This window comes from Falco biarmicus, chromosome 5 (genome assembly GCF_023638135.1).
Source record: "Falco biarmicus isolate bFalBia1 chromosome 5, bFalBia1.pri, whole genome shotgun sequence".
Lineage (NCBI taxonomy): Eukaryota > Metazoa > Chordata > Aves > Falconiformes > Falconidae > Falco > Falco biarmicus.
This window is the reverse complement of record NC_079292.1, coordinates 22,944,475-23,049,171: the sequence shown is the minus strand read 5'-3', so window position 1 is coordinate 23,049,171 and position 104,697 is coordinate 22,944,475. Positions and strand designations below refer to the sequence as shown.

At 43.4% G+C, this 104,697-nt stretch overlaps 4 protein-coding genes and 3 long non-coding RNA genes across 10 annotated transcripts; 5 read left to right on the top strand and 2 right to left on the bottom strand.

Annotated features, from left to right (window-relative positions):
• Positions 1–35,875: 35,875 nt before the first annotated feature.
• Positions 35,876–40,266, bottom strand: LOC130150185 (uncharacterized). The gene is made up of 3 exons (XR_008822136.1): positions 40,011–40,266; positions 38,294–38,445; positions 35,876–37,756 (listed from the first exon to the last, which is right to left on the bottom strand). It is a non-coding gene; the product is annotated as an uncharacterized LOC130150185 (long non-coding RNA).
• Positions 40,267–40,340: 74 nt separating this feature from the next.
• On the top strand, positions 40,341–55,089 carry HSPA14 (heat shock protein family A (Hsp70) member 14). Its single transcript, XM_056342133.1, has 14 exons — positions 40,341–40,449; positions 40,604–40,684; positions 40,782–40,864; positions 41,808–41,856; positions 42,697–42,790; positions 42,905–42,995; positions 44,104–44,208; positions 44,713–44,874; positions 45,771–45,926; positions 47,139–47,241; positions 49,559–49,771; positions 50,173–50,346; positions 51,329–51,399; positions 53,112–55,089. The coding sequence occupies exons 1-14, from the start codon at positions 40,393–40,395 to the stop codon at positions 53,188–53,190; spliced, it is 1,518 nt and encodes a 505-aa protein (XP_056198108.1). The 5' UTR covers positions 40,341–40,392; the 3' UTR covers positions 53,191–55,089.
• A 288-nt stretch (positions 55,090–55,377) lies between these two features.
• SUV39H2 (SUV39H2 histone lysine methyltransferase) lies at positions 55,378–68,881 on the top strand. Of its 3 annotated transcripts, none has more exons than XM_056342136.1 (7): positions 55,378–55,511; positions 56,670–56,815; positions 57,802–58,473; positions 60,294–60,440; positions 62,023–62,152; positions 63,634–63,749; positions 68,761–68,881. In XM_056342136.1, exons 1-6 carry the CDS (start codon positions 55,493–55,495, stop codon positions 63,741–63,743), a joined length of 1,224 nt encoding a protein of 407 aa, XP_056198111.1. In that variant the 5' UTR covers positions 55,378–55,492; the 3' UTR covers positions 63,744–63,749; positions 68,761–68,881. The 3 variants fall into 3 exon arrangements, with proteins under 3 accessions (XP_056198111.1, XP_056198110.1, XP_056198109.1); XM_056342135.1 differs by lacking the exon at positions 68,761–68,881 and adding an exon at positions 65,775–66,783; XM_056342134.1 differs by lacking the exon at positions 68,761–68,881 and having other exon boundaries at positions 63,634–66,783.
• On the bottom strand, positions 67,962–82,331 carry DCLRE1C (DNA cross-link repair 1C). Of its 2 annotated transcripts, XM_056342131.1 has the most exons (14): positions 82,193–82,331; positions 82,020–82,071; positions 80,025–80,109; positions 77,054–77,113; positions 75,751–75,806; positions 75,017–75,118; positions 74,649–74,721; positions 74,347–74,487; positions 73,793–73,894; positions 73,043–73,179; positions 72,813–72,867; positions 71,252–71,340; positions 70,304–70,404; positions 67,962–69,478 (listed from the first exon to the last, which is right to left on the bottom strand). In XM_056342131.1, exons 1-14 carry the CDS (start codon positions 82,299–82,301, stop codon positions 68,517–68,519), a joined length of 2,124 nt encoding a protein of 707 aa, XP_056198106.1. In that variant the 5' UTR covers positions 82,302–82,331; the 3' UTR covers positions 67,962–68,516. The 2 variants fall into 2 exon arrangements, with proteins under 2 accessions (XP_056198106.1, XP_056198107.1); XM_056342132.1 differs by lacking the exon at positions 80,025–80,109 and having other exon boundaries at positions 82,193–82,260.
• LOC130150847 (uncharacterized) lies at positions 70,398–73,631 on the top strand. Its single transcript, XR_008822403.1, has 2 exons — positions 70,398–70,597; positions 73,325–73,631. It is a non-coding gene; the product is annotated as an uncharacterized LOC130150847 (long non-coding RNA).
• Positions 82,332–82,442: 111 nt separating the features above from the next.
• Positions 82,443–97,913, top strand: LOC130150738 (uncharacterized). The gene is made up of 3 exons (XR_008822350.1): positions 82,443–82,523; positions 96,751–96,862; positions 97,156–97,913. It is a non-coding gene; the product is annotated as an uncharacterized LOC130150738 (long non-coding RNA).
• On the top strand, positions 84,012–90,387 carry MEIG1 (meiosis/spermiogenesis associated 1). Its single transcript, XM_056341963.1, is given in 4 exon segments — positions 84,012–85,043; positions 85,045–85,096; positions 87,034–87,189; positions 90,080–90,387. Coding segments are annotated over 4 exon segments (420 nt in total). The 5' UTR covers positions 84,012–84,960; the 3' UTR covers positions 90,209–90,387.
• Positions 97,914–104,697: the final 6,784 nt, after the last annotated feature.

Here is a 104,697-nt window from a genome sequence, read left to right as displayed (position 1 = left end):
ATGCATGCATGCATACGTGCATGGCTCCAGGGATGCTCAACTCAAAAGCCAGGCATGCTCAGAATAACGATACTTGCTTTGATACTAGAGCACTGCTAATTTTATTTGTTTTCTGCACTTCTAGGGTGTTCTTGCTTTTCTCAGTGCCCATAAGGTCTCCAAACTTGCTCTGGTTTTTAAAAGACAGCAGGGACTATCATGTAATGTTGGGTGAATGTCAAGCATGACCACCAGCTACTTCAATGAGATGGGGAGGGAAAAGACTGGGCACGTGCCCAGAAAAAGCCCTGCAGAGATGGGGGCAAAGGAAGGCAAGGCAGACCTGCCACATCTTGCACTGAGGTAACAGCTTTTATTGAATGAGCTGCAGGGTTGGGGGGGAGAGCAGATGAGCAGTGAGGTGCACAAGCCCTCTCCTGCACCTACCCATCGTGGTGGCAGCTCCAGTTTCAGCCCACTGAGGACAGGCTGGAGAAAAGCACTGTCAAGTCACAGCCAGGAACCAAAGAGGGTCTCCTGAAACCTGGTAATTTCCATCTATGATTATGCCCTCTGGGCCAAGAAATGCTAAAATCATATAAGGAAAAAAACAATCTCAGGGTACAGGTGAGGAGCTGAGAGGTTATGGGAGCAACTGGTTGCTCTCAGTCAGTCTCCAAGAAGCTGCCAGCAAGAGGGACCCAGCCCACCTCAGCCTCTGCCCGGGACCAGGAGGAGCACACACCCAAAAGATGTCAAAGCCTCAAGCAGCAAAAATGAACCTGAAAGGCTGTGTCATCCATGAGGTGATCACTTGAACCTCTGCAGGCTTCTGGGCAGGACCAGTTTCATTTCACCATGGAGACTATAAAGGCCACAGTCGTACATGAGAAGAGTCTGAGCAAAGATGGGTGACATACATCCCAGTTTGTCATGGTGGTGGATGACTTCAGCTGTTGAGTTTGAGCCAGCTAAACCTTGTGAGAACCAAGGGAAGGAGAAGGCTTCTGAGATGTCACTGCTTTGTTTTGTGCCCTTCTGCTCATCTAGAGCTGGGTGCCTGGAAATGTGCTCACCTCCAGGAGTCATGTCAAGACATCTTGGCAGTTACAGTGTGACTTTCAGAAAGGATCATGTAGACGCAGAAATTCTCTTCTGCCCTCCTACCTTACCTACACATCCATCTTTATGTATCATTTCCTGGCTATTTTTTGAGCTTAGCTACTTCTCTTTTTCACTATTCTGAGTTACACGTGTAAAGAGTCCATCCTACCAGTGAGATTCTTCTGCCAGTGGATGATGACTCGGTGCAAATAATTATCATTTACTACTTCAGTTTATTGTTTAAACTTCCTGAGAGATGGGACTGCCACTCTTTCCTTTCAGAAGCTGTACATGATTCCAGACCAGAGGATCTCAAGATCTGGGACTTGATTTCACAAACTTTTCTGCTAAGCAAAGTTTTAATACCAGATTATGTACTGCTGAATTCTTGTGCTATGAAAAGAAACCTGTCTTGAAATTATGAGATTGCAACATTTGAAATTATTTATATGATTATATTTGGCTGGAACAAGAAAAATCTATTCTGGTGGGGGGTTTTAATTATTCATTTGCAAATGTCACAATTAAGAAAAGCTGCAAAGGGTGAAAGTTGTGTATAATGGGAATTGTATAGTAACAGCATAATGAATATTAGATGCTTCTGTCAAAGGATCATATCTGATTGAATAATACCAGAGAAATCAGAAGAAAAAATCTTATGTTTGTCCTCCAGAGGCTGGAGAAAAATGCAACATGAAGGACTGAAGTTCACTCAGGTTTTGAAGCAGAATAAGAGAAGCAGAACTGATTTTTGCATTGTAAGACACATTTGCTTTTAACCTCTAGAAGGCCATGTATCTCCTCAGCAGGGAGACAGCTAGTACCAAGAAATTCTGGCATACAAAAGGAGTGGTCTGTCAAGGTCTGGCAGGTCCACAGAAGAAGCTGGCAGCAGACAGAAGAGCTTTTAAACAGGTTTGTAGAAGCAGAGGAAGAAATGAGCTTAATATTAGAAAAGGACCTACCCACAGAGACATTCAGAAAAGCTGAACAGGCGTTACTGTGGTCTTCAAAGGGAAGAGAACAAATTTTTCCTCACAGAAATAAATTCAAGTCTGAAAAAAGCCCCACTCTGGTGGGAGACGGGCCTCATCCCAAGCAGCTATTGATGCTTATCTGGATGACTTGAGCACTCACTCTTCCTAGTGAAGACACTAGCCAGTCAGCAAGAAATTGTACCAGCCATTTGGAATGTCATTGTGAGGAAACCTGGATGGCAGAGTCATGCTGCATTTAATTACTTTTTCTTTGTTCCCCAGAAAGGTCTGGATCACACAGGCTGGGCTGCAGAAGACTTAAGTCTACCATTGAAACAAGGCCCTCTACTATTACTAATACAGATGCTGAGTGAAGGGCTCATGTTCCTTGGAAATATGTGTCCAAATTTCACTTTAGGTACCTAAAAATGAATTTAATCTTATGGCACCCAGCTACTTGTGTTCATAATATGCTAAAGGACAGACACAAACCCTGTTACCAGACAGATCGGTTAGAACTTTTTACCCATCCCCACCATTATGATCTGAAATTACAGAGCAAGGAACATATGTTTTATGGTCTGTGGGTCTAAATATTATTCAACAACTTTTACCTGCCAAATTATTTGTTGGCTTTGTTATATACCTTTGCTCAGCTTCTCTTCTTGCAGACAGTACAACAGCAGGACTGGAGGCAGCTATGTATGTGTATAGGTGAAAAGACTATCCTGTCCCCAGAGAAGGCATCATGTTGTTAGCCACAGCATATGTCTGCTTTGTGTCAGGGCAGGAAAGCTAAGGGTCCCTTCTGCTATGGCTGTGGCATTCTCCTGCTTAATTAAAGTTACAAAAAAGCAGCAATTTAAACAGAGCAGCTGGAGAGCTGTGACTGGTGGTGTATGGAAAAGAGAGTGACAGACCAGGGCTACATTCAAAATGTATAGCTGGTCCCAAATTACAGGAACGCCATTAGTCTTGGAGGGTTTCAATCTCCGTGTAGAGTCCTTACCCAAAACAAAGCTCCATGTGTGTGTTCCAATACCAGCAAAGCTCAGACAACAGTGTTTTGCATCTAACACTCAGGCACTGAAATCAATGATCTCTCTTGGGATGGACCCACCGCATCAAACACTTAGGTCTAGCTGTGCCCAGTTGTTTCATTACTGGAACTAATGGCCCAGATGATTTGTTTTCTGCCACTGTTGGCACACTTATTTGTGGTCTAAATGCTTCCATTAGAAACAATCAAGAAATAAGTCTTATGGCTTAGATATTGCTTTTCTAAAGGTCAGTATTTAGGCATGTTGGTTGGGGAGAGGTTGAATGCTCGTACCACTGTAAGCTGGAATACTGCCAAGCCACTGCCTTTCAGATATATATTTTGTGTTACCACCTAGCCCCAGTGTATTAGGTGTTACAATATCTTTAGGTACAATAGGCCTCAACCTATGTCTATGGGACGAATAAGAAAAGGAGAAGCAAAGATAAACACTGTCATGCCAGAAGCATGTGATGCCACAGGGAATGAACTCTGAAGGTCCCAAAATAGCTATATTACAATCTATATCTGAATATAATGATATATCTATAATGATACACTCTGTGTATGTGTGTGTGTGTGTGTGTGTGTATATATATATATATATATATAAAATAAGATCTATAAAGTTTTGAATTTCTTGAGCTCCATGTCTCTGGGCCAATATACAGTCATGTTCATGTAAGGCTTAGTCTTTATTCACAGGCAGTCTCCAAGGTCCTACAGGTATTGGAAAGCAACTGTCTGAGGGGCTGATGAGCTGTTTGGTGCTGGATCAGGCTCACTTGGTACAGAACTATTCTTTGGCTACTAAAACTAACCCCAAACCAACAGAGCACAGAGTGTCCTCAGTGAAAACGTTGGTCTCAAGAGGCAATCAAAACTGAGCCAGGGTTTTGTTAATCTTCTCACACTAATCTATTGTAAAAACCTGAAACAGAGGGCTGCCACAGCTGATAGGGGAAAAACAGCCTCATGTTTGTAGCTAGACTCCCCAGGCTGTGCAAGCCGAGCATCTCACTAGTCTCTCTGTCTGGGTTTATCCTGCCTGAGCTCTTCAGTTGGGAGAGCAGTCAAGACTTACATGGTCCCAAGCTCCTGCATGGTCCTTGGGAAGCCATGTGTCCTTTTAGGTGCCCTGAGCTCAGCCTGTCTTCTTTATTAAGCAGACTTGTCATAGGATCACAGACTGGTTTGGGTTGCAAAGAACCATTGAAAATCATCTAGTTCCAGCCCTCCTGCCAGGGGCAGGGACACCTTCCACTACACCAGGTTGCTCCAAGCCCCGTCCAACCTGGCCTTGAACACTTCCAGGGATGGGGCAGCCACAGCTGCTCTGGGCAACATGTTCCAGTGCTTCACCACACTCATTGTAAAAAATTTCTTCCCTATGTCCCATCTACATTCTTTCAGTTTAAAGCCATTCCCCATTGTCCTGTCACTGCAGGCACTGGCAAAAAGTAAGCCCCCTTTAATTACTGAAAGGCTGTGATAAGGTCTTCCTGAAGCCTTCTCTTCTCCAGGCTGAACACCACCAATGCTCCCAGCCTGGCTTTATAGCAGAGGGCCTCCAGCCCTCTGATCATTTTTGTGGCCCTTATCTGAGCTCATTCCAACAGTACCATGTCTTTCTTGTACTAAGGACTCCAGAGCTGGATGCAGCACTGCAGGTGGGGTCGCACCAGAGCAGAGGGGCAGAATCCCCTCCCTTGACCTGCTTTCCATGCTGCTGGTGATACAGCCCAGGGCATGGTTGGCTTTCTGGACTGCAAGTGCACATTGCTGGCTCATGTTCAGCTTTTCATCTACCAGTACCCCCCAGTCCTTCTCCACAGGGCTACTCTCAATCCTTTCATCCCCCCATCTACACTGATACTGGGGATTGCCCCAATACAGTTGCAGGACTTTGCACTTGGCCTTGTTGAGCTCCATGAAGTTCACATAGGCCCACTCCTCAAGCCTGCCAAGGTCCTCCTGGACAGCATCCCTTCCCTCTAGTGAAACAACTGCAGCACTCAGCTTGGTGTCATCTTCAGACTGAGGGCACACTCAATCCCACTGTGTCATTAGTTAAGATATCAAATAGTATTGTCCCATTATGGACCCTTGAGAGACACCACTCATTGCTGGTTTCCACTTGGACGTTGAGATGCTGACTGTAACTTTGGATTTTGCCATGTAGACAATTACTTATATACCTAATAGTCCATCCATCAAATCCCTATCTCTCCCATTTAGAGGCAAGAATGTTGTGGGGGACAATATAAAAGGCATTCTATGATTCCAGGTAGATAACATCAGTAGCTCTTCTCTTGTCCACTGATGCAGTCACTCCATCAAAGAAGGCCACTTCTATAACCACTTAGTTAGGCACAATTTGCTCTTGGTGAAGCCGTATCAACCTTTCTCTTCTGCTTTTACTGCTGGGGAGGGGGTGGACAAGGCTATATCAGATGGAAAGACTGCTCAGCAGCCAGGCCTGGATCAGTAAGAACTCACAATATTGACAGAGTTTGCTTTATCAACAACATGACTGCTGCCGAGCCACAAAACAGCAGAGCCACAATGTGTCAAGTCATAAATAACTCATCGTGAGGAAAGTGTGCACCGTCTGGGCATGGAGCCATAGCATTCATCCTTAGATACGCATTCAAATCAGCTCCATTAGTATCATATTCTTCTGTAATTACTCCATTGACTCAAACTGCATCTTATCTCCCCCCGAGAGCTGCGAGCAACCTTTAATTTACTGAAAGGCAGAAGGAAGGAGAATGCTAACATAACATCCACGCTGTGTTCTGAGCAAGTCTATGGAGAACATGCAAATGGCACATGAAAGCCTACAAAGGTTGAACAGTACCAGTTCTGCAGGTGCTCAAGTCAGCAAAAGCAAAAAGCTGAATGCTAATGGGTGCCAGTGTTTGCTGATATAGCAGCATCCCAGGACCCTGGTGTTTGCCCTCAGGGTATGAGGGGTATGAACTGTTCAGTGACCCAGGGCTGTTCTGTGTTGGTGATGAAACCCAAAACCTGTCAAGTTTCATGCGGTCTCCAGTTTCCTAGCAGAGGTTTCAAAGTGCTCTTGTTACAATATCTTGTTTTCAGAAGTATCTTTCATGAAACTCTACAAATTCTCCTCCTTAGTCCCCTTTAAATGAGGGTCTCGTGAGTTCCAAGAACTCCGTGAAACCTTTACTATTTCTATTATTATTGTTGGCACACAGGAAGTTCATTACTACCAGGAGCTGTTTGGAATAGGTTTCAGGGTGAAAGAGGGTATGAAGGAAGCACTTAGGCTGTCCCTCATCACTCCACTGTGCAGGAGCTGTTGCAGAACAACAGCTAAAAGCTGCATGACCTCTCTGCAAAAAAATAAAAAATAAAAAAAATACACCAGTTGAGGCAAGCTGAGAAATTAAGAGGGTAGGGGTAGGTTTAGAAAAAGAAGAAAGAACTTCTTGTCAGATAGAGGAAACTGCACAATTTTGGTCTAGACCACGTCTGGAGTAGTTGTGTATCGACCAAAGCAGTGCCACCTGAAAGATGAAAGGGAAGGTTGCTGGATGGGGAATCCTGTGGGCAGGAGAGGGGTGGTGGTGCTCGTCGGCCTGTGCAGGGACCTGCCAGCCTAGCACTAGCAAAGCTGGTGAGCACCAGCCCGGGACAGGACGCCAGGTCTCTTTGATCAGAGCTTGCTGCTTCTTTGCTAGGATGGATTTTATTTTGCATATATGTGGGCCACGGAAGTAAATGAGTTGTGCGTTGGCCAGGATGAAAGGCTCTGCGCCGCGCAGTGCCATTACCTCTGTGTTTATGTAGGAGTGGAAAGCAAAGGAAAAATGTAATGAGAAAGTCTGGTTTCACTTAGGTGCTGTTTATATTGAGAGTCAAGAACTCCCAGCCCACACATACTCTCCCCAGACAGGTGCCAGCTACAGAGTCAAGATTAAGAGGAAGAGACAAAGAGAAAAATTACAGTAGCATGTGCTACTAAGAGAAGTTTTGGTGGTAAAGCGCAAGCAAGCAGAATTAAAAAAAAAAAAAAAAAAAAGAGAGCGAGAGAAAGAAGAATCCTGCCCAAGGATGTGCTCAAGTTTCTTGGAGGGCTCTCTCTGGTCAAGTCACCAAGACCATAATCTCCCAGCTGTATTTGCCAAAGTGTTAAAATGTAAATGTAATTTAAATAAATGACAACATTTTATTTGAGGTGCTAAGCCCCTGCAAATGCTGGAGGAGCCAAGGGTGTTAATGTTTCTCTGGCAAACACAGCACATAGCTGAGTGCCCAGCTTGAGCACTTTGAAGGGATGGATTTTACCCTCTGGATTTAATTTCCTTAAATTAAAGCAAATTTGCACCAGAGCAAGTTTGAAGAAAAAAAAAAAAAAAAAAAGGTAGTTTTTGCTTGTTGTGCTGTTTCTTCCATCTCAACTATCTTTATGTCTTGCAGTTCTGTATCTCCATTCAAACACCACTTTTCCCTCCTGTAAATGTGTGGCAAGTCACGATTAGGCTTTGTTTTCCAGTGGATCTGCGTGGGTATAAACAAGCGTGCAAAGCATCAAGCCAGGAAGGACCAAGCTCTCAAGTCCTTGATGCAATGTGTTGCTTGAACCCCTGAGAAATAAACCGTACCTACAAACCAGCCAGAGAAGGAGCCCAAGAAAAAAATGGGATGATTGTAGGTATTTATCCTCTGTGTGGGGAAGGGTAATCATGAGGTTTCTTTTCCATTTCCCAGACAGCTGAAATTATGCTTTCGAATTTGGAAGTCTGTCATCGTTCTCTTGCCACTCCTATCAGTTCTGGCCCAAAGTCTGGTAAAGTCACTGCAAATCAACACAGTACCAACAGCCCGTCTGTTGGCATCCAGAGACTTGAAAATGAGCCTCACTGGGTCAAATCCACTCTAGCTTCTCTAGCCAAACAACTAATCTAGGTATCAAAAAGGCACAGGTGAAAAAGAGACAAAGTCACATATTCAAGGTTTGAAAGTAGCTATGAGGTTCTCTAAAGAGGTCTATGTACCCTAAAGGTATGACTGACACTATCTATAGGAAATCACAGGTGAGACTTGATTTCAATGAGGTTCCCCAGGTGCAGGGGGAAGCACAGGTTACTTCATCAGGCATATTATTCCCAGGATCTCTCATTTAAGGTGTCAGCTTATGATTTTCTGGTGCCTCAAACAGCTTGAAAGGGAAGAAATTATTCCATGATGTATTAGATGATGTTCGGGTTGCTTTTGTTCTGGATGAAAAAACCCTCAAACTGAACTCTGAAGGTCAACAGAGTTCAAGTCAGGTAAATGATATTGCTAGTGGAAAGGGTCACTAATATGCTTTTGTCAACATGAAACATTTATTGGAGTCACAGCACAGTTGTTGGTTCAGAACAAAAAGGCTTTCTCCTAAGTTTCCACCCCAGAGTTTATCAGTCGGTAAAACTGGACTCAGAAAGAAAAGATGGGAAAAAAATTTGTGTTGTAGCTGAGGCTGAAAGACTAAGCAAGCAAGTTTCAATGTGTAGTTCAGGCAGCTTTGATTTATGGCTTTGTAAAGTCTCATAAAGACCTTCCAGACAGCATACAAAATGAAAATAATTAATTCTTTACATGTCAGAATCGGGACAAAGATGCTAGACGTGGAGAACTTCATTGGCATTTAATCATGCTTTATTACTGAGGCAATCTTTAAATATTAAATGACAGTCAGTTATTTACAAGCACACTGCTGCCACAGTAATTTGTGACCAAACAAGTCTAACTGGTGATTATATTCAAATCTAATTTTTGTTGGGATCATGTTTATATCACATTTAAGATTGGCTCCATCTGGAGCAGATGCAGCCTTCTCATAAAAGGAATAATTGATCAAATTCTGGACTTGGTTACACGCTTGCAACTCCATTGTAATCCAAAATACATGCCTACATGTCCCAGTGGGGAGGGTCAGCTGGAAGTTCTCGTTAATTAGTATATTATGTGCTCACATAAGAATTTTATGCTGCTATTAGTGAAAAATGGACTGATCCTCTGCTTGTAAAGGATTATGCTGACAGGTAGACAGCAGATCCTTTGGTGCTGGAAGTTCTCAGCATATTTGTCATTAGTCCCTTGCTGATGTCATTTTGAAAATAAGACAAAAGAATATGAGCATGTTTCCTGACATTACTTCAGCTTTTGTGAAGAATTTCATGCAAGAACATGAATTAAAAGTCTCCTGAACAGGACTGTGAGCTTTCCATGCTGACATACCATGTTCACCTCTTGCCACTTGGCAGGTATATGTTATTTTAGTTTATAGCTTTCAGCATGATTGCATAGAAAAGAGGACAAATTCTGGCTGGTTTACAGCTGGAGAAACTGAGATACAGAGGGATGTTCAGATATGCCAAGGAGGATGGAAATTTGTGTCTGCTGCATTGGGCCTCACTGGCTCCTTTAGCAATGCCTGGGTATTACTATTTCAGGACAGGCATGAGGTTTGCCTCGGAGACTGAAATGCCTCTGGCTTCTGTTCTCAGGCAGCCCTGTGCTTCCTCCTCTCCCTTCCTCTGCGTCCTCCCACCAAGGCCACCCACATCCTGCTCACGGAGACCCTGCGCTCCTCTTTCTTTCCTTGTGGCCCTTATTTTCCCTCAGCCCTGTGTTCCAGCCTCTTCCCTTAGATGTATACCAGATGTCCTGTGTTCCTCCCACCACCTTTTCTTTCTATCTTCTCCCTCCCTCTCATGCCAGTAGCTCTGTGTGTGTGTGGTCCCCAGCCCATCACATGCCATGACCGTAACCTCCCTCTCTCTTCATCATAAGGGTCTTCTGCAGTCCCATTGCTGGGACCCTCTTCTTCCTCTCTGTATTTATCATGTCTCTTCCCCTATGGTGGCTGAGTCCAAATCCCCTAGTATCTCCATATGCCACGTTTGCATTCTCATCCCATCAGTCGGTATGCATTCTGCATGCTGCCTTCCCCCCACTGCACTTCTACTTCCAACCACAGAGCCTCTGTGAATAGCCTCATCTTCTTATTTTGCTCCAATTATTTATTTTCTTTTTGGCTGGAAAGGCAACCATCGAGGGTACCAACATTTTAAAAAAAGTTGTGCTGATCGGCAGAGCTGGCAGCAAGGACACTGTTACACAGTAAGGCACTGAGAGCCGCTGCTAAACAAGTCTCTGATGCTCAGACCCTCAGAAAAGCTGGATGTGGATACTCAGACACCAAGACCTCTGTGGGTCTCCTGTTCCTCTCTAACCTGCCACCAAAAGCGGCTTAGCTCAGGCCACTGATGGCAGAGTGCCCTGACAGCCTGGGACTGATCAGATGCAACACCTGAGCAGTGTGTGTCATGGAGACATAAGTGTTCCTTGTGTGTGTGGGACTGCAAGAGTATCACCCACAAGACCTCAGAGAGCTCAGCAGGAAGGTCTCAATGCTGAGGGGCAGCAGAAAGCCCAATTCCTAGCTGTGACGAGGAGTTTATTCACAGGTCTCCCCAGTGACAGCAGAACATCAAGGCACTTAGAAGAAGATGTTCAGCAGGGACTTCAGGGCAGCACCACACAACATCCTGATGGATTATTTTGTAGCTCGTTCTTAAAAAAAAAAAAACAAAACACTGATGGATGATTTGATATGGTGATTTGGATGACTGCATAATTTGAATCACCCAGATTGTCAAGAGCAGTGGGCCCACTCCTGACTGCTCCTCTGATTGCAGACTGCTACACATTTGTACTCCTAAATTTGACCATGGGTACTTCTAGAGAAACGCCTGGTGCAGGTCAGACAGCAGAATCCCTGCTCCACCACTGCAAAGGCATGGAAGCATCTTTGGATCAGTACAGTGTCAGCCCTTTAGTGTTGCCTGCTCCAACACCACTGACCTGTGGAGGCTGGAGATGTCTGTGCCCGATGTGGGGAATCTTTTCTGCTACAGTGAACACTCACGGCAGGAGATAGGTACTAGGAGTGGCTTTGGTAGCACAGAGAAGAGCAGCAGATGAGCAAAGGCAGGGTGACGTGGTTGGAAGGGAGCAGGTAGGAGCAAAAAGAGGGGTAAAATTGTCACAAAAGCGTTGTAAAGCCAAGAACACCACCGGCTGCATTGCCATCTCAATGACAGCAAAGAGATGCCTCAGTCTGATCCCGTTTCCTCATGCTTATAAGCAGCACACATGCATCAAAGTCTATACGTCACACAGTGACAGAAACACTGATTGGAAGGAGCCTCTTGAGGTCTCTTGCCCAACCTTCTGCTCAAAGCAAGACTGCTGCCAACACTACATCAGGTCAGCCAGGGTTTTGCCCAGAAAAGTCTTGAAATCCTCCAAGCACAGCACCCCCATCATTTCTAGGTGACGTCTCCCCATGTTGCACTACCCTCCGGGTGAGAAAGCCTTTCCTGACATCCGTCCTGAACCTTCCAGGCAAAAAAAAATTAAAAAACAAAACAAGTGACACCACAGAAATGTGTTGGTGAGGGAGATCGTAACAGCATCTGGTTTGGCTCCTTGAATGACAACTCGACTAAATATACATACTATATGTATAGATAACAGTCAGCTATCTCTTCTTCAAAATCTCATGCAGAAGAGAGATCCCAGCACCTCCATAGCCAGCCCTGCCTTTTACACTGAAGCAAATTATTGCTCTCAGGCAGCTCCAGTTGTTCCTTATATTCTACATAGGGGCTGTGGTTGATGGCAACAGGAATGAAACAGTGGTCTACAGAGCTCCCAGCTCTGGTAAGAGCAGCGTAATCCATCTGGAAACCCTGATTCTGATGATTTTCTTAAATACAGCAGATATATCTCATATTAAACCTATTTCTAACACCTTGTCTACAAGGACTGGTATCTTTGCCAAACACAATTATTACCTGACTATGAAGGAGAATCGAGGAAAGGTGCTTTGAATATGTGTGATTTCACAGGGAAATAGGAGAGGAATGGACTACTAAATAAAAGCTGTGGTACAAAAAAGTTGTCACACATGTGGCTTCTATTCCTCAGCGTTTATCAGTGAGGGAGGGGGAAAGCATGTGATCTCCAGTTACCTAACCAAGAGAAAATGAGAACAGCGCTATTTGCCCATTATTCATTATTTTAGTAGTACCAGCAGCAAAATACCCAACTTTGTGATCTTCTAATTTAGGCAAGAACAAATTGAATTCACCAGAACTGTACTCCAAAACTTTACTGTTGCCTCCAAGCACACACAAGCCAAAAATAATACAGACAAAGGATTCCACAGTCACTGGCACTGCAGTCTTGAGGCACCTGGCTGAGGCGGCAAAAATGCAGCATTCAATCAAGTCAGCGGGGGGGGGGGGGGGGGGAAAGCCTGCTTGTTTCAAGGGATTTGGATCAGGTCCAAAATAGGCGAGGATCACCAAAAGATAAAAAGACAGGTGAATGAAATGTACTGCAAAAGTGCCCAGTATTTTTACAAGCATCCCCTAAAGTCTTCTGAAAATAGTGCAGGAAAGCTGTGGCTGTATATTGTATTATTTTAGTAAGAACAGCCATTCGCCCTTTCTTGACTGCACACCAACTAATGCCAGATAAACGCTCCTATGGATTTTTTCCCTCCCTTTTTACACTTTATTGAAGTGAGCCAAATCTCTTACCTTGCTGCACAGTGACTTCTAGAGCACTCACCTTTGGCACATGGATGATGGATGGTCTGGGGATGTGAGTACAGAGTGCAATAACATCATGGCTTAGCTCATTAGCAGCAAATGCTGATGATTGCTTGGTAGCAGACACTGACTGAGCAGCAATATGATTGCTAGAATGCCTGCTAGCGCGGCTGTGTTTTTCAGAGCATCTGCTGGCTTTGAACATCTCCTCACTGTCCTTCTCTTCTCTGTTCTTGATGCTGCTGGCTGCTACGGCAGATGGCTGCAGGCACACTGCTGAGGTCACCTCTGTCCTTTCCTCCTCCATGGCTAGAGGGTTTGTGTTGGGCTGGTCAAACGGAATGTTTTCGTGTGCATTTCCAAAGCAGGTGAGCAGGGCTGAGCAAGGGAAAGGATGCATCTTGGATGACAGGTTATCGGATCCGTTTAGCCTGCTTTCCACATCCGCATAATCAACAGGCTGCATTCACATCCAGAAGAGCACCCAAAATGAAAGCCCAGGAATAATGTCATTCCAGCCTTCCCCAGTGACAGCACCCCCTTTTCTGCTGTCAGGAGCATTCAGAAGTGGGGTACGACACCTCCTCCTCTGGCCTCCACCATGGTCAGCCCACTATCTCCTCGCCACCGCCCACTCCTATTATCTGCAAAGCAAAGAAGTGCAGACACAATAAAAACGTTTGCAACCCTTGCATGCTCTTTCTGGGAGCTGTCAGCAGCTAAACAAAGCCCTCACAACAGCCCCATAACCCCGGCGGGCTATGGTTACAGGAGCGGACACTACAGCACCAGGCGGTCCTCAATCAATACTGCTGCGGCCTCAAGTTACCTGGCGAAAGAGGCAAAAAGATAATGTAGCCCGAGCTCCCCAGCCATAACAGCATCCACACGTGTATCAGTGTCATCATAACAATAGCATAATTGGCTCCCATTACACTGCTCAGATATTTGTCAGCGATAAAACCCCAAATCATTCATTTATCGCTGACTCAGATCAAAAATGTACTTTCAGGCTCTGGCTGGTCTGTTCATCATTAAGAAGGAAAAATGCGTGTTGCTTTGGTGAGGGAGGAGAAGATGGGGTGTTGTGTGGCCACCCCACGTCCTGCCCAGCACACACTCCCCCAGCACAGGTAGGTTCTGTCCCCGCAGCTCCCTCTCCAGCCATGCCACTCACTTGCGGCTGTGCAGCATCTCCTTTCCCAGCTCTTATCAAAGGCACTCACTGCTCCACCTGGACCCCTCCGTCCCCCAGGGAAATCCAGGGGAGCATCCTACTACAACTCATCTGCCATCGGGCAGGAGTAAGGGGAGGCGCTTCCTTTCTCAATGTGCAGTGACTCAATGCTGGCTGTTAAAACAAAAATGTATGGGAAGTGAGGGAAGGAGGGAGAGTCTGTGGTTAGAGCATCTGCCCCCAGAAAATCCCAGTTCCTTCTTTTTTGTGCTGCCACAGGCTTCCTGTGTGATAGTGGAGACGTTATTTGATCTCTGTCTCCATCTGTAAAAAGGAGGAGAGTAATCACTTCTTTTTTTCCACCCACTGTACATATCCTGTCTCTTTATAAAAGGTTCTAAACTCTTGAGGGCAGTGGCTTGCTCTTCTTTGCTTTTAAGCTGCTGGTACAAAAGACTTCCAAAGACAAACATGGCATCTAACTGCTAACAGCATCCAAAGAGAAATTTGAGAAATTTGGGGGTTCAGTCTTTCCCAACAAACCCATACTCTTCCGTTTACCCTTCTAGCCTGGTTTGTCATTAAGTGTTGTTAGACACTTGTCATACCCTCCCTGTAACTGTGCCTTTCATCTTACTGTCAGGCTTGACACTCAGCAAAAATGTGATATATTAAGAGAAACTCACGTTTCTAGCAGCTCATCAGGAACCAGAGTGCAGAAGGTTGAGGGTTAAATTCCCATTGTGCCAACAGCAAAACAACCTTGGGTCCCTCATCTCCCATGAACCTCGCAGTTCTCTTTGTACTCCTTCCTAACCAGCACAAATTGTACATCAGCTTGTCTCAGTGGCTGGTGTTGGGTTTTAGAAAGGTCCAAAGTAGCCTCCAGCTTCAGTCACAATGCATTTTGAGAAACAGGGGTTCTTGCTGTCCTGTATCGCTCCCTGTTTTGTAAATACTACCAGGGTGGAGTGAAGACCATACAGCTCCTGGAGTGAGAAAGATGCACTTGGTGACCCAAAAAAGCTTGAAAAATGTTAGGAGGCAGTCTGACAGTACAGAAACCAGACTCACAGTGAGGAAATGTGCTGCAAAACTGGAAATTATTTCAGTGAAGTGTATTATGTATATCATAGTCATGGAAGAGGATGATTTTGGTTTGGGGTCCATCTTTCTTCACTTGTGAGGCGAAAGGATCAGCACCAATCTGTATTCCACTTCAACAAGTGCCAGGAGACAAGAGACTGGCGGCGCTGACATGCAGCACCTTCCTCTTCCTTTGCATCCATCAGGGTAGACATGGATCCCTCTGAAAGTGGATCCGTTGCAGACAGATCCATTTTGCACCCACCCGGATTCCCTGCTCTTCTGCACAGCACTGTGGGTGCCTGCCTGAAAGTTTTGGGCTCTGCTCTGGGGAGCAGGGAGATAAAAGTTCAGGTGGAATTTTTTTCCTCTGAACTTTTAAATCACTCCAGTTCTTTACTGCATCTGACTTTGGATGCTTCTTTCCCTCGGTTTCTGATAGAATAGTACTTCTCTGTCTCATGGATGCTAAACACTGTAAGCTGAAGCCTGACAGGTTAAGTCTGTCAGATCGGGGAACTTCAGAAGCGGTGGGAGTACCCACAAGCCTGGGTGCCTATTTGAGTTTTACAGCCCCATTAAGCTGTGAGGCTGGACCTTGTGTCACAGCAACAAGCTTTCCCATGGGATTTCTGCTGCCTCTATTCAGTCCTGGGCCCTGGCAGGACAACAGGCAAAATGTTTTCAAGAAACTACTGAAATATTCAGATCCTTGGAAGATCAGTTTGAGTCTAGACATAAACAGAAGTTTAGAGACTATCTTATTTCTTGCAGAGCAAGTCCCCTCTAAGTGCATTTCCCTTTACTAATCCTTAGGCTTCATAAAAAATTAAAAATGCCTGAGAGAAACTAGTAAAATCCTCTAGAAGGTTTTTCTGTGTTATCCTCTAAACTTAGCTGTGCATTTCTGAGTGGTTATGTATTACCTGTGATTGGGCTAGGTATGATACCACTTGGGTACTTGATGTCTTAGCACATGATATTATTGGTAGTTATTTCACCATGACTATACTAAACAAGGGAGCTCAGGGGCTCTCAGCATGTCCAGAAAATCCTGGATATTGGTTGCAAAAAGGCTTTGTAGACCACAGCGGCTGAGACTCCACTTGTGACTAGACACCAGGCTAGGTACAGACCCAGGCACAGGGTCCAGCTGAGCAGAATAGATGGCACTGGGCACACACCAAACAGCTTTCATGGCTGCGAGCGGTCAGACTGCGAGGCAGGGCTGGCCAACCAAAGAAAAACTGCTTTTTTTCTGGGAACACTATTTGGCGTTCAGGTGGGAACAGTAATTTCAAAGTGATGCACAACTAAGACTTCGAGCGATCTGACACATCTTTAATTACACAGTAAAGTGTCCTTGGAATTAAAAAAACTAGCTTCAGCTAGTCAGTCAGCCAACAACCTACATTCAATTTTTTCCAGGCCTCCAGCCGGCCATGCCAGCCTTTCTTCAGCTCTTTCTGAGAACCTTGTGGGCTTATAGAGATGCTAGTCTACATGAAGTCTAGCTGCACGAGCGAGTCATGATCACTTCAAGCCACCATGCAGCACAGATGTATGCCTGTGTGAAGAGGCATTGTTCTAAAAAATCAGATGTCTGCTTGTGTTGACCTCTGAGGAGGGAGAACATTCAGTGCCCGCTTGCTGTGAGAGCCACAGAAATGCTTTTTCAGACAACAAAATGGGCTAAATGCTCCATTGCAACTGTAAGAAAAGCGATCAGGACAAAGGTAATTAACCCATGAGTCTTGTCCTGAGTTTGAAGACAACATAAGAAATCTTCATAAGCCAAGAACTCCCAGAATGAACTGGTGGTAGTATGTAAGAGGTGACAACCATGAGCCCCAGCAGTCAGACCTGGGCCCAGCCTCCTCACAACTCGGAGCTATTTGGTTTTGGCTTAAGCCCATCACTCCAGCTGACTCTAAAGACACAATTCCAGGTTTATTTCATTCAAGCAGATCTCCTTGCACCTGTCAACCAAGCATGCTAATCACATTTTTATTTTTATGCACAATGAGATATTATTAGGACAACTGACAAGACTCACTTTATTCTTCCTGAATTTGCTCATAAATCAATGATGAGCTGAAATGTACTGTCTTAATGCCTCAGCAAGCTGGACATGTCGAGTAAATGGAGAAGGTGAATTTCAGCCAACTTTTGACCTGTCTTCGGTATTATTCTTTCAAGAGAAATTTTTCCTTCACGTGGTTGCTATTATACTCTCTTCTCAGCAGGAGGCATGGGGTCAGATGTAGCTCAGGCACCCCATGCTTACAGCAGGCACTATGCCTAGCTGGTTACCTTACTTTGCAGGAGCCAGCCTTACAGCATGTCACCCTGCTTTTGTGCTTCTGTGTTATCCCTTCTTTCCTCATCATGGTGCCCCTACGGTAGCACCGATTCTCTAAACATTGCCCAAACCCACGTCTGCCTGGTAGGTGTTGGCTGTAGCGTGGCGTTCCCCAGAATTTCCTCTTCCCCATCCTGCCGTAAGCCCTGCCTGCGCCTGCTGCCTCTATCCTGCCTGCGGAAGGAACATGTTCAATCTGAGCTGGTGATGATCAGTAGAACTGCACTGCTTTCAAATTATAGGGGTCTGAAAGGGTGATCAGAGGAACTGAGTCCAGTTTCCCGCTGTCTCTTCTACCTCCTTTCAAACTGTCCAAACTTTAGCTGAAAACCAGCTGAGCTTCTGGCTTCCCCTCCTTCATATAGACTTTCTATATACACAAAATATATACAGTCTGTAGAAAAAACAGAGTAGGGTGTTAAGAGAGTGTACCTAAACTATGAAATACAGCTAGAAGCAAATTGGCACTACTTAGGTGGAGCTTAACAGAAGACAGTTCAGAGAACAGCAGTGCCGATGGCAGAGGGACCAGCTCCCAAGGGAAGGCTTAAAGAGCTCAGCTGGACATGCAACAAGAAACCAGTAAGATAAACAATATGATAAGATTGTCTGTGTTTATCTGAGAGGCATAGGGACTGAGGTTAAAAAAGAAGCTGATTATGGTAGTCAAAATGTTCCTTAATAACTTCAGAGTTTCTTTCATCCTTTGTTGTACCTGCTGTTAGTCATCACTGATGGTAGGTGGCTGGGTCAGAGGAATCATTACTCTCATCCAGTTATGGCAGAGCTTGTGTTTCTGGAGAGAAAAATATTAGATTGATTAGCAAAATAATTTACTTGATAGTAAACCAGTTTGAAAAAATGCACAGAAAACTTTTTGAGAGTCTTTTTTTTTTCACTTATTTTCTGAATTTTTTAAATGTTTTGATGCTTTTAAGACTTAATCACAATTCTGGTGCTTGAAGAATTCCAGCTAATTCTACAGTTCAAGTATTCAACAAAAAAAGAGGCCCTCTTTTGTCCAAAAAAAACCCCCAAAACATTCCATTAGAAATCTGAATTTTGAAGGTCTTGAGTGGGCCTGTTCAGTGAGCTCCAAAATCTTGCTCCCAGGAGGCCTTGGAACAGCTAAAACCCAACAACGATCATCGGCCGGAGGCAGACACTGAGCACACCCCTCTCTGTCTTCCCAGGAAGGGTTGCCATCTGGGGGGCTGTGAAATGCTCATCCGCTTACAGATTCCTGCTGGCCACTGAGTAGCTGGGGAAAAAAACAGGCAAAAAGTAAACCCAGCCACTGAGATTACTGAAGGCTGGAAATGAAGGGCTAAAGTAAAGCCCTTTTCAACAAATTGTGCCGTCCTACTGCAGAATGAAAACCAGGATGGCTCCCAAGACTGGATGAATGCATGCATGCACTTTTAATGTTAAAGAAAGCCATTGTTCAGGTTTTCTATTTTTGGCTGTGCAAATAGTATTCATATCAAACCAAAGTCCTGGGCCCAGGAGACAGAGACTATTGTAAACCAAGTCACGATTCTGCTGCTGACATGGCTACAACAGGGATGACGACGCTTACTCAGTTATCTCCCAGCTGGGCAGGTTGCTTCCATCACTGAAAGCTGGGAAAATCTGAAGACCACTTAAGAAATTAGTTCTTTCATAACGAGTGCTCCTAGTTTCTGCAGTGGATTTAGAGCCTTGTTCTTATAGCTGGCTTAGCAGCAATTGAAATAAAACTTCTGTCTTAGCACAAGTTGTCCTTGAGACAGGAGTAGAATCTCTTCTGATTGTAGTATAAAGTATTCAAGATTAAAAACTATACTTGTTCTAGAATGTCCTTTCATTCCCTAATGATACTTGAAGCTTCTGAGCCAGAAAAACATTTTGATATAATGGACACATAACTGATCAGCTTCATTTACTTTCTCATCTGTTCTCAGTTACACAACCGGCCTTCACAACTTTATACACTTAGAGCAGTTTTCCACTTTTTACCCTCACCCAGTGATATTAACATCGCATGACTGCAAGCATTATGTAAAACAAAAGAGCAATGACAAAATATCTCTTTAGCTTCAATGATTTTATGTCACAGAAAGATTTCTTTTGAATTTACAAATAAGCACTGTAGCCTCCCTGTAGCCCTTTTAAAATAACACAGACCTGCCTGATGGCTGATTTTTAGCAATCACCCCAAAAGGCAGGTCACCTTCAAGGAATGAAAGAAAGGGCTTTGTAATCTCATTTCTAACTTAGAATCATAGAACAGTTTGGGTTGGCAGGGACCTTTAAAGCTCATCTAGCCCAAGCCCCCTGCATTAAGCAGGAACATCTTCAACTACACCAGGTTGCTCAGAGCCCCGTCCAACCTGGCCTTGAATGTTTCCAGGGATGGGGCATCTACCACCTCTCTGGGCAGGTAACCTGTGCCAGTGTTTCACCACTCCCATCCTAAAAGAATTTCTTCCTTATATCTAGTCTAAATCTACTGTCTTTTAGTTCATGGCCGTTACTCCTTGTCCTATGGCTACAGGTCCTGCTAAAAAGTTTGTCCCCATCTAGAAAGGCTTCCCAGGGAGGTGGTGGAGTCACCATCCCTGAGGGTGTTTAAAAGACACGTAGATGTGGTGCTTGGGGACATGGTTTAGTGGTGGGCTTGGCAGTGCTGGGTTAATGGTTGGACTCGATGGCCTTAAATCATTTTCCAACTTAAATGATTCTGTGATCTTTCTTATAACCCCCCTTGAAGGGGGATGTTTGAATGGGCCTTATTGGAAGGCCACAATTAGTTCTCCCTGGAGCCTTCTCTTCCCCAGGCTGAACAATCCCAACTCTCCCAGCCTTTCCTCACAGGAGAGGTGCTCCAGGCCTCTGACCATTTTTGTGGCCTCCTCTGGACTCACTCCAACAGGTCCATGTCTTGCACTGGGGACCCCAGAGCTGGATGCAGTGCTGCAGGGGGAGTCTCATCAGAGCAGAGCAGAGGGGCAGAATCACCTCCCTGACCTGCTGGCCACACTTCTTCAGACTGGAAACATATCTTAGATGCAGCAGGCGCATCTCTGGACCCTCATGGCCTGATCCGGTACCCCAGAGCCATCCTCCACCCCCCGGCCAGTTGCGAGGTGACTGCTCTGCTTGCACAGGTTGCCACGCAGATGCAGCAGATTGCCGGATGCCCTTTAGGTAACGGATGAGCCAAAGGCCACTTCTCCAGAGGGGATTTTCTCAAACAACTCTGATTTTTCCATCTTCTGCATAACCGGCATGGGAAAGGGAGGGTCTCAGCCTTCCTGTTGCTGGTCTGCAGCTGCGTTACTGGAACCCGCAGCAGCGGGCAGGCTCTGCTCTGATGTGAACAGAAATGCCATCGAGCCTAGATTGGGGGAATCATTCTCTGGCTGCCCCTTTCCCGCTCCGCTGGCTAAGCCAAGCCCCCTTCCAGCTGCACACCACAGATGGCAAATTAGGATCATGGAGAGAGGAAATCTGCTCTGTGGCCTTCTGTGCTGGGAATGAGCTCTTCGTTATGCAGATGAGATCCATCCCTGTGTAATTCTGCCTTTACAGCATGGAAATGGAGGCAAACGGAGGGAGCCCGCACATTGCAGCCAGAGGACAGCACAGCATCTAAGCTATGGCACAGCCCTGGACTCTGGGACCAGGAATCTGCTTTTGAGCACAGAGAGAGTAGAGAAATGGGACATGCAAAATAAGGTAGCGATGTCTGGGAGCAGGAAAGGTGGGCTTCCAGGTTCTTTTCATTCCCACTGATCACTTCTTTGAACTCTCCCCATATCTATCTAAACAATATTGTTAGTGCTATTTAACTTCAAGGCACCATGATTACCTCTTACCCTTAAAATTGCCTTTTGCTGCTTGGCTATGCTAATTACAAAGTGACAATTACTTCTTAGTATGAACTTGCCCAATTCCTTTGACTCTGTGAGTCCTTAACTGACCACGTGTCTGTGGTGAACAGAGGGATCTGCAGATCTGAGAGCCATGAGGAACGGTGCCAGGCACCCTGTGTCACATACAGGCCATGAAATCTCACTCTGACATTTCTGATGCAGGAAGGAGGACTTGTATTTCCTTCTCTCCTCACAGAGGCTTGAAAATGCATCATCGTATAGGATTTCAGCCATATATTGCTCTTTGCGTTCTGTATGCCTGCTGAAAAAAAACTGGTCTTTATCTCAACACAGCTGTGATTTGTAAGTAGTAAAACAAGAATCAATTTAAGAGGGCAACATAGTGAGGTATTTTAAATACGTATAATTGCATTTTGGTTTGTATTTCCCTGCAAAACTTTGGGTGGGTTGTAGAAACCCTTCAAAAATGTTAATGTTTCATTTACATGAAGAAAAACTACCTTTTTCTCTGTATAAAGAAGTCATCTTTCTTTCTAAGAATATTTTTAATGGAAAACAAAAAAACCTACCAAAGCAATTATCATCTCACAGAATGATTACTTTGGTAAATGAACTTTCTTTTTTGCTACCCTATTTTTAAAAGCTCTAAATAAAACCTGCACTTGCGATGGCCTTGACCAGAGGTAGGTGATTAATCCAAAGAGGGTCCTCAATCATTTTGCTACTTTTAATTTAATTTTGGCTATGTCTGCACACCATTTGGCTTTGTTTACTTTGCAACATTCTTGCTTGACGCTTGGGAAAATGGATAGTCGTGCCTGTAGCCAAGATCCTGTATTTAATCAAGAAACAATATCTCAGAATAGTAGAAAGGCTGAGATTGGAAGGGAGCTCTGGAGCTCATCTGGTCCAGCCCCCTGCTCAAGCAGGGCCACCGAGAACCAATTGCCCAGGACTGTGTCCAGACAGCTTTTTAATACCTTCAAGGATAGAGACTCCACAACCTCCTTGGGCAACCCATCCCAGCGCTCAGTCTTCTTCACATTTGAAAAGTGTTTCCTGATGTTCACAGGGAACCTCCCATGATGCAGTTTGTACCCATTGCCTCTGGTCCTGTCACTGGGCACCACTGAAAAGAGCCTTGCTCCATCCTTTTTGCACTCTCGCTTTAGGTATTTATATACACTGATAAGATCCCCCCGAGCCCTCTCTTCTCCAGGCTGAACAGTCCCAGCTCTCTCAGACTTTACTCATAGGAGAGATGGTCCATATCCTTAATGATGTTCATGGTCTTTCACAGGATCTCTGCAGTATGTCCACATCTCTCTTGTACTGGAGAGCCCAAAACTGGACAAAGTATTCCAGATGGGGTCTCACAAAAACAGAGTAGGGGGAAGGATCACCGCCTCAGCCTGCTGGTAACAATTTGCCTAAGGCAGCCCAGGAGACCACTTGCCTTCTTTGCTGCAAGGGCACTGTGCTGGCTCACGTTCAATTTGGTGTCCATCAAGGTCCTCTTCTGCCAAGCTGCTTTCCAGATGGGTGGCCCCCAGCATATACTGGTGCCTGGGGTTGTTCCTGCCTATGTGCAGACTTTGCACTTCCTGCTGAACTTCATGAGGTTCCTGTTGGCCCATTTCTCCAGCCTGTCAAGATCTGGGTGGCAGTATGATCCTTCGGCATACCAGTTTGGTGTCATCCAGTTTATGACTGCATAAAATCCATCTCGAGCAGAAGTGGGTGACTTAAACTTTATTCATCGAGTCCTGGAATGACAGCAATCAACTGTCAGGTGGATAGGCTCAGGTCTGACAGTAAAAGCTGGGCATCAACTGCCTGATGCGAATTGGTGCGGGCAGCTGGTGGAGGGGGCTGCCCTTCAACGTCATGCTGCCTGCCTGCCCGCATGTGCAATACAGGCTGTTTCCAACCGGCAGGCTGAAATACGTGTGTGTATTGATGCAAAGCACTTGTTTAATGTTTGCTTACAGTGCCTGAGCTAAACACAGATGGTGGAGTTCGCTACTGCTTCTTCACCAGGGCTCTGTGGGCACTTCACTGCCTCAGCTCCCTGCTGAACCCTCACAGGCAATAATCCAAAGGCATCGCTGTAATATCCTTCAAGCTAATAGTCCAGAACTTCAAGCAGTGAGCATGATAACCCAGCTACAGAACTTTTAACAGAGAGTTGTCATTTTTACCGACATTCAGAAATTTTCCTAAGCACAGATGGCTCCTCACCACAATGCACGGATTTCTCTCTCAGCTGAGTGTGCAAGATGGTCCACAATGGAGCTGTTGCTGTTTAACCTCCATACAGGTTCCATACTTCAGGTTTCATTTGTTTGAGTGAGACTTTAAACGTGTGGGTTTTTTCTTCCCAACCACACAACAGGTGCACACACAGCTTGCAGGTGCAGCTTTCCACTGCTTGACTTGCTGGGGTCGGTTTTGCCCGCTGCAGATGGCTGCCTGATTAAACAGGCAGGAATTCCCATCTCAGTGCCCACAATGCATCTAACAGCTGTCTCTCTCCCAAAGACTGCTCGGAATTTGATGAAAATGGTTTTAAAGAGCTGCTTTCCCCTCACAGCCACCCTTTGACTTCACAGCAACATAATCAGGTCATGATCAACCACAGCATGGGTGTGTTTGACTCAAGCACACCTGGCTCCATGGGTCACTCCACAGGCAAATAAGTCAGAGCTGAGCAGACAAGAGGTCTTGAACCAGGATCTAAATATATATATATTTATATGTGTACATATATGTTAAACAGAGAAAGAGTCTTGGCCACAAGGAAAACTCTAGTACTTTTCCAACTTTAGGCAACATAGCTTAATCCATTTATTGGAGTGCTTTGGCAATGAAATACAAATCTGTGTATTCTGTACATAGTTGTAGACCTCACTGCAAAATAATATGGTAGTTTTGGAGAGGAAATGCAGAATATCCTATCCAGATGTACCTGGGAGGAAACTGAGGGTAGACAGGAAGGTTTATTTGACTTCAAGAACAAATATTTGGCAAGAACAAGAGTCATGGGCACATTCAAGTTGCTTCAGGCTTGCAGAATCTGGCCATTTAATTCACATGCCACAAATGCGAAATTAACAGCCAAATTCAAGGAGCATCTTTGAAAATGCTATTGCAGTGAAATGTCTTCTGAGGATGAGAGCCAACAACGAGAGTGTGATTTAGGTGTGAAAAGAGCTGAGTCAAGCAGTTGTAGGGTTGTTTAAGGCTGGATGGAGTTGGCACTGCTGCAGTTAAAATTCCTGGTTCCCAGAGGCACGTGGAAATGCCAAAATTGCAGATTCCACTTTAAAAATATGTTGCTGAGCCCTTGGGCTTGTAAATAAGGGTCTGAAGATTCACCCTGAGAGTAATCAGTACTGCTCTGACATGTGCCTATGGCCCTGCGCAGCTTCTAGCAGGGAGGAAACAGCGAGTGCCCCTTAGCAGGGAGGGAGCAGGTCCTTCATGTCCGCACACACTGTGCTATCAGGCAATATCCCACTGCACCCTCTTCTGCCTTGCACCTCTCATAGCAGACACCGAGGACCACCTCACTGGTGTCCCGCCAGATCTAGATGCATTGAGCATGGGCAATGGTGGGGGAGAGGAGCTGCTGGGCTTCGGAGGGGACCAATACAACACATATCCAACATCCAGAGGCACCTCATCCTGCTGCTCTGACACTCTGGAGCCGATGTTGCTCAGAAAGAGAGGGCAGGCACAAGCAAGGACTATTAAGAAGGTAGATTTTAGCAAATAAAAATTATGCCAAATTTGGCCAGCCTGAAAGCTGCTCAGTCCCACCCTCCCGCTCTTGCCCCTCTCCTCCAGGTTATTATTTAATTTGGGATGGCTGTACCAATTTCATAGCTGCATTCTGAGATGCATGGCAATTGCCCATGTGGCAGAAATCCCTCAGTGGAAAGACTGAGGGGAAGCATTGTCCGTGTTTCCAACGCAGACCCGGATCTCTGCCCCAGCACTGACAATGCTGTTCACTTCCAAGGAGTTCTTGGCTCAGCTCAGCACGCAGCCCACCTCCAGTGCTCCCTACAAGAGACAGCTTCACCTATACACACTAGCTATGAGCACAGAAAGGGAGGTCAGATCCCAGCCTGTGTCCTTTTGGCAGAAGCCTCCTTTACGACTCACTTGCCAGCAACACTAACTAGTGTTTCACAACTTCCTTCTCTGCCACTAGCTCTATTGTAGGTGGACAAAAGGCTTTCTCTTGGCATGTGATGTTGGGAGACAGAAGGCACCTCTTCTGCCAGAGCTTATGACATGGTGGTCTCAGCAGTAGGGAAAAAATAGCTTTTTTGGGCTGCTGAGTTTGCTGGCATCAGCAAATGTCGACTTACAGAACAAGACAGTTCCAGTACACTGTGGGCTGATAGCAGCGATTTCTGCATCAGTTAATCGGGTGCAGGACTCCTGCTTGGTACACAAAACATTTCCACTCCCATGTTTTGTTCAGAGTATTTTCCTTCCTAATTTTAAAATAGCTACTTAGGCATTGATGTGACTTGAGTGCCTCTCCCTCTAAGTAGTTTTGCATAGGAACCCCCATCAAGCCACGGGATGATGGAAATTGTTCAGGCTCTGCTGAGCTCATTTGACTCATGGCAATCACGAGTCTATCCTTACCTGCACACCTGGCTCCATGGGTCACTCCACAGGCAAATAAGTCAGAGCTGAGCAGACAAGAGGTCTTGAACCAGGATCTAAATATATATATATTTATATGTGTACATATATGTTAAACAGAGAAAGAGTCTTGGCCACAAGGAAAACTCTAGTACTTTTCCAACTTTAGGCAACATAGCTTAATCCATTTATTGGAGTGCTTTGGCAATGAAATACAAATCTGTGTATTCTGTACATAGTTGTAGACCTCACTGCAAAATAATAAGGTAGTTTTGGACAGGAAATGCAGAATATCCTATCCAGATGTACCTGGGAGGAAACTGAGGGTAGACAGGAAGGTTTCAAGTAAGGTGTGTTTGGCCACATCCCGAGAGTTGATACTCCATGCTTTTATGAAGTGCCAGAAAATCTTAACAAGGTGGAAGGGATGAAGGACACAGCTCAACTTCTGCGACAGAGCACATCTGAAAGACAAGCAACGTTAATACTAAGGCAGGTTCTTGGTTCATTTCTGATGCAGAAGGAACCATTCCTCTCCCAGACTGTCTTTACCAGCATGAAGACTGAATTACATGGTTTGGTTGATAATTTCTACCCCACCCCCTCTAAAACATGGATATTAGGAGTATTGTCATGGGGTTGTGCTGCCATTTTCATGGAGGAGGCAAGCAGCAGATCGCTGATGTAGTAGCTGGTTGAGCACCACCTCAGGACCTGATTTGGCACACCTCCTCCAGAGCTGGCCTGGCCACCAGCATATGGCCTGCTGTGAAACGGAGATCTCAGCTCTGAGATCCAGCCACCTCATCTGAAGGTGGAGGAAGATCTCATCAGGAAGGTAGATGAATTAATAACTGATAATCAGTGAATAAATAGAAGAAACCTGGTGCCTCTTGGTGGTTCTAGCTCTCACTTTGTTTCTCTTGAGAATACCTAGAAATGAAAGTTTTATGTTACGTGAAAGATTGCTTCCATAGTCCCTTTCTCAGAGAGGAGAAAGCTGCATTTTTAAGTTCTTTTCAGTTCAACAGAGTTGTGATCTTTTCTAGGCCCACATAAGCTTGGGAGACCTGAAAAGACTAGAAGACCCCTAACTGGAAGAACAATCTTACGGAGATTTCGATTGCTGAGCTACAAGTGAATTCAATAAAACCAAAAGACAAATGAGTTGCTGCTGAAGTCAACTGAATTACATCAACAGAGACTATAGTTTCAAGGGTCTTGATTTTCTAATGGCCTACAATAACTTATTTCCTGATATCCAGGAACTTCCTCTCCCTTCTGTAAGACCAGAGTATTTTCCCTAAGAATGCCACCTTGTACAAGGACTGCACTGGTGGGCAGGTGGATTCAAGCCCTTCAATAAGGATAATCCAACTGGTTTGTAGTAAAAATATAGTGCATTAGTGCAAAATCTATCAAAAGTCTTTACCTGCTCATCAGAGCATTTCAACCACATTTGACAGATTAATTTTCATGTCATTCACCACTCCCTTTTTTAAAGCAGATGTACCCAATTAACTTACATATATATATGTGTGTGTATGTATATACAGTTATCCATCCATCTATCTGTCTACCTATGTTTGTGACAGGAAATACTGAAAATTCACTGCAAAACCAAACAAGACAGGTTTGATTTGGTGACTTCAACACATAGACTAAGAGCCATTTCAAACTCTCTCGGCTGAGACACCCAGTGTGGGCAAATATGAGACAGGACCTCCAGGAGGTGCACATCCACAGCCCAGCTGGGCATCCCAAACGACTGAACTAGAGATGTGTGCTCAGTCAAGTGATTCAAGACCAGGTTTTCCAGACAAGACAAGGCTGCCAAGGTTCAGACGTGAACTTTCAGGCATTTATTCATTTGTAACAAAAACCAAAGGTTTGCTTTTTACCATTTTTACCATTATATTTAAGCTATCTGGGTTCTTTTTCTACTGGTGTTTGATGTGGCACTGAGGTACAGAAAGAACGGTGTATTTCAAGAGCATCCAATGAGTGAACTACCTTTTTTTCCCCCAAGTACTGCATCTTGTTTTATTTTGCTTCTCCAGCTAGTAGAAAGTAGGTCTCTTTTTCCAGGATGGGTCAAGTTACCAGAGAAAGGTTCCTTCCTGCCTTTAAGGGGTCTGCTGCCAGTCTCAGGCTTTGGGACTAGCTCAGATTCTGCCTGTCAAGGCTGAAGCTGTTCCCTCAGGACTCAGTGTGTCATAACCTGCCTTGCTGTCACCCACACCTTTTCCAGTATGAGGATGCCTGGGCAGTGCAACCCATGATGGGAGATGGCACGTTCCTTTCTGGTGGGATTAGAAGGGATTCTGCTCACTCCCACGAGGAGACGGGGGCTTTTTTGGGGTAGAAACACAAAAAAACCAGCCCTCTGCTTTCCTTTTATGAGTTGTACCACAGCCTTCTGCTGATCTTCCTGTGCCTTCCTTTTCAGTACTTAAAATTAAGCTCACAGGCATTAACTGTATAGACGGCAGATAATTCCTTTAAATGTGCAGAATGTCCTGGAGTAGTGAGATTTTCTGGTTGTGTTGCCATCCGTTGTATAAATCCCTGATTTCAAGGGATTTAAAGAATGCCACAGCAACAATAAGAGAGTGAAGAGCTCAAATTCTATTGAAATATTCCTAAAACATCAGTTTAGCAGAGTAAAAGGAGGTAGTAAAGCCCTTGGAGATCTATAAATTTTGGCAAAGTATAATATACCAAGGTGGGAAGAGATGCACTTAGAGTAGGCCTAGAGTAGGTCTAAAGGCTGAAAGCTTATATTTTTATTTATAACAAGTTTTTATTTCAGTTGCACTAGGCTGCATATACGTGGCAAATTGCTACAAAGACAGCAAGCAAAGGCAAATGCAGGCTTGTTTAAGATTTATTCCCAAACAGCAAAGATCTATGGATTTTGGTATAATCCCCACAAGGGGACATGTAAATACATGTGACCAGCAGGGCGAGAGAGGGGATTCTGCCCTCTGTTCCGTTCTTGTGAGACCCCCCTGCAGCGCTGCGTCCAGCTCTGGGGTCCCCAACGTCAAAAGGACACGGACCTGTTGGGGTGAGCCCAGAGGAGGCCGTGGAGATGCTCAGAGGGCTGGAGCCCCTCTGCTGTGAGGCCAGGCTGGGAGAGCTGGGGTGGTTCAGCCTGGAGCAGAGAAGGCTCTGGGGAGACCTTGGAGCAACTCCCAGTACCTAAAGGGGCCGACAAGAAAGCTGGGGAGGGACGTTTTACAGGGGCCTGCAGCGACAGGACAAGGGGGAATGGCTTTAACCTGAAAGAGGGGAGATTTAGATTGGATACTGGGAAGAAATTCTTTACTGTGAGGGTGGTGAGGCGCTGGCAGAGGCTGCCCAGAGCAGCTGTGGGTGCCCCATCCCTGGGGGTGCTCAAGGCCAGGCTGGACGGGGCTGGGAGCAACCTGGGCTGGTGGGAGGTGTCCCTGTCCGTGGCACAGGGGTGGAACCAGATGGCCTTTACGACCCCTTCCCACACCAACCATTCTACGTTTCTATGATTTGTGCCATACTGACTCGCTCTCCCATCCATTATAAGATTACAAGTACAAGGTGAAACACTTTAATTCTGTCCGTTGTTGTGCCCTACATTCAGATTTTTGAAAAACACTCTCTCATGTCTGTTTTTTCCAGGATTCTGCCTTATTCAGTAATGTGTAATGGACAGAGTTATCCGCTGGGACCCTGCCTCCTTCCTTCACTGCTAAGATGAAAGGCAAGAGCCTTCAGGAAAGCCAAGATGGATTTATGGCCAAGGAGCTGCCTGTGGAATTTGCAGCTGATGCCAAACACCTCCATATGAGATTATAAGGTGATGTGATTTCTGGCTCCTGCTGATCAGTGTTAGCAGCTAGTGCTTAGACTGCGACTTCTGCTGGTTAATGCTCTCCTTTCCCTGCCTGAACCAAGATTATGGCACTCCCATACTGCTGATGGCACTGCAGGCAGAGCCCTTTCCTAACCCTGATAAGCATAATGACATGCTTTAAATAATACACCCCACCCACACCCACACCCCCCCCCAAAAAAAAAAAAAAAAGCAACACCCATGATTTTTGCTCAATTTCAGTTTTCTGATAGAATCACATTGGGAAGCAGTCACACACTGGGTTTTGTCAGGAGACCTCACATATCAGCAACCATCAGCAGACTAGGAATGCATCATTGGAAACCCTCCTCCAAGTCCCAGCCTAAATCTTTGCAGAGCTCAGGTGCAGCTCATGTAATGTGGCCAGAGAGATTTAAAGCTGCGTCACATCAAGTTATCTTGTGCTTGTAAATTACAAACTCTACCGGTGTCAGGCTCACTTAAAATCAATGGGGAACCTAATCTCTGCTCTGGTTGGTTATTGATTTAGCTACACTGACTTAAATTCAAATATAGTAAATCAATAGAGTTCCCTAGCACTGACTTAAAACGCAGGTTGAAGGTAGTTCTATCAGTGTAGCTCATCCTGAGAAAAATAGTTTTAGCAGGAATAATTTTTTTTGCCTGGGTTTGCCTCTGGATCTGGTCAGATAGTCACAAGCAGGCAGGTTAGTTCCTTAAGACAGATAAGAAGCAACAGCATCACTGAAGGGAGGAAACCTCCAGGAGAGGCTGAAAAGCCAGAAGGCAGCACCCACCACTATGTCCTGCTGAGCTCAGCTGTCCCTGTTTGCATATGCCCATGTGCATTTCCAAAACAGGCATGTGAATTCTGCCAGTTTTCTGGCACACTAAAACCAAGTAACTGAAGCCACTTGGACCAGCAGCCTGAGGTTAAATTAAACTATCATGGGACCTGGAGAGGACTGGATTCTGTGCCAACTTGTAGTGGAAATTTCTTACTGGGTCTGACATAAAGAAAATCGGAAGAGTGGATGCACACAAACGGTAGCCATGCATAGTAAGAGGCAGATTGTTTCCTAGCAACACAGGCTTTAGGCTGGTTCGTTTTGGTTAGCACTTTCTGACTAATAGCTGCGATTTTTATCTGTACTGCTACTCACTTGCTTACCTGTGCTGAAAGAGAGAGAAAAAGCAACAGAGAACGTAGGATAGGATCCATCTGTGCTAGACTACATGTGTGAAGGTGAGATCTTGGTGAGTGAGGGACTGGCCAGCACTCTGAAAACTGATGGGCTTGAAAGCGCCTCTTGAGATGCCTGTTTCTGCCATATGTGAACTAGCTCAGACCTGGACCTTGTGCTTCAGGCAGCTAAGACAGGGCACACGAGTTTCACCTCCATTGTGTTTTGGCACTTCCCTCCTTCCCTGTCTCCATTCCATAGTACCACATGCTGCAGGAATACCCTATGGCTAATTCTTCTTTCAGTAACATCAGCGAGAGACCCTTGACTTCACTGGTAATAGGGCAGAGCACTTTTATTTCTTCACAGGTTTCCTCTGTGGCTTTATTTACACTGTGTCTTCAGAGAATAACGTAGCAAACCAGCTTCTCTGTGTGCATGTGTCCATCCAGTGCGCATATGTATAGGTCTTGGCATACTAGGACCTCTGCTCACCTATTGCAAGGTAAATAATTAATGAGTGTATGTCTGTTAATAACCTTTTCTGAAGGTGCTTGAAAAATGTCTTGCACTGCTAGGATGCTACAAAAGCAATTCCTAGTAAAAACCCCAACCGTGCCTTTAGACAGTGTCTGTGATCAATATGGAGTTGGTACTGGTGTCAACCAAAGGTCTGAAGTGAGGTTTCCACATGTACACTTTGGGACCAGCCCCCTTAATCAGGCTCACAAGCTCTGCTTTCTCCATACAGGCCCTGCTCACTTTCCCCCAGCCTGTCAGTACTTCCAGAGCTCAGTCTCTCTCATCCTCCTGGAAAGCTCCATGTATTTTAAGTCCAGTTTCCCTTCTGCAAGAGGAAAGAATGTGAGAGATGCTTTAAAGAGCACATAAAATTTCACATTGTCCTTAACTTCTCTGTGCTGCCGGAGAGGAAAAAAAACACCCAGTTCATGCAAATGCTGCGGAGCGACTGCTGTAACACAGGGGTGGCAGGGTCAGGGAGAGCAGTTGCTGCACCCCAAATGACATGGGCTTGCAGTCCCGTGCCCTTCAGTGACCTGTCTGCAGCTCCAAGTATTTGAAGCCAAGGACCAGGGCTTTGACAGTCCATGACATCTCTAGAGATGACGGTAGCAGCTCCTCGGTCTCAATTCTTTCCCCATGGTTTGGGTTGGTTGTCCAAGCCTTCCCCTCTCCAAGAGAAAGGCTGTAGAATAAATCTTACTAGACGCCAGAGAAATCACACAGGAGAATGAATCATGAGAACTGTCCAGCCATGAGAAAAGCTTATGCCAACCCTTGCACTTTACCAGGACAAAAGCGGCAGATCCACAAGACATGAAGCCACTGCTAAATGAGGCTTCGTTCAGTCCATGGACTGGCTGTTTATGTCCTACATTCAGCTTTCATCTGCCGTGAAAAAATGTCTGTGCAAGAGGAAAGCAAACAGTTTTTTGACATACAGAGAAAGCAAGGCCTGATTAACTGAAGAGGGAGAAAAGATTTCATTTATTCGGGTTATTTAAAACTCTGCAGTCTTTGTTAACAGCTGCTCAACTTGAACAAGCAACCTCTCTCTGAAGGAGTCAACACTGCTCCTCCTTCACTGCAGAGCTGGGAAAGTGCCCATCCACACGCGTGAGTCATCCGGACAGGCCTCCAACAAAGACCGCTCTCGCTAGGAAGAAAGACCCAAACTCTTTACTTTTCCTAGCCTAAGCTGTAAGGAGATGAGAAGAGTGAGTGAGTGAGTACAGAACTATTTCTTTCCCTTTCCGCTTGGGTTTCGAAAGGCTAAAGGATGGAAAGGCTCTGCAGGCAGGGACACAGAAGGATAGATGTGAGACCCCCAAAGGCCAGCAATTTGCTTTAAAACCTCGACATACCTATCTAAACTCACTAATAACTGTCACCTTCAACTTTTCACCGATCTTTGGCAGTGGCATGTGGGCACCCACAGTGCAACTGAGTCCAGCAACGATTTTTGTGGGTATGTTAGTGGTGGCTCCACAGTAGCAGAACTGAAAAACACAGGACAGGGAGTTAATGACACAACAACAGAGAGGGAATGCTGCAAAGTCAGGAATGTTTTCACACTCCTAGAAGCCCATGGGAGTAGAAGGCACCCAAAAGTCAGGGAAGCTGACTGCCACAAGCCACTTGCCAAGATCATGGGACTCCTTCTTCCATGGGGTAAAACACATGGCAGAGCAGAGGGCACTGCAGTGTCAGATACGCTCATAAAGGATGTTGATAATGTGCAACTAATGGACTTTCCAGGTGATACTGAATTATGTTATTACTATTTGGCAATGTTCTGTTTAATTCTGTACCTATAATAAATCCTGAAGGTAAGCCTTGGATTGTGTTGGTCTGTCACATGAATAAATATAATGAATGTACAATTAAACTAATTAATGAGTAAGGTGATACACCAATGAAGCACTCCTCTTCATGGTAGAATGCATCCATTGAAAGCAGTGGGTTTTCCTACTAGCTTTTCTAGTGTATAGAAACTACTACTTCTACAGTGTAGAGAAGGCAAACAGACCACCCCTGGTTCTAAATCCAGGATGAGAGTCTTCCACCTCTACCCATCTGACCTGTCCCACCAGGACTCACGGTGGATAAGCAGTCTTCAGCACAGGGAGAGGATGCTGATCTGCTGAAACCTCTGCATATCTTCTGACCAGGTTGATTCACTGTTTCTACGCACCCCAGGGAATTCCTGTTGGTTTGGCTCATTTCTTCACTTCTCATTTTTATTATGACTATAAGTTCTTTGAGCAGATCTTGTCTTTTTGCTCTGTGGTTGAACAGCACTCAGAGAAATAAGCTCAAGGCATGAGAACAGGCCAGGGAAATCCCCAAATGATAACCTGGGAAAATCCAGAGCTGAAAATCCAGTGTATGCTTTTCTTCAAAGGGTAGGCCCATGGAAGAGATCAGCACTGCAGATGAGTCTGCTGAATTTGGCCTAAAACCTGCTTCTTGGTGGAGTGGGACTTGTCCCTTATGAGCTACCAGAAAACAATGTGTCTTCTGCAGCAACCCTTCTGCGAATACCTCAGGGATTCCCCTCCTGTGAAGACCTCAAGGATTCCCCTCCTGCTTCCAAAGATGTGAGGAGTTCCTCCAGCATGACTGTTTAACATCACAGCGTGGAGAGACTTTACAATGCAAACTGCCTATCTGCACAAAGTTCCTGTGGTAGGATCAGTCAATATGATGTGCCCCAACTGCCGGGACCCCAGGTCTGCCCTGAACGAGAAGTCTTTGAGTCTCCGTAAACATGTGTAGCTTTCCACAGAAATGAGAGATATTCTTTTAGAGAAAGATACCGGCTCCCAGGAAAAACAGAGCATCACACAGTAAAAAATACTGGGCGCCTAAAACACGTCTGAAGCCCTCAAGGGGTCACTAAGACTTAGAAGAACAGTGTAGTTTGCAAGCACCACCGCATCCTCCCTCCTCTGCACCCCTGGCCTTTCCCAGTTTTGGTCTGGAAAGGTGGAAGGGGATTTCAGTGTATCTATTCAGTCATCAGCTGATGAGCTGCCAACAATTATGTTAATTTTCCCCTGTTTTAACAGGCAGTTTAGGGCCTCAGCCAATGACCAGGGAAGCTGCTGGAAAGAGTCCCACAGATTTCAATAGCAGTCCAGCAACATGCAGCCATATACGCCAAAAATAAAACACAGATCTTACAAATTCACTTCACACAGGCCACAGGACTGTCCTCCGTTACTCATAATTATCATTATTATTGTCATTACTGGATTTGAATTAATGCCCATGAGTGCAGATGGACAGAGATTTTTATTGAACACAAATTCTGTCATTTAACTAGGACTTTCTCAGAACTTAAAACAAAGGAGAATGGTTCCAGATGCTGTTCTTTTCCTTTTGCATCTCCACAGCTGCTGACCAGCTATGGTGTCCACAGCAAGATCTGAATTTCTTTTAAGCGAATTGTAAAATCTGTCCAAAAATTCTTTACATACTGCAACAAGAAAATAAAAACCTTAAGCTGAACAGCAGAAACTGGTAAAGCTGCTAAAGGAATGTTAACAAGTTAGCTAAAGACAGGGATCATTAACACTTTAAAAAAAAAAAAAAAAGACTGCTTTGTACTTTAAAAAAGAACTCTAATCTTTTAGCTTTACAGATAATGGTCGGTTTGTGGGAAAGGAAATTGTTCTGTCATCTCTGCATGTATCCTATTAACACCTTTTTAATAAAAGGACCTCAGAATCTATCACCATTTTGATCTCAGTTCAATAAAGCTAATCTTAGCATTGGTTTTAACATAGACATTTAATTGTGTTTAATCACCTTCTGTAAAAATCAATTTAGTTGACATGATACTGACCAGGACTGGTTAGCAGAGATAAGGAAGAGCTATGTTCTAGCTACTCCATCCTATTACACTCACCTCTAAGCAGGCAACTAATTAATGTGGTTATCCTCATAACACCCTTGGGAAGAAGGGAAAATCCTCTTTTCCAACTCATGGTTGGTTTTTCTCTTCAGAATAAGAACTCAAAAAACAGTAAAATTAAATGACTTCCTCAAGGTGACTAGTAAATCTTTGACAGTGCACAGAAGGGACTTTGTGTTTCAAGCTGGCACTCTCATGCCTAAATCAGTTCTTTGCCTAAAACGAAGACATCTGTCACTTACTAATTGAAGCTGATCACAACCTGTTTCAGTAGTCAGCTCTTCCTAAACTGCTAGTTTAAAGATCACTCGGTTTTGTATTGAACTTGCCCTGCAGCGTATAAACTTCATGCCAGTGCTCAATGAACACAAGGTTTTCTACCCAGAGCACAAAAATAAATTTCAGGCATATTTTATACCACAGAGCCTGCTTGGAAAGCTCTGGGATTGCCTCATGGCACCTTTGTAATTCATGTCATAACTTAGATCTGCATTATTAACCATAACATTTCATATTTACAGAGTATCCTCCAGCCAAGGATCTCAACAAGCTTCCTATCTATTATTAAAACCTTTCAACATTCCTGCAAAGCAAGTTTGACATTATTTAGGAGATGGCAAAACCGGGACATGGAGAGGAAACAGGCCAAAAATGTAAAAAGACATAATGTGAAGATTTTTCTATTATTTTCCTTGGGAAAAAAAAAATAATCATTTGTATGTGTGCTTAAAAGTTCTTAGACATGACAAGAGTAATAAAGTTGTTCAGGCAACCACGACCATTATAGCTGTGCCTAGAGATGATAGTGCCTGATACAGTCTACAGCAATTCTCCAAACAGCAATGAGCATATTACATTTTTTCTTGTTTTATTAACACAGACTGTACATGCAGTTATCTGTGGATGCGCTTATTCTTACTCTAAAGAAAATCCTATGTATTTGATTTTCGTAATAGGCAACAAAGCCTTGTCAAAGGTGACTTGTGCTGGTTCTGTGTTCTAGCTATGAAAAATGTGCGCTGTTTGATTAGTCTTTAGTGCCTCCTTACTCCTGTCACGAATAATCCACAACTGACTGAATGGCAGCAGAAAAGAACTGTCCTGGAATACCTTGGAAGAGGTTCGTATCTTCAGGACAATGTCGCTTTCAGACAAACTGCATCAGCTGGAGTCATTTGCCGATACTTTTGGGATACTTCAGTGTGGGTCAGCAGCTCATCCAGTGGATGCTGATCAACGCCCCAGGTACAAGTTGAAGGTTTGGTTGGGTTGGGTTGTAAGAAAAATGGATTTTTCCTACTTTGTGACTCAAGTTTGTGATAGGGAGTGCAATAAAGGTTGATTTATTTTGCTGGCACTCAAAAGGTTTTCAAGAAAAGAGAGGAAGAAAACTAACATTTGTCACTTCCAAGCAAAACCAAATAGATGTTTAATATGCTTTATGTCATCTAAACTATAAAAAAATCTTGGGATATTCTCTAATAAGTACTCTGGTCTAAGTACAGAAAAATAATCTGGCTTCAACCTTACTGCAAACCTACTGAGCTGCCAAACAGACTAAATGCTGCAGATGAGTTGTAGCATTGCAATTACATGCTGCATTTATGCCACCTACAGGCATTAATACCAGCTTTTCAACAGGTTTGCCTGCCAAACTTTTTTGACTGCTGTGAGAAAACTCCATAGCAGTCAGCCTCAACCTGCAACCCATAAAAACATTCTGTTCCACTTATTAAAAATTAACACAAGTACTTAATTAGTCTGATCCACTAAGTGAACTTGCCTCTTCGCTATCACTTAGGTACTGTGACTATGAAGCAATGAGGATACTGAAATCAACTTCAGCAAGGGCCTTTTGTAATAATGGGTGGCAAGTGTTACAGCGAACCCAGAAATAGCCTGCAGCCTTCATCGAAACCCAGCAACTTTGGGGGTGATATACAGATAGACGTCCCAACAGCATGTACTCCTGTGCCCAAAATCAGCAATGCCATGGATAAGTACGGTGCAATTACTTCAAGAGATTTAGGCAACGAATTTGAAGAGCTTCTTTTTATGACAAAAAAAAAATATCTCATGGATGCTTTCATGAAGGCAAGTGATGGGGATGAAAGTTTTCCAACAGAGGTGTCAGCATCTCCAGCAGGACTATCCAGTATCATGCTGGTGTCTTGAGGAAGAGGTTATTTTCAAAGTCGGGGGGAAATGCCACCTGGAGGACAACTGCCCAGGTCCCCCCACAGACGGGTGCTTCCACAGCTCTTCTGGGAATCAACTCCATTGGCTCTGTTGACATCCCCAGGCCAGAGACGATCACAGACAATGGTCTTGCATCTGCCATCTCTAGCCTCCTTGGAGCTTAATTTCCTGAGAATTAAGTCAGAACATGTACAAGATAATTAAAAGTTCTCTCATCCTTCCTTCCTCACCCCAAGGGACATTTTAGAGTATATACTATTTACCAGCCACAAAACAGTTTGTTGTTCAATAGAGATACTTGCTTCCATTTTAAATAACTCGGCAGATATTACTGCCCTTTTGTCATAATCTCTGTGGTTTTCCTACAGACAGCTGGCTACAGACAGTGCTGGGGATCCATTTTTGCATTCAAGCTCCTCAGGCTACCTGTGAGCTCTCAGTACAGAAGAAGCTTGGGCGAGCTTACATCATACTGTGCTAACAGCTAGTCTGACGGTGGCTTGTCTGGTCTTTGGATGGCTGAGAGATGTGCCACAGACTGGGAGAGAAGGGGCAGGCAGCTCTGATGCTGTGAAGGTTTGTGCCACTGCTTTTGTCACCTGGGAAATAATATTAAGAAGTTTCATCAGAGTACCTGGCTAAATCAGAGGTGAGTTTGTAGCAGGGGGAGCACAGTGGGCTGGTTTGTTTGTTTGTTGTAGGTACCTGGAGATGTGAAGGACTCCCATCAGACTGGGGCTGGACTTTTCTCCTTCTGACTCAGAGGGATAACTCTCCTGGAGGCATGAAAGATTAAATTCTCTTCCATCCTGAGTCCAGGCTGCTGCTCAGATCAGTGTCCGCCTCCTCAACCACACCTTTAATGAACAACAAGCATATTAAGGGTTTCACTTACAGAACTGCCATAGCAAGCAGGGCAGCATCTTCCACTTTGTAAGTGGGCTGTTCACCCCATCTCTCAGTGTACTCAAGCTCAGTGTAACCTCTATGCTTCTCCATTAGCTAAAAGCACTGTCCAAAAAAATAGGAAGGCCACAGAGAAGGGCTTTTTACTCTGCAGCAAACCCTACTGGCCACCACAAACCTCTGCCAAGGCATTCTTGCCTGCTTCCACTCAGATTTGCTTACACCTGGAAGGAAAATTAACTGCTTTAGTTAAGATAAGCAGAACTTCTGTGTGTCCATCTTGACGCATTCATGAAAAAACAACTGGAAAATAATCGTGAATGTGCTTAGTTGTATAGGAGATGTTAGCAGGGTGGCCACAAGCACTTTTTGATGCACAGGTTACACGTACTGGTTTAGGTTCTAATTAACAGTGTATTGCCACAAATGGCGCAACTGGTATTAGGATTTGGGGGAAAGCACAGGAAAGTATTCTTGATTTCTGCACTAGGGGCTTCTGTTCTCTTTTACCCTTCTATCTTCAGTGTCTCTTTCCAGACTTCCTCCAATTTTTCTTTTGCCAAAAGCACCACTTCTATCATTGTTTTCTTCTACAACACCTTTCTCCAGTCCCCACAGGTCTCTCCTGCTCACCTCTACCCTTCTCCTTTCATTCCTCTGTGCACAAGAGCAGACCAAAAGGAGCTACAATTTGGACAAAATTCAAAGGTATTGTTGTCAGCTGTATAAGTTTTGCCTTTATCAACACTGTGATCATCTCCCAGGCACGGACTTCTGGCAAGCTGAGCTCCAGCCTTTGGTCAGCTGGCTCAGTTACTGAAAGGAAGATTGTCCCATGACTGAAGAAGCCCAGGGATCAGTTTTGGGACACAAAACCCCTTTGTGACTCTAGGTAACTCCTTTTACCTCTATGTGACCTTGATGAATTCCTTTAACCTTCGATGTATCATATATAAAGCACGACAAGGACCATATTTAATTCAGAATGATGCAGTGAGATGGTACTGCAGGGCATTTGGGCTCCCTATTGAAATTAGAGGCAAAGGAGCATCCAAACCTCCAGGAGCACCACCACCTCTGCAGCCGGGGGCCGCAGGCACACGGTGCCTGGCGCCCTGTGACGGCCACAGAGAATCTGGCTGCCCACATCGAAGGGCCACACCAAAACCTCAGGAGCTTTCAGTGTGGAGACAGCTCTGGGCAGGGCGAAGTGAACTCTGTGCGGATGATGTTCAGTTCCCCCAGGATTGATTAGAAATAATTTCCTTTTGTGTGTGTGTGTGTGTGTGGTAATGCCAATGCGGATTTCTGCAATAGAAGTGCAACGTAACAGGACACTGAGCTTTGCCTTCAGACATCACTCATGCCTGGTTAGATAATCGGTGCTTCAGCTTGACTGATTTGCTAGTAACTACAGCACTTGCATAAAAAAAAATATTTACACCGCCTCCGCGTGCTTCATTGCCTGCAATTAAAACATGAGAGATGCCACTGACACACACACCCCAGCACGCACCAAACGGCTTCCCTCGCCTTTCTCCGTCTTAATCTCCGTTTCCGTAATGGTTGGGTCTTCTGGGGTTAAACAAACAGCCGGCCCGGGCCCCGCCTGGCGACCTCCCCCCAGCGGCCGCTCGGCGCCCGCTCGCCCGCCCGCGCCCAGCGCCCGCAGCCTGCCCCGTTGCCATGCTCGATGACGTCACCGCTCCGGTTTTGTCATTGGCTGCTCCGCCGATGACAGCCTGCCAAGCGCTCCCCTCCGGTTCGCGAGACACCGCGGCGCGGGCTCTGACTGGCGGCCGGTGAGCCGAGTGGAGAGGGATTGGTTGGAAGCGGGGGCGGGGCGGGGCGTGCAGCGCATTGTGGGGCGGCGGGCGCGTGGGGAGTGGGAGGGGTTCATGGCGGCCATCGGTGTCCACCTGGGCGCTACCTGTGCCTGCGCCGCCGTCTATAAGGTGGGGGGCTGCGCCCGGGGTCCTTGTCGGGAGGAGAGGTTGGGCTGCGGTGGTCTCTGGTCCCTCACGGCGCTGCAGGCTCAGGCGGCGAGTGAAGGCCTGAGGGGGCGTGGGGTCCTGGCGGGGCGGTCACGGGTGGTGCTTCTGTCCGCAGGATGGCCGCGCCGACGTGGTCGCCAACGACGCCGGGGACAGAGTCACTCCTGCCGTCGTTGCTTTCTCGGAAAGTGAGGAGGTGAGGCCTCCCTCTGTGGCGGTGGTTGGGAGAGGAGGGGAGCTCTGCCTGTTGCTCATTTTGGTTTTTTTTTTTCTCCCCTTAATTTTTTATACAGGTTGTTGGCTTAGCTGCAAAGCAAAGTAGAATAAGAAATATTTCAAACACGGTAGTGAAAGTAAAGAAGATCCTTGGGCGAAGGTAAGAGAACAGGTGTGAAAGGGAAGGTGAGAAGTTTAATTTTCCCTATTAAAGCTGGTTGGTAGTTTCAGCACTGATATTATGTTATTGTTATATTATGAACATGCCCTACATTTCGTTCCAGGAGTAAAGAGGTGCATAGTGGTTTAGATCTGAATCTATCTGTGAAAATAAAATTGTGGAATTTAGTAAAGAGTTGCATAAATGTTTTTGATATGTACTTAAGTTTCTTAACTAAAATGACTTGTTACCAGGATGTTTTGCTGTGGTTTTACCTGCATGACACTTTGTGTTGCTTTCATTAGTTGGGAAATGGACTGATGTAATAATGCCTGTTGTGATTCTGCAGTTGGTGGAACTGTGAAGATTTGGGCTGGTGGTTACAATGTTGCTAAAACTAAACTTGGTTTAGCTCTAACCTCAGAGATGCAAGAAGATTTTTCAGTGATAACCTAGCTGTGTGTTACAGGCCTTTCATTGAAAGGTGTTAACAAAATTATATCCATTCTGATGTATTTATCAACGCTTTTCAGATGCATAACTTTGCATGGTTAGTAGAGGATTAAGGATAGTCAGCTTATTGTTGTCATGTTATTTCAGTCAATGCAGCAAAGGTGCTGCTGAAACTTTTCATAATTATTATTTGGGATAGCAGTTTAAAATGATATGTTGGGGTTTGTTTTCTCTTTTCACCAGCTAGTAGGCATTTTTTCAGTCATTAGTCTTTGGAAAGGAGGTTGAAAGATACCAGCAGTCAGAACTGTTGGCTTTTCTTCTCCAAAAGGTATCGAAAGTGTTCAAAGGTATTTATAGAGTGGAAACGGGAATTTTGGTTGAAGTATAGCTTCATATGCTGTAGACTTTACAAAGAACAACAGGATGAATTTGTGCAATTACCCTTGAGCATATGATTTACTTTGTTATTTTGAATTTGTCTGGACAGCTCGGGTGACCCACAGGCAGCAAAATATATTGCAGAAAGCAAATGTTCAGTGAGTATGACCTATAGGTTTTTTGTTGTTCCCAGAATAACTTGTATCATTTTTATGTTTCTTACTGTTTATGCCACACCACGTTTGTGTTCTGTAGTGATCAGCTCATTATATGAGGTCCATCTGCTACGATGTGGAACGTTTCTCCTTTTTATAAAGGAGAAAGTATTATAAGACATTTAACTGTGTTCTGAGCTCTGCCGTCATAACATGTGTTAGTCCAGCAGAAAAGTTATATATCTATATTGGCCATTCTCAAAAGGGAGTTGTCTTAATATATTTGGGTAATAGCATTGTGGTGTTTCTTAGTGCTGGTACATGCTCAGCTTGCAGCATCTTGTGATAAAAATGCTTGTTTCCTTGATTTAATCTGGGTATTTAATTTGGATAATACTGTGCTTGTTACTAGAAAACTTTTTACAAAACAAGAGAAAAATTATCCTGGAAAATACATGGCTGAAGAAGGAATGAGTTTGTCTCTGGTTTTTGACTGTATTGACATGCTTATATAGAGTTGGTTTTTTTTCTTAACTAATACAAGCAGGCAAGTATTTCTGTTCTAAACATTGCTTTTATACTAAGGAAAACTTTTTATAGAAAAAGGAAGTCTGGAGTCTTTAAGTCCACATGTGTCACTGTCATGTCTGTTGGATAATGCAAATTTTTTGTGACCTTTGATAAGCATCTTGGAAGCACTTACTCTCTTGTAGTTGAGTGCTAATGCAGAAGGTATTTATGCAGTCTAGTGCTTTTTACTTTGAACAGAAACTAAATTAAACATTACTTTCTGTTAATAACCATATTACATATCTAACAAAGGTATGTTGGTTTTGCTTACAGATAATTGAGAAGAATGGAAAAATTCAGTATGAAATAGATAATAAACTTATTAACCCAGAAGATGTGGCAAAACTAATTTTCAGTAAAATGAAAGGTATAAATAAAACCATAAAAGATTTTAGTTTTTAAGCTGTTCTCATATTTTTAAGATGTGGTGTATTGGTTTTTTTGCTTGTAATAAATATGTTCTGCCTATGTTCATAAACAGAAACTGCTCAGTCTGCGTTGGGTTCAGATGTAAATGACGTTGTTATCACTGTACCATTTGATTTTGGAGAGAATCAGAAAAATGCCCTTGGGTAAGAAGATAAAGATATTTCTTTTTGTTATTTAACGTGCCTAAAGCAGACTGGCAGATCAGCAATGGGAATTCTGCCGGACTTTAGCTTGCAACAGTCAGTCAGGACACTGGGAGCTACTTGAATTGGGAAAATACAAAAGCAGATTAAATCATGACTTTGGAAACTTTTCATGGAATTCACTGTTGGAACAAAAATGAAATTCTGATTCAATTAAAGTGAGAGGGAATTTTGGTATCATCAATGATAGAATGTCATTTCAGATGTGGATTTTCAGTGTCCCCTTTGAAATGCAAATAATTTCTCAGCCCTCCTCCATTTATATGACACTTGCCAATCCAAGCTGTGTTATGTGACTTTATTGAGGACTGTTATGTCAGAGAGCAGATACAGAATCCCACACCAGTATTCTACTTCGAAGTTCTGTTTGGAAAAAGTTCTGTGGTATAAGTTACTCAATATGAAAACATAGGTAGACTTAAAGCTGTGCGTAATTGGCAGCATCTATTTCTACTTTCTGATATGTAGAAGCCCTTATGACTATCATGAAATGCTTAAAGCACACTTAAAACATTAGTGAGCTGAGTGTTTGCAGTATGTATAATGAAACATTCTATTGCTTTGGTATACCAGTTACAAAATTACTTCAAAGGGAGGAAACAACTTGCAGGGCAGTCCCAGTGTTACTGAAGTTTCAAGAAAACATGCAAAGAAAATGTAAGTGAGGTGCAGTAACTTGATTTGGAAGTAAAACCAATTTTCTTAGCATACGTGTTGAAATAATGTGCCAAAAACTTTTAATATGACACCTGAAGAGAAGTTACCAAGTTTGATTGAGGGTGCAGTTTTTGCTGGTTTTATGAGGTATGTGGACGGGTACATCTGTGTTTTCTTTCGCAATGAACACAGGGCAGATCTAACTACCTGAAGAACACAGCAGCAACTGAACTTCTTGATACCTTTCTGTTCCAGTCACTTCGCTTTGTTAATACCATGCTGTAACCAAGTTCTGAGTTGGTAGCATAAGTAGTTCAGATGAAATCTTAATAGCATGTGACTTCAGTGAAGTTATGAAAGTAAAATGAAATGCTGTTATGCCTTATCACAGGGAAGCAGCTGCAGCCGCTGGATTTAATGTTCTGAGATTAATTCATGAGCCGTCTGCAGCTCTCCTGGCGTATGGAATTGGCCAAGACTCACCCACTGGGAAAAGGTAAAATCCTAATATTTTACTTCTTAAATTTAAGCTGCTGTACTTAAATCCTGAGGAATCTTAAACGAGGGAATGCTGTGTTGCCTTAGCAGTCAATACAAAGTTAATTATTTGAGGCTTGTTTTTGGGTTTTTTTGGGGGGGGGGGTTCTTAATAAAACCAAAACCAATTCAGAAGCTGTAAATCTGTAGTGTTTTAAATTCCTGTGTTTGGGGTTTTATTTTTTTAGAATTCTTTTCTCAGTTGTGTTGTAGGAGAAATATTGGCTGTTCTCACTGTACGAAAGAGACTAATTTTGTTCTTTAGGGAACATTGTCAAATAGTCAGAAGTACTGAGATGCATTAAATACAAACACCCCAGATCAAATTCTCTTGACAAAACTGATTAAAACCTGCCATACCTTATAAGGTAGTATTTTTTTTAGATGGTGTATTAAAGTTAACACAATTTTATGTGGCTTATTAATGCTACTTCCAATTATTATCTTTTTTTTAATGTGGCAGCAATGTGTTGGTTTATAAACTTGGTGGAACGTCACTTTCTATCACAGTCATAGAAGTGAACAGTGGAATATATCGTGTGCTTGCTACAAACACAGATGATGGCATTGGTGGAGTTTGCTTCACTGAAGCTCTAGCACAGCACTTGGCTTCTGAATTTCAGAGGTAGGTTTTGAATTTCAAGCGTGTTGCCCTAAAGACAGGAACTTCGTTATCTGGTGCTTGCTTTCAAAAAAAGTATAAATTCTTACCCAGTTTTCGGATCAGGCAGACTGCAAGCAAAATGGCTCCAGTAAAGATACTAAAGGAACAGTCAGTTGTTGGGGGCCAAGGAGGAAGACCGGTGAACACCTGGCTTTGGGTAGTTGTTGCCTGAAGTCGGTGTTGAACTATAAGGGCTTGACTATGAACTGTTCTGTGTTTTGAGTGTTGTATGTCACTACAGGCTGTTTACATCCTTTCAGTCACAACTTTTGGGGTGGCAGGGAATTCACCTGTGTGGGTTTGGTTTTGATTTTCTAGTTGGCATGAAGGATGGTGGAGGGGCTTGGGTCATCAGACTGAAGTCTCTATGGCATGTCATCCTATGATGAACCAAAATGAACAGTTGCATTACCATTGGCTCTAATGATCTTGAAGTGTTCAGTTGCATACTATATACAGAAGGAGACTTTTTGAATGAAACATATTTTGTTGACAACATGTCTGATGTTTAGTGTTCTGTTTCTTACTGATACGTGGCTAAAATTGGTTAACTTGCAGACCTTTTCTTGCTGTTCCTTGCAGCTTCTACAGGACTTGTTCAGCTGAGAAACTGTTCTGAAAAACATCTGTATGATGAACATTAATGCCTGAGTTCAGGGTGCTTCTACACAATGTTCTTTGGTTGAAATTGAAATGGACACTTTGAGAGCTTTCAATAGTGTCATTGTAGATAGTACTAAAATGTCTACAGCAAAGAAGTTCAATAGCTCTAACCTGTTTCTCCTTTTAGAAAAATAGTGTTATCACTCAAATGCCTGTCTCTCTGAACTGATATTTCTTCTTTTTTTTAAATGTAGGTCATGTAAACATGATATTAGAGAAAATCCCAGAGCCATGATGAAGTTAATGAACAGCGCTGATATTGCGAAGCACTCTTTATCAACCCTGGGGAGTGCAAACTGTTTTGTAGATTCATTGTATGATGGATTAGATTTTGATTGTAATGTGTCCAGGTAAAGCAGATCTTGAAGCTACTGCTTTTATATAAAACTATGCTTGAAATTCTAGATAGTACTTAGGATGTTCAGTAAGCTTTGATATTTTTGGTAACATTAATTTCAGGAGTAGAAGTAAAAGAAGACCAGCTTGCTTTTTCAGCTCTATTTTCATATTAATTGGTTCTGCTATGATGCAATCTGTAGTAGTTAGGGTAGTAACAGTAACAATGTTGTCCTAATGGCTAGACAATAAGGTGCAAGGACACCTCATACTTGGAGGCTGGTTGTTGATGGAAAGGGGAATAGATACTATAATTACTCAAGGTGATGTCGTGTATGTGTGTGTATCCCCTAATTACTATTTTTGTTGGGTTTTCCTTAAAGACTACTTTTGGACTCTCACCTAAAAGATGATAGGAGTCATGGAAGTTTTGACGTTGCCTCTTTTTGACAGCTGGAGTAGAAAGCTGTTTTCTTTTTGTTCATACTGCTGTCATAAGTTTCTTCTTTCTTGGGATAATCTTATTGAGACGTTTGGCTAATTTTGATTGCTCTTTCAGTCAGCAGCAGCTTTAGCAAAATGAAATAAGACTTATCAATTCCAGAGCTATGCATCTACCACTGCAGCAGTTGGATCTGGTAAAATACAGCACAGTATGTTTTGCAGGTGTGAGAAGCTATTCTCTGTAACTTGTTTTGGCTCATTTTTGGATAAGGATGCCAGTCCTGTGGACTAGTGTTGCAGAATATGACTTCTGTTTGTAAAACTTCCTATTCAGCCTCGAAAGAGCCTGAAGTAAGCACAAGGGTTTTTTCAATCTGCTAACCTACTCCCTGCTTGCAAATAAGGACACGGCTCCATTTGTCTCTGAAAATTCAAGAGGCACATTTGCATATTTGTGTCTCAGTTTTAAAGATGATGAAGCAGTTCCAAGGTTTTTTGCTTCTTTTCACATACGATCCAAGACAGCAATACTGTTTTTTCTTCTGAGTACACAAGAGTGAATGTGCAGTCCATGTAGGTGTTAATGATGGAATCTTCCAGCTTAATAATTTGGAAATGAGATTTTAAAAAACAAAAAAAACAAAAATCCCTTTAGTACCAGATACAGCTAGAGAACAAAAGTATACTCTGAAAATGATTATTTCTGCATTTCAGATATTTGTCTCTAATGTATGCAGTGACTCTTCTTGAATGTGTTGGTTTTGTTTGTTTTTTCCTTCTAGGGCCAGGTTTGAACTTATCTGTTCTTCACTTTTTAATAAATGTGTAGAAGCAATTAAAAAGCTCTTGCAGCAAGTTGGATTTACAGCAGATGATATTAATAAGGTAATAATAGAAATCACTTGTCTGTAGTATACTTTGTAACTCCACAGGAAGAATATTTGTGGGGCCTGTTTTCCTTGCAGTCTGAGATTATTTCATTATGTGTTTAAGCATTTTTGGCTCAGATCCAGTGAAGTATGTAGACTATCTCTAGCACTCCTATCTTTGTTTTGAGTTTGATTGCTTGAAGTTAAGTGTAAGGTACAGTCAGAGTTAAGTGGTTTTACTGCTGCATATTGAGTAAATGGAAGAGGATTTGTCTCAGTTTGGTGTGTTTCTGTAACTCTTGGTAGAGCTGAGGAATACCTTTAAGTTTAGTATATAGCCTTTCCTCTACCATCACTGAGCTTTGGATGGGCTTTGAAGCATCTGAAGAAAGCCCAAGTTTCAGCTTGTGTCTTAGGAGTTGAACAAACTGCTTAGTGTCTACTTGGTGCCTATGTTCCTCCTTGTTAGCTTAAACCTAAAAACACATTAGATGCTAAACCACAGAGTGCTTTAATACCAGAGGTGGTAAGTAGCAAACATTATTAATTTCATTAAAATGTCTTTTTTTTGCTTTGGTGTAAGAGAGTAACTTCATCTCAACCTCTGTCGCACCTGTGCGTAGCAAATAGTGCTGCATTTGTTGCTGATGGAATGATGGAATTGGCATGTAAATTCTGCAGCAAGAGTTAGCTGACACTTTTAATGATACTTCATGCATTTTCAGACTCTTAATTAGTGTCTGCTGTGTCACATCTGAGTTTCGCTGCTAGGATAATGAAATATCCCAGGCCATATTTAATTTTATATATATATATATAAAAAAAAGTCGGGTTTTTTCTGGTGGCGGTATTTTTTAGGTTGTCCAATGTGCTGTTCTCTCAGGCCTGAATGTGTTGGGGGCCCACTTTATGTTCATTTATTTTTACATTAAATGCAAAACATAACTTAAGAGTTGTAAATGAAGAATAGTAGGAACTAGCTTTGTTCCCAGATCTGGTCAATCTCAACTGAGTTACTGTAGTAAGAGAAGGGTTTTAAGGTTTTTTTTTCTTCCACAAGATCAGTAAGTGATAGCTGGTTCTCAGTGATGGCCCTCAGGGTTTGATACTGGGGCTAATACAGTTTAATGTCCCTATTAATAGTGTGGATGATGGGCTAGCATGTGCTCAGCAAGTTTGCAGACAGTACCAAAATGAGGGGAGCAATCAATACCACTGTAGGTCAAGGCTGCTGTTCAGAGGGGTTGAAAAAGGCAAGAGAAATATATATAATAGAATATTTCAGTTGGAAGGGACCCACAGTGATCATCCAGTCCAATGAAAAAGATGATCATGATGGACAACAGAGGCAAATGTAGAGTGTGGGATGGAATGATCCTGTGCCAGCAGGACAGGCTGGTGGTTGCTGAAAGCAGCTGTGCAGGGAGAGGCATGGGAGTTGTAACAGGCAGTAAGTTTAATAGCAGTTGGCAGTGTGCCTCTGCAGCAAGCAAGCTGGTTGCATGCTGGGCTGTAATAGCAAGAGTGTAGCCACAGGTACAGGAAAGTGGGTGTTTCTTTTGCCTCTTTGGTACTTGGACAGAGTGTCCAGATACAATCATCTTCTGTGAAGCCAAAAAATTACAAGAGGTTCTGACATACTGGAGCCAGTCCAGTTGGAGGGCTACCATGGTGGTTTGGGCCAAGAGAGCTGGGTTTGCTCACCTGTAAGAAGAGGCACAGGGGAGACTGGTGCTGCCTACAGTTACCTATTGGTAAAGCATACCTGAAACAACCTAAACTTACTCCTTCCTATACGTGCATGACAAGAGCATGATGGAGCACTTCCTATAGGTGCATGAAGGGTGAGTGGCAGGCAGCTACAAGCTACAACATGGGGAAACTTAGCGAGAAAAAATGCTGCCATGTGAGGGTCATCAAACACTGATGTAAGTGCCCATAGAGTGTAGAATCCCTGTCCATGGAGATCAGGTCCTGAGCAGCCTGTTATAACTGGGCCTGTTCTGGGCAGGAGGTTGGAGTAGGTGACCTGGAGATACCTTCCAGCCTGATGTTATTTTATGATTAATTTATCAGTTTTTCAAATGGTACCTCATCTAGCTGATGCTTACTATAATAAACACTTTTCCAAGACACCATTTCAAGTGTGCAAGCTACTTTAATTTCAAACACAAAAGTAACAAAAGTCAAGCAGAGCTGGCATATTTTTTTCTTTTAACAGCTACAGATGATAAAATATTCCAGAGCAGTTTGCATTTCTGTATTGCAGGTTGCAGCTTGTCTGTTTTATGTGTCAGAAGAAAGATTTGAAATCATTAAGGCATGTTTTCCAGGTAGTTCTGTGTGGTGGGTCTGCTCGAATCCCAAAGCTACAGCAGCTGATCAAAGACATTTTCCCAACTGTGGAATTACTGAATTCAATTCCTCCAGATGAAGTGATTCCCATTGGTGCAGCCATAGAGGCAGGAATTCTGCTAGGGAAAGAGAATACCTTGTTAGAAGAAGAAGCATTTATTGAGTGTTCTGCCAAAGATATTCTTCTTAAGGTAAGGCTAAAATTATTTAACTTTACTGCTGCAGTGAATATACAGCACTACTTAATGGATGATGTTAGAGAAACAGTATTGTTTATTATCAGTTCTACAGATTGGTGATAGGTCAACACTAAGTGTTAATTTAGGTTTATCAACAAAAAAGACAGGAATAATCTGCTTGATATTTAAGGGGAGACGGATTGTGCCTTTGCTACGTTTTAATAGTTGGACTTTTTCATTTATTTATAGAAACAGGTTTTGTTGTGGGTTTTTTGTTTTGTTTTTACTTGCTGTGATGGTAATGTGGCAGAGAATGAATCTTGCATTTCTTTTTTCATGGAGCACTGTTGTAACGTTTCCAGCTCAGTAAAGTACTTAAGAGAAAGGTGTGAACTTTTTTTTTCTTTTTAAAGGGAGTAGACGAGTCGGGGGCTGACAAATTCACAGTGCTATTTCCATCAGGGACACCATTACCAGCACGAAGGCAGCACACCCTGCATGCTCCTGGAAACACTTCTTCTGTGTGCCTTGAGCTATACGAGTCATTGGGGAAAAGTCCCATGAATGAAGAAGGTAAATTTGCACAGGTAAGTATATACATATTTGTATGCGCCTTTAATATCAACCACTTGGAAATCAAATGAGTCTGAAAAAAACCAAAGCAAATCCCACCTAGACTACTAAGACTTTTTGTTACAAAATCAGAATGATATGCATCTCCTTGGAAACAGTCTTTAAGCATTCTTCTGTGAATGTGTTATGAAGTATTTAAGTACTTTTTAAAGAAATTGAAGTTTCCCTTTTGAATTTCTAATCAGCTGGCTGGATTTGATGTTTGGCACTACTGTAGTTAAGCGCACCTGGGATGAGAGATCATAACCCGTCATTCCAGTAGTACACAGATCTCTAACGTTTTAGAAATAAAACCGCTGGAGGCTGTGATGTAGCGAGTGTGTGTACTGTTGGTTGCTTCTTGATCTTCCTAGATTAGACAGGATCTTGGTATTAAATACCACATTTAATTTTTCACAGTGGTAAGATGATAATGATTAAATCCTCACCTGATATGTTTCTCAGGAGTTAATCTGTTGAGAGAACACAGCTTGTTTTAAACAGTGATGGTGTGCTTACCATGGCTTCCGTACCCTTGGCATCAAGGAGGGGGCAGATGTGGCTGAAATGGATGGAATACTTGAGAAAATTGTTGTTCCACCTTAGTCCTGCCCAAAGATCTTTAACATCCTTTCCTCATCCCCTTAGTTAATAATTACAGAACTGGTCCTAAGTAAAGGAACGTGCTCAGCTCTTACTGTAGTCTGTGGGAGTTGTAGGTACTCCAGCTATCTTGGTGATAGATCCTGGAACAAAACCACTGAAGCAGTAGAATAAATTGCTAAAAATATGTAGATTTGCACTGCAGATGAAGCCCACATCATGTTTTGATGTTTAATTATTAGATGAGTTACTAAACAATGATTTGCTCACCTTAGCTATTGTGTCACTTCCACTAAACTGCTGTGCAAGGATTTAGAGAACTTGACTATGATCACAATTTTTATTTTTTAATAGATTATACTCCAGGATTTAGATAAAAAGGAGGATGGCCTACATGATATACTAACTGTTCTCACTATGAAAAGGTACCCAAAATATTTATTGTTCTGCTACTTAACTTGATATGTCATACTTCTGATAAGCAGTCTTGTCTCCTGTTGCAGGATGTTTAATTTTATGTTGAGAAATTCCAGCAATTCATTGCTTGCAGGGGTGAATTCTGTTGTAATGTGTTTTTTATGCAGTACTTCATGTGCTTTCGTTGTTTGAATCCTAAAGAAATAAAAAGCATCTGCACAATTATGTTAAGTTTTAGCAACTTGTGGACTGTTGATCAGTTTAACCATGCTTGAGAGCCGTCATGGTCTCAGATTTCCTGTGGAAGGGGGACAGGTAGTTCTGCTGAATGCCTGCACTCTTGGTAATGACTGAGGTAGAATATGTCTTTATTAGTTGGGAAGGAATTTATGAAGGCCTTCTCATATGCAGTGTTTGTGAGGAAAACCTGTGGTTCTGTCCTTTCAGAGATGGAGTTGTTAAGCATGAGAAACAATGCCACAGGAAACCAGACTTACAGAATTGCCTATTTATTATGGGAAAATATAAAGTATCTTATGGCAGGTGAGGGAATAGGGATGATGCGATATTGAAGAAATTTCTCTTACCTTCTTAGGCCCTAATGGGAGTGCTTGGGCTCATTTAAGATAGTCCAAATAGTTTAAAAAGATATCAGAAGGTAGAATTCCAAGTAGTCAAAACATGTTTGTCTTCTAAGGCCTGTCATGAAGTTCATATTGCTTTTCTAAAGAATATGAAAGTTGTCTAGATGTTGCTAAAAACTAAAACCTACTTGCTATTTGAGTTCAAAATACTTACTTGCGTTAACTATCAGGTGCTTTATTAACAGACAACTTAAAATACCTTGTTAGTCGTACAGAGATTTGCATTCAGCATTGATATGAAAAACATCTTGGGGATTATATATGCAACTGTGTAGTGCAGAAAACCTGCATTATTTTAAAGGGGGGTTTAGTAATACTTAGAATCATATAGTTGTTTAGGTTGGAAAAAACCCTTAAGATTGAGTCGAACCACTTCAGTTCTCCCAGTCTTCCTGTTCTTCCTCCTTCTCATTCTCCTACTCCTTTTTTCCCTTTTCCTCCTCCTCTTCCTCTTCCAGCTTTTATTTCTTCTCTTATTTTGCTAATACTTCCTCCTGATGATGTTCATTTAGGTGAAAAAGATACAGAAAGTTCCCTAGAGCACATCTATTTCTATCTAAACATTGCGTGACGGTCTAGATGAAATAGGATTCAATATTGTCTCTTAATTCTTGGATTTTGAAAAACACTTTCCTTGTTGAAGGAGATTCTTGCTATTTAGACTACTACTTTTTAAAAATCAAGTTCTCATGCTTTGAGAAGACATGCTTATCTGTTGTTGCTGTTAACTCAGAGTTCAAGATGAGTGTTTTGAGTTAATATTACTGCATACTCCAGTCACAAACCTGTAGCAAATAAACTTGGTTACAATATTTAAACACATTCCTGAATCTGCTCCAACACATTTAGAGAAGGTACATGCTTTAATGGAGGACAAGTGGATATCTTAAATATTAAATAAACTTAACTTCATTTCATAGATCAGTTTCATCTGTGTTGAAGCATGTTCTTCCCTGGATATTTTGATGCTAATCTTCTAATCTCTGCATGAAGACTGTTGTTCATAGTCTCTGGAACATACAGTAACATTCTAAGTGTTGTGCTGAAACAGTCCTAAACGTATCTCTTTTATCTAGGGATGGGTCCTTGCATGTTACCTGCACAGATCAAGATACTGGAAAATGTGAAATCATCACTGTTGAAGTGGCATCATAGCCCCTTCTGAAAGGCAGCATTTTTCTAAGCTGATTTTTATCTCTTACTGGCTTTTCTGCCAAAGTGGTGACTTTCTGAGATGTCTTTAATCATACTTCAGTTTATTACAGTCCTCTAAGAAAAACATTAATTTGCCACTGACTCTGTTTGGATGGAAGTGTGGTGCAAGATATTAATCAAGACATACAGACAGCAGGTCACTGAATTATCAACACCTGATAAAAAATGCAAAGGATGAATCCTCATGCCTGTGGTTCAGCAACAAGCATATTATATAATCTATAAAGATTGTTTTGGACTAATCGGGTCATGTACCCATTCAGCCACTGTATCTGTGGCTTCAGGAGTGTAACATTGAACCAGCGAGAGCTAGACTGAAAATACCAAATTGTACGGAAACTGTGTGGTCTTGATGTTGCCTGAAACTCTGGAGGTGATGGCCTTTTGAGCAGGAATTTTTTTTTTCGGAGTTAATGCAAGATGGTTTTGTGGTGTTACCTGAAAAATATGTGTAAGGGTTATATGTGCTTATTTGTTTGTTATTAATAAAATACTTTTATGCAGATCCTGGCATCCTCCACTCTGGCACTGTTCTAATCTGTGTCATGTATTTGTTTGGATATAAGCTGGTGGCTTTTTTGTTTTAGGTAAGGGAGTAATGAGGAAGATCAAGCAGGCAAGTGTAGTTAGTGTTTGAGGGTCTCAGCCTTATATGCACTTAAGGGGCAACAGTTCAGCCCTGAGGGCCTGTGAAAGGGAGATGATTCTCTGCCTCTGCTCTGCCCTGGCAAGGCAGCATCTGGAGTGCTGTGTCCAGTTCTGGGTACCCCAGTTCCAGAGAGACACGGAACTGCTGGAGCGGGTCCAGTAGAGGGCTGCAGAGATGAGGGGACTGGAGCACCTCCCTGGTGGGGAGAGGCTGAGAGAGCTGGGGCTGTTCAGCCTGGATAAGGCTGAGAGGGGATCTTATCAATGCATACAAATATCTTAAGGGCAAGTGCCAAGGGGATGGGGCCAGGCTTTTTTCAGTGGTGCCCAGTGATAGAACAAGGGGCAACGGGCACAAACTGTGACACAAAAAGTTCCATCTGAATACGAGGAAAAACTTATCTGCCTTGAGGGTGGCAGAGCACTGGGACAGGCTTCCCAGAGAGGCTGTTGGGTCTCCTTCCCTGGAGACATTCAAATCCACCTAGATGTGACTGTGCAGCCTGCTCTGGGAGAATCTGCTTTAGCTAGGGTTGGACTAGATGGTCTCCAGAGGTCCCTTCCAACCTTGACCTTTCTGTGAAGATACTTGAAGTAACATAGTAGAGCCTCAAAATCAGAGACGAACTAGAGGAAGGGCTGCCTGTCTGCATTTGAAGAGATGTTTGTTCCATGTTTTACTAGATGTGTGTACCTGTTTTACTACAGGTTTCCCAAATTGTCTTCTGTTTGCAGAATGTGTGCTTCTTCCTGCCTCACAAAAGCAAGAAATACTGCATAACCCAGGTATAAGTCTTACTGCATTCATTCCAAACAAGTCTGTACTGCCTGGCTTATCAGCATGGTAATTCTGGTAACCATGGGGTTTGAATTTGCAAGGCTTCCCCTGAGTGGAAAATCCCTGGATAGCTGGAAAATAAGTAGTTCACCAGTGCCTGTGTGAAAACTTGTGGAAGGGGTCTTGGAAAACCCGAAGTCCTGTTCTGTCGGGACAGTGCTGTTACAAATGTAAGTAGGGAGACATTTAAGCACCAAGTAATGGTGTGTTTAAGGGATGTTGTGTGTGATGGGTACCACACTGTGGGGTTTATGGGGCTAACCTGAAAACTACATTAACAGGAGACTCCTCTTCTGAGAATTGTGCTTTGACGACAGCATAACTACTAAATAAAAAACAAATTTATTGTTTACTATTTTTTAAGTGTCTGAGGCCTTACCTTTCTCGTTCTTTCAGCTCTGTAGCTACCAGAGCTCGCTAAAGGGCCCGATGGAAGCCCACCCGCTGCCTTGCGTTTCCCCCGCCTCAGGTAGTGCTCTATAGTAACAAAACAGCCCTCGCTTTGGATTTTGCTTCGGTTTTTTTTTATTCTTCCGCCCGCAGGGCCCTTTTCCCTCCCCCCCATCGCGGCGCGGAACCGCGCTGAGGCGATTCCCGCCAAAGCCGTTCGAGTGCTGCGGGGGCGGGGCTGCCTGCGGGGGCGGGGCTGCCTGCGAGCGGCGGCGCAGCACACACAGCCCAGTTCCCTTCCGGGGCGGAGCTGCGCGTGCCTCGACCCGCCGCCGGCGCCTGCAGCGGGAGCGCGGCCTCCTCAAGATGGAGGGCTGGCGAGGAGGTGAGGTAGCGGCAGTGAGGGGGACGCGGGGGTTGGGGGAGCTGGGCCGCCCCGGGGCTCTACGCTTGAGCTTTGCCTTTCTCCTCCGTGCGTCGGGCGGGCGCGGGAAGGCCTGCTTTGTGTGCCGCTGCTGTGTGTGCCCGCGGCGGCGGGGAGCAGCCGCCGGCCCCTCTCGCCCAGCTTCGCTCGGCCCCGCTGCCGCCGCTCGCAGCGACCCGGGCCCGGCGGCGGGGCCTGGTGGGGAGGGCAGGGGGCTCTGCCCGCTTGCGTGGCGGGGGCTTTCCCCCTTGGCCGGGGGAAGCCTGCGGGGAGGCGCCTGAGGTAAATACGGAGATTGGGAGGGCAGCGAGGGGCGCGGGGCGGCTGCGGGAAAGGCAGCTGCCGCCCTCCAGCCCGCCTTCGCGAACTTGTGGCGGTGCGCCCCGGAGGTGAACGCCTCTGGGGGCCGCCCTTTCCCGGCCGGGGCGGGGGGGCCCTGGGCGCTGCCGGCGGCCGCTGAGGCGGGAGAGCCGCGCGGAGCCCCGGCCGGCGGAGCGGGGAGTGGGGCGCAGGCCTGGCCGCCTGGCAACGCGCGGCTGCGGCCCCGCGCCCCGGCCCGCCCCGGCGGCACTCGTCGGCGCTGACGGGGAGCTGGCGCCCCGGACCCGGTGCGCAGCCTCGTGTCCCTTCACACCCGCCGAGCTGGCAGGACACCCGTGATTCCTCTGGAAGAGCACTGTGGATGTTGCTTTCCTCGTCCAGTTACCATGGTTGCATCGCGAGTGCACGGTTCCACTTGACTAACGACAGATATTTGGCGTTCTCATAAAAGAACGGAGGTTTCCTCATAGTTCGGTTATGGGATGCTGTAATTGTAGGAAAATGATTCGGTTCTCAGTGCAGGTTGCACCTGTGGAAGCCTCTGCCCTCCAGAATATTTGTTCTTCTTTATAAATGTACGTACTCTATGGAATAAAGGTGCAGTGAGGGAATTGCTGACGTGTTTTACTTCACCTGTTAGAGAAGGGTTGAGTTTGGCTCTATGAGATGCTGTAGGTGTACAAGAGACTTGTAGAGTGCTATCACAAATGGTAATGTGGGGACTCTGGGATGAGGCATAATGATTTCAATTTAGCCGAGACATTAAAATAGGATTCTTTACCAATTTTCTTATTGTAGCTTGGTATGTGCCATGTCTAGCTTCACTTGAGACCCTCCAAGAATTATGTAGGAAGGAAAATCTCAGATGTAAATCCATTGGAATCACCAACAGGAGTCTAAAGAGTTATGAGGTGGAATATTTGTGTGACTACAAGGTAGAAGAGGTAAGAGAAACACAGACCAATTTGATCACTCTTTTCAGCTGAAATTTGGAAGCAAGCCAAAGGTAGTTTTGCGCATAATGTAAAGTAGCAGGCTGTGAGGACAAAGTTCTTGCTGACATCAAGTGAAGTATCTTTTCAACTTTGAACTGTAAGCAGGAAGCGGTATAGCTGCTGCTTTCGGTATGTCGAAGGAAGGTCTTTTCCTGAAATTACAGAGATGTTAGAATACAAAATAATTCACCCTTGTGTATCTAGAAGTTAAGCAAAATGCTGATGCTATTAGGTTGCAGCCTGGTATGTATTGTGATGCTTCTCGTTTATTTGCAGGTTACAATCTGTATTTCTTTCTTGATTGTTGTAGTCTATTTGATGAAGAGTTAGGGCCATGTGCTGCAACTGGATTCCTATGGCTTGATCGTGCCAGTGAAATTCAGTCTCAGGATTTGGCCTTGTTACAGTTATTTGGCCTTTTTAAAATAAGTACAAAATGTATGCTTCTTGATTATAAATACAATATTACATGTTTTGAATGGATTACACTTTTTTGGGGGGTGGGGGGTGGTTGATGTGACAAATAGTGGTTTTTAGAGATTTTTTTGCTAAGTTTAGAATATTTTTTTTTTGTTCCATATGTGATTACGACTACCTTCTGCTTGTGCATACAGGTCGTTAGCATAGCTTACATAACTACCTTAAAAAACTAGTCTCTTCCAAGTATACTGCTAGTGATTAGAGTTCATCCCACCTGTTTATTTATTTGCCCCTAGAGATGATATGCAAAGTTGTGCTGTAAGTTAATTTGCAAATAGAAAACTTGGTTTTTCTCTTCCTCACCAATTCTAATTGTTATGAGGACATCAAGACCTTCTGCACCGTATTGCTGTTTCTTAACTTCAGAGCTCTTATGTCTGTCTGTGTACTCTTGTGATGCTGGATTTCAGCAACACGAAATAGGGCTAAATCTGTATCTGTTTCTGTATTTCAAGGGCACAGAATACTATCTTGTGAAATGGAAAGGGTGGCCGGAATCTTCAAATACTTGGGAACCCCAGAAAAATCTGAAATGCCCAGTGCTGCTTCAAAACTTTCTTAGTGACAAAAATGAGTACTTGTCTCGGGTGAGAGAAGGCAAAGGACTGAAAGTGAGAAACCATGGTAAAGTTTTGAAACCTGCAGTTGCAGAGTACATTGTAAAGAAGGCTAAGCAAAGAATAGCTCTGCAGAGATGGAAAGAAGATCTCAACAGGAAGAAGAATCATAAAGCAATGATTCTGGTAGAAAACACTGTGGATCTTGAAGGCCCCCCTTTAGACTTCTACTACATTAACGAGTATAAACCTGCTCCAGGAATAAATGTAATAAATGGAATAACAACTGGCTGTGAATGCATGGACTGCCCTGCTGAGAAGTGCTGTCCAAAGGAGGCTGGATTTATTTTGGCTTACAATAAACATAAGAAGTTGAAAATCCAGCCTGGCTTGCCCATCTATGAATGCAATTCGTTTTGTAGATGTGGGCCTGATTGCCCTAATAGGATAGTACAGAAAGGTACACCATATTCTCTTTGCATCTTCAGAACTAACAATGGCCGTGGTTGGGGAGTAAAAACACTCCAGAAAATTAAAACCAACAGTTTTGTGATGGAGTATGTCGGAGAGGTATGTATTTATCTCACATAGATGAATAATTTACAATAAGGGAAATATTAGAGAAAATCCTGATGAGCTTTCTCTCAGTTCTAACACTCCTTGACTTCTACTATGATAGAATCTGTCTGCTTTTGAGTTAGAGCAATGCAGTAAATAGTCATTCAAGATGACAGCAAAACTGTATTGTCCAGAATATTTCTCCATTCCAGAGCAATTGTAAAAGATTGAATGTAAAGAGACTACTTACACTGTATGTTGCTAAAGAATTATTTTAAATATGTGCCCTAATAGCATTTTAAAAAGCAAGTCCTTCTTTTCTTTCGTGGCAGTCGTATTCTTCATTCTTCACTGATTATGACTGCAGTTTTTTGCCATTCCCCAGGCATGGTCATTACCAAACTCCCCACCCAGTCCGTCAGTCCCTTTTCTGTTTTGTCTGAACTTCTAAGGCAGTATTTCCAGACATATTTATTACTTTGATTATCAGCAAGAATAAGACTTGTAGTATGTAGTATTATCTGTTTACTCAATCTCATATACTATTTCAGACAACTTCCATGTTATAAAATACAGACCTCAAGTAACTGTTGAAAATTTTTTATGGCCCTGTGTTTATCTGGTTCAGTCTTATTGAGCCTCAGGGCTCTCTGCATCAGTAGCTCCTGACAGCCTCTTTGATCCAGTCTGTTGTGCCTTGCTGCTAAGTTGACTCAAAATAACTCCTTTTGACCCTCTGTACAGGTGTTTATGATCTTAATTATATTTTGTCCATGCTTCCTGCACCAGATCTTCTAACTTCTCATAGAATCATTTAGGTTGGAAAAGACCTTTGAGGTCATCAAGTCCGGCCATAAATGTTCATAGCTTTCTTGTAAATATACAAGAGAGAAATCATTCTGTTGAGGGGTCAGTGCAGAAAGATGATTATGTAATTTTGCTGCTTAAAGGGAAGGAGGTGGTGTTTACCCTTTCACCTGAATCTGCTTAGGCCCTACTGCTGAGTAAGTTCTCAAATCTGATCTGTCAGAAAGATTTTAGAGGGGTTTTTTTGTCCAATTCAACCATATTACCTATCTGTCTTGCTGCCAAATTGTGATTTCTTTGCTGAGTGTGCACAACAGAATACATTTAACGTAACAGGCTGCAGATGAAACTGTTTAAGCTTTACTTCTGTCAAAAGTGACTGTAGTTCTCTTCCTTTAAGGAGTTTCTGGATTTCTACCTTGTGCTAGTATGTGCAAGCTTAATAGCATAAGTTCAGCTTTGTGAAGTGATGTAGCTGTCTTAAGTTGTCATGAATAGGATCTTTCACTGCAGTCAAGGATAGCAGGAAGAGATGCTTCTAGGGAGTGAGGAGGCGAATACTGAGCTGCAAACATGACTAGGTTGTAAAGACTGATACCTGTTGATCTTTTTGCAAAGGGAGAAAGTTGCAACTTTTTTATGTGAAGTAAACAAGGCTTTCTGGGTCTAATGAAAAAATTGTGCAGATGGAAACTTCAAGTAGAAACAGTTGATTGAATCTGTCATCAAAACTCTTAATAGAAAGTGCTGATACTTTTTTTTTTTCCTCCTGAGACAAGGTAGTGCTGCACATCAGCTGTAGACAAATTACATCCAGAGAAGCCTCAGTTACTAATGAGTTTAGCTGTATGTATGTATTCTTTATTCATTAGAGATGGAATGCTATTTCAACATCAAAAAGCGAATGTGATATTTTTTACTAAGTGAAGTTTTCTTCCAAATTCAATTGTTATTTTTGTTTTAATTTAGTAATAGTTAATAAGATGCAGGTTTCTTTTTTTTTTTTTCTTTTTTTTTTTTTTTAGGTGATTACAAGTGAGGAAGCAGAGAGACGAGGCCAGCTGTATGATAACCAGGGAAATACATACTTGTTTGATTTGGACTATGACTCAGATGAATTTACAGTAGATGCAGCTCGATATGGAAATGTGTCCCACTTTGTGAATCACAGTGTAAGACTTTGTTTTGTATACTAAGAATCTGGAGAATTACTCTTAATTGTGGCAGAAATACCTTCTACTGTAAACATTTTCTTACTGTATTCACAGTTTTTCTGGAGTAGTTTGTTTCATGCCAGCACACTCCAGTCAGTTAGATGACATAATAAATAGAACAGAATGTTTAGCCTTACTTGGAGTAAGACTACCTACAAAAATCTGGGAATGAGAGGGTGCCTAAAGTGGGTATCTGGTAGGGCTGGGTTTGTCACTGAATCTGTTGGTTCTAGATAACCGAAATAGGGTTGGTGTGGGTGTGGGGTTTTCCAGGTAATTGAAAGACCTAACACAAGAGAAGTACTTAGTAAAATCAGTGAAGAGTCAAAGACTATAGGAATCGATGCATTGTTTTGTTGCAGGACAGGATAGGGGATTGTGCCAATTTTCATCCCTCAAGCACTGGTAGAAGAAAAAAAATTCCTATGTTTTCTTTGATAATTCTCCCCTGTAGATACCTTTTTCCTTCCTAAATCTAAACTTGCCAGAGAACTTGAAAGTAAATTTTTAAAAGGAAACTTTTGTAGTGTTATTTCCTGTTCAGCTGAAGTACTTAAAGAGAAGGTTGAACTGCATTTATAAAGATTCCTGAACTAAAAATTATTATTTCTTACTGATGTAATGTTTGTGAGGTATGCAATTACTATTTAACAACTACAGTAAATTCATGTCTTCAGGTTTGTGAGCTGAGATGTTTGTATTTCATGCGAGCTTGCCAGGGAGAAGGATGAAGAGTTTTAGATACAGGCAACTGCTCTTCACTTTCAGAAATGGGAGTGAAGTATTTTTTCCCTCTTCAGCGTAAAGTTAAATGTCTTAATTTCACTTCTTATTCTTTAACGTGGGTTATATTTTACTGTTGACGAAAAAAAAAAAAAAAAGCTTGCAGAGTTTAGCAGTCAGTCTCAGTGACTACTGACTTCTGACATTTAATCCAGAGAAAATGATAAAGCAGTTTCTAGTTCCTGTTTGGTGTCCTTGACCCTTGTCCTGCCACCCAGCCCACAGCAGATAATTCAGAAGCCAAGCAGATTAGCAATTGAAAATAGAAATTTATGTATAGTATGAAAATGATATTTCTGACCTGGGGAGCAGTGCTTAAACCTAAATGCAGAATAGCAAGTGTGTGTGGCTTGAAATGCTAGGGTGTTTTTTTTCTTTTCGACTTCTAATGCTTTTTGTGGGTTTTGTAGGTACATACTTCTGAAGGTAACTTTAATTGCTTTGTTTGTCATCTTTTTGTGTTGTCATCTTTTGAAGGTACCATTTTTATTTTTTTATAGGCTCTTGCATATTATTGTAGTTGTACATACTGTGTAAAGGTTGCCTTCTTGAAAGGACTTAACTCTAAGCTATGAATGTTCTCCTTTAACACTATTTCAAGAACATCATTTGTTGATTTCAGAAGATAACTTAATTTCAGACTTCTGTCACTGAGAGAAGAACCAGTCCTTCCTTTCCTGGGACCTTGGTTTGCTTAAACACTTCAGTGAAACTTGCGTGCATTTTTAACGTGAACTACATTAATTTTTGCTTACAGTGTGATCCAAATCTTCAAGTCTTCAATGTGTTTATTGATAACCTCGACTTGCGTCTTCCTCGAATAGCGCTGTTTTCTACACGAACCATCAAGGCTGGAGAAGAGCTAACCTTTGACTATCAGATGAAAGGTCTGCAGATTTTAACACTGTTTCTGTGGGAGGTTTGGGGGACTGGTGGGTTTTGTTGCAGCTTGACTGATTAGATAGTGTTTTAGGTGGGGCACTACATCTCCCTAACCCAGCTCTGTGGATTGTAGAACAGTCATCGCTCGTTGACTTTTAGTGCAGACAGGATGGCACCCAGAAGCTTTTCTGTGCACCTCTAGTGCATTACTTCTGTTGGCACTCCTAGCTCACAGCAAGGGATTGTGGTTGGAATGTCTAATGAGGCAAATTATTTTGAAGATTTCTCACAGGAATGCTCAAAGTAATGGTCAGGCTACTCTTAAAAGGAAAAAAAAAAAGTTTTCCTTTACTCAAATTGGCATTTCCAGTAAACTACTTTCTAAGTAATCTGCTAGTGATACTTAAAAAGACAGTTTTTAACAGCTGAGTGGTCTAAGGCAGCATAGGTTTGTCTCTGGATTCTGTTGTCTGTAGGCCTCAGTTGTGGATGTGGGTCCTATGGTACAGGTGTTCAGGATAGAAGGACGGTCCAATGTTTACTGCTGTTTTACTGGGGTGGTGGGTACACTGATGTTTATGCAGAGACTTGAGGAAACAAAGTTCTTCATGAAATACTATCAGCTCTGGTTATAAAGTTTTGCTGCAGTGAGGACCATCATTCACTGGAACAAGCTCTCCAGGGACATGGTGAGTCCATGTCACTGGTGGTTTTCAAGATGCAATTGGACAGGGTGCTGGATAATTTCATCTAGACTCCCTTTCCCACGAAAGTTTGGACCAGGTGATGCTTGGAGGTCCCATCCAGCCTGGGTTGTTCTGTGATTCTTTGATAACTCACCTTCCCTTCAGTGTTCAAGGCTAGGCTGGACGGGGCTTTGAGCAGCCTGATCTAGTGCAAGATGTCCCTGCCTATGGCAGGGTGGGTGGGCTACATGATCTTTAAAGATCCCTTCCAGCCCAGACTGTTCTATCAATTTTTTTCCAGTACAGTAAAAAATTTTTGAGGTTTGCTGGCAGGGGTGTTGTGTATCAGCCTTTGCACACAAACCAGTTACCCACAACAGCAATGTATTGTTTGCCCTGCTGTTTTGTTTTCAGAGAAGCATCTTTGCACTGTGGACCTGTACCTCATTCTTGTAGAATTTCTCGTTAAGTACTGACAAATTGATCTTACTTGAATCCTTAAAGCTCCTCTTTTTTGTGGTGTCAGTGACACTGACGTCTGAGGCAGGCTGTGCTCTCAGCAGATGAGTACGGATACAGACCTAAGGGTACAAGGCTCAAATGTGTTGAGCTTTGGATTCTGATACATATGATCAGTGGTGTGTTAAGTAGTTGTAACCTGGGTGTCAGTAGAACATGAGTACAGCTTTGTGCACAGTTCTTAAGAGCTGCGGTGGTAGGAGGCTTTCAGGAGCCGTTTGAATACCTAGCAGTTTCGGTCTGTCTTTTAAAACTTCCTTATTTCTGTTTATCTGTCACAGGTTCAATAGATCTGACTTCAGACTCTGCTGATGGTCTTAGCCCATCCAGAAAGAGGATCAGAACTGTGTGTAAATGCGGAGCTGTGTGTTGCAGAGGTTACCTCAACTGAGTTTGGGTATCCAAAGTCACAAATAATACTTTGTTCCCTTTTTAAATGTGTTTTAATATGACTCTTCTTTCATAAATATATTCAAGTATTCTTACATCTAATGTAAATAAGTATAGTGAAAACACAAGGCATTACATTTGTAATTGAAATGGCCTTGGCCAAAGAAAGAGATGTAGTGTTTCAGGCGAATACAAAACCGACAATGGGGATTAAAAATGCTTTTTTCTAGAACCATTATTTAGGAAGCAGTAAAATGTATGCTAAGAAAACTTTTAAATGTACCATGATTTGAATGTTCAAGAGTGAGCTTACAGCCATAGGCCTTTTAGGAGCTAATTTCAGTGGGATGAAGTAATGTTATGTGTTTTCTGGACCTTATAAAGTATCGAGACGTTTGATTTGAAATCTGAATCACAGCTGATGGTTCATTTTCTTTTTTCTTTTTTTTTTTCCCTGTATAAAGAAAAGCTTCAAGAGATTAGCAATAACATTTATGGCACTGGGGTGAAGGATTAAGGACAGTCATCAGAGCAAATTGTAAAATATCAGTTGAACTCTGTGCAAGTAATTGGTGTTGGCACATTTCAGGTGCAAGGTCAAGGTCTTCAACTTCTTTAGCTGATGTTATGTTACTTGGGAGTTTTACATATAGAAGTTTTTTCACTTGTTACGTTCTGATGTTTAGTTAGGATGCTGTAGGAAGTCTGCAGTTCTACAGAGAATTTGTAAATAGTGGATTATTGGTAGTAACACACACTGTTTTCATTGCAGAAATTTGGAAGGCATTGCTGAAACAGATTACTGGCTATAGTTTGGAAATGGATAACAAAAGAATAGGGAGAGCAGCCTGTTGTCTAACAAAGCTGATGCATTACAGTGATATGCTCAGTTATCTGTTAGGTGCAAAAATACCCTGGGAATTGATTTCTATTCACAGTTGGTTTTGATTAAGTTTTTACATACTGTGACTTTTTTTTAATCCCATGACAGACTTTTCAGATACTAGGACTGTTTTTTCTTGTTGCAAAAATGTTAAACTTCAGTAAAGTTAGACTAGGGGTGCGTTTACTCATTTGCTGTAGACATTTGTAAGATTTTATTGAATGTAAAGGCTGAGAAATGTATTGTTCTTCAGCTGCTTGTCCTTCCCCCTGCCCCCCCCCCCCCCCCCCCGATCATCTTAAAAGTTGTCTTGATATATTTGTGATGCACGCTAAGTTTTGCTTGGCTTCAACAACACTGAAGAGCAGTTGAGTTAGATTGAGTGGGGTTACAGCCAAGATCCATGCTCCAGGGATGATCCAAGTGCTTTATTCTCATGGATTAAAAAGCTTGTAAAATTTGCAAATTGCTTACAAATCATGTAAATGTTGATAGGGTCAGGCAGAATAATGTTGCTTAGTAAATGGACGCTCCATAAATGGATGCTAGCTATGTATCATAGGTCAGCTAGTTGCCTTTATAAGGTGCAGAGCTGTTGGCTCAGGTGAATGAAGTCAAGTATCCAGCATATAATAGTTTACTTAATTTGTTAGAAAATGCCTTAAACTTCATGTTAATTACTAGCACTCCAAAGAGAGTGTTTCAAAGGATAATACAGGTTGGTTGTTCATTAAGCAGTACAGTTGCATTTGCACTGAAGCTACCGGCTCTTTGGCAGAAAGTGAAATTTAATATGCTACTAGCCAAAATCAGTTTCCCAGTTGGGGTGAAGAGTATGGGCCATTGGAAGTGCTGTGTAAGTTTTGTAATTACAATATGAAGAGATACACGTTGAAATAGATAACTTTATATTGTTTAATGAATAGGAGAAAGTTTGCTTAGATTTAAAAGTATTTGACATTACCAGGCTCACCTGTACCTGCACACTTGGATAGATGCTGAATCTGGTCATTTTTTATCATGTTAAATCGCTATAATTTATTTTTTTTTTAATATAATGTTTAAGTGGAATGTGGAGCTTTAATGTTTGGAAACTCTAGATGATCTTTGTATCATTTGGAGTTCATCAGCATTTTCTCTTGCATGTAGCCCGATGCAGCAGTGCATTCCACATGGATGGGATCTGCAGTCTCCAGCTCCTTAATGTGCTGCAGTCTGCAGCTTTCCCTGTCGCTACAGGATGGCAAGAGTGGCTTGCAGCAAGAAACGGATTCTGTATCAAATCGGTTTCTCTGGCCTCCCTGTGGCAGGTGACACAGGGCCAGTTTGACACTCTTTTTCTTCACCTATGCTCACACCCAATTTGATTTAAATACTGCAGTAAATGCCTTTTAAAACTTAAAAAGTATTAGTAGTTGTACTTGAGTTCAGTGTCTGCCTCTTTCCCAAGGCAGTATATGTTACCACCAGCACTGGAACCACACTGCTGTTCTTTAAGGATATGTGTGTTACCTCTTGTATGATAAATAAAGGACTGTTAATTTATGTTCTGGGAGGTAACAGTATTTTGTATTTATTTGAAGTAAACCCATGTATGCAGTTTCCAGTTTAGAGCCTTGAACAGTATTTTATATTTCCATATTCACAGTGCATTTGGATTGCTTAATGGGACGCTGTGTCACTTTTGAAACTCCTTTTGCTGGTTTTATGAGTTTGGGGGAAAATTTCCAAATTGGAAAAGGAGAAAAAGCTATTTTCAATTTTTAAGGAGCCTAAACCAGCCTAGCTTCTGCCTTTGCTTTGGTTTATGGTTTGTCAGCAGCATCATGGCCACCAGTTCAGTTGTGAGTATGTACTTCTTAGAGACTGATTACCTGTGATCTGTCCTCTAGCTGTTCTTTTTTGTTGGGTTTAAATGTTTGGGGTTTTTTGGTAGTAAAACTAAAACTGCAAGATTACCCATAAGAAAAACTATTATCTATTTATTTCAATCTCAAATTCAAGTCAATCTTTTGGTTATTTCTAATGTATGTTTTAGGACCGTGTACATTAGAATATGCAGTTTGTAAGCTCAGGAACATTTTCTTTTCATAATGTGTGATCTCTAGTATTGCTATCTTCCTATAGTTTTTGATAAAATAAATTAAATTTAGTTTTTCTCTTGTTGTCATTCTTAAAAAAAAAACCACAAACAACCTTAGTCTGCCAAAATAACTGTAGCCATAGGATTTGCTTTAAGATTGCAACCTCTTAATTCCTGTTCTCTACCTAAGTTTTCTAGCACTGCAAGGACTAGTAGCGCAATTGTGAGGAAGTCATGTTTCCTGTTCAGTTTATGGCTGATACAAACTGTTATAAATTTATACTGTTGACTTGTCTAAAGCAGTCTGGGTTCCTGTATACTTCAGCAGCCTGTAACTGACATGTGCCATACAGGTAGGGAAACAAGCCAATAGAAGAAATTCTGCTCTGCATGACTTTATTCACAGAGGTAGTTCTGGTAACAGTTTAACTCACTTGCAAGCTTGCTAAAAAAAAAAAACAAAAACCACATCTGGAAAATTATGCTAACAAACCCTAGGAACAGAGCAGGTAAGGCAACAGTGGAGAGATATATGGCTGTGAATATCCTTAAACCATACACAGACAATAGCAATTGTTCTTCCCCCCGCCCCATCCTTCCACTGTTCCTGACAGCAGAATGCTGGCTGGTTTAACATCCACATATCGCTGAAGATGGCAGAAAGACTGAGGGCACACTCAGAGGGGAGAGCTGTCACACTACAAGTTTGTTTAATTCTTTGTGACTTAAGGCCTCATATTTTAGATGACTTCTGCTGTTTATGCATTTTTGAAGGCACTGCCATTTAACAAAGACCTGAATTACATTTCTGTTTTAGAAGCAGAAAATTTTGGCAAAGACTTAACTGTGATGGCACATGTGCACAGAGAATGTATTGTCTTGATTTAAAAAAAAAAAAAAAATCTGAAACATGTCTGAATTCAGTGAAGTCAACAGAATGGTATAGAGGAGGTGAAATCTGGCACTGTAAGAGCCTTGAGTGACATAACCACCTGCCCAGGGTAACAGGCTAGCTTCTGCTGCTGTGCATTAGCATCCAGAGCAGGCTACTGCTGCTGGCCACAGGATTTCATTTTTAAGTCATTCTGAAAAAAACAGAAGAAACCAAGGCACAGAGGAACCAATGGCAAGTTGGTTGCAGTGAGTTGAATTTAAACCATTTGATGATGTACGGTGCCTCATTCAGGAGTTACAATGGGACACCACCACTTGCTTGGTGTAAAAAGAGACCTGAAATGAACAATTATTTTAAAAAAAAAAAACAAAAACACAACCAAACTTCTCAGTAGTTCTCTCATCTGTTCTACCATTGTTATTAAGAATAACTGCAGTGAAAACTTGGGATTAAAGTCAAAGTGCAACTATTGCATTGTTTGCATGGTCATTTCTGGAAGATGCAACTGTGGGGAGGAACACAAGCAGCACACTATTTCATTAAAACCTGAGATCACATATATAGTCAAAGGCAAACTCTTGGAGCTCCTGATAAAGAGAAACACTAAATTTCATTTGGTGTTCTACCCTTCGTTTTGTCTGGTCCATTTTTTGTCGCAGTCCTGGAGAAGTGAACCTAGGCAACAGAAGGCTTCTACCATCCCTCCTAGGAATACATCCCTGTCAGTATTTCATGGAAGGAACAGTCAAGTTACACATGCTGCAAATTCCTAGTTCTGACAGTAAGCTATTTTTGACAAAATTGCCTAAATTGGCATAGCTGCAGTTAGTAATTAGTACTAAAGAGAAAAATAATACGGGGTTTTAATAAACAAATTTCATTATTATCATGCTGTAATCAGTTATATGTGTCTTTAAGAGACTTTTTTTCTCACTATGTTTTCACCTGCTGCTAGCTTCTTATATAAGCACTGCAGTTTGTCTGGCTGAGGCACTTCAGCATCAGGAGTCGAGGGAATTTCAAAGTCAGAGGAGCTCTGAGAGTCCCTCCTCAGTTCCAGATCGGGAGTCCTGGGGCTATCAGTTACTTCCACTAGTGCATCTCCAACATCAGCAGTGCCAGCTTCTGCATCTTTCTCAGTGCCTTTGCTTTTCAAGTTACAGGCAACGTCACAGGCACAAGATCTGTTTTGTCCCAGTGGCTTCCACCTACTGCTGTCAGGCTGACTGTCTTTGGCCGCCTCCTGTGGCACAGAAACAACTGCTCTGCTCCCACCTTTGCTTAAGGAGCTGAAGTCCGAGGCGTTTCTCTCTTGGGAGGTGATGAGTACTGTGTCCATTTGGCTATCCCAGCCCTGGCTCCCCTGCTCTGATATGTGTGTTGACTGAGAAGAATTTTGGGAGGAGATGTGTGTAGAGTCGCTTACTCCATCTGAATCACTAATGAGTGACTGGGAGCCACCGGCATCTGCTAAAGATGAGAAGTTGTCCTCGTTCTCAGAGCCTTCATCTGGTTTGTTACATTTGAAAAATGCATCCCAGCGAGGGACATCAGCATTAGACTCCTGTTGATCACTAGTTAATCCATTGAAAGTTGATGTGGAAGTGGCATCTGGCTCACAGGAAAGAACCTGAACTGTATTTTTTTCAGATTCTTCTTCGTCATCTTCATCATCATCATTTGATTCCTCACAGTCCACGAAGTCTACCTTGACGGAGGTGTAAGTTGTGGTTGCTTTGTAACTTTCTGTGCTCTCAATGTTTCGTTCAGCGTTTTCAGGTTGTACTGTACTGGAGGGCCTGCTCTCCTCAATCTGCTGTTTTGGAATCTTGCGCCTTGCAGAAGTTAATTCTGAATCAAAGAGATCATCTTCATCTGTCAAGAAAATAGGGGGGGGGGGGGGGGGGGGGGCAGGGAACCACTTGAAGGAAGTCCACAGCTCTGCTAAACAGGTGTTTTTTTGTCAAAAAAATTAAAACTGACAGCAGTTTTAATAAAAATTAATTTAGTATGAAGACAGGAAAAAGTTTAACCCCAACAGAGACTTGGCAGGACGTTACTGACTGTATTCACCTTGTCTAGCACAGTGCCTTACACGGAAAGCTGCCATCCTCCATACAAGCTACAGCCAATCAGATGTAGGCCTAGCAGACACATTAATTCAGGCCTCCTGACATCTTCTGCCAGGACCATGTCACCCTCACATACTTGACACTTAAGAAACAGCCGAAGAGAATGCAGCAGGCCTGAAGCTGTCTTTCAGTACCCCGGTGGCTTTCCAGGGGCTATGTACAGCATCCGTTTACCATCATAAGTTAAAACAGCTACGAGGTGCTAAAAAGCCAGCAGTGCAAGATAATGAAGAGGAGCAATACCAGTGATACACCACTCTGTCCTCCATAACACGGGAGGTGATCCAAGTTAGAAAAAGCTTTACTAGGGATGCTCTAGGACTGTGGCAAGGAACTCGCCCAGAAACCGTAGCTGTACATTTTAAGTGTACATCAAGTACATTTTAAGATTGCAGACAAACGTGCTTTTACACAGTGCTCTCTCATCCTCCTAAAACCTAATTTAATTTTACTTTTCCTTTCTAACTGTTGCTTTGAACACAGACTGCAGCGAACACCATGGCTTTTGGCACCTCTGCTTAGTCCCAGACTTTGGTTCAACGCGGTGTTGCACCAGCAGAACCTTTACCTGTATCAGACAAGTCTCTCTTCTGGACTCTCTTCAGCATTCCTAAGGGCTTGTACCTGGGTTCCATGTTTCTCTTGTACAACCTGCATAATGGCTTTAATCTGAGGTGAATGAGAAAAGCAATTAATATTTAGAACTCACCAGATACTTTCAGGAGCAGAAGTTAATCTTTTAACTTGATCTAAGTATGCTGCTTTACATCTCTCACGGGTACTGCAGCAGAAGCGTTACAGCAAAAGCAGCAATAGCTAGGGAAAAGTTCTTAATTCATCGGTGAACTTAGGCAGCTTAAAGGTAAATATCTGTCATGTCTATATATCTGCCTTAACACACTATTTGGAAACTATGCTTTAGTCCCTTGCTTAGAGAAGACAAGATGACAGGGTTCAAAAGCCACCTGCAGTTTTATTCAGTAATGGTAAAGTATCTCCTTTCTTATTAAGGAGAAGAAAAAGGAACAAAGAAACAAGTCCTCATTTTGTTCAGACTGACACCACTGCTCCGTAAGAGTGCTTTCTAAGCTGCCAACATCTGTAGCAGCACAAGACAACAGGCCTCTGTGATGCTACACAGAGGGCAGGAGTTCAAATCCCCAGATAAACCCTCTTTAAAAGAAACTTCTGAGAAGTAGCAATGACAAACAGAATCAGTCACAGAACAGTGAGATGAGTATGTCTTCAGATTCCAGTAACAACAGAAAAACCTCTATGCATATAAGTAGTGTGTGGAATACAAGTGCTGAGTCCAGGCATAACACAAGTGTTGAGAAAGCTGAAGTTCACAGGACTAATTATAGAAAAAAATATATATAAATTAAAAAAAAAAATCTGAATTATCAGACAAAGCAAAAGGCAGTGGCCTGCTTGAGAGGCTGGGATTCAGGGGGGGAGTTGTCCTTGCAAAACCAGAGGCTAGATCACATCCATTCAGCAGCCACTTGTAACTTACATTTCCATAACTTTGTCTTCTGTCCCACCCACTGGCAGTACATTCGGATATACATTCACAGGGCGGATATAGCTCAGGAAATCCTTAATCTAAATTAAGAAAGAGCCGTTTAACAAATTACATCAGCAGCACTGATCAAAGCACATGCACAACAAGTAGTTGTCTCACGTAAAGACCAGCAGGACCCATAAGCCAAACGATGAAAGCAGATAGCTTCGTAAAAGGAAAACAGGTCTGAAAGGATGCTAAGAACTCGGCCTCACCTAGCCACATCGCAGCTATTACCGACTACACAGACCATCACTATCTCCGAAAGAAAAGGCTAGACAGAGCTGCGCCTAGGGAATGTGATGCAGCACCTCCCTGTCCTTACTGCTGTAGATCTTTTCAGACTTCATTTTTCTTACAGGACTTCAAGGCCCTAGCTGTGCAGATCAGGCATTCTCTTCCCCACTTTTCCTAAAGTCTCACTTCCATCCATGATAAAAGCCCACCGTCACAAAACAAGTCACTTTTTCCAGAACTTACTCTGTCATCTTCTAGATGCTCTGCTCTCCAGACTGTAAATTTCTTATAGAAGAAATTCTGTAAGATTGTACTTGTAAGATTACAGATTAATTGGGTCTGGTTTGGGACACTCCACTCCAGCTGAGGTTTTATCAGTGCTGAGCACTGAAAACACTTGCAAGGTTGCAGATTACACCCCTATCTACACAGACCGGTAGGACCCACCTATTTTTGCATGTGGAGATACAAGCCTGTTACAATACACTACCCGCCATGTTCTGCTAGCAATGCTGCCACGTTGTATGTACAACACTTGTACCTCCATTAAAAATTCCGCACAGCATAGCAAATTAAAATTTAGCCAGGAACTTAAAAACAGGACTGTCTTGCTAGGGCTTTGAATAATACCCATTTTGAATGGGGAAGGCTTTGTGGCAGGTATTTTGTTAGCACTGATCCTGTTTCGGTTCAGTTTCTTAGGAGAAGTATTTTAAGAACTGGATTGAGCCATATTAAATGGAAGTGTGTGGTTCTAGAGAGGATGTTGCCATGACCAGTTTTCTTTCCTGTTAGTCTTTAACACAGAAAGAGGAGTAACAGCGGCAGCTACAATGTGAGAAAATTGTGTTTAAATGTGGGGGTGGGGAAAAGAAGTTAAACCCTCCTCAAAACTGAGTCACAGGAGATAAACGATGTATTGAAAACCAAAATCCCAAGCTTTAAGCCTTGCATAATTACACTAAAAAAGAAACGTAGTCCAAAAAGTTGACCTATGCTTTGAGGAGAGCAACAAAAAAAAAAGCTTATAATCCTGCCCTACCTTAAGATGCTCTTCTGCAGCTGTATTAAAACAAACTTCTCTGCCTTCAGCATCCAGAACTTTCTATCCCCTTATGTCTTATTACTGAAAAGTTTTATTGTAACAAGTCATATCATCCACTCTGTATCAGTATTATATAAAATCATATGATATGTGAATATATCAATATCAAATAATCAAAACTCCTTTAATTTTTTTTAATCAGTGTATACTCAGTACTACAAATATACAAACCTCGCTGTATGAAGAGTGGAAAGAGAAACACGCTCTGTATGTACGCTCTCCAGTCCTTATAAAAAAAAAAAAAAAAGAGGCATAAAAATTAGGCAGCTGCTCTTCATCCTCCATCCTCAGTCAGGAGGCAAGCATAACCTACTCTTAAACAATTTTGAAATTCCATTATACAAGCATCAGGCAAGGTACACACCTGAAACAAAAGGTTTCTGCACGGCCCCAGTGCTCACCTCACTATTACACTGGTTTTCTTGATCTTCTCTCCAAACCACATAGTGGAGGGTTTGATGCTGATGATGTGCAAGGGAGTTCCATTTTGGCAGGTCATCCCACAGGGCAGTCTGTCCCATTGAAAGCAGTCATCATCCTGCCAAATGCAATATAAAATTAAGGGCAATCCTGACCTTTTTTCCCCCAGAAATTGAGCAACAGAGTATCTAGCCAGACCAAGTTTTCGCCTCACTTCCAACCCCCTTTGAAACACTCTTGGTTGTGGTATCTTGCTTTTACAGTGCAGCTGACAAAGCAAATCAAGCATAGAGACCGATGCCCCAACAAACCAGCTCCAGTTCAACCTCCAGTCCTCCAGACTGGAGCCTTCAGCTTGACAGACATCCTGGGAAGGGAGGGCCATACACTACAAACACACAGTATGTCGCTGCAAGAGGCATCACCTGAGCTGCCTTTGATACACTGAAATGTATAATACCCGACTGATCTAATCTGCTGCTTCTCTTACCTGATTTAAAAATACAAGTTTCAAGTACAATTAAACTGTTTCTAGCAGCAGCTAAATGTGTTTTTTCCTTTTTTTCTTTTCCTTTTAAAAATGTCAATCCACTAACTAAAGTTCTTTCTCTACTTTACATTAAGCCACTATTTGGCCCAAGTCTTCATTACCACAACAGGACCAAAATATTAGCACCTATAGCCAGTCTTTTACGGTAATGTTAGCAGAGGCTTTGGAAGATGATACACACCCGAGGATGTCGACAGGCATGAATCTGAGTGTGTCGATCTGTAGTAACATGGTAGAGGATATCTGGCATTTTTCTGAACATATCAAGTTTGTTTACATGCACCTAGAGAAAGGCAGAGTGCACACTTAATTAGCTCCATGTGTTTTCCAGGCTGCAGCTGGAGCAACTATACAGATGTGGTTCTGCTCTCAACAAGTGCTGGTAGGCATTCAAACAATTACTGCCCATGAATAATGTCCAAGCAGAGAAGTGTTAGCCAGAAGTAACTAGGACATCTAGAACAAGCAGAACATACCTTCTATGCTGAAGAGGGATTAATATTCACCAAAGAAAGTCAGAATATATCTGCTAGCTATTAACGTCATATGTTAATGAGAAGACTTTTACCATTCACAAGATAAAAGGGAGAAAGGTAAACATTGAGCTTGAAAACTGGGGATTAACTTCTCCCTGGAGAACCCAGATGTTGCAGACTGAAATCAACCAATTAACTCATTTTGAGCACAACTGTAGCTTTTTAAGTTGTTTGTCAGCAACAATTATAGAAACGTTACCTTAATTCCAAGTTCCTCACTGAGATTTACGAATAAATACTCATATCCGTAAGCAGCTTTGCAGTTCAGCCACACAACGTGATAACGAGTCAGTGAGGTCCAGCTTCGCACTAACTCTAAGATCCCATTTAAACATTCCTCCTGAAAAGTTTAGAAAATGTTGTGAATCATCTTTGAAGATACTTCCGAAGTCCTGTGATTTGGTAATGCAAAAAGTCATTGCCTTGTGAGACTTACCTAACAAAGGGGTGGTTAATTAATTAGCAGCCTTAAGGACCTTTCCTCTCACAACTTAGACTTACCCGGCTTGGGATCTGATAAAATTTGGGATCGCAAAAAGTAGTATCCAAATACACACTCTGTATGTCTTTTACTCTGAAAGAGAGAAACGTGGTATCAGAATGAGCACTGCCCCACAGAACTAAGACATACCACTTCCTCTCTCTTCAAAAGGAGGCAATTCTTCCTCTTTATTACAAAGAGCTAGTAAAAAGGGGCTTGTAACTGCAGTATTGCCTGACCACAAATATATTTAATCCAGAATAAAAAACAGCAGGGGGAAAAAAGAGAATACGTTATTCCTGACTTGTCCATACCTGGACAGTATCCTGTCCACACAAATCCTCTGTGATCTTTTACTCTTTCTAAATGACAATAGCTGAAGTCTCACCTTGTCCCCGAATGCAAAAGCCCCATTCTGGCTGCTTCTCCTTTTGCAAGCCTGAAATCCCCTGTATACAGCACTGTGCCATTTTCACCTTCAAACAAAAACCTACAAACAGAAACACTTTGGTCAAACTCAACAATATAAAGCACTATATGCCACGTGTCGATTTGTTATCTTGCTTAGGATGGTTTATGTGACTAATGTATGATGTCACAGAAATATCTGGCTCACTTTGGTCCTAGAGTAATTTCAGATAAACCAAATAATTCAGATTCAGCATGTCTGGAAAATAACCTGTGCCTAGGCCAGTCAGAGTTGAAGACAAAAGCCTCACAGATTCTGTGAGGGTAGCCCAACTGTCTGTTGCAGCCAAAGGAATCTACCAGACACCAGTACCAGGAAGCTGAGCACCTTCTTTTTAAGGCATCCTTAAGAAATGGAAAATTTATTTTTATCAGGTTTTTACACCATTTTTAAGTGCAGTTGAAATCAAAAGAGTTGTTATTAATAGGCATGGGGAAAAGTAATCTGCCCCACCAAGGTAACACTTTGTCTGGACAGATCCCAGACAGTACAGTGATTTTCCAACCCTGGCCAAAGCTGGTGGGTCCTGCCACAACAGTACCATCTCCAAGTAAAAGTTTTAAATTTTTCTAGTTAGATAAATCCCAGTGCTTAGTGAGAACTCCACAGGACAATTTTCTCAGCAGAGACATCTGGAGTATTAAAGGACGCACATGACTGATCCTGGACAGTGACCAGCTGGGAGAAGTGTCACCTCTATATCTTCTTTCTGGAAGAGACGAGTTAGCATTATTTTCACAGCATAATAAATCCTACCAGTACTTTCACTGATACAGTGAAAGCAATACGTTACTACTCCCCACAGCCTCTTGCAGCATTAAGCATTGCTTTTGAAAGAAAAGACAGTCTCCACATTCCAACAAGCCCTGAAGAGGAACAACCATCCTGTCATGCCAGAAGAGATGACTTCATGAAGAGATGAAGCAAGTCAGCCAGACAGCACAGAATCATAGAACAGTTTGGGTTGGCAGGGACCTTTAAAGCTCATCTAGCCCAAGCCCCCTGCAGTGAGCAGAGACATCTTCAACTAGACCAGGCTGCTCAGAGCCCCGTCCAACCTGGCCTTGAATGTTTCCAGGGATGGGGCATCTACCACCTCTCTGGGAAGCCTCTGCCAGTGCTTCACCACCCTCATACTACAGAATTTATTCCTTATATCTAATCTAAATCTACTCTCCTTTAGTTTAAAACCATTACTCTTGTCCTATTGCTACTGGCCCTGCTAAAAAATTTATCCACATCTTTCTTAGAGCTGCCTTTAAGTACTGAAAGGCTGCAATAAGTTCTCCCCAGAGCCTTCTCAGCTCCAGGCTGAACAACCCCAACTCTCTCAGCCTTTCCTCACAGGAGAGGTGTTCCAGGCTCTGATCATTTTCATGGCCTTCTCTGGACCCGCTCCAGCAGGTCCATGTCTGTACTGGGGAACCTAGAGCTGGGCACAGCACTGCAGGTGGGGTCTCACAAGAGTGGACCAGAGGCAGAATCCCCTCCCTCAATCTGCTGCCCACACTTTTTTTGACGCAGCCCAGGATACAGTTGGCCTTCTGAGATGTGAATCCACATTGCTGACTCATGTCCAGCTTTTCATTCACCATACATTCACCAGCATCATGGAAATATCTTGGGATACACTTTGCCTGGAGATGCTCTACCAGAACTTTAAGTCCTGCACTTAAAGCTTGTTAAAATAAGCCAGGAATTACAAAGTGAAAGAATCATAATAGGTAAGTTGGAGATCACTCAATAGCCTGGAAAGACATTACCAAAAAATGGCATGATACGAAGAACAAAACCAGGAAGAAGAATTCATGTGGCTGCATGTCTTAGAAAGAAAGGGAACAGACATTTTAAAAATAGCTTGTCAGATGTTACAGCTAAGATCCATTTCCCATGCTCATTTAAACAGTTATTACTGCCCATTAAAAATATATTAATCTCTTTTTTCCTGTAACTTACCTCACCAGATGTTTCATCTACTAAAGAAATCTGAGTTGGAGTTTCAACTTCCAGTGCAACCTGTAACAAAATGAATAAATGCATTACAGGGTTTATTGAATATTCTGTTTCATGCTTATGGCTAAGCATTCATTACGTAGGCATCTTTAGCACCCACTGTGGCTAACGCTAAACCTGTAAAATGAAGCTTATTTTCCCATAGCAAGTCACAAATTTCCATTTCCAGCAGGAAAAAAAAAAGCTTCCTAAAAGTTGTTTAAAAGTTAAATGGAAATACCTCAACCAAGGTATGTATGCCTTAAAAAGTCAGAACACACTGGACTTCTAACAGCAACAGCTCTACATTCTCTGGCTGGATCATATGCCTTGGTTTTGGATGGCTGCAAAGCCCAAGACATCCCAGTCCCAGAGCACACCAGTGGATCTTGCCAGGACAGGTCTCTGTGCTGAAGCACTTCTCCTCACTGTTCCCTGTTACCAGAAGCAGAGCCCACAAATCACATGCAGTGCACATTTCTGTGTTTGTGTAGGGATAATTAATCTATAGACTGCAATTAATTCCCTGTTTTGCCATATCCTCTACTAAGAGTCATGTGCTGTGCTATACGGGCTCTGTAGCCATCTGCAAGGTTAGCGCTGCTATGCAGGCGCCTCTCTCATCCTTCTGGGTTTTGTTTTTTTTCCTTTGTTTCAGACAATATTTGTATATAATTCTCCTACCCAAAAAAGCCAAAGTGAAAGGAAAATCTCCTGTCACTACCCTCCTTAAGTATAACCTCTAGCTTCTCAGCTGAGCAGTCTCCTCAGCACCTTGGATTTCAGTGTACTAGATGGATGCACAAGATACCATGTCAAACTTCTGGGCAGCTCCACAAGATCCGTTCAGCTGGTACTCAGACAAAGGTGTTAACGTTTGGCTTCCCCACCAGAAACCACACCAATCAAGCCGAGAGCTTGCTCCAAAACACAGATGTGTCAAGTGTGACGAAAAGTATTTTATACTAAGAATTCAAGCCACTAGCAACAGCTGATTTTTTTTAACTTCAATTTTATCACCTACAATTTCTGACACTGAATAAACTCAAGCAGCTGATCTAAATTCCGCATGCCCAGTATTTCTCAGTAATTCTCAAATTTCCTACTGCAGTGAAACAATCATCAAGTTTTAGATCTAAACTGCCCAAAGAATTCTTCGCTGACAGCCACCGTTTGGCTTCATAAGCATAAATGATAGTATCTCCATCAGAGTTCTCCCCTCATCTTTGATAGTTTAAATGTTAAAGGCAGCAACAGATTCAAAGATCCTCTTACGCCATATGTGCAAATAAAGGTCAGATCGGAAATCATAAAAACATTTGTACAGAAGCTGACATCATGATTGCTTTTTTCAGTCTAGCGAATATCAAATCAGCTGTTAATTCATTTCCCAGTCATGCTACAAGTAGAAAGCTTATTTGTTGTAAGACAAAGCTTGTGAACATCTAACAGCTGCCATCTGATTTAGGGCTTGTGCAGCTCATGCCATTACCAGCAGTCACTCCTGGGAGCAGCAGCTGCAAACACCTATGTATTTTTAAAATTGTGTTGGTTTGTGTTAATTGTGCTTCATCTTAGACTGTACCACAGGTACCTCTGGCATCTCTTCCCACGTGAAGTTTTTCCCAAACAGGAATGTCAGGACCAGCACTGCCTACTTCCCTTTTACTGCTCTTACAAAGTTCTAACAGCTTACAGGTATCTCTCCTCAAGAGTTTAACCTAGAAGATTAACCTTCTAGGTTAAACTCAAAGGACAGTAGAAGCAAATGGACACTTTTTTAAAACTAAAAATAAATAAATAAAAAAGACACCAACAAAAAAGCTACCACAAACCTACCTGGCTTTATTTTTGCTAGCCAAAAATTACAGGCTTAGAAAAATTGTCACCTATACATGCTGTGCTCCATCACACATCAAACACGCCTAAGGGATACTCAGAGTCCCTTTTACAGAGCCCTGAGTTCACTCCCCAGTTGTTAAATCTTTCCACTTCCCAAGGCTTTCATATAAAGCTAGTTATCTTCTCCCTCAGCTTCATACTTAAACTAGGACCTTGAACAAAAAAGTCCCCTACTTTTTTTTCCTCTTTCCCAGACTTACCTCCTAGGTCCCACTTGCATGAATTTCTTTGGATATGGAGCTTAAGACCCCCGCTTACAACCTATTTAAGGAAACTCTGAGCCATAACTCCCCCAAGAAAACAAGTTTCAGCTTGTCTGAAGTCCTTCTTGACTAGAAAACTCTCCTGTCCTTGCTTAGGGGGAATCAGCAAAATCCTTAACACTATGTGATGATGTTAGGTACATACATTAAGATGTGAAAAGAAATGTGCTCAATTCCAAAGCCCACATCTGTAAAGGGAAAGAAATAACTACAAGTCACACCTGTACACAACCACCAATCACTTGAAGTTTGGTTCCAAACAGCAGAAATCAAGTAAACTAATTACGTTCTTCAGTGATTTTACATCACTAAAACTTTTTCGTGTTAGAGATTAATTCTCCTTTTGTTTTTTGGAAAATGGGCTAATTAAAAGATTATATATACTCTGAGCAACACAAGACTAAATGAAGCAAGAGAAATAAATTACGGACTGGAGCAAAGAGACATGAGCAAGGTAAGGAAATGAGGGAACAATACAAATGATAAATGTCTTCCATCTGTACATTGAAAGATAAACTTGAGAGAAAAGGATACATTTTGCGGAGGGAAAAATACAATTAAACAGTAAACAACAATAAACCAAGTCCATATAGCAAGCAGGAAGAAAAGGCAAACTGTTGTTAAGTATTTAAGCCCTGAAACACTATCAACACCAACATTCAGACATTTCTGCAGAGGGGAAGCTTCCTCTTCCCTAGAATCACTGCTTGGAAAATGTGAATTAAAAAAAAAAAAACCAAAAACAAAAACACAGAAACCCAAAAACTCACAATGTGATTCTCCCAAAACTTATACTTCCAGCTAGTCAACAGCAATTCCTTAGTTACCGGTGAGCAGTATAATTTAACTTTCAAGCTGCAAGGAGACAAAGAACACAGGTGAGTGTTTTTTAAAGCAGAGGCAGAGAACAATCTAATGACACATCACCACCTGGCACCTAGTACCTCAAGACATGCGCTCAAAGCCCTCTCTCAGCTGAAGAGACCTGCAGAGCAGTAAGCCCGCAGGAGCTGTTCTCCCCCAGCCTGAAGTGGGATAAAGGTGAGTTACTCCGCCTTGTTGAGCGGGCTTTTCTCTAACACAGCAAACCCAGAGACAGACTTATGTGTGCCCTTGCCTGCGTGGTTTTCTGTAGACATAAATAAAGTGCGTGGTCACATATACACATATCTTTGGTTGTTTCTATACCCACTAGGCTCTGTTTCAGATGTGCACTTCCCCTGGAACAAGCAGTTAGCATTAAGCAGACCACCAAATACTTCCTATAAAGCTCTAGCTTTTTGCACAGTGCACAAAGAAGCCTGACAAGCTAAAACAGATTCTCTGCTTGCACTTGAGGAAACACGACATCTACTCTAATCAATTAAACAGTGCCTAGGAACTGGCCCACAACCTCTCTGGGCCCATTCCCATGTTTGACCATCCTCATGGTGAAAAAGAAAAGGTGTCCCTGTCCCTTTCATTATGCACCTCCAAGAAGAGCCTGGCTCCATCTTATCTACCGCTACCTGCAAATACACGGTTGTCTCCTGCTCGTAAGGCTGAGGACATCCAGCTGTCAGCCTCTCCTCACACATCACATGCCCCAGCCCTAGACCAGCTTGGTGGTCATGCTCCGAAACAGTGGTGGTGTTCTTTGTGCAGGGGAGCCCAGGACTGGACTCAGTACTCCAGGCAAAGCCTCAAAAGTACTGGCCAGAGGGGAATAACTGTCTCAAACTGATGGCTACCTACTTGCTCATATACCTCAGAGCACAGCTGGCCTTCTTCACAGCAGTCACAGTGCTGGCTCCACACACCAACAGGCTTCCAGGGGATAGCGGTGGGGATCCTCATGAAGTTCATGAGTGTCATGAAGTTCAACAAGGCAAATGCACTTGGGTTGGAGCAGTCCCTAGTATCAATAGAGGCTGGGGGATGAATGGATTGAGAGTAGCCCTGTGGAGAACGACTGGGGGATACTAGTGGATGGAAAGTTCAACATGAGCTGGTAATGTGTGTGTGCAGCCCAGAAAGCCAGCTGTACCCTGGGCTGCATCACCAGCAGCGTGGGCAGCACGGTGAGGGAGGGGATTCTGCCCTCTGCTCAGTTCTTGTGAGACCCCCCTGCAGCGCTGCGTCCAGCTCTGGGGTCCCCAACGTCAAAAGGACATGGACCTGTTGGGGTGAGCCCAGAGGAGGCCGTGGAGATGCTCAGGGGGCTGGAGCCCCTCTGCCGTGAGGCCAGGCTGGGAGAGCTGGGGTGGTTCAGCCTGGAGCAGAGAAGGCTCCGGGGAGACCTTGGAGCAGCTCCCAGTACCTAAAGGGGCCGACAAGAAAGCTGGGGAGGGACGTTTTACAGGGGCCTGCAGCGACAGGACAAGGGGGAATGGCTTTAACCTGAAAGAGGGGAGATTTAGATTGGATACTGGGAAGAAATTCTTTACTGTGAGGGTGGTGAGGCGCTGGCAGAGGCTGCCCAGAGCAGCTGTGGGCATCCCATCCCCGGGGGTGCTCAAGGCCAGGCTGGACGGGGCTGGGAGCAACCTGGGCTGGTGGGAGGTGACCCTGCCCATGGCACAGGGGTGGAACCAGATGGCCTTTACGGTCCCTTCCCACCCAAACCCGTTCTGCTCCTGTGCCTCCATGACCCACAACAGCTCCCTTACACTGGCTGGCTGGCGCTTCGCTTTGAACCAGCTGCCTGTCTCTCAGGCCCCCCGGCGCCGCACGCTGCGGCCCCCCCCGGCAGCCCCCTCCCCCGCAGCCCCGCCGCCAGCTCGTACCTGCCCTCCAGTCTCCTCTTCAGGGCGGGGGCCCGCAGCCCCTTCATGTGATCTGGGGATACAGGGCACGGCTGTCACCGGGGGTGCGGGGATGGACGGACACCGGGGGGGGGGGGGGGGAGGGGAACAACAGCGGAACGGCTGCCATGGGGCCGGCCGGGGCCGGGGCTCACCCTTGTGGCAGTGCGACAGGAAGTAGGCCCGCGCGCGCAGGTTGTCGCGGTCGAAGCGGTCAATGGACAGGGCCGGGTACTCGTGCACGCGACCCCCGAACCGGCTCATGGCGGCGAATAGCGCGCCGCTTCCGCCCCGCCGTCCCGCCTCCCCAGCCCTCAGCCAATCGTGAGAGAGGCTCCTCCTCCTTGCTGGCCTATCAGAAGCGCGGCGGGAAGGGGCAGAGAGCGGTTTCTTAAAGAGGCAATGGCGGGCGGTTGCTCAGCAACGCGGTCGGCGGCGACCGATGGTGCTGTGAGGCGGAGCGGTGGGGGAGGAGCGCTGTGTGAGGTACGTCGCCATCGCGCCGCGGCGACCGCTCCGCGCCCCCCGAACTGGGAAGAGCCCCCGTTTTACGCTCTTGCACTGACGTCGGTCGTCTGAAGGGCTGGGCGGCCGGGCTGTTGCTGTGGCGGTGGGAGCGGGGGCGGGTTGTGATCACGGTGGTGCCTCAGGCCAGGGCATAGGCGCCTGAGTACCTTAGCAAATACACGTAGCTGTCATAGAAAGTCTATGGAAGTCATTGAAAATCTCATGCTGACTCATCGGGGACTCCAGACGTGTCCTGTGTGTGCTGACTCGTTTGAGGTGATCTAAGAAGCGGGTCCATCTCCCTGCGCCGCTCTGGGCCGGGGCCTCTCCTGCCCAGGGCCGGGGGTCCCTGCCTGGGCTGAGGGAAAATACTTCCCGTGTGCAGGCTCAACCGGCAGCACAGCTGGGCACGTATTACAGACACGGCCGGTGCGGCCTCCAACGGCACCTATATACATCATTTGCATAAAATGTAAGCACAGAGCAGTCCCTTTCCTCCTGTTCAGCTGGTAGTAGTAAAAGTTCACTAGTGCAGGCCCACGCACCACTCTCTAGGTTCACAAGCACACACGCATCTGTGGATCGCCTGAGTGCCAGCACAGCCCCTCTGCCCAGCACCCCTGCTCAGATACCAGGCCCCTTACCTGCTTCAGGGATCCTGTGCTTGACCACTAGCCCAGCTTGATGCTCACTAGCAAACGTGCACTCACACACTCATCCCTCATACACTCCACATTCACAAGTCCCCTTGGGTATACTGGCACCACCACCCCGGCCTGGACCTGAGGCTTTTCCCTATTCACTGACTAGTCCAAGCTAACTAGTGAATGTGGATATGTACCCCACGTATACCAGGTTGGGGAAGATACAGACACCCTTCCTCCCCAACAGCTGGTGCCAGACACACAGGCCGTGACTCCCAGTCCTGCTCCAGCTGCTGGCATAGAGCCCCTCACTCATGCCAGCCCTCTTCAGTAGCTCATTTTTCAGGACGCATACCATTTGAGCTCCAGTGGCTGAAAAGCAGACTCCCCCTCATTCCAGCAGCTGACATCACAGGCCAGAGGCACCCATACTCCCAGTCTGACTGTAGGAGCTGACACCAGTTTTCATTTACACACAAAGGTCTGAACGGTACCTGGCACTTAGTCTTTGCAGCACATGCACACATGTGGGATACAGAGTGAGGTTACACAGAGAGACAGTTAAGAAAAGATTTAATAAGAAGACATGAGAAGGAAGGACAGACTGATGCTCAGGTGCAGGGCTTAGCCAGGCCAGCATGCTGAGTGGCCCTGTTTTACACACAACTGGCCTGTTTTATACTCCTGTGTATTCCCATCTTTGTTCTATTCTGTCCACCTTCCCCTGCACATCCCTCATGGATTTGTACAGCTGTATTGATTTGTTGTTTGGTTTTGGGTTTTTAGGAAAAATATCAATCCCAAACAATCAATTCCTGTACACTTCTGAGTCTGGGGTCCCCCTGGTTTACAGTCTTATCAGTTGCAAAGTCCAGGTTGATCTTCCTGGAAGTGGTACCTATAGTTTCTTGGTAGCCCATCAATTAGTGTGAGTGGTGAGGTTTGTTTCTTGTCATGGTCTCTATGTTTGTTTTGTCAGGTCTGTGTCTCCGTATAATTTGTCTGGTTTTCCCTTTTTCCCTTGGGTTTCCCAATTGACAAGGGCTCTGATCAGATAACCTTGCTGGAATAAACATTCTCACACTCCCACATAGGCCCATCAGTTAGTGTGACTGACCATGTTTGGTTCTGATCACTGCTTCCCTCACAATTTACTGGTCAGGTTTGTGTCCCCATATGTTCTTGATTTATGGCTTCCTCCCTTCTTGCATTGAAAAAGGCCTTTGACCAGATGCCCTTAAAGGAGCAGACATTCTCCTCCCACATACCTTTCAAACTTGTTAAGGAAATTACCATATGCAAGCTCAGGCCAGTTAGGTTTTTGTAGATATTGTGCTACGATTGACATTAAACCACCACTTTCCCAAAAACAAAACAACGGTATATGAAATCTCACTCTTTCCCCTAAATTAAGAGTAGGCAAACATTTGTTGTCTTATCAAAGTCTACTTTACTGTTTAAATGAAAAGTGTTAATGTTATGCTGAATATTTTCTTACCATTCTCTTGCATTCTGTTATTTGTCTCTGTATGTCTGCTGTCTTTTGTCTCTTCCCTGAACTGGAGGCTGTCTGGAGTTCAGCTCATCTCGTGCTCTTGTACAATGAGACCAGCTGTATGCCTGGAACTCAGACGTGCTACAATAGACAGAGAATACAATTTTTAAAGGGCTTAAATAGCAGTCTAAAAATACCAGGATGGTGCTTTTATTATTTGAAGTTACCAAGCTGGCACTTTAAGTATATGAGCTTTGTACAAATTTTTTGAGCAGGAATGCCTGAGGACAGGCCATCTGAATTAATGATGACTCAGGGAGTGCCACACATATCTAGGTGTCTTGAAGAAGCATGTTCATTAATTCAGTACATCCTATAAAGAAGTACTTGACACTAGTAACACCTAAGTTATTGTAAGACACTGAAGTTCATTACATTTTAGCATTTATTAAGATCTAGTGTTACTGCTAATAATATTGACTCTAAAATCCCAGGCTGACAACAGTTCTCATCAAACATTGATGAGCATATACAGGGCATGAAAAAATTCTGTAATGGCTACAAAAGAGCCCTCTGCAAGAAGAAAGAGAAAAAAATTATGGTGGGGTAGGTGTCTCAAAGACTACACTAAAGATTTAGAATAAGGATATATGCTTATCATGTTAATTTGTATGTGACAACTCATAACTGGGTGGGGAAATGACTTTTCTCTTGTGTGTGGTTTTTTTGTTGTTGTTTATTTGGTTTTTTTAAGTAAATGCTTACCTTCAATTACAAAATGCTGCAGAGCATGGTAAAAGAATGTTTGGAGTGCTGAACTGCAAGAAGTAGTTCAGCATTGCCAGAAAAGAGATCTTGTCCGTATTCTTATTGATCCTTGATAAAGCGTATGCAGTAAGAGATGAAAGCCCCTTTCTTTGTGTGCTAATGGCTCTCATACAGTTAGACAACAGAGATGCAGATTAGATTTCTGCTATTTTCACATTATGATAGTGGTAATTCTTGAGATAATTTTCCCAAAGATTTCCATGCTGTTGTGCAAATACCTTTTTGTCTCCTTTTCTGCCTTTCTAACAGACTAATGGCATCTGTGCATTTTCTAAGATAACAGCATTGAACTTTTCATGTTCACAGTTGGTATAGGAACTTGCTAAGTAAGGAAATTTTAATTTCATTAATGTGTGCAGGAGTGTGTGCAGGATTTGGAGGCAGCATACTGCCCACAGGGGGTGAGACTGTTCATCCTCTCGCTGCAAAATCCAGAAGCTTTTTCTCCTTTGAAGATACCTTCCCAATTATGAAGCTGAAGCTTGGTGACATCACAAAACTGGGAAAGGGACTCATTTCTGATTGTGTCTGCTGGGCATGGTGTGTTCCATGTGTTTTGCTTGCAGAAGAAACATGAAGTTCTGTTTTAGTAGCAGAATAAGATACACTCAAGAAAACAAATGCAGTGAAATTCATATATAAGGTAGAAGTCAAATGATTCATTTTTTTAAATATAGTTCAAATCCATCCCTATGAGTTTCCACTGACTTTGCAATTTATTTTTTAATTGGTTATGTTATTCTTTTATTTGTTCCCTTTTTTCTTTTTTTCTTTTTTTTTACAATTTGAGTTTCATCTTGTCCCAGTTCTGCTCTGTGCAGGTTTAGCAGTTGATAAACCTATATACTATTTCTCAGCAGATTGAACAAATGGGTTTTGTGTGAGAAGGAAGTCAGTGGCAGTCAGTGCAGATTTTGGTTGGGCAAGGGTAGAACAGGATGAATTTTAGTAGGTTGCGTGCCTTGCCTTCTTATCCAATGTATTTCTTAAGGCCTCTTCTTTGTCATCTCCACCGTGGCTGTGTGACTGGCAGTGCGTTTCTCCTTTCCACTTCTCTATCCTGTCTGTGGGCTGTTTTTCAGTAACAGCCCAGCTCTTCATTTTGTGGTTCCCAGTTTGGTGTCCCTTCAGTAGGAAGAAAGAAAAACCCTGACAAGCTGCCTGCCCCCAAGGGATAGCAACTGCAAAGATGTGAAATGAAAAAAAAAAATACTGTTAGGGTGGGGTTTTTTTAATGCATCAATATGCACAAATACATTGTATGTAGGTTAAGTCAAGGTGTAGAGGTGTATATAAAAGTATAGATGTGTTGGGTTTGTTTGAGATCAAGTAGTGCATTTAATTTGATTCCAGCTGCTTATAAAATTCTCTTTGTTAACCTCAGACTTGGACAAGAAGATAGTATTGCAGTCTTTATTTCCTTTATTTTTAAATTTTGTTCTACCCAATTCTATATGTCCTTAAAAACTACTTGCTTTCATCTCCTCCATTTAATTTTCAAAAACATAATTTCAGGAGAAAGTCTGAAATTTCTGGAGTCATGGCTAAAGCTGACATCAAACCAAAATCTATGCATTATGCCAAAAAATGGTCAGATGATGTAGAGAACTTACACAGATTTCAGCAAGCTGGATACAGAGATGAGGTTGAATATAAACAAGTAAAACAAGTTGATATGGTAAGATTTAGAGCTCTGCAAGGGTTATTACTTTAAACTTGTCTTATGTTAAATGATTGGATACAATTAGAGGTGCTGCTTATTTCCTTTTATTTAAGCTCATTTCTGATACAGGTTTTTTCTTGCAGGTCTGAGTTGAATTCTGGAGATATTAACTGCAGAATAATTCACTTCACAGAACCACTACCCAGCCTGTGTTTTTGTTGCCCCTCTTACGCATTTAGCAGCATTATAGACTTCTTCGAATAGATGTAACTGCTATCTCAAAGAATAATTCAGTTTTGAAGAAAGGAATATATCAAAGTGAGTTCTCTGTGATGTTTCCCCATTACTCTGCCAGTGGACCTGATAGGAAATTCATTCATTGTCCAGGGAGTCAGACCTGTGTCATCGCTACCAACTTCAGTTTTACAGCTGAATTCTGTAGTAGTATAATCAGACTTTGCACACACTCAAAACTTGGCTTCTGTTGAAACTATCCACAACAGAAATATTTGATGCCAGCTGTAGTAAAGGGAGTTGTGACACAGGCTTGCATCAACTGAGAACATCAAAGACTTAGTCCTCTGCTCACTGCAGTTGGTGGCAATGCTCCCCAGTGCATCAAGTGAGCTAATGAGTAACAGCTAGATATTCAGTAGCTACTTGAGATTCAAAATAACCAAGAGGTTAATACAGCAAACAACATGTTATCTTTACTAGAGCTCTGTAATTTATGTTGCAGCACTAACAAAACTAGCCAGCTGCAACAAGGCTTTTACCACCCCATACCATCAGTCTCACACATGGTTTCAAAAGTTCATCTACTGTCTGTGCCATTTCTTCATCCTCTTCAGGCCAGTCCATCCCACTTCTTGCCTCTGCTGCATCCACCTCTGGGCCCCCTGAAGCCACCCCACAGCTGTATATTATCAGTGTTAATTAACCTGCCTTCATTCCTCTGCAATTCCTCTGCAATTCCTCTGCAATTCCTCTCCAATTCCCCCCTTTTGTCTTTTCTTTTTTCTTTTCCTTCTTAACATTTCATACCTTATGTATTTAACAATCATCACAACCTTTTCACAAATAAACTTTTCATACAGTTCAGATAACTTGTCCCTGAACTCTTTTCTTTTTCTTCTCAACATTTCATGCCTTATGTATTTAACAATCATCACAACCTTTTGACAAATAAACTTCTCATACGGTCCAGGCAACTTGTCCCTGAACTCATACACATGTTCCTTCTTCACTTTTATCTTGGGCTTTTCAGCTTCTGGGGGCTGATCACCTTTCTTCTCATCTGCTTTCTTGACTTTATCTTCCAAAGCAGCATATATAGTATGAAAAATCCATTTTTAAAAGATCTTAATCTTGTGCACACATAAGAAAGAGCAGAATGGTCCTAAGACAGTCACTCCTCATCCAGTTAACTCAAAACATAGCAAAACATTGATGTGCATGACAAGATGCAGTTTATTTCTTTGTCATGGGCTTGGATACCACTGTAAAGGCTGTGGTGTAAATTCCTTTAACTGTGCAAAAGGAAATCTTCTAATTAGTGCCATAGGATCAGTCTGTTTGGGATTTATGGCAGGGCATAACCATAGGCAATTAAACCCTGATAAAAGTTAAAGAACACCACTTAGTCAATGTAAAATGGGCGTGCTCTCTGTTCAAACTTACTAGGATCTGGCAGTGATTCTCTTTCAACACATTTTGAAATGTCTCCTTTACTCCATATTATGTTTCCATAATGCATAATTCCATAATGTTGTTATTAATTATGCAATTATAGTGTAGGTGGAACAAATATTAAGGCTGCTGTGTTTAGACAGAGAATGCAAATAACTCAGCTCTATGCGTGAACTAGTAAGGTAAGTGATGAAACTACCACTTCTTGGACTTTCCAATTAGAGAATGCTGTAGTTTGACATCCTGTTGTCAGCTCTGCCTGGAAGAGAAATAAGATCCTTATTACCTGATTTTTCAGGTTCAGTTTGATTGTAGGTGTTCAAGGTGCAGATAGCCACTAAAGCCATAAAGCTGTTGAATGTACAAGTGCTCAAGCCAAGTAACGAGCAATAGGATGAGAAGAAATGGCTTCAGGTTGCACCAGGGGAGGCTTAGGTTGGCTATTATGGAAAATTTTGTTACCAAAATGGTTGTCAAGCCCTGGAACAGGCTGCCCAGGGAAAGGGTTGAATCACCATCCCTGGAGGTATTTAAAAGACGTGTGGACATGGTGCTCAGGGACATGGTTTAGTGGTGGGCTGGGGTAATGTTTGGACTTGATAATCTTAAAGGTCTTTCCCAACCTAAACAATTCTATGATTCTAAGCCTTTAGTTTAAAGCTTCACATTGTGGAACACTGAAGAGCATGGTGCTGGTTTCGTGCAGGACTGCTCCTGCCTGTTTTTGAGACTATGATACATACAGATCACTACATTTTTATGAAACTGCTAATGAAAAGCACATTTTTCATAGTCAGGAGGATCCTGAAGAAACCTTTACATGTGTCAGTCTTACAGAAGTGGAATCTTTCAGCCTCTCAAGATTGTTGAATAACTGAATAGCATTGATGTTTTATTCCTTAATGAAGTATTTTAAAAGCTTTGACTCATCCACTTTTTAAAATACTCTATAATCTATCAAATATTCTTAGATCCTTTTCTCTAGATTTTTCTGATCAGATAATTTTTTTATACTAGACCAGAAAACTGTTTTCTGACATCTTGTTCTTAATCTTTCTTTTTTTAAGGTTAAGCAAATTAATGGTAAAGTAATGTTGAGATGCAAATGAGGTTTTCCCATGGAAATATACCCTATATTCCTTGCAATATAATGCACAAACATCATTTGATGTGAGCATGTTCATGTGAAAGTATATCCTCTTTATTCTGTTCATAGGTAGAGCATTGGCCAGAAACTGGATTTGTTAAAAAACTTCAGAGAAGGGACAATACGTTCTATTATTACGATAAGCAAAGAGAATGTGAAGACAGAGAAGTCCATAAAGTGAAAGTTTATGTGTATTAGTTTGTTTATTGTTCTAATTTGTTTGTATCTTCTTACAAACCTGTTTGTTAGAATATGTAAGTAAATGAGATCGTGTAACCTAACTTACTTACTAGTCACCTTATTTAGACTACATGGAAATTTCTTAAATTTGTATGAGCTCTGTTAGAGAAATGACTGAAAACTACTCAGAAGCAACATTGAAGTGTTTTTATTCCAGCAAGGTTTTAAAGGCATGTAAAACTGCAATGACACAAATAAAACACTGCTACTCAGATTTTCATTTTGATTTCTTTTTTTATTTGGGTTGCTCTGAATGTACTTTTTAAGAGAGAGCTTTTTGCATGCTTTGCAATCAAATAGGGGGAACAGAACAGTTACCAGCATAACCCATCTATTCTGTCACTTGTGGATCTCACTTTAACTTCATAGATTCCTAAAAAAGAAGTCTTCCAGTGGATATGAAAAGAGCCTTTAAAATATTAACAAAAATAGATGTGTTGTGTAGCCAGCCCAAATTTAGTGACAGAAATTATTGCTGTCAGCACGGACAGAGTAAGTGAGAAAGTTTTCTACAGTCGCTTTCTCAGTCTGTAAAAAGGACATAGTTGCGCATTCACGAGTGGGAAGTAAAACTGCAGGTAAGGTTTTGGATCTTAACTTTTTTTAAAGAAAGGCTTTTAAAAATTGAAACAGATACAGAAGATTATTCTAGGCTTCCCTCATTTTACCTGACTGCACCTCAATGTTTTTGTGATACTGCTGGATGCTTTCACTCTTGTATTATGTTTTAAAACAATGAGAGTGCATTTCATACAGCCCATGGAGATTTCTTTTAATTTCAGACAAGTAGCACGGGAATTCATGTCCCACTTCTGAAATGCTGACTTTGTATGAATTGCCAGACTCTTCTCGCTTCGAGAGAACTAATTAGACCTTATTACTTACATTTTTCAGCATTGAGATTCAAGGTTGAATCTCACTGTGAATCTCTCTGTAATATTTCAAAGATTAATGGATGAAAAGAAAAGATGAGATTAGTGCTGGAGACCAGTTTACAGACACAGCCTTTGGCAGGACGAATGCTGTGTTGGGAGTGCACTCACTTCATTAGCAGAACAGCAGGTTTTGTATTGGCAGCGGCAGTTTCAGTTATAATGTCCTTAACAGTTACAGAAGAGTTCGTATCCATATTTCACTCTAGTTCATGCTAAACCTGAGGTTAGTTAAAACCACTCTATTTACAGACCATAGCTGTGTGAATGGCCTTAGCTCTGAAGCCGAAGGGGTTGCTCTCTTTAAAAAGAAACAGGTACAGGGGTTCTTGCCTGAGTTCAAGTTTGTCTGTGATCACAAGACAGCCTTAATCTAGTATAAGCATGTTTGCTTGAGTTAATAAGATTCACAGAATGGTTTGGGTTGGAAGGGCCCTTTGAAGATCATCTCATCCAAACCCTCTGCCATGAGTAGGGAGACTTTCCACTAGACCAGGTTGCTCCAAGCCCCATCCCAGCTGACCTTGAATGCTTCGGGGATGGGGCACCCACAGCTGCTCTGGGCAACCTGTGCCAGTGCCTCACTGCCCTCACAGTGAAGGATTTCTTCTCTACATCAAATTTAAACCTACCCTTTTTCAGTTTAAAACCGTTGCCCTTTGCCCTGTCACTACAGGTGGTGTCCCCAAAGTGGGGATGTTACCCAGTGTGCATTAGCCAAATGACAACCAGAGCCAAGGTGTTTGTTTACCAGTCTGTGCAGAGAAGGGTGTGAGGTGGTAACTGGCAAAGCTAGCACACCAGTCTTTACAGTGTTCCCATACTTATACATCTAGATTTCTATTGGTACTCCTGTTACAACCAGTCCCCTTCAATATTGTTTACAACTTTCTTTGCTTTAGTTTAAAGGTATAGTCAATGAATTTTTACTAGGCATGTTCTCTGGGTTATGGTCTGCTTCTAGAGGCAGTGTTTTTCTGTTAAAATTAGCGTATAATGAGGATGGTTCAGTTAAAGTTCCAAGTGTTTTAACAGTTCTTGCCAGATTTCATGGTCTGCTAACAGGTTCATCAGTCTCAGGCATCTCTGGGCCTATTCTTTTAAGTTCCTCTTCAAAGGAAACTAATTCCTATTTTGTTTTGACAGATATCCTTTTTAAGGTTTTCTTATCCTCATCCTTTCACCTGTGCAATGTTTCATCTTTCATCACAGGCCCTGGTAAAAAGTCACTCTCCATATTTCTTATGAGCCCCCTTCAAGTACTGAAAGGCTGCAGTAAGGTCTCCCCGGAGCCTTCTCTGCTCCAGGCTGAACCACCCCAGCTCTCCCAGCCTGGCCTCACGGCAGAGGGGCTCCAGCCCTCTGAGCATCTCCACGGCCTCCTCTGGGCTCACCCCAACAGGTCCGTGTCCTTTTGACGTTGGGGACCCCAGAGCTGGACGCAGCGCTGCAGGGGGGTCTCAGAAGAGTGGAGCAGAGGGGCAGAGCCCCCCTCCTCGCCCTGCTGCCCATGCTGCTGGTGATGCAGCCCAGGGCACAGTTGGCTTTCTGGGCTGTGAGCATGTAATTGCCAGATGATCAGTACCCGCAGGTCCTTCCCTGCAGGACTGCTCTCCCTCCCTTCACCCCCCAGCCTACGCTGGTACTGGGGATTGCCCCAACCCGGGTGCAGACCCTGCACTTGTCCCTGTTGGACCTCAGGGGGCTCACAGAGGCTCCCTCCTCCGGCCTGTCTTCCTGAAGTAACTCTGCTGCGGGGCCGTGCCTGCTGAGCATGAAGGTGATGCTTGAGTACTAGCAGGTGTTCCTGTGCTACTGTTATGCTGGATGTATCTCTTTCAGTCAAAAAAGCTGTCAGAAGAATTTAATGTGTCAGTATTTTATTCAATAAATCTGTAACTGGAATGTCTGTCATCTCGGTTTTAAGCATACTGAGAACTGTTAGCTTACTTGTGTCTTAATTTAAGGTCGCTAAATTATGAAAAACTATCAGGAGTAAGCAATCTGGGGGAGCTGTGCTTCGTTTTAGGGGTGACGCAACAGTTCATATCAAGATAAATAACTTATTTCTGAACGCCATTCCGAAAACTTTTTTTTTCTGACCTTTACTAACTTTAAAGACAGATAAAATCACATCTCTCCATTTTATTGCCTAGAGATGAAAATACGGGCTGTTTTGCTGATCTGAGTCTTAATAAAAAGTAATTCTGGGAAAATGCTTTCCAAGGTACTTTTGTTATCTGTTGGCCCTGTTCGTACCAGGGAATGCTATAGTGCTTTCAGCGGCCATTTTGCAGCAGCCCAACGACCGGATGGTAGCAGGGCTCCCTGTTAGCAAGTGCTCACCAGCTGCCCAAGTCTGATGTACTTGGTCTAATTCTCATTCACTTCACGGCTTTGTGCAAGACAAGAATAAATGCTTTCTGTGCCTGTTGAAACTCATAAAAGAAGGTAAAACAAACTTTTCCAAGACGTACTTTTCAGGCTTTGTGTTTGACAGCTACAAGTGAAACAGCAAGGGTGCGACCTCTCTGAATTTGTCCCGTTACACTGGGGAAATAAAGGCTGCATTTGTGTGCTCTAGGCGGGTGTTCTATCTTTCCAGCCTTCCCTTGAATTCATTGTGGAACGGCATTGTCTGAAAGTGCTACTATGATTGCTTTGCAGTTGCAGCAGCTAAAAACACCACACAGAAAGATGGTAAAACTGATTTAATTTCCACCTTCGTACGCAAGTGGACAGTTGTCTTTCCAGCTCTGAAGACAGTTGAACCTCAACCTTTTGGTCTTCAAACACCAGGCCCCTTGTTTCAAGGTGTTGAAAATGATTGACTGGCTTCCAGTTCATTAGAGACAACTTTCTAACTCAACAGCTGCTGATGCCACTGTTCCTCTCATTGTCTGGTACCAGCAAAGTCTGCCTGAAGGCAGCTTGGAGTCGCCTTGTGATCTTTGCAATTTGTCTCCCATTACCCCAGTTCCACTGGATTTATAATTATTTGTAGGAGCTGCTTTCTTAGTAGCCTGCCTGTGCTGAGCACCTCTTGGCAAGCTGTAATTACTTAATAAAAGACATTTTCCTTCTTGTTGCAGTTGAGACTTTGGATGTACTTGAAGCCCAGCATGCTCACAAACATTTGGGAGGGTGACTGGTGAATGACTACTGTCATGAGAGCTCTAGGTTGGCACAACCCCCCCCTGCAATGTAACTTTGAACGAACATCGCCATTCTTATGGATGCTCTGTTCAGCCAGTGGACTTACGTGTCTCAGTGTTGGCACAGAGTATCTTTGCTGGTTGGTGCTTTTGTGGCTCTCATTTTCTTCAGTACTTCTCCATATTCTCTGCCTTCCCAGGCACCCCACGCTCATGGATCTCTCGAGAATCCTGTCGAACGTCCTGTACCCCTGCTCCCTTTCCCAGCCCTGGCTCAGACCTTGAGTCTTTTCTTCTACTCACCAATTAGTGCAGCTTGATGTTTGCTAGCAAATTACAAGCACACAGGACTAAATTCACAAAGGAAATGTAAACACAGACAGGTTAACTTCATAGATTCCTAAAAAAGAAGTCTTCCAGTGGACATGAAAAGAGCCTTTAAAATATTAACAAAAATAGATGTGTTGTGTAGCCAGCTCAAATTTAGTGACAGAAATTATTGCTGTTGGCACAGACAGAGTAAGTGAGAATGTTTGCTACAGTCATTTTTGCAGTCTGTGAAAAGGGCTGCTGGCACTGACACCCCTCAGATGAGCATGTACATCCCTGTCCCTCTGGTGCTGACACCCCAACCTGTGGTCCCTGTCACCCATGTCCCCTGATCCTTCCTTTCCCATGGCTTCAGCCCTTCCCCTACACATCCCATAGTAAGTTTTGTGCAGTCCCCCAAGCCCCCTCAAATATCCCTTAATATTCACACTGTGTTTCCTCTTTCTTATCAGTTACAAAATTGAGGCTGACCATCTCCAAGGCAAGAGTAGCTCTTTTAATGGCCCATCGGTCAGCATATGATGAGCTCTGGCCTCCGTTATTCTCTCTCTCATCACCTGCTCATCGATGTTTGCATGTCTGCGTGTTTAATTTAGCATTTTCCTCGTTATTTGTTATTTCTATGAGATGGAATAGTCCTTAACCAAATAACTTACTGAACCAGATGCTCTTGTATTTCCCATGTCCTCACGCCAGCCTCCCCGAGGCAGGCAGCTTGGCTGCAGTGGGCAGGATGATGCTGTGTAGAGGCAGCTCTGTGGTGCCTCTGCTGCAGATGTCCAGGCAGGCGGCAGCTCTAAGGACCCGGAGACAAAGGGAAGGGAATGAATGCCTAAAAGCAAGAGGAGGATGGGGGAGGGAGGGAAAAAAACTGCACGAGTTCAGAGAAGGACGAGCGTGTGCAAGGACTCAACCACACAGATGCATCAGCGTTTTGCCAGCAATCTTGTACCCACAGAAGCCTCCTCCCTTGCTGGCAGAAGCTCGGCTCTTGCCGGCTGGGGGAGCAGGACGCAGTTCCAGCTCCTCGCGCAGATGTTCGTCCTGCCTTGGCAGGAACACCCGAACGCCTCGGGCAAGGGGAAGGCGTCCTGCCTGGGGGGGTAAGATGCTGGCAGCTGCTTGGTTTTGCAAAGGGGATGGAGCAAAAAGCAGGGGACTCGGACACGTGGCAGGTTCTTCATATGTGCCCAGAGTGTCTAGAGGATGTCAGCTGCTCTGCGCTGTCCTGGGCAGCATCCTTGTGCCAAATGCATAATGGCCTTGAGGAACAGCCAATGCTGGGATGTGAGCAGGGAAGAGCCAGCAGGTGGGCTGTGGGTGCTAGGAGATGGGTGCTGGGATGCTGTGCATGGAGAGATGGGCTGGAGCCAGGCACGCTCGATACAGGCATGCGCAGGGCAGTGTTTCTGGGGGAAAGAGCATGGTGGCCCTGCAGATCTGCCTCTTCCCGTGGCTCTGGTCTCCTGAAGCTGTAGACAGCGGAGCTCTTGCTCTGTAACCCTGTTCTGTGGCCATGGTGGGTAGAGCCTGCCGACTCTGATCCTAACCTCCCTGACGGATCCATCTTCTTCTTGTTCAGAAGGAACTTGAGCCACAGCCCAGAGGGACACTGCTTCTCTCCATTGACTCTTCAGATAGGAGGAGGTCTGTGTACCAAGGGCTGGAATATCACTGTTTTGAGGTGATGCTCATTAAAAACCTCTAATACTTCTTTGATAGCCTATTGCTTACAACTTCAGTCTCAACAAGTGAGAAAGATCATTACACTGGCAACTACAAAGACAGAGATTTATTTAAACTGTCATTGGATTAATATTTTGCCAGACCAGAGCAATATTTCAGCAGAGAAGAAAGATTTATGTATCTGAAGGTTGAGTTCAGAAGAGATGCTTTGAAGAGATATTCACTGGCAGTATGTATATTGTAAGCAGATTATTGAGAATGCAAGGCAAAAGAAACAGAAGAAACAAAAAACCTTAAGTATGCTACCGACAGTAAGAAGACATTAAAATGTCATTGGGAATCTTAGTTTAGGAATTGCTTCTCTGTTATTTACAATTTTACTGTTTGTATCCATCAGATGATAGGAAGAAAAAACCACATCAAATGTTCATAATTCCTGCTTTACTGTATCGGAGCAAAGCTGCAGGTCCATCTACATTAGAAGAAATAATTTGCCATCTGTAACCAAGGTGAGTGGTAAGCAACGCCTGCTAAATATAAGCACTTCCAGTTCAGAAGTTTGGGGTCATGTACGGTCCCAGTCTAAAGACCAGTTCAGGACTCTCTAATTCATGAATTTTATATCTTAGCAAACTCAGGAAAACTGGAGAAGTGCCAGAGGACTGACAGAGGGTCAGCGTGACCCGGTACTTAAAAGAGAACAATACTAGACTGGATGCAGGGCTAAATTAATGAAGTGGTTACACTGGGACTCTGTAGAGAAAGAAAGAGGTTAAAAAGTATTTTCCTTTGTGCTCAACAGATCAGATACGTCTTCTCTGATTATGAAGTATCAGTGATCAGCCACAGAAAAGATGAAGAAATAGGTGCTTTGGGGGTTTTGTTTCTGGAACATCTTGTTTTACTGCCTGAGGACTAACACAGTTTCTAAGCACCATCATCAATCTCAGCCCAGAGTTACCCAAATATAAGCAGTGACTGGTGCTGCGTGAGACCCCGAGACAAGAGGTTCACGCCTCCCACGTGGGATGGAGCCCTCTGCCCTCGGACTCCATGAAATCCATATACCTTTAGTAAGATGACAGTTCCCTGTAGAAGAATGGCTGCAGAAGCGTGGCCTTAGAATCTCTGAAGATCTGCACAATCCAGGCCTGGTATTAGAATAGGCCTGTAATCAGAATTGTACTGAAGCTGCTGTGCTGAAGTTAACAAGAAAGGTAGCCTTGAGCTATTCGTGAATCCTGAGACCAAGTAATTATGTTGTGCCAACAGGCTGTGGCTGTAACAAGATACAGCTGCTGGGAAAGCAGGTGCAGGGCCAAGAAAGATAGGGACCGGCATGGGAAAATAGGGACTAACAAACTACAAGGCTGAAGCACAGCAACACAATTAGCTACATGGATAGAATGCTTATTTTAGTCATGATAATTAGGGGTGTGAGAACCGCGCGCGTTTAGAGACTACTAACCAATTGTATTTCTGCTTTACGAATATGCATGTGTATCGGTTCTATATAAGTAGTGTTAGAAACTAATAAAGTTGAGCAAGATGCGTAACTCATATTGAGCGTCTTCTTGACTCCGGCGAACCCTTCTTCCAAGAGTTCCCCTGTGCAAACAGTATTTAAATCACTTGCTTTTCAGTTCAGAGGCTGTAGCTGCCACAGTTTTTGAATTGCACAGCCCACAGAAAGGAGAAAGTCCACGGCTGCTGGCAGTGCCAGCTGGAAACACTTCAGCACAGGAGGCGGCAGCTTGGATTTCATGCAGGTGTTTTAGTCACCCCATGGCTAACCACTGTTTAATGGAGTGTGTGCCTTCCCAAAAAATTGAGTTTTCTGAAGAAAATCTCCTTCTCCTGGGTGCACGTGAGTGTCAGGTAGCTTTGAGGTGACTTGGGAAGATGCGGGAGTCCTGCAGACCCTCACTGCTGGTGGGATGACTCTCCTGGCACAGGAAAGTGTGTTTGCGGCAGGCAAGGAAGGTCTTTCATCTCACATCTCTGCAGAGAGCATCACAAAACCCCCTAATTCAAGGATGCGGTGGTTCCAAGGGGACCACATGCACATAATGAGGAAGGACAAGGCAGGGGACCTTTTTCTTTCCTGTTCATCCCACCGTAGAAAGCTTAAAAGGCAAGATAGAAAACCTGCAAACTTGGGAGGTGGTACTGATGTGCTATGTCCTTTTGTGATTAAAAGGAGCATTTTTTCCCTCTTGAAAATACAGTAACAATCCAGATTTCCCCATGATGTTGCTGCCACTCTCCCTGGGCTGACAAGTGATGTAGCCTAATTTGCAGACGCAGCAGATGAGAGGGCTGGTTTCGCCGTTCAGCTGGTGCATAAGCTCCAAACACGGCAATGACCGGTGTCGGTCCGAGGTCTGAGCATCTTTCCTCCGCTTGTCAAAGGGATGTTTTGAAGCAGGCCCACAGGTGCTGCCTCACACAAAGTCTGCCACCAGCCTGAAAGAGCTGGATGTTGGTAAATTGATGATATGTGTATCAGAGGCTCAGAAGGGAAATTCTCATTATATCCACATGCATATATATATATATAAAAAGAAAAAAATCCCTTTTTGAAGATAATTATTCTCAAAAATAAAAAATCTTGAAGATACTTTTTCTCTAAATCTTCTATCAAACACTGTTGTTCTTTCGGTTGAGATTTTGGGGCTCGAAGGAGCAGATGGGAAAGCGTCTGTAATACATTAAATAGCATAACGTAAAAGAGGGAGCATCCACAGTCCTCAGAAAACTCAAACGGCTGGAGAACCCAAAGGAGTGTGAAGATTATGATGAATAATTCAGACAACACATCCCTGACTCTGAATGTTTCAGCTTCCTCGTTTGTTCAATCTCTCACCTGATCTCCAAGAGCTAAATGTAAATGAGGAAAAAGTAAAATGGAATAGTTTTGCAGTACCGTTTAAAGCCCGCTGCCTGTGTTTCCCAGCTCGGAGGGATGCCACGGGCTGCGGCTCGCACCGCATCTATAAGCTCATGCTTCCCTCTGCTGACTGCCTCCCCCGCACCTCTCCTTGGCTGCAAACAATAAAAGGCCATGATTGTTTTTCCCCCTCCCGTTGGTTAATGTTCCTCCCGGTGTCCCCAGCAATGACCGTAGTGTACCAGTGCTGGTTGCTCACAGCAGCCCCAGCCTGGTGGTGCCAGCGTGCCTCAGTCCAGCAGCACCGTGTTCCCCCGCGGGGTATCTGCCCCTTAGGTCCCACTGCCGCTGCAGTTCTCCGTGAACACTGAAATAATGCATGTATCCTTGTTTAAGAGGAAAATCTCTGAAGGCTGTAAGGCAGAGACTCAAAGACATTTGCTGTAAGATGAAAGGAGCAAGCAGGGACCTTTGGCTAGATCACTAGATTACAGCTAGAAAAAATCTCGGCTGAATATTGCTTTTGGGTTTTTTCAGTTGTAATTTATCTGTAACACCACTGGGTATCAGTTTAAACATCTGGGGTGCAGGAGCAATGCTGGAAGACCTGGAGCTGGTTTTCCCCTTGATGACCTGCCAGGGTCAGTTGGCCCGTTCTGTAGAGGGAGGCAAACACAACTCTTCTGGGACGACAGAGAGGGATCTCTGTGTCCTAAACATCATGGCCATTTTTCCCTCTTCCAGAGCACTTCCTGGGCTTGGGGGCTCACAGAGATGAGTTTAAAGTCCATTGTAACAAAGCAAGTTTGTTAATCAGGTTCCCTTTGGACTTCAAAACACAGGTGAAAACAGCTCCTGGGCTCTCCAGGAATTTTGGGTTGTGGAAAGCTCCAAAGAAAATCATATCCTTTCAAAATAAAGCATGCCAAATGGAATAGTCAAAGGGCCATCGTGCTGGGATGTGAAGGCTGATTTAATGGTGCAAAACCAAATTACCAAGCTGTAATCACTAATGGCTGTGTTGGGAAGCTGAAATCACTATGGGGAAGGAGACAGGAGAGCGGTGGCTGCTGTTGCTGGAGCTGTGACTAAGATAAATTGCAGCAGAAAGCCACTGCCAACAAAGAGTTATGGAATAAATTGATGCATTAGAAAACCCGGCACATTAGCTCACTTGAAAGGACACACAGAGCATCAGGGAGCTGGGTCGGTGAGGAGCTGAAGACAGCATTGCCTGCACAGATGAGTTACTGACCTCCGCCTTGGGACTCAAACAGCCAGCTGCTGAGTTACGGAGGCAGAAGCATCAATGGCAATGATATATAATTAGACTTGGGATATATTAAAATTTTCATGTATGTGCTGAACTAAATCTTCACCCAGAGTACAGGAAAAACCACATGACGGCCTTTAGAATACATAAAATATTAGACAGGAGAGAGCATATATTTTTTTATGAGTCTATGGTGCTGATGTTCTGAAGTGACTCCAAAGCTCTCTGAAATTTATGGGCCAAATCTATTTCTTGGAAGCAGTGCCAGGACTGTTTTGGAGAAAGAAGAGCTAAAGCTCAGCATGTAAACCTTGGAATTCCTCTAACACTTAGATGCAGTCAGCTGTGATAAACGTAAAGCACAGTAAACAAGAACAAGGGAAGGCAAATTGTGTCCAACCTGAGCAGAGCAAACCTCTGCAATGTTAAACCACCTGAGATTTCCTTTTGCATTCTCTCCTCCATTAAAAAGCAGATTGGGTTTTATTTCAGACCTGAGAAGCTTACGTACTTTTCACTGAAGATTGATACACTTATTTAAATTGTAGAAAGAAGTGAGTCAGTGTTATGGGGCATCAAAATTGTGGCAGTCATGGATGTGCTTACTTTGAGCTTGATATTAGCAGCTTGTCTTTATTCTCAAACAATACAGATTGATTCAGTTTTTGCCAAAAAAAACACCAAACACAGTCTGTATGAGAAAGAGAAAAAATCGCCAAGCAAATGGAGCAAATAATTTTATCGTTTGTTCAATTCCACTGGGTAGTAAAGAGGATCCCCTGAGCTTTGAAACATGGCACAAACCCAACAGCTCTGTGATGTGATCTGTCCCATCAGTGAGCATCAGCAGACACAGAGTGGGGACACCCTGCACACCCACGTTGCATCACTGCCCGACCAAGTAAGATATGGAATATTCCTGAAGAAGATGGATAGCATTTTCACTAAGGATGAGACATGCATTTGGAATACCAGGATAAATGTTAAGGCAGAGAGGTCTTTAACCTTTTTTTTTGCAGGACTAGAGGCATGGCCTTATTTTCCAAGAGAAATTTCAGAAGTCTGATGAGCTTTGAAATGAGACCTCAGTGGATCCTGCACCCTAAGTCAGGTGTATCAGCCTCTCGAGGGCAGCAGGATGTGCTCCCGGAGCTCTGGCTGCAGGAGACATCACACTAAATGCATCCTCTTCCATGGATGGGGCAGGATCTGCTGCCAAATTATTTTTTTTTTCTGAGTTTGTGCTTGTATAAAGAAGACTTCAGGTTGAAAAGGTTGTTTAGTTTCCAATGCCAATCCCCTTCCCCCACTTTGTACTATTTTTCACAAATCAATGAAACTCCATCTTTAAAGCAATGTTATTTTCTGCTCCCCACAACTCTGCCTGAAAGGTTGTCGTAGAGCTGCTCTCCTTCAGCTGACTGGAATCCCACAGCCTGAACACGATACCGCAGGAGCATCCTTCATAGCCACTTGCTCTTGTGCCAACATAATCCATTAACTTAAACATTCTACCTCACCCACTGGCATTTACTCCTCCCCATGCTGTGTATAAAACCCGCGGTATCCTTTCTTGGCCTCCCTTTTGCAGGGCTAACCAAGCCAAGTTTTTCAGCCTTCCCTTGGAAGACAGGTCCTTGTGCAGCTCATCCCACCACTGAGCTCCTCCCATGCCCATGTTGGAACAAAACAGTCTCTCCTGAGCTTCGGCGGCCAAAACAACAAACACACTCCGGGTGGGATCTTACTTGTACCATGGCAGAAGTTACTCCTTTTTCCTGTAGAAATTCCTTGCCCGTGTTCACATCAGCCTCCACCGCTGCTATACTGCGTTGGTTCATGGATATCAAACGACCGACACTAAAAGCTTTCTCCTCCTATTCCATTTCTGATGGAGGAAATGCCAGCTCAGGTTGGAAATTCCTGCTTGCCCCTAAGCAATCCATGAGTCTTGATACATCTGCACCCCTCTTCCTGCTCTTACTCCTGTATAATCCCCAATTAATGATCTCTCAGAGAAACTTTTCAATCTTAGCTTGTTTCTTCCCTTCCCTGAGGACAACTTCTCCAGTGAGTTATTCATTCCAGCCTCTGAAGGAACTCAGCAGCATTGTGCATGGACAGGGAGAAGGAAGCTTGGGGATGGGACCACGTGCACGAGCAGCGGTCTCGCTGAGATGCTTGCTGCTGGGGAGCATCATCTCTCAGATGGAGCAGACTGGCTCCCACAGGATGTTTCTCAGCTAATGATCCAAGTGTGTCTCCTGTTGAGAAAGATGACCGAGCTCTGTGAGACACGCTCTGCCCTGAGCAACTGTTGTCATCTACTGGAAGGCCATGCAAATATAGCAAACGATGTGTATCACAAAAACAGACACTTGGCCGAGTCAGCTGCTAAATCCACTACATTACCTGTCGGGTCTGTTACGTGAGTGGCTCAGGTTCTCCCTCATCAAATTAGAGCTGCTGCCTTCCAGCTGAACGTGTCACCCTGAGACACATTTTGATGCACAAGCAAGTGGTCCAGGTGGGAGGGTGCAGACTGGTGAAGTGGAGAAGACCTATAGCATTTAAAAATGAGATACTACAGCAAAGTGTGGGCTGAGTAACCCTCCTGTTCTGATCTCAGCTTGGACACCTGAGCGCTTGTCCCCTTCAAGGTGTGTTTGGCTTGTCCCAGGGCCACAGGACAATCCCCAGGAGCCACAGCTGTCCCACACCACTGCTGAGGCCCAGCTGTGATTTCAGTGCTGCCCTGGCACCAGCTCACTGGGGCTGTGACCCACCTCTGAAGACCACAGGTTGCTGGAGGTCAGGCTAAAGGCTATTACCTATTGACATTTGATAACAGAAAATATTGTTCTAGGTATCTAAGGATGAAGTCTGGTCTTCTTACTCCTGACCGGTCTAAGAGGTACCTTTCATACCAAAATCTTAGAGCTTCAAGTGTTGGAGGTGCTGATGAGGAGGCGTAAGGAAGGAAGCAATAGAAAGGGTTTTGGTCAGTTTATATCCTGAAGAGGTTGCGATAAGCACAACCTCCCCACCTTGGCAGAAATGGGAGTCTTGAAATCAACTACACCAGTGAATCCCCTGGTGAAATAACAGCTAAACAGTTATTTGTCTTACAAAGCCCAGCCACCATAGACTATTCTGAATGCCACTGGTTGACATCTTCGTCTCATCTATTAACTACTTATTGTGCCATTGTTTGACATCTTTGTCTCATCTATTAACTATTTATTGACAATATTTACATTCAAGTAGCAGTTTGTGTTTTTCATCAATTTTTGCTCGTTTTGCATTTGTTTTTAACTATTGGTAATTACTCTGATAGACGTGGGAAGAAGGTTATGTCCATTTGTCCCACTGAGCCGTAACTCCAAGCATAACCTGTAGTACTCCAAGCAGCAAGGGGACTCCCGCAGTCGCTCCCCTCCAGCACCCCAGTGCTCCCCTGTCCCAGTCAGACCCCAGGCAAACCTCAGTATTGAATCTGGGCAAAGCCAGAGCCTGCTCAGGAATGTAAGTGCTGAAAAACGAGCGTAAAACCAACCATCAGGTTTCGGGAGGTTAAGAGCACTTGTGTGTCAGGAAGCCACATCCTTCACCCCATGGGATTTTTTTTTTCCAAGTGGCTTGAGGTGACATGGCTTTTCGCTGAGTCCTGGAGACCCTTCTTCCCCAAGCAGTGAGCGTGGGAACAAATGCTGGAGGGTTACAGGAGGGCTTTCCAACTTTCCACCCAGCACTTCAGCTCAGGATGAAGTCAAGCTTGTCGAAAGCTTGATAATTTTCCAGGCTTGCTTGAGTTTAAGACCTTCCACCTTTGAAGTTGCAGTGCTTTGGTCTCCAAGCGCGTTGCCCACAGGAGGCTGGGTGGAGTTGGACTGCACTCGCAGCCCTGTGTACACAGCACGCCCCCCTGCTCAGGCAGCCCGGGCGCCCCTTTTCACCTAAAATGTCTGAAACGTTTCGCAAGAAAAGCAACAGGTTTCGCAGGACTCTTGTTCAAGAGCTGGGGAGCTCCTGCGGGCCGTGAGCAGGGGCCCGAGGGGGGATCTGGGATGATGGGGGTGGGGGGACAGGACAGCTGCACAGACAATATTTGCAGCTGATTTCTTTCTCTCTGGTCTTTTTACCCACCAATCTGTTTTTTAAATCTTCTGTCCAGCAAGAAG

Bases quoted from the DNA above. Each gene is read 5' to 3' on its own strand.
- HSPA14 (XM_056342133.1), top strand. From the start codon at position 40,393: ATGGCGGCCATCGGTGTCCACCTGGGCGCTACCTGTGCCTGCGCCGCC. The intron at 45,927-47,138 runs GTAAAGCAGATC...TTTTCCTTCTAG, and splicing joins TTTGATTGTAATGTGTCCAG to GGCCAGGTTTGAACTTATCT. The intron at 50,347-51,328 runs GTAAGTATATAC...ATTTTTTAATAG, and splicing joins AAGAAGGTAAATTTGCACAG to ATTATACTCCAGGATTTAGA.
- SUV39H2 (XM_056342136.1), top strand. The intron at 56,816-57,801 runs GTAAGAGAAACA...CTGTATTTCAAG, and splicing joins GTGACTACAAGGTAGAAGAG to GGCACAGAATACTATCTTGT. The intron at 58,474-60,293 runs GTATGTATTTAT...TTTTTTTTTTAG, and splicing joins TGATGGAGTATGTCGGAGAG to GTGATTACAAGTGAGGAAGC.
- DCLRE1C (XM_056342131.1), bottom strand. From the start codon at position 82,301: ATGAGCCGGTTCGGGGGTCGCGTGCACGAGTACCCGGCCCTGTCCATT. The intron at 75,119-75,750 runs GTGCGTCCTTTA...TTCTGTTTGTAG, and splicing joins CACTGTCCAGGATCAGTCAT to GTTTTTGTTTGAAGGTGAAA. The intron at 73,180-73,792 runs GTGTGTATCATC...TGCATTTGGCAG, and splicing joins ATGCCTGTCGACATCCTCGG to GATGATGACTGCTTTCAATG.